The sequence below is a fragment of the Loxodonta africana genome, chromosome 13 (assembly GCF_030014295.1).
Source record: "Loxodonta africana isolate mLoxAfr1 chromosome 13, mLoxAfr1.hap2, whole genome shotgun sequence".
NCBI classification, from domain to species: Eukaryota; Metazoa; Chordata; class Mammalia; order Proboscidea; family Elephantidae; genus Loxodonta; species Loxodonta africana.
In genome coordinates this window covers 13,846,158-13,990,336 of record NC_087354.1, presented here as the reverse complement: position 1 = coordinate 13,990,336, position 144,179 = coordinate 13,846,158, and the positions used below count along the sequence as shown (strand labels likewise).

General features: G+C 39.7%; 1 protein-coding gene and 1 pseudogene across 1 annotated transcript; one reads left to right on the top strand and one right to left on the bottom strand.

Moving 5' to 3' along the window:
- Nucleotides 1-29,835: 29,835 nt before the first annotated feature.
- Nucleotides 29,836-33,467, top strand: LOC100671010 (sorting nexin-11-like; annotated as a pseudogene).
- Nucleotides 33,468-38,656: 5,189 nt separating this feature from the next.
- Nucleotides 38,657-139,727, bottom strand: CERS3 (ceramide synthase 3). The gene is made up of 10 exons (XM_003413797.3): nt 139,345-139,727; nt 118,536-118,653; nt 108,692-108,810; nt 102,295-102,352; nt 101,593-101,643; nt 97,051-97,143; nt 92,452-92,580; nt 88,907-89,013; nt 78,822-78,975; nt 38,657-39,132 (listed from the first exon to the last, which is right to left on the bottom strand). The coding sequence occupies exons 1-10, from the start codon at nt 139,590-139,592 to the stop codon at nt 38,977-38,979; spliced, it is 1,233 nt and encodes a 410-aa protein (XP_003413845.2). The 5' UTR covers nt 139,593-139,727; the 3' UTR covers nt 38,657-38,976.
- Nucleotides 139,728-144,179: the final 4,452 nt, after the last annotated feature.

Sequence of the window (144,179 nt, the reverse complement as noted above, 5' to 3'; positions counted from 1 at the left end):
AGATTGTCATGTGAAAATTGATGTTATGCAAAATTGAGATGACCACATCAGCTCACAAAATGGAGGATGACTACATCATTACATAACTGCAAAATTACATCATTACATAATTGCCAAATTGCATCGTTACATAACTGCCAAACCACTGAGAATCATGGCCCAGTCAAGTTGACACACATAACCTTAAGCATCACAGCCAACGCTACTCTCACGTCATACCTCAGCATTCATTACTGCCAGTTGTATGTCATTAATACACAAAATAGCCAGATCCAGGTACACTGGTGAATTCTAATGTTTAAAGAAGAATTAACAGCAACACCCCATAAATTCTTGCAAAAAACAGGGGAGGAAGGAACACTTGTCAAAGCATTATCTGCAACCAATATTATCCTGACATCAAAAGCAGACAAAGACATCACATGAAAAGCAATTTATAGACCTATAATTTTTTTGTGTGTATATACACACAAAAATCCTAACAAAATCCTAGCAAATCAAATCTAGCAAAATGTAAAAAGGAATATAAATCACGACCAAGTGGGATTTATCCCAGTAACATATGAAAATCAATCAATGTAATTAAACAGTTGGTTCAACTTATGAAACTTAATCAATGTTAAAAAAAAATGTTTACCAGAATAGGAAAACACTATTATTAGCAAGGTCAAAATGCACATGATCATCTCAATAGATGCAGATAAAGCATCTGAGAAAATTCAACACGCTTTCACGATAAAAAGAAAAAAAACACTCAACAGAAAGGGGACAATGAATAGAACTTCCTCAACCTGCTGAAGGACGTCTACAAAAAGCCCAAAGCTAACATCATACCTGATAGTGAAAGACTGAAAGCTTTCCCTCTAAGATAAAAAACAAGACAAGGATGTCTGCTCTTCCCACCTCTAGTCAACACTGTACTGGCAGTTCTAGCCAGGGCAACTAATCATAAAGAAATGAAGAGCATCCAAAATTGGAAAGACAGAAGCAAAGCTATCTATTTGCAGATGACAAGACCTGGTGTATAGAAAATAGAAAAAAAATCCACACCAAAAACAAACAATAAAACCTTATTCAAGTTAATAAATTAGTTCAGCAACACTGCAGGATACAAAATCAATATTAAAACGTCTGTTTGTATTTCCACGTACAAGCAATGAAGAATCTGAAAAAGAAATTAAGAAAATTTCATTTATAATAGTATAAAAACTAATAAAATACTTAGGAATAAATCTAACAAAAGCAGAGTGCAAAACTTGTACACTGAAAACTACCAAACCCCGTTGAAGAAATTAAAGACCTAAATAAACCAAACCCATTGCACTCAAGTCAATTCCTACTCACGGCAACGCTATAAGTCAGAGTAGAGCTGCCCCACAGGGTTTCCAACGAGTGGCTGGTGGATTCGAACTGCCGACCTTTGGGTTAGCAGCCAAGTTCAAATAAATAGAACAGGACTTGGATTTCTGGATTGGATGACTTAATATTGTTAACATGTCAATATCCTCCAAATTAATCTAGATTCTGTGCCATCTTTATCAAAATCCTAGCAGAAATCTATAAGCTGATCCTAAAATTTGTATGCAAATGCAAAGAATTCAAAATAGCCAAAACGAAGTGGAAAAAGAATAACGAAGTCGGAGGAGTCACACTTTTTGATTTCAAAACTTACTACAAACCTACAGTAAGCAAAATTGGGTGGTACTGACATAGGATAGACATACAAATAAACGGAATACAATTGAGAGTCCACAGATAAACCCATAAATTTATGGACAATTGATTTTCTACACGAAGGTGCTAAGACAACTAACGGGGTAATGAATAGTCTTTACCACTGAATAACCACATGCAAAACAATGAAGTTGGACCTTTGCGCATACCATGTCCAAAAATTAACTCAAAGTGGATCAAAGATCTAAGTGCAAGAACTAAAACTATTAGAAGAAAACACATGTAAACCTTCATGAATGTGGATTGGGCAAGAGTTTCTTAGAAATGACACCAGGACAAGCAACTAAAGGGGGGGAAAAAAACCCCACAGGTAAATTGGATTTCATAAAAGTTAAAAACATTTGTGCTTCGAAGGACACAATCAAGAAAAGAGAACCCCTGAAATAATCTTTAAACCTTTAATCAAAAATATGCCATGAAGTCTTCTTAAAACAAAACAACAGTTTAGCTGAACTTTTAAAGAATGTCTGCCTTGAGCATTGTGCTTTTAAGATCTAACTGTTGTTAGGTGCTCGAGTCAGTTCCAACTCATAGTGACCCAATGTACAAGAGAAGGAAACACCGCCTGGTCCTGCACCATCCTCATAATCGTTGTTATGCTTCAGCCCATTGTTGCAACCCCTGTGTCAATCCATCTCCTTGAGGGTCTTCCTCTCTTTTACTGACCCTTTACTTTACCAAGCATGATGTCCTTCTCCAGGGACAGGTCCCTCCTGGTAACATGTCCAAAGTACGTGAGGCAAAATCTCATCATCCTTGCCTTTAAGGAACATTCTGGTTGTACTTCTTCCAAGACAGGTTTGTTCGTTCCTGTGGTTTTTTTTTTTTTTTAGTGGGAGTCCATGGTATGTTCAATATTCTTCGCCAACACCAGATTTCAAAGGCATCAATTCTTCTTTGGTCTTCCTTATTAATTGTCCAGCTTTCACGTGCATATAAGGTGATTGCAAATAGCATGGCTTGGGTAGCACCTTAGTCCTCCGAGTGACACCTTTGTTTTTTTACACTTTAAAGAGGTCTTTTGCAGTAAATATTCCCTGATGATGGTCTAGTGTCCAGAATACATTAAGAAGTTTTACCACTCAACAATAAAAGCACAAATAACCCAATTAGAAATGGGCCAAAGATTTGAATAGACATGTCTTCAAAAAGATATATGAACGGTCAACGAGCATATGAAAAGATGCTCAATATCATTACTCATCAGAGAAATGCAAACTGAAACTAGAATGAGATATCACTTCACACTCGCCAAAATGACTATAATAAAAAGACAGACAATAACAAGTGTTGACAAGGATGTGGAGAAGTTGGAGCCCTCATATATTGCTGATGAGAATGTCAAATGGGGCAGCCACTTTGGAAAGCAGTTTGGCAGCTCCTCAGAAAGTTAAACATAAAGTTACCATATGACCTAGAAATTCTACTTCTATGGATATACCCAAGAGAAATGAAAACATATGCAAAATATGTACACAAACATTCCTACCCGCATTATTGATAATCTTCCCAAACTGGAAACCACCCAAATATCCAGCAGCTGATGAATGCATGAACAACCTAAGGTATATTTATATTTGGGCATGAAAAGGAATGACATATTAATTCGTGCTACAACATGGATGAACCTTTAAAACATTATGCTAAGTGAAAAAAGTCAGACACAAAATGCCACATATGATTTCATCTATACAAAATGTCCAGAATATGCAAATCTACAGAGACAGAAAGTAGGTTAGTGGTTCCTTAGGGTAGGTGAGGGAGCAGTTGAGGAGAATGGGGAATGACTGCTAATAGGAACAGGGTTTCTAATGTTCTAAGACGGACTGTAGTGACGGTTTCATGACTCTTCTAATATAATAAAAACCATTGAAATGTATACTTGATTTTTTTATTGAACTTTAGATGAAGGTTTACAGAACAAACTAGCTTCTCATCTAACAATTAGTACACACACTGTTGTATGACATTGGTTAACAACCCCATGACATATCAACACTCTCCCTTCTCAACCCTGGGTTTCCTATTACCAACTGTCCTGTTCCCTCCTACCTTCCAGTCCCTGCCCCAGGGTTGGTGTGCCTCTTTAGTCTGGTTTTGTTCCATGTGCCTGTTCATCCTTTGGCTGAAGGATGAACCTCAGGAGTGGCCTCATTATTTAGCTGAAAGGGTGTCCCAGGGCCCTACTCTCAGGGTTTATCCAGTCTCTGTCAGGCCAGCAAGTCTGGTCCTTTTTTTGAGTTAGAACTTTGTTCTATATTTTTCTTCAGCTCTGTCCAGGACCCTCTGCTGTGATCCCTGTCGGCAGCCAGTGGTGGTAGCTGGGAACCATCTCGTTGTACTGGACTCAGTCTGGTAGAGGCCATGGTAGATGTGGTCCGTTAGTCCTTTGGACTAATCTTTCCCTTTATGTTTAGTTTTCTTCATTCTTCCTTGCTCCCGAAGTGGTGAGACCAGTGGAATATCCTAGATGGCTGCTCACAGGCTTTTAAGACCCCAGACACTACTCACCAAAGTAAGAATATACAACATTTTCTTTATTAACTATGTTATGCCAACTGAGCTAGATAGTCCCTGAGACCATGGTCCCCACAGCCCTCAGCCCAGCAATTCGGTTCCTCAGGGAGTTTGCATATGTCTGTGGAGCTACCATGGCCTTGACTCGTACAGGTTGTGCTCACTTCCCCAGTACTCTGTACTGTCTTACCCTTCACCAAAGTTACCGCTTATCTCTTTTCTATTGTTTTTCCATCTCCACCCCTCCCCTCCCTCGTAGTCATCAAATACTGTTTCTTTTTGAATGTAAACCTTTTCATGAGTTTTTACAGTAGTGGCCTCATACAATATTTGTCCTTTTGTGATTGACTTGTTTCACTCAACATAATGTCCTATGCTGAGTTCCCTTTGTTTGTGGATTTCTTTTTCATTTCTTTTGTTTTTGTAGGTTTTGTTTTTATTGAGACTTTATGTTTTTCTTTATTTTGATGAGTAGGTTTGTTAACTTTCTATGTGGTTACCTTGAAATTTACCCTTATCTTCCTAGGTTTGAACCAGTCTATTATTGGTATCACCTTGCCTTCCTCTCCATTAGAAAGTTCTATACCTATACCATTTATTCCCTCTTTTATCATTCTACGTTGTTGTCATTTACAGATTAACCTCTCTGGTTCCCAGTTGCAACTGTTTTGGTTTTGGATAGTCCCTGAGAGTTTATTTCCTATGTTGGTATCTGACTGGTACAATCTTGCATCCTAAATTCAGGCTGTGGTTTGGTGTTGTTTGTTCTCAGACCAAAGGACTCCTTTCCAATTCTTGTAAATTTGGTTTGGTTTTTACATATTCCCTTAATTTATCTGGAAATGTCTTAATTTCACCATCATATTTGAATGAAAGTTTTACAGGATATATCATTCTTGGTTGGCAATTTTTTTCTTTCAAGGTTTTACATATGTCAACCCATTGCCTTCTTGCTTGCATGTTTTCTGGTGAATAATCAGAGCTTAGTCTTATTGTTTCTCCTCTGTATGTGACTCTTTGCTTTTCTCGAGCTGCTTGCAGGATTTTTTCTTTGTCTTTGGTTTTAGTGAGTATGATTATGATATACCTTGGTGTTTTTCTTTCAGGGTCTATCCTATATAGGGTTCATTGAGCTTCTTGGATGGCCAGCTTTTCATCATTTGTGATATTAGGGAAGTTTTCTGTCAGCAATTCTTTGATGATCCTCTCTGTGTTTTCTATTTTCTCTCCCTGTTCTGGAACTCTGATCACTCGCAAATTTTCACTTTTGATCTTATTCCACATAATTCTCAGGGTTTCTTCATTTTTTCTTTTTTTCCAGATTTTTCCTCAAAGTTGTATCCAAGTGTTTGTCTTCAATTTCACTGATTCTGTCTTCCGTTGTTTCAAACCTGCTCCTCAGCCCTTCTATGACACTGTCCATTTCTGAGATCTGGTTGTTTATCTTTTGGGTTTCTAATTGTTGTTTCGTATGATTTCTAGTTGTGTATTTATTTTGGCATTTTGTTCCTGTATTACTTTCTTGAATTGTTCCATTTTTTAAATCTGTATTTTCCATGAATTTGTCTGCCTTTTCCAAAAATTTGTCTATTTTTCTTCTCATTTGTCTCCTTCTTGCTTCAACTTTTGGATTGCTCTGAATATTAGAGATTTGACTTGCCTGTCAGGTAGTCCAAGTGTCTTTTCTTCTACTGGAAAGTCACCTCGTGTTTTATTTTGGGCACCTACTGGACCCATCCTGTCCTGTTTTTTTTAATATGTTTTGATATTGTCTGCTGTCTTTGGGACATTCAGTAGTTATTTTGTTTCTTGATTGTAGATTTGTTTGTTTCGTCCTGCTTTTTTGTTTTATTTGGTTATGTCTGAGCAGGTGGGGAGTGCGTTCTCTGTTGTTTGCTCATCTGTCTTCACAGTACTTTCTACCTCCTTGTCCAATGGGCAGGGCCAATCAGCTATGGTGCAGCAGGGCAGGTCCAGCTGAAGGGGAGGGGCTGGATGGGTTGTTTGTGGCACATACTAGGGCTGACAGGGTGGACCAGGAGTTAGTGCTGGGCAGGTTCCAGTAGGTTGTGCCCGTGTTGCTCAGGAGTGTGATGTTCAGTACTCGGTGCAGGTAGGCAGGACAGAGGGGGGAGGTTGTTAAGTGTGGAGCTAATAGGTGTGTGGGAAAGAGGAGAGAGAGGAGAGAAAAACAGGAGCCAAAAAGAAAGAAAGAAAGAAAGAGTGCTAAGGGAGCTTGCCATTGGAGTGGAGAGATGAGAAACCAAAGAAATGGAGAAAAGCAAAAAGAAAAAAATAACTAGATCATAATTTGGAAACGAAAAGAAAAGCCCCCAGTTGTCCCAGAGTCCCGCTGGTGGGGCTGCAAATTCCAGGGAAGTGGCTCCCATGCTGTGCAGTATAGCCTGGCTACAGACGATATAGATGTCATACAGCACCAGGTATTCAGGAGACAGGAAAAAAATATCAGCGTAGAGAGAAGAGAACTGAGAAATGAAGAACGGAAAGGGGGAAAAAAAACCAAAAAAAGTAAGAAGAAAAAAAATTGCCCCCAGGGATCCCACCTAGGAGGCTGTGCAGATTGGGGTAGTGACTCCTAAGCCTCCAGCTTGAAGGGGCTCCCAAGCTGTGAAAAGGAAAAGGAAACAAAACAGAACAAAGCGAAACAAGGGGAAAAAAAGCCCCAGGGATCCTAACAGCGCGGTGTTGCAGGCCGGGGGGTGGTTCTTCAAGAAGCAAAGATGGCAGAGCCAGGTGTTCCAGAGAAAGGAGGGGGAGGTGGTAGGAGGCACAGAAGAAACCAAAAGAGATGGAAGGAACCAACACCAGCTCATGGGCCCAGCCAATGTGGGAAGGGCGAATCCAAGCAGCCTGAGGCCAAAGCAGTTGCCTCCCAGCCAGAAGACTGCTGCTGGCAGGAAGCAGAGGAGGCCGAAGGTGGGAGGAAGAAGAGTGGGGGTAAGGAAAGCCTATATTGCTCTTCACCGTGTGCTCTGTCTCCTGCTGGGGACTTCGTGAAGCTGCTTTCCCGTACTCCCTGTCTGCCGATCGCCGACGTGGGTGGGGTGAATCCAAGCTGCATGGACGCTGCACTTCCCGGCTGGTGGAGCCCCCGTATCAGCCAGGAAGCTTGGGGGTAGAGCAGCGGGGAGAGAATGGCGGGTGGGAAAGCGTGTACCACTGGTCACCGGGTGCTGTGTCTCCTGTTGGGAGTTCGTGAAGCTGCTTTCCTGTCCTCCCTGTCTGCTGACCCCGCGTGGAGTCCACGATGGCAGATCCATGCTGCGTTAACTGATGGGGCCCTCCGCACGTATCTCTCCTCGCTGTCTGCCCTCTGTCAGTTTCTTCTTCCACTAGGGGCTTGGCTGAGTTCTGTATCTCTTCATTTGGTACTTCAGGTTCACAGGAATGATGTTCATCTCTGTTTTACTTAGTTTTTCGGGTCTTTGCTGTGGCAGGACGGTGTGGTGCTTCTGTCCATCGCGCCACATTGGCCGGAAGTGAAATGTATAAATGGATGAATTGTATTATATATAAATTACATTTCAATAAAACTGTCACACACACAAAAAGAACACGCTTTTGTGTACATGTTCTAGAAGCGGATTGTTTTGCCTTTCACAAAGCAATCCAGTCATCTCTAGGTACATCTCTAAGACACTTGGAATAATCTTTTGTGTATGGTTGTCAAGAACTATGAAGAGTCTGATATTTTTACTTGCAAGCTGACAAGTTAGCCTGCTACAGTTTTATGGATGATAACAGAAGACATGAAACTCCTGGGTCAGAGACAAAGATACAACATGCAATTGGAGATTCATATTCCCTTGTCCTAACGTCCTGGGGTGGGGGTGGGGGGCGGGACACAGAAATGGGTCCAGGGAAGTGTTGCACATGCAGTAGGTTTGCAACATGGCTGAGGATTCCTGCATTTAATAGCCCCAATCTTTTAAAGGGGCCACAATCCCACTTGTCCAAATTTTGTCCCAGAGGGTTGCATTATTTTTATTATCCTGGACAGCTAACAAATCTGCTTTCTGCCCTAGTGGGAGACACTATCTCTGTCTTCCAAGGCTGTTTGCTATACAAACGTCCTTGAAAAGGCAGCCTAGAATAATACATTTGATAACTATAGAATCTATAGATATATCTTAGAACAAAATCCATCAGTGTCCCTGTTCATAAGACATGCAGAATGCTTCATGGAGAATTGTCTCCCAACAGTGGCGTGAGGTTGGAGTCAATTTTTATTTTTCCCATGTAGATTTCCAATCAACCCAGCACCATTTATTGAAAGACTGTTCTGCTTTGCCAGCCTCCTCTGCTTATATATGAGGCTCTGTTCCTTGCTTTCCTTTTCTCTTTCACTGGTATATTGGTCTATCCTTGCTCCTATGTCACACTGTCTTAATTACTGTAGATTTATGGTTAGCCATGCTATCTGGTAGGGCAAGTCCTTACTCATTGCTTTTCTTCTTCAATATTGTCTTGGCATTTCCAAACAAATTTTGAAATCAGGTTCTCAGTTTACACAAACAGACACCCAGGGATTTTGACTAGGACTAATGAAATCTACATATAAATTTCAGGAAAATTGGATTCTATAAAATATTAGATACTCCATTAATGTAATCTCCTCCTTCAATTATTTAGGTCTCGTGTAATACATTTTAATAACATTTTATAATGTTTGATGTAGAGACCTTTCATACTTCTCTTTTAAAATTTTTTAATGTTTCATTTCCTAATTACTTGTTTCTGATACACAGAAATGAAAAATTGATTTTTGATTATCAATCTTGATTTCAGAAATCATGCTGAGCTCACTTATTAATTCTAATTACTTGTCTGGGAATCTTTTTTTGAATTTTCTTTGGGCTTAATTTTATCCTCTGCAAATCATGACTATCTTTTTTCTTTGTTTCCTATTCTTGTATGATTTATTTATTTTTCTTGTCTCTTTGCTCTGGCTAGGACCTCCATGCTGAGTATAAATTTTGATAGTAGACATCATTCTCTTCATCTCAATGTCAGAGGGAAAACCTTTAACATTTCATCATTAAGTACAATGTTTGCTATATTTTTATGGATAACTTGTATCATATTAAGAATGTTTCCTTTTATCTCCAGTTTGCTAAATTGTTATCATGAATGAATACTGAATATAATCAAATGCCTTTTCGTCATCTGTTGAGATGATTATATGATTGTTTCCTTCATTCTGCTACTGTAGTGAACTACGCTGATATTTCAAAACTTTCTCTTGAAGTGTAACACAGATACACAAATCAGTACAAAAAAGTACACAAATTATAAGCTTGATAAATTTTCACAAACTCAACACACCATTGTAATCAGCACTTGAATTGAGAAATAGAAAATTACCAGCATCCTTGTGTCACATTCTAGTCACCATTGGGTGGGAACAATTCCTCAATTTCCCTGTATTGTCCGTGGTTTTTTGCATCCTACTTAAATCTTTGCCTAGTCCAATATAATAAAGACACTCATCTATGTTTACTTATCATTTTATCTTTAACATTTAGATCCATTATCTATGAAGTTAATGTTTATATGGTATAACCCACCACCCACTGCCGTAGATATGGTATTAAAAAAAGGAGTGGGGAAAAGATATGTCTTCTGCAATAATGGGTGGAACAGAAGCATTTCTCCATCACGGTGAGCGTGATGCTCATCTTTCTCAGTAGGAGGTGGTAGGGGGAAAGTGTAGGAGAAACAGGGCTCTCCAGCTCAGCGAGCAGTGGTGGCACATACAGTGGTATGAGTGTGACGACATTCGGAGGTGACTGCCCCAGCCACATGCCCAATATGGATAGTCCCTCAGTAAGTAGACAGCTGGTCTGGCGTGGTAATCACCCTCCCATGGCTTTCTTGGACATGGATGCCATGCACTTCAGGTCTCCCATGCCAGTGCCCACTCCCTCTGCATAGTAAACATGGCCAGCCACGAGCTGAGACCTTCCTGCTTTCCCGGGGGGTTACTACCTGCCTGCTGAACAACTGTCGTCTAGCTCTGGCCTGGGCAAACCAATGAACTTCTCTGCCATCCATCCAGTGGGCTAGAACTCCACTTCTTTCACAAGGTCTGACCCCTTGGGAAGGTAGTTCCCATTCCAAGTTTTTCCTTATTTGGGTACTCTCCCTCAGACCTGCCCATATATCTTACACTTACTCTTTTATAGGTGCTTAATAATTTTTTTTTTAATAATTAATTTTGCTTGGATCCACAATCAACGCCCATGGAAACAGCAGTCAAGAAATCAAAAGACACACTGCATTGGACAAATCAGCTGCAAAAGACCTCTTTAAAGTGTTGAAAAGCAAAGATGTCACCTTGAGAACTAAGGTGTGCCTGACCCAAGTCATGACGTTTTCAATCACCTCGTATACATGCGAAAGCTGGACAATGAATAAGGAAGACTGAAGAAGAATTGATGCCTTTGAATTGTGGCGTTGGCAAAGAATACTGAATATGCCATGGACTGCCAAAAGAATGAAAAAATCTGTCTTGGAAGAAGTACACCAGAATGCTTCTTAGAAGCAAAGATGGCGAGATTGTGCCCCACATACTTTGGACATACTATCAGGAGGGATCAGTCCCTGGAGAAGGATATCATGCTTGGTAAAGTAGAGGGTCAGCAAAAAAGAAGACCCTCAAAGAGATGGATTGACACAGTTGCTGCAACAATGGGCTCAAGCACAGGAACAATTGTGAGAATGGAGCAGGACTGGGCAGTGTTTCATTCCGTTGTGCATAGGGTCGCTATGAGTCGGAACCTACTTCACAGCACCTAACAGCAACAACAACAACACTAATTCTTTATATTAAACTGGTTTGGGTTACCTGTTTAAATCACTGTGTGGTTTTCGTCTCCTGATTGGACGCAAACTGATGCAATAACCATCCTTTCCCCATCGCAGTTTGCGTGAATCAGGTTCCTAGATACGTATCGAGATGGGGCTGGCCTCTATTCTGTTTCATTCATCTTTGTCTGTCCTTGAGCTAGTACTACAATGGTGTTAACGTAGTTTCAGTCCTGAGGTCTTGGAAATTTTTTGTTAGATGTATTCCCAAGTATTTGATTTGTGCTTGTGTGTTTGCGTGCACTACAGCAAATGGTTTTAAATTTTAGAAAATTTCATTTTCTATTGTTTTGTTGCTGATGTATAGAAATACAATAATTTTTGTATATTGACTTTATGTCCAGAAACCTTAGTAAATTCACTTTTTAATTCTAATAGTTTGTAAAGAGACTCTTGAATCCCCTATATATATAATCATGTTATTTGTGAATAATTATTATTTTATTTCTTACTTTCCATTTCTTCTGCCTTTTAATTCTTTATCTTGCCTTATCCACTGGCTAGGAACCTCCTGTACAATGTTGAATAAATGTGGTGATAGAGGGGATTATTGTCTCATTCTGGATCTCAGAAAGAACATTTTCAGTATTTCACCAGGGCGTATGCTGTTTGCTCTAATTTCTTCGTAGATGAACTTTATCAGGTTAAGAAAACCCATTGTAATTTTCAGTTTTCTAAGGGTTTTTTTTTTTTTTTTACGTCATAAATGGGTCATAAATCTTGTCAAATGCTTTTTCTAACATCTAACAAGGTAATAATTCTCAACCGTTTTTTCATTATTGCTCCACCCCTGCACCCCTCTACCCCCGTCCCGGAGCCTTTCAGGCCTTTCTTCCTAAGTGCTGCTCCTCCGTGAAATGTTAATACCACAGCTGTGCTGTATAACCGTGAACGGAATATGCTTGCACTTTATACATAAAAATAGGAAGGTATTTTTTCATTTCCCAAGAACCAATTTTTGTCCCCTTGGGAGTAATATCCCTGTTGAGAATTCCAGTAATAACACGAGCATTTCATTTTTTTTTTTTTTCTCATTTTCTGCTAATGTAGTAAATTGCATGAATTCATTTCTTTTTTTATGGTTAAACTGCTCTGAAACCATAACCCATGTTGGGGCATTAACAGCGGCTCCTCACTAGCCCCTGCTTCTGCATTTGCAGAACCGCCAGTAACATCATCCCTGTAGGCCTTGTGTGTGGATGACAGTCTGCATGTGTGAAGCACAGAGCAAGCAGGGTGCCAGTCACACACTCGGCTGCCAGACCCCCTGGATCTGGTGCTCATGTGCCACCTTGCCCCGCTCAGCCTTTCTGGCCCTAGCACAGAGACTGAACATGGTGAGCCTAAACTCTCTTCCAGGTCTAACCTCCGATTCTCCTTTCCTCTGCCTCTGCCAAAGCCCCGGTCTTCAGCAGCTCTGGGCAACCAGGACTGTTGCGGCCTAAGAGGCAAACATGGCCTTTTCTGCCACCAAATCTTAGGAGAAGTAAATGCAAACTCCAGTCTGGCCTTGCTGGAGTAAATGGAAATGACTGAACTAATGTTGGAGTGGCTAACATCCACCCAGAAGCGGGCAGGTGCTTGGCGTTGAGGGGGCTGGTGCCCCAGGGGTGACGGAGCTGGCACAAGCTTGGCACTTTTAGAAGAACTGTGGGACAGGAAATAGAAGAATCCGCCTGCCTCAAAGCCTCTTCCAGACTCTGTTGTTGTTAGCTGCCTTTTAGTTGGGTCCAACTAATGGTGACCCCATCACAATGGAAAGGAACACTGCCCAGTTTTGCTCCATCCCTATGATTGGTTGGGGATTGAACCCTCGTGATCCATAGGGCTTTCAGCACTGACTTTTGGAAGTAGGTTTCCCAGCCTTTCTTCCTAGTCCATCTTAGTCTGAAAGCTCCACTAGAGCCTGTTACGCACAACAGCAGCACACAAGCCTCCACTGGACAGACGGGTGGTGGCTGTGTGTGACGTGCCTGCGTGGAAGGTGAGAATTCTACCCCTGAGCCACCAATACCCACGGGCTCTTGTTAAAGCCTCAATTCTCTGAAAAGGTGAGGCTGGAAGTCTCCAAATAGGCAGGAAGGAGAAAGGTGGGGCAGCAAGAGGGGAGAGAAGTGTTTCCGCCAGCTGGGGAAGGATGGAGGTCAGCGGGTCCCAGGAGAAGAGGTGCTGGCCACTCAGCTCTTGGGCGGAGGCCTAGGGAGGGCTAAGGCCTTAGAGGGGGTGGGCCTGGCCACAGGGATTCTCAGTGGTCTCACACTCCCAGGGGTAGCAGTCTGTGGACTTTTAGGGACCAGGAGGGCTGAGCAATGTGCATCTCAGCAATATGCAGGGAACACAGCAAATGGAGGTGCTCCCAAAGCTTTGGGGGCAGCACAAATGCTCAAAACCCTCAGAGTTATCTGGACAGAGGGCTGGGGAGAGACCCCTAGTAATGACCAACAGTCATCAGCTCGGTGTAAGAGGCCCTCAGAACAGAGCCTGGAGGAGCCAGGTAGGATGCTGATGCTGGCATGTGGATATGAATCCCACTCTGTCCCTTGCCAGCCATGTGCCCTTTGGCAAGTTAACGTCACCTCTAGAACTTCCTTTCTCATCTGTAAAATGGGCATAATAATATCCACTCACAGTGTGGCCATGTGGTAGGAGTGGGTGAGGCAGTGGTGGAGAGGAAGGAAAGGGAGGGCAGGAGGTAAGCCTGTGCTGGAGGGGAGGACCCCAGGTGCTGGGGAGACTGATTTTGCTACCCCCAAGATCTGCCTGGCTGGGGACCTGCAATGCCCAGCCCACTCACAGAGGCATGCACTTTTTTTTTTTTAATTACTTACCTGTCTGTCGCTTTAGTACTTTTAACCTTAGTAATAAATCCTTTGCAACACGCCCACTGGTGAGCCTGGCCTTTTCACACCTTTCCTTTTCCACAGCCCTGTACATCCTTGAGTTTCTCTGGCTGCCTTGTCACCTGACCTGTTCTCTGATCCCCAACTCAGGCGTTGCTGCTTCTGGATACCCAAAGAGACAGGTTCTTCTGTCCCAAGTTCAGGTTCATGTTCAGGTTCAGGCTCAGGTTCCTAGGATAAGGAAGCCCATTTGGCGTCTGGGCCCTTAGGTGGTATCGGCAGCTCAGCAGAGAAGCACCAACTGTCTTCGAAGAGAAAGTTCATATTCTAGGACCCCCCCCTCCCCCCCCCCCCCCCCCGCCAAAGCAAAATTACACAGTTCCTTCTTCTCTCTCCCGGAACTGCAGCATCTGAAGCGACAGCGTCCAAACTCAGAGCTTCCGCTCACCCCTGCCGGCACACACCTCTGCTCCACCCGATTGTGCTGACCCAGAAGCGGTGCAGAGGGGCTGCCCAGGAAATCCTGTATCCCTGGGCTGGAAGTCTTTTTTTAAAGAGAAAGAGTGCCCATGAAAACCCGACCATGCGCACCGGTTTACCCCAGTTACCCCAGGTGAGTAAGCCAGACCTGTTAGCAGTGAGTTCGAGGGGACAGGACACGCGAGATGGTGGCCAGCGCCCGGCACATGGACTGGCCAAGTGTGCCTGCCCTTTCATCCCAATCCCGGATGAATTGGGACTACTTGCTGCCAAGGGACCAAGGTCTTCTGAGAGCAGCCAGGGCCAGACTCCCATTCATATTCTTCGTCCCTTGTCGCCTACCCTCCCTCTTCTAAAAGGCAACAGCTTTATTTTTCTTCTTCGCCTTCTCCTCCTCCTCCTTAACAGGAACTTGAGGGCCACCTGGTGGAAGGTTTTATTAACAAACAGGACCAGGAAGAGTTTGGCAACTCAGCACCGCAGCTGTTTAAAGCCACAGGTTGTGTGGATGCAGCTGAGACCAGAGCGCACGAGGGAGGCCGATCCTCTCCTCCCTGGGAAAAAGGACAGATTTACACCTCGTCTGCTGACCTTCTCGGGACCAGAGGCCTCTGTCGCCTGCCGTGAGACAGGCTGAGTTGGTTATTTGCTCGCGAATCCTGGGACTGAGCTGTGGCTGCTCACAGGGCGCTGGGAAGCCAGAGGGCGAGGCTCCGTGGGGGCAGAGAGCCAAGAAAACAGCCAAAGTCAGCGGCCCAGGGGGCAGTGTGGGGGCTCGGCCAAGCCTTGAGGGCCTGGCCAGCGTCCCCTTCACTTCGCAAGTGAGAGATCGTCTGCCACTTTCCACAGGCTCCACCTGTCCTGGGTCCTGGCCAGGCCCCGCTGGTGCAGCAATGGGAAGTCCTCTACCACAAGAGCAAAGGAAGAACCCCAGAGGTGTTTTACTAAATTCAGCCTTCCAATCCATCACACAGTAGTACTTCTCTCCATCTTCTAGGGCTTTGATTTTTCCCTCCCTGTTTTGTAGATTTCAGCATACAGATACCAAAAACCAAAAACGAAATGAACTGTCTAGTCCATTCCGGCACTTGGTGACCTCCTGCGTTACAGTGTAGAACTGTCCTCTGCCAGAGGATTTTCTTGGCTGCAATCTTTACAGGAAGGAGATCATCAGGCCTTTCTTCCATGGTGCTATTGGGTTCAAACCACCAGCCTTTCCGTTTTTCCTTTTCTGTGGTGAGATTATCAACGGCATTGTGTTTTAATCTCTGGCTCCACAAGGTGCATTTTTAGCAAATGGAAATGCAGCAGATTTTTCGTGTGTTTATCTTGCATTCTTCAACCAGCTGAAATTCACTGTTTTAAGAATTAAACTTTAATTAGTTTAATTCTTTAAGAATTAAACCAAGTATTCGTTTTAAGATTTTTTTTCTTTTTTTTTAGTTTCTTTGAGATTTTCTACATAAACAATTATGTCATCTGAAAATACGGACAGTTTTATTTCTTTCTTTCTCATCTGTGTGCCTTTCATTTCTTTTTCTAGCAGCCGGAACTTCCAGTACGATGTTTTTTTGGATAGAATAGGAGTAGGCAAAGCAGACATCTTGCCTTGCTCATAGTCTTAGGGGGAAAGTATCGCATCTTTCACTGGTAAGTATGATGTTAGCTATAGGGTTTTTAATAGGTGGTCTTTGTTTAGTTAGCTCCCTAGCTGGTGCAGTTTGCATTTGACTACTAACCTAAAGGTCGGAGGTTCAAACCCACCCAGCATGACTGTGAAAGAAAAGCCTGACGATCTGCTTCCGTGAAGACTACAGCCACGAAAACCCCGAGGAGGAGCAGTTCTACTCTGTAACACACGGGTTCCACAGGTCAGAACCGACTTAATGCCAGTGGGATTGGTATTGGTCTTGCTCAGTTGAGGAAATGTCCTTCGATTCCTAGGTGACAGAGGGTTTTATTTTGAGTGGGGGTTGGATTTTGCCAAGTGCATTTTCTGTGTCAATTGATACGGTGGAATACATTGATTAGTTCTCTAATTTTGATCAGCCTCACATACTTGGAATAATCCTCACTTGGCCATGGTGTATAGTTCTTTTCATACCTTGCTGGATTTGATCTGCTAATGTTTTGTTGAGGATATTTGCGTCTAAGTTCACAAGAGATGCTGGTGCAGAGCCGTCTTGTACTGTCTGTGAGGTAATATCGGCCTCATGTAATGAGTTCAGAAATGTTGTCACCTTTCTATTTTTCTGGCAGAGATTATGTAAAGTTGTTGTTGTTAGGTGCCCTCAAGTCGGTTCCGACTCATAGCGACCCTATGCACAACAGAATGAAACACTGCCCAGTCCTGAGCCGTCCTTACAATCGTTGTTATGCTTGAGCTCATTGTTGGAGCCACTGTGTCAATCCGCCTCGTTGAAGGTCTTCCTCTTTTCCACCGACCCTGTACTCTGCCAAGCATGATGTTAGTCTTCAGGTTTTTAAATGTTTGGTAAAACTCCTCCGTAAAACCACCTGGGCAAGCATATTTGTTTTTATTTGTTTATTTATTTTTTTCGGGGGGGGGAGAGCTTTTTCATTACAAATTAAAATTCTTTAATAGACACAGTGATATTCAGGTTACCTAGTTCATCTTGGCTAAGTGTCGGTGGGTTGTGGGTCCATTTTTTCTGAGTTACCGAACTTATGAGTTAAAGCTGTTCATAATATTCACTTATTATCCTTGTAATGACTTCAAGATCTATGGTGATAGCCCCTATTTCATGCCGGATGTTGGTTATCTGTTCCTTCTCTCTTTTCTGTTTGTCAGGCTTGCTAGAGGTTTATCGTTTTTATTGATTCTTTCAAAGAGCTAGCTTTTTACTTCATTGATTTTTCTATTGTTTTTCTGTTTTCATTTTTATTGATTTATATTCTCATTTTTATTATTTCCTTCTTGATAAGCATTCTAAAGAAGCTGTCAACAAAAATGCTTCAAGGAATGATCATGAACATGCTTGAAACAAATTGAAAAACAAGAAGGTTTTAGTAAAGAAATAGAACATCTCAGCAAAGTAATAGAAGATGTAAAGAAAAACCAAATGGAAATCTTAGAACTGAAAAATACATTAGCCAAAATGAGAAAGCTCTCATTAGGAGAGGATAAAGGAAAAGACTGATACATTTTCCCCACACAAAAAATTAAAAATTCATGTATGTCCCCCTCTGAAATACTACATATGAAGTCAACTGGGGGCAAAAATTTGTATCACATCTGATAGAAAAGAAGTCAATCTCTTCGATTTATCATGAGCTACACCTAAGGAAAAGCGCCGTAACCTAACAGAAAAATGAAAGAAACAGAAATGTTCCATCTTGCTCACATTAAAGAGATGGGAGTCAAAACAACAGTGAGATATTCACCTGGCCAAAAGGTCCAAGGTTCATGACTTCCACTTCAGAGAAATGGCTATTCTCAAACACTGTCAGTAGAGCTTAAATTTGTTCAACTTTTCATGAAGGCAATTTGTGTCTATTAAAATGAAAAAAAGAATAACATTTAGCTTTATAAAGAAGTTATTTTTAGTAGAATTAGTTTCATTGGTGAAATAAAATAAAATGAAAAAATGCATGTGCGCTTTGACCCAGAAATCCTACTGGTAGGTATTTGCCCAATGACTATACTTGTAAAAGTTTCCCAAGATAGAGGAACAATAAGAAGGTACATTTCTTGAATGTTTAATATATGATGTTGTTGTTGTTAGGTGCTGTCGAGTCAGTTCCAACTTGTAGGGACCCTATGTGCAATAGAATGAAACACTGCCTGGGCCTGCACCATCCTCACAATCTTGCTATGTTTGAGGACATGGTTGCAGCTACCGTGTCAATCCATCTAATTGAGGGCCTTCCTCTTTTTTGCTGACCCTCTACTCTACCAAGCATGATGTCCTTCTCCAGGGACTGGTCCCTCCTGATAACATGCCCAAATTACGTGAGATGAAGCCTCACCATCCTAGCTTCTAAGGAGCATTCTGGCTGTCCTTCTTCCGGGACGGATTTGTTTGTTCTTCTGGCAGTCCATGGTATATTCAATACTCTTCACCAAGAGCATAATTCAAAGTCATCAATTCTTCTTCAGTCTTCCTTATTCATTGTCCAGCTTTTACATGCATATGAGGTGATTGAAAATATCATGACTTGGGTCAGGCACACCTTAGTCCTCCAAGTGACATCTTTGCCTTTTAACACTTTAAAGAAGTCTTTTGCAGCAGATTCGCCCTATGCGATACATCCTTTGATTTCTTGACTGCTGCTTCCATGGTGTTGATTGTTGATCCAAGTGAAAAGGAATCCTTGTCAACTTCAATCTTTTCTCTGTTTATCATCATGTTGCTTATTGGCCCAGTTGTGAGGATTTTTGTTTCCTTTATGTTGAGGCATAATCCATACTGAAGGGTGTGCTCTTTGATCTTCATCAGTAAGTGCTTCAAGTCCTCTTCACTTTCAGCAAGCAAGGTTGTGTCATCTGCATAACGCAGGTTGTTAACGAGTCTTCCTCCAATCCTGATGCTGCGTTCTTCTTCATATAGTCCAGCTTCTCGGATTATTTGCTCAGCACACAGACTAAGAATGGTGAAAGGATACAACTCTGACGCACACCTTTCCTGATTATAAACCACGCGTTACCCCCTCATTCTTTTCGAACAATTGCCTCTTAGTATATGTACAGGTTCCCCATGAGTACAATGAAGTGTTCTGGAATTCCCATTCTTCTCAATGTTATCAATAATAGTATATGATAATCAGGGTTTTTTTTTTAAAAAAACTTTACGTGAATCATTTAATTCTCAGAATGACCCAGTGAAGAAGGTTCTATGCTATTTTACAGATGGATAAATTGAGGATTAAAAGATTAAGTACTTGGTCAAGATTACATAGTAATAATGGGGTAGGAATTTTAACCCAGGCAATCTGGGTGAAATGCTTCCTTTCAAAAGCATTTATTGCAACACTGTAGGAGCTAAAAATTAAAAACAACTCAAGAGTCCAACAATACAAGACAGGTAAAAGAAATTATGATGCATTTCTAGGAAGTACATGTGTATGTGTTGATTAAGGAAATGTACCTACAATGCATCAATAAGAGAAAAAAGCAAGGTACAGGACAATATGAAGACTCAGAGTACAGAGCTTTTTGTCTTTAAAAAGTATTTTGAATAGGGCTGTCCTACCAGCCATCTGTCAGCTTGCCACACTGTGGTGGCTTGTGTGTCCCTGTGACGCTGGAAGCTATGCCGCTGGTATTTCCAATACCAGCACAGTCACCCATGGTAGACAGGTTTCAGCAGAGCTTCCAGACTAAGACAGAATAGAAAGAATGCCTGGCGATTTACTTTGGAAAATTAGCCCATGAAAACCCTATGCATCACAGAAAATACTGTCCAATAGTGCTGGAGGATGAGCTCCCTAGGTTGGAAGGCACTCAAAATACACAGTGGCCGCAACAATGGACTCAAGCACGCCAGTGATCATGAAGATGGCACAGGACCAGGCACCAGTTTGTTCTGTTGTACATGGGGTCCCATGAATTGGAGCCTACTTGATGGCAACTGGCAACAACAACATAGGGCTGCCAATGGCCTATATGGAGCCTTAGTGCAAATTAGATACAGGCGTACCCTCTGGGTGTTCGTAGTCCCTGAAGCATACACAGAAGGTACCTCCGACTTTTACTCCCTGGACACATTAGAAGCAGCGTTTATATGGGTAAAGAAAATGTAAGTATATGCTGAGAACCCAGACCGCCTACTGGCCACACAGCTCACTGTCTCAATTAACATGACTATCCCACTGTCTTCACTGGCAAGCTATACTATTCCAGGAGACTTTTGCCAGGCAAATCACTGCATTGGTCATTACTGGGCCTTCTTTCAAGATCCATTAACTTTTCAATAGAAAGCATCAACAGTTTGCCTCCTGAGACTCTTTGAACTCTTCCAAAATTCTTGCCTTACTGTTTTCACCAATCCTAAACCATTAAATCATGAGCCCAACCCAATCGTAATCACGCATCTACATTGAAAGACCAACCTTAAACCAAACTTCAGGTTCTCTCTTCAGATTCAGATTCTCAGTAGATCTTGCCCTTCCCCCATGGAGACACTGTCTCTGCTTTGTCAAAATGATGTCCATTCTTAATGCCTGGAGCAGTCAGCCCAGCTGTGTTAATAACAGCTTGTGATATGTGGGAAGCTAGCATTCAGCAATCAATACCTGCTAAAATAGGCATGAGAATGTTTCCGGATAGAATCACTGAGAACATTAAGAGACCTTCTCTTGAAGAGAAAGGCTGGAGTGGTGCAGAGAGGTTTCACTTTCCATTGAATACATTTTTATATTATTTGAATGTCCTAACCATACACGGTGGTCCCTAGGTGGTGCACGTGGTTTGCACTCCACTACTAACCTAAAGGTTGGTGGTTTGAACCCACGCAAGGGTGCCATGGAAGAAAGGCCTGGCGACATAATTCTGTAAAGATTACAGCCAAGAAAACCCTATGGAGCAGTTCTACCCTGTAACACATGGGGTCACCATGAGTTGGACTTGATTCAATGGCAAAAAATTCTTAACCATGCACCTGCTTTACTTTCATTATTATTTTAAATGCCATTAGAGATTATCCGATGGTTTTATGTATTTTTAAAAAATATTTTTGTATTAAAAATTTTTTTTTATAAAAAAGAACACAGTCAATAATGTCAGTGGCCTCAGAAAGGTAAAGAATTAAAGTGGCTAGCTTTTTCTTTCTTTTTTTCTTTTAACAACTTAAAAAAAAATTATAATATACAAACAGGAGAGTATACAAATAACAAATGTACAGTTCAAGTTCAATGAATTATCACACATTAAACACATCCATGTAACCACCACCCAGGTCAAGAAGAACATCATCTGCATACCCCCTGAGCTCCGCTCCTGCCCCCATCCCCTCTCCAGAAATGTAACCACTACCTGACTTTTAATATCACAGGTTGGTTTTGAACTTCATAAAATATGGAAGCATAAAGTGTGCATGACTCTTTTGAAAATATTGATTGTGAGATAAAGGATATTGTTTCCAGTATCAGTTTTCTCATTTTTCTTCCTGTATAGTATCCCAAGGTATAGAGATAAGTTTACTCATCTTTACTCATTTTACTGTTGATGGATATTCAGGAAGGGTCTTCTATGAACAATGCTCACTGGAGCATTTGTGTATATTCTTGATATAGATATAGAACCAGGAGTGAAATTACTGGGCCATAATATGGATTTTTTTTAATATGTCATCGATCCCATTTTAGGAAATGATAAACTATTTTTCAAAGTGGCTGTACCAATTTACACTTCTCCAGTAGTGTGTGCATTCCAGTTGCTCCATCTGACTGTTCCTTTGGTACTACGGGTCTTTCTAATTATTGCTGTTCTGGCAGGTGTAGCTTAAGATGGTTGTGCTTTGCATTTCCCTCATGATTAATGAGATCGAACACCTTTTCATGTTATTGGACCTTTGAATACGGTCTTATGAGAAATGGCTGGTTAAGTGCCTTGTTCACTTTCTATTAGGTTGTCAGTGTCTTTTTTGGTCGGAGGTCTTTACATCGGCAGGGTATGAACCTTTTGTCAGTTACAAGCGTTCCAAGTATTTCGTCTCATTCTGTGGCTTCCTTCTCATTCTCTCAATGGTATCTTTTAATAAAAACAACCAGCTGCTGTCAAGTAGGGTTCTACTCATGGAGACCCCGTGTGTGTCAGAGTAGAACTGTGCTCCATAGGGTTTTCAATGGCTGATTTTTCAGGGGTAGCTTGCCAGACCTTTTCTGCTGAGGTGCTTCTGGGTGGTCTTGAATCCCCAGCCTTTAGGTTAGCAGCCAAGCATGGTAACCGTTTGCACCACCCAAAGATTCCTTTACTAAGCAGAAGTCCTTCATTTTAATTTAATCTGATTAATTAACATTTTTCTGTATGGATGGCACTGGTTTTTTTTGGTTGTTTATGAAACCTTTGCTTATCCTAAGGTCATAGAGATATCCTCTGGAAGCTTTATTATTTTACCTTTCACATTTTGATCTACAGAACTCCAGGAATTGATTTTGTGTATGGTGTTAAGTAGGGGTCAGATTTAATTTTTATCCATAACGATACCCAATTAACTTAGTATATTTATCAAAAAGGCTACGTTTGTCATATATCAACTGTCCATATATGCATAGGTTTGTCCCTGAACTCTGTACAGTTTTATTTTTCTATTTGTCTATCCTGAACCAATTTCACACTGTCTTAATTACTGTATTTTTATAATAACCTTGAAACTTGGTAGAATAAGTTCTCCCACTTTGTTCTTCTTTGGATTGTCTTGGCCAGTCTCACTCCTTGGAATTTATAAATTTACACACAGTTTTTCTCTCTGAGATTTTAAATGAGATTGCAGTATATGAATCAACATGGAGAGAATCAATATCCTCACAATATTCATTATTTCCATCCACAATAATGATACATCTTTAAATTTATTTAGATCTCCTTTAATGTATTTGTTTTAGAGTTTCTTTATGAAGAGGTTTTTCATTAAATTTATTCCTGTGTATTTAATTTTTTATGCTGTTTTATTTACTAATTTTTTTAAATTTTATTGTGCTTTAGGTGAAAGTTTACAGCTCAAGTCAGTTTCTCATTCAAAAATTTGTACACATACTGTTTTGTGACCTTGGTTGCAATCCCCACAATGTGACTGCCTCTTTCCACACCAGGTTCCCTGTGTCCATTTGTCTAGTTCTTGTCCCTTCCTGCCTTCTCATCATCTTACTTTTGGACAGGAGTTGTTCATTTCATCTCGTATATTTGATTGAACTAGGAAGCCTGTTCCTCATGTGTGTTATTGTTTGTTTTATAGGCCTGTCTAATCTTTGAATAGTGAGCCTTCAGAATGGTTTCAGCTCTGAGTTAGCAGAGCGTCACGGGCCATAGTCTTGGGGGCTTCTCCAGTGTCTGTCAGACTAGTAAGTCTGGTCTTTTTTTTTGTGAATTTGAATTTTATTCTACCTTTTTCTCTCGCTCTGTCGGGGACTGTCTGTTGTGATCCCTGTGAAAGTAGTCAGTGGTGGTAGCTGGGCACCATCTAATTCTTCTGGTCTCAGGTTGATGGAGGCTCTCGTTCACATGGTCCTAAGAATTTTCCTTGTGTTTTTGGTTGAAAACAGTTGGTGTAGTTCTGAATGAGTTTACCACTGCACATTTGATCATCATCAAGTATGCAATACCGGGTACCCAACCTTGACATCAGAGAAAGGATTCAAGGTGCTGAAGGAGATTTCACAACTCTTATTCCCGAGACACTGTCAAAGGCATGAAGATATAACACATTAGACAGACTGACTCTTTATCTTTGTGTTTCTAAAATTTTTCCTAGTCCATTTATTGATCTAATGGTTGTCCTTAATTGGTTGTTGTTCTTGGGTGCCATTGAGTTGATTCCAACTCATAGTGACCATGGTGTTTTCTAGGCTATAATCTTTCTGGGAGCAGATCACCAGGTCTTTTCCCCTGTGGACTTGCTGGTGGATTTAAACCACTGACCTTTTGGTTAACAGCTGAGTGCTTAACTATTGAGCCACCAGGGCATATAATAGCCATCTTAGTGGATACAAAGGGATATCTCATTGCAGTTTTGATTTGCATTTCCCTCATGAGTATTGACATTGAGCATTTTTTCATGTCTTTGTTGTCCATTTGTATTTTCTCTTTGGTGAAATGTCTGTTCAGGTCCTTTGTCCATTTTTTGATTGGGTTTTTTGTCTTTTTGTTGTTCAATTGTAGTATTTCTTTATATATTTTGGATATTAAACACTTACCAGATATGTAGCTCCTCTGAATTTTCTCCTAATCTGTAGATTGTCTCATTCACTTAGTTGACAAAGTCCTTTGATGAACAAAAGCTTTAAATTTTGATAAAGTCCCATTTGTCTTTTTGTCTTTTGTTGCTTGTGCTTTCAGTGTCATATCTAAGAATCCGTTGTTAAAACCTAGGTCCTGAAGCATTAGCCTTATGTTTTCTTCTAAGAGTTTTATAGTTTTAAATTCTTACATTTAAGTCTTTGAACTATTTTGAGTTAGTTTTTTTTATACATGCTGTTGGATATGGGTCCATGTTCATTGTTTTGTTTGTGGAAATCCAGGTGTTCCAGCACCATTTATTAAAGAGACTGATCTTTCCCAATTAGACAGACTTAGCACTGTTTTAAAAAATCAATTGACTAAGATGTACGGGTTCATTTCTTGACTCTGAATTCTATTCCATTGGTCTACACATCTATTCTTATAGCAGTACTGGACTGTTTTGATTACTGTAGTTTTGTAATTTTTTTATTGTGTTTTAGGTGAAAGCTTATAGCACAAGTTAGTTTCCCACACAAAAATTTATACACCACATTTTATTTATCATATTGTTTTGTGACATTAGTTGTGGTCCCTGCAATGTGTCAGCGCTCTCCCCCTTTCCCTTTTTGCCTTGGGTTCTCCGTGTCCATTTGTCCAATTTCCTGTCCTTTCCTGCCTTCTTTTCTTTGCTTATGGGCAGGTGTTGCACATTTGGTCTCATATGCTTGACTGAACTAAGAAACACGTTCTTCTTGGTATTGTTTATTTTATAGGCCTGTCTAAACTTTGGCTGAAAGGTGGACTTCAGGAGCGACTTTAGTTCTGAGTTAGAAGGGTGTGCAGAAGCCATAGTCTCCTGGGTACCTCCAGTCTCTGTCAGACCAGTAAGTCTGGTCATTTTTTGTGAATTTGAATTTTTTCTACATTTTTCTCCTCCTCTGTCTGGGACTCTTTATTATGATCCCTGTCAGAGTGGTTGGTGATTGCAGCCAGGCATCATCTAGTTCTTTTGGGCTCAGGCTGGTGGAGTCTGTGATTCATGTGGTCCATTAGTCCTTTGGACTAACACTTTCCTTGTGTCTTTGGTTTTCTTCATTATCCTTTCCTCTGAATGGTATGGTATGGGACCAATAGATGTATTTTAGATGGCCACTCGCAAGCTTTTAAGACCCAGATGCTACTCACCAAAGTAAGATGTAGTACATTTTCTTTATCACCTATGTCATGCCAATTGATCTAGATGTCCCCCAAGACCATAGTCCCCAGCCTCCAGCCCTCAGCCCAAGTAACTTGATCCCTCAAGGCTTTTGGATTTGTCTAGGAAGCTTCAATGGCTTTGCCTTGGTCAAGTTGTGCTGACTTCCCCTATATTGTGTGCTGTCTTTCCCTTCATCAACATTAACACTTGCTTGCTATCAAGTTAGTGATTTCCTCAGCCCACCCTTTCCCTCCCTCATGAACATCAAAGTTTTTTTTTTCTGCGTGTAATCTTTTTCTTGGGTTTTTATGATAATGGCCTCATACGATATTTGTCCTTTTGTGATTGACTTATTTCACTCAGCATAAATGCCCTCCAGATTCATCCATGTTGTGAGATGTTTCACGGAATCATCATCATTCTTTGTCATTGTGTAGTATTTCATTGTGTGGATATAGTATAATTTATCTTTCATCTGTTGATGGGCACTGAGGTTCCCATCTTTTTGCTATTGTGACTAATGCTGCAGTGAACATGGGTGTGCATATGTCTATTTGTGTGACAGCTCTTATTTCTCTAGGATATATTCCTAGGAATGGGATTGCTGGATTGTATGCTATTTCTTCTATTTCTAGTTTTTTAAGGAGGAGCCATATTGTTTTCAAAATGGTTGTACGGGTTTACATTCCCACCAGCAATGCGTAAGAGTTCCAATCTCCCCATGACTTTTCTGTGATGGTTAAGGTTGTGTGTCAACTTGGCTGGGCTGTGATTCTCAGTGGTTTGGCAATTATGATGTAGTCTGGCAGGTATGTAATGATGTAATCACCTCCATAATGAGATTTGATGTAATCACTTCCATGATAAGATCTGCTAAGAGCAGCCAATCAGTTCAAAGAGTATTTCCTTGGGGGTGTGGTCTGCATCCAGTATATGTAGACTTTCTTGCAAAGCTCGTTGGCTTTTGCTTGCTCTGGATCCTGCAACTGGCTCTTGTTCATCTGACCTTCAATTCTTGGGACATGAGCTAGCAGCTTACATGCTGATCTTGGGATTGATCAACCCCTGCAGCTACATGAGTCAGGAGAAGCCTCCAGCCTGACTCATGGACTTGGGACTTCCTAGCCTCTACAACCACGTGAGCGATTTCCTTGATAAAAATTTCTCTGTGTTTTGATTTTTGCCTGTTCTTTTTTTGATGTGTGTTTATTGCTATCCATTGACCTCTGAGCACTGCCTTTGCTGTGTTCTAAAGGTTGTGCTATGATGTGTTTTCATTCTCATTTGATTCTAGGAATTTTTTTTATTTCTCTTTGATTTCTTCTATTACCCAGTTGTTTTTAAGTAAGGCGTTATTCGGTTTCCATGTATTTGATCCTTTTTCCTTGCTCTTCCTGTTACTGGTTTCTACTTTTATGGCATTGTGATCAAAGAGAATGTTTTGTACTATTTTGATGTTTGGGATTTTATTGAGGGTTGCTTTGTGGCCTAAAATGTGGTCTATTCTGGAGAAGGTTCCATGTACATTGGAAAAAAATGTATACTTTGCTGCTGTTGTCTATGAAGTCAGGTTGGTTATTTTGGTCTTTAGATCTTCCATATTTTTGTTGAGTTTCTTTCTACATGTGCTGTCCTTTACTGAGAGTGGTGCTTTGAAGAATCCTACTATTATCGTGGAACAATTTCTCTTTTCAATGCTTTTAGGGTTTGTTTTATGTATTTTGGGGCCCTGTCATTGGCTGGACAGATTTTTTTTTTTAAATGTTATGCCTTCTTGATGGATTGTCCATTTAATCATTCTATAATGTACTTCCTTGTCTTTTATGGTTTGTTTTGCTTTAAAGTCTATTGATCTGAGATAATTATTGTCACTCCTGCCATTTTTTGGTTACTGTTTGCTTGATATATTTTTTTCCACCCTTTGAGTTTTAATATATTTATGTCTTTATGTCTGAGATGTGTCTCTTGTAGACAGCATATTGAAGGGCCTTTTTTTTTTTTTTTTTAATCTATTCTGCCGTTCTCTGTCTCTTTACAGGTACATTTGAATGATTTCATTCAGTGTGACTGTCAATAGATATGAGTTTATTGCAGTCATATTGTTGTGCTTTTTTTGTTTTTAATGGTGCTGACATTTTCTTTGTTCCTTTTACTTTACTGTACCGAATTCTTCTGTTTGTGGATTTTTTTCTTCTCTTTCATTTTTATAGATTTTGTGTTTACTGAGGCTCTATGTTTTCCTTCTTTTTTATTCTGATGAGTAGGTTTTTTAACTTTCTTTGTGGTTATCTTGAAATTTACCCTTTTCTTCCTAAGGTTGAACCTGTCTTTTGTTACTTAGTATCCCCTTGACTTCCTCTCCATTTGAAAGTTCTATACCTACACCATTTATTCCTCTTTTATTGTTTTGTTTTTGTTGTCATTTATAGGTTGACATCTCTATTTGCCTGCTTTAAGTCTTTTAGCTTTGTTTTATTATCGAAAGTTCTTTACCTAGGTTGGTGTCTTGTTGATATTGTCCTGAGTCCTAGACTCTCGTTGTTGTCTGATGTTATTGGTTCTCTAACTGAAAGACTCCCTTTAGTATTTCTTTTAAGTTTTGTTTGGTTTTTATGAATTTCCTTAATTTCTGTTTATGTGGAATGTCCTAATTTCACCATTGTATTTGACAGAGTTTTGCAGGATATATTATTCTTGGTTGACAGTTTTTTTCTTTCAAAGTTTTATATGTGTCATCCCATTGCTTTCTTTCCTGCATAGTTTCTGCCAAGTACTCAGACCTTAGTCCTGTTGTTTTCCCTTTTTAAATGACTTTTAGTTTTCTCGAACTGCTCCCAGGATTCTTTCTGTCTTTGGTTTTGATGAGTATGCTTATGATTTGTCTTGGTCACATTCTTTTGGGTCTATCCTGTATGAGGTTCATTAAGCTTTTTGGATGGTCAGCGTTTTGTCTTTCATGCTATTTGGGAAGTTTTCTATCAGCAAATCTTCAACAATCTTCTCTGTATTTTCCATTTTCTCCCCCTGTTCTGGAACTCTGATCACACACAAAGTTTTGCCCTTGATTGTGTCCCATATAATTCTTAGGTTTTCTTCATTTTTCTTAATTTTTTTCTCTGATTTTTTTCCTCAGAGTGGCATCTGTGAATTTATCTTTAATCTTGCTGATTCTGTTTTCCATCGTTTCAAGTTTTCTCCTAAATCCTTCTGCTGAGTTGTCAATTTCTGATATTTTGTAGTTTATCTTTTGGATTTCCAGTTGCTGTTTTTGTATGATTTCTAATTGTTTAATTATTTTGATGTTTTGTTCTTGTATTAGTTTCCTGAATTCTTCTATTGCTTTGTCTGTATTTTCCTTGATTTTGGCTATTTTTGTTGATTTTGTCTGTGTTTTCCTTGATCTCTTTCCTAATTTCTGGAGAGCCCTAAATATTAGTCTTTTGAATTTCATATCAGATAGTTTCACTGCCTTCTATGTGAAGATTTTCTGATTCTTTATTTTCATCACATGGCGCAGCCATCCTGTCCTGCTTTTTTAAAAAATATATTTTGATATTATCTGCTGTCTCTGAGGCATTAAGGTATTGTTTTCTTTATTTACTGATTGTATGTTCATTTGTTTCATTCTGGTTTTTTGTTCTGTTTTGATATGTCAGGGTGGGTGGGCCAAGCATGCTTTGCTACTTGTTCGTCTGTAAGCACGATAGCTTTCACCATCTTGCCCAAATGGGCAGGGCAGTGGCAGGCAGGGCAAGCCTGGCTGCTGTACACTGGCTGGGTGAGGTGCCTGAGGGCAGACTGAACAAGTGGTGCTGTCTCCCTGGTGACGTTGGTCCAGTGGTTTGAGATCTTTCACCATCCATCTCTAGATAGGCAAGGTTGTTAGGCAGGGCATGGTACATGCTTGTTTCCCACCACTCAGCAGCTGGTTGAGTGGTAGAAGAGAAGAGGCGGTTCAGGCCTGGTGCAGTAGCGGGCCTGAATGTTGGGGACACTGTAGCCATGGCAGCACAATGAGGGGAGGTGGGAAAGGGGTGTGTTATACAGGGCTGGTGGGGGGAGTGATAAAGAAAAGAAAATAGAAAGAAAAAGAAGGGGTAGCCAGAGAGTGGTGGGGGAGACCTGGCAGCTGGCAGAAAGGGTGGGGATGCGATATACAGGGCTAGGTGGGACGTAGAAAGAAAAGAAAGAATGAAAAAAGAATAAAATAAATGGCTGCATGGTGGGGGCCAGTGGGTGTGGGCATGGTGGACCCTGGGCAGTAGCAGGCCAGTGCACTGATGACCCACTATTCTCTGTGGCACAGTGGGGGCCACAGGGAAGTTGGGGAGGTGGCCTACAGGGATAGGTGGAAGGGAGAAAGAAAAGTAAGAAAGGGAAAAGGAGAAAGAAAAAATATAGCAGCACAGTGGGGTCTGGCGAGTGGGGATGGGGCAGACCCAGAGTCTGGCGGGAAGGGAGGGGATGTGGCTTATGGGACTAGGTGGGATGGGGAAAAAAGAAAGAAAATAAAGGGAAAAAAAATGACAGCACAGTGGGAGTCAGCAGGTGGGGGCAGGGCGGACTTGGCGTGGCGGCAAGCTAGTGGCTCTCTAGCTGCAGCCGCATGGTGCGGTCTAGCAACGGGGTAGAGGTGGTGTATGGAGCTAGGTGGGAGGGAGAAAGAAAAAGAAGAAAACCTATAGATTGAATCTATAGATTGCTTTAGGTAGTATTGACATATGGGCAGTATTAAATCTTCCAATCCATGAGCATGGAATGTCCTTCCATTTATATCTTTAAGTAATGTTTTATAGTTTTCTAAATGTTTGAGATGGTCTGTCCACTGTTGAAAGTGGTGTATTGAAGTCCCCATCTATTATTATAAAACTGTCTATTTTTCATTTCAATTCTGTCAGTGTTTGTTTTATATATTTCGGGGCTCTGTTGTTAATTAGGCACATATGTGTTTATAAATGATATGCTTTCTTGATGAATTGATACTTTAATCATTACATAATGTTTTTCTTTGTCTCTTAGAGCAGATTTTAACTTAAAGCCTATGTTGTTAATACTAAAATTGCCATGTGAGCTCTCTTTTGGTTCCTATTTGCATGGAATATATATATATATATATATATATATATGTATATATATATATATATTTTCCATTCTTTCACTTTCAACCTATTTGGGTCCTTGTGTCTATAATATGTTTCTTATAGGCAGCATATAGTTGGTGTTATGGATTGAATTCTGTCCCCCAAAAACATACGTCAACTTGGCGAGGCCATGATTCCCGGTATTGTGTGATTGTCTATCATTTTGTTATCTGATGTGATTTTCTTATGTGTTGTAAATCCTGCCTCATTAACACGTTGTTGTTGTTTTTGGTCCCATTGAGTTGGTTATGACTCATAACGACCCTATAGGACAGAGTAGAACTGCCCCATAGGGTTTCCAAGGAGCAGCTGGTGGATTTGAACTGCTGACCTTTTTGTTAGCAGCCAAGCTCTTAACCACTACACTACCAGGGCTCCCCTCATTAACATAACTACCCTTAATTCTGCTTCTTTAGTGGGTACTGTTCTCAGATGTTTTCTTCCAATGGGGTTTTGGTGTAGGATATTGGAGAATCAAGAGCAGGAGGCCTGTACCTGGACTCCTGGGGAAGATAACCTTCCTTGGCAGCTCAGATAAGTTCATTGAGAAGCGACAACAAGGTCCGCAGCACTTCCTAGAAAAGGTCCTGCAGAGTGTGGTCCTCTTGTCAGACAACCAGTTGCACCTCTTCCTGCAAAGCCAGATCTTGGTACCTGTGTGCAGGTCCAAAGCCCCATGACCATTTCTGATGCCATTCTTTACTATGCTATATTAAACTGTGGCTGGGTCCAGGAAGAAAGGCAGGGCTCTTCTTACCTGGCTGAAGGAGACCAGCCTCAGAGTTGCTGCTTTCTTCCAAGATCTGGTAGGAGGAGCTCTCCTTCATCACCTCCCAGTGAAGACAAGGAAAATTTAGAAGTGTGGGCTACTGTTGTTGACTCTGAGGCCCCTTCCTTGGAGCTCACTTTCCCAGCCCTCTCCTTACCATCACACAGTGATTTTGTAAGACTTGATCAGGGAACCTCTGCTATTCAGCCTGCAAGGAGGGTTGTGGGAGAGGACCAGTCACACCCCTTGTCTCATGCTATACCTTTGGACCCTAGTCAGTTAGAAGTAGTCTTGGAATATTGAGCTCTGGTCTGAGCTCTGAGCTCTGCTTCGAGGAGGAAGGAGAAGATTCAGGCAAGGAGACATGCACAGGTGGCACTGGGCACAGCCTTGTCTGGGGACGGTTAGGCTGCTTAGTCCCTTATAGTTGCCTCTGCTCTGGTTGGCTGCAGAGAAGTTGTACTGACAACTCCTTGTGATTCTTCCATAGGAATAAACACTTTGCAGATGTTTGTAGGTTAAGCATAAGTACCAGGGGCTGTTCATTTTAAACAGAACCCCATATTTACTCTCCTGGGAACTGAGTTTCTTCAGGTGTGTGTTAGTTCTTCAGGAGCACTGCCTCAGGTGACTGGTTCTGGAGACCTGTAAGTGGCAGATACTAAGGTGCCACATTAAGTACTGTTCCAATAAGAATGTGTATGTAGTTGTATTCCCATCTTAGCTGGGTTCTGTTCTTGCTGCAGCCCCTAGAGCACTTCGTTCCTGGGAGGATGACTTCTTGCCTACCTTTTTGCACAGACAAGATGGTGAATAGTTACTCTTCCCACCTCCTTGCTTTCCTCCACCAATACTGCTGAATGGAACTTGTGCTGTGATTCTTGTAGCAGGTGTTTCCAGCCTGTACCAAGACCTCAGCCTGCCCTGGGCCTAGGACCTCATTATGACCAAACAAAAAGAACCAGAAGCACGTGAATCCCTTGGACCCAGGGTCCCCACACTGAGAAGCTCCTTTACCAGGGGAAGATTGATGACAAGGACTTTCCCCCAGAGCTGACAGAAACAGAAAGCCTTCCCCTGTAGCTAGCACCCTGAATTTGAACTTTAGCCTACTAGACTGTGAGAGAATAAACTTCTCTTTGTTAAAGCCATCCACTTGTGGTATTTCTGTTACAGCAGCACTAGATAACTAAGACTTTTTTTTTTTAAACCATTCTGCCACTGTCTGCCTTTTGACTGGAGCATTTAGTTCCTTTACATTCATGGTAATTAATGATAAGGAAGGACTCACTTCTGCCATTTTGTTACTTTTCTTTTTTTGGTGAATCTTATGCCTTCTTTGCCTCTCATTTCCCCTGATACTTTCAGCTTTTAAGTTTTGTTGATCTTTTTTAATGAACTATTTCGACTCCGTTCTCCTTTCCTTTTGAGTGTATTTTTTTTTAAGGTATTTTCTTTGTGGTTACTATGATGATTAAGTTTAACCTCTTGCATTTATAACTACCTGTTTTAAATTGAAAACAAGTTAACTTCAGCAATATACAAAAGCTCTATATCTACACTGTTCCTCCACTCCTCCCTGTTTATTTTGTTGTCACCTTTATATATCATGTGCCCTTTAACATAAATTTATACTTATTTTTTATGCCTTTGTCATTATAAAGTATGAAGGACATAACAATTTGAATTATCAAGTGAAGATATCTTTAAAATTGCCCTAATACATGTGCATGCTATTACCTTTAACAGAAATATTTCTTTCTATGTATGGCTTCAAGTTACTTTCTAGTGTCCTTTCTTTCTCATCCTAATTACTACCTTTAGCATTTCTTGTTGGGCTGGTTTAATAGATATAAACTCTTTTAGCTTTTATCTGGGAATGTCTTGATTTTGCCCTCATTCTTAAAGGATAGTTTTTTCAGACACACTATTCTTGGTTGACAGTTCTTTTCTTTCAGCACTTTAAACATGTCATTCCATTGCTTCTGGCCTCCAAGCTTTCTGAGGAGAAATCAGCAGTTAATCTTATTGGGGATGACTATTTGCTTCTTTCTTGTTTTCAGGATTCTCTCATCTTATAGTTTTTGAGAACCTGATTATAAGGGGTCTCAGTATAGATGTCTTTTTGGTTTATTCTACTTGTAGTTCATTGAACTTTTTGAATTTGTAGATTCATGTCCTTCATTAGATTTGGAAAGTTTTCTGTCGTTATTTCTTCAAATATTTTTTCTGTCCCTTTCTTTCACTGGTCTCTTTCTGGGATTCCTATGATGTGTATGTTAGTTCTCTTTGTATTATCCCACAATTCCATTAGGCTGTGTTCAGAAGGCTTGCGACTTCTCTCTTGCTGCTTCTCAGCCTCCATAATTTTCTTTACCTTATCCTCTAGATCAATGATTCATTCTTCTGCCAGTTCAAATGTGTTTTTTAATCCTTCTGTTTTTTTTTACTTCAGTTGTTGTGTCTTTCAGTTCCAGTATTTCTGTTAGGTTTCTTTTTATAATGTCTCTCTTTTTTTTTTTTATTCTAATTTTGCTCATGCATTGTTTTCCTAATTTCCTTTAGTTCTTTGTCTGTGTTTTATTTTAGTTCTTTGAGCTTGTTTAATATTGTTATATACTTCTATTATATTCATTATTTGGGTTTCCATAAATACGATTTCTCCTGCTTTGTCTTAGTCACTTGATTGGGTCCTCATTTTGGTTCTCTGTATACTTTGTGATTTTTATTTAAGCTGGGACATTAGAATTTTACAAGGAGTTGGCTTTCTCGATTCCCTCAATTATATGGCACTTTCAAAAGTGCACATTTCTGTGGGAGGAAAAAAAACTCTTAGAAGGTCACTGTCTTCAGGCTTTGATTGTTTCTCCCTTTCTTTCCCTATCGTATCTACAGCTCAAGCCAAGGTTTCAGTTTTTCAGAGGCTCCCAGGCAGATCTGAAAAAACACACTATTCATCCCACCCTTGGAGTGGGGCTGCCTTTAGTCTTTGGGTTACTACTTCCTCCTCTACCCAGTGAGAGTACCAGGCCAGGAGGGTTAAGGGGCAGGGATATCTCAAACAGTTCACCTGGAAGATCTGTGCTATTAGAATTGGAACCAGAGATCAGGAGACCTTCCAAGTGTGCAGGTGATCTGTGCATTGGCTGGTGGTGCTGAGCACCTGTCAGGCCACTGCAGCCATCCTTCTGCCATGGTAGGGACACCCTGAACAGATCACCTGGGAGATCTGTGCTTTAGTTTTGAAGACAGGGATCAGGGGCCCTTCCTGTTGCTCAGGAGATTTGTGCACCAGATGGCAGTGCCAGGTGGCTGCTGGGCCACTGGGACTATTCTTCTGCCACACTGGGAGGTGAGGGGTCAGAACACTGGAAGAAGTGATTTCCTACCATATGATTCATCCTTCTCTTTATTTCGTTTTTAGTTCCTTGCTGGTGTTCTTAGTCTATCATTTCAGATTTCTTAAAGGGCTGAATATGGGATTCTAGTTGCTTTTATTGGTGTTTTTTGGGGAGAAGGTTGAGATCTTAGATCTATTCATGCTGTCATCTTCTCAGACTCCCCCAACAGTGCATCTTTTGTAAGCAGCATATTTAAAAATCCAAACTGGTATTCTTTTTAACATGTAGTGTATGTTATAGATTGAATTGTGTCCCCCCCCCCAAAAAAAATATGTGTTGTGAATCCTAAACCCCTATACCTGTGGATGTAATTCCACTTGGAAATAGAACTTTCTTTGCTGTGTTAATGAGACCGTGCCAGTGTAGGGTGGGCCTCATACCAATCACCTTTGTGATATAAAAAGAGCAGATTGGGTACAGGAAGGAAGCACAAATGGAGGGGAAGATACACACCACACGAAGATCACCAAGGAACTGAAGAACAGAAGCTGAAAAGAGACAAGCACCATCCCCCAGAGCCAACAGAGACAGAAAGTCTTCCTCTAGCGCCAGTGCCCTGAATTTGGACTTCTAGCCTCCTAAGCTTTCAGAAAATAAATTTCTCTTTGTTAAACCCATTCATTTGTGGTATTTCTCTTATAGCAGCACTAGATGACTAAGACAGTACAATTACTGATAAAATTGGGTTTAAATCTACTATCATATTAATCATCTTAACATGTGGTTTCTATTTGTCTCATTTTATTTTAGATTAAATATTCTTTATCACTACATTTTCCTGTCTATTTGTATTTAGCAAACCCTGGTGGCATAGTGGTTAAGTGCTATGGCTGCTAACCAAGAGATTGGCAGTTCAAATCCACCAGGTGCTCCTTGGAAACTCTAAGGGGCAGTTCTACTCTGTCCTATAGGGTCGCTATGAGTCGGAATTGACTCAATGGCAGTGGATTTGGTTTTTTTGTTTTGTTTTGTCTTATTAGTATTTAAGGCTGCTAACAAAACAAAACAAAACATTGCCGTTGAGTTAACTCATAGCAACCCTATAAGATGGAGTAGAACTGCTCCATTGGGTTTCCAAGGAGCAACTGGTGGAGATGAACTGCCGACCTTTTGGTTAGCAGCTGAACTCTTAACCACTGTACACCAGGGCTCCCTTGAGACTGCTGGTAGGACTAAAACAAGGTGGGATCAAGTATGGTCCTGACTGCTCTTCAGAAGCATCTGGAACTCTGTGAATATGTGGATTTTGGGTTCTCACTCCAGAAGTAGTGAATCAAAATGTAGGGCAGGAAACAGGCAAGCTGTATTTTTTTTAAGCTCTGTAGGTAAGTCTGATGGATAGCCAGTTAGACCACCAACCTAGACCATATTTCCTTTTCTACTTTGAAGGGTAGGTACAAAAAAATGGCAAAAAAAAAATAAATAAATACCTTTAGAGCAAGTCCCTTTTCTTAGCAGTTCTACAGCCCCTCCACAGGGCTCCAGATGCTGTGGTCCAGGTAGACTCCAGTCTACAAGTTAGCGCTGTCTGTCTACATTGTTTATAGCCAAGAGGCTCACCAATCAGGTATGGGGTTGTCAGCCAGGCCCAACCTATCCCCTACTTGCCTAGTAGCCTGTTCTCCTCATTGTCCCCCTCTAATTCCTGGAAAGGGCATTTCTGAAGGATGGCAAGTCTTTGTTTCCACTATACGGTGAGATAAGCAATTATCTCTATGAAGCCAAGAAATGTGTTGCTTAATCTACTTAATCACCATGCACTCAGGACTCTTATTTTTGTTTTATTATAAGTTATTCTTTAACATTACAATGGCACTGTGGATTGCATTTTTATAAAGTTATTCTGGCATAGTCCTGAGCTCTTGTTTCCTGTAGAACGAGAGTTAACTTTGAAAATTAACCACAAAAACCCTAAAGAATGTTACAAAAATGCAAATTGAAACTGCAATTTTACCTTCAACATTCAAATGAGAAGGGGAAAAAAAAAAGTAAACCATTTTTTACCTAGAGCAAGATATTTAGTACAGAGACAAGACCAAAAAACTCAAGGAGGGAAAAAAAAAAAGTCTCTTAACTGGAAACAAAAATAATATCTTGTGACTTTCTTCCACCAAAAATAATAATAATAATATAATACTAATAATATATCAACAGTATGCCCTAACGTGAAGGGAGGGGATTTCAATTTACAATATCACATTATACATATAATGTATATGTTATTGTACTCATAAAAGAAGATGTCATATAGAAAAATGTTGACACTTATTTTTCTGTTGTTCTAATGTTTCCTCAAAAAGAGATTTTCTTGGGGAAAAGAATTCTGAAGGTTTTAAAAATATCTTTTTATTAAAAAACAAAAAACTCAGAAATCCTTACTGTGTACTGTGCCCTTCTCCACTTGTTGGGGCTGTGTGTATGGTTTCCCAGTTCCAACAATACTACCTCCTATTTGGGTTTATAATGAGGGCCCTTGAACAAAACTCAGGTGGAGATATAAAATCTGACCAAAATATATTAGACTAGGGTAGAGGGGTGAAGCAAGGCAGGTGGAAGCCTCTTTTGCTCAGGCTTTTCCTTTGACAGGCTCTGTCTCTCCTCAGGCAGCAGAAACCTAAGTGGTCTCCAAAGCCTGCCCTGCCCACTGTGCTCAGATATGTCCACTGAGGGGAACGAGGCTGTAGAGGGCACTGGAGGATGCATTCAAGTCTCTCCCACTCACCTCTTTTCCTGGAGAGCAAGGAGATCTGGCTACTGACCTGCCAGCTCCTATCCAGATCTTCCAGAAAGGTAGGCAGCTCAAGGAGCTATCATGGAATCTAGCATCTTTGATATTTTTCAGGGGTATCATCCAGGCCTTTTTTGTTTTGCTTTACTGGTATGGATTCTGATTTGGCTGGGTAACATAGATGAAATAATGTAGCATCCACTTTCTGTTTTCAAGATTTTCCTTTGGCCAGGCATCGCACATGCATGTCATCTACCCTTCAGAGGCTCAAGCTGCTGAGGTGGCTCTCTGAGCTACATGGCCTGGGTCAGACTGCCCAAGAAAGGCCCCCAGGTGGGCCCTAGAGACAGCTGTGCAGTTCTGCTGACCTGAGGAAGGGGGGCTCATTGCAGCAGCAGGAAGCTTCCCTCTTAGAGAGGAAAAAAGTGAGAGACCAGCAAAGAAAGGATTGGGGCCTACAATTTTCTTCCCTTGGCTGTGGTGCTTGGGGGAGGAGAATTCCATGGAAATTCGAGAATTACCCTTGGGACACTCACAAATAAAATGGAAAGAGTCTTCTGGGCATCTGCATTTCCAAGGTATCTGCAGGCATATTTAAAAAGGAAAAGAGAAGTCTTTGCTTCAGGCCCAATTAGGGCCAAGTTTGGCCAGGTCTCCCTCTACAAACACCTGGAATCATGGTGGAATAATAATACCTTACAGTTGGCAGTATTCAATGTGCACTTTCACTTCTATTATCTCATTTGAGCCTTACTACAACCCTGTGAGGTAGGCAGGACAGGTATTATTATTCTCATTGTACTGATGAGGCATGGAGGCTTGGGAAGTTAAAAAAAATACTGCCCATGGTAGGATGTGGCCCATGAACCCTGAAGTCTGGTCTCATGGTTTGGTCCTTCTGTTACTACTCCATCACCACATCTAACTCATTTTTGGGAAATGAGCTATCCTGAGTATTCTCCATGGCCAAACACACCTGGAAAAAGTAGGTTAACTTAGCACTTCTCAAACCATGCCCAAGGATAGGCAAGGTGGGAAGGTAAAAGGGCCTATGACAAAATGAGCTCCTAAAAGTCGAATGTCTCAAATGTATGAATGAATGCAATTAGAACTGAAAAAATTCTCTGGAGAAGTCTTTGACCAGTCTGAGTCCTAACTGCAGTAAAATACATGGGAATGCTTATATTTAACATTTTAACACAAGTCAACAACATTTTGTTAAACACACCTTAGGTGAGAGGGAAGGTGGTGGCTAGAAAGAGGGAAGGGCAGAATCTGGGTTCTCTGTGGGTCCTGTGGGCCACAGTGATGGACAGGGAAGCATTCAGGCTTCCGATAGTCCTGGCAGCCCACTGTGCTGCAGGAGCTGTGGGGCTTTCGAGCTAACGGCCATGTTGACCATTGGGAATGAGGTTACTGTCAGCCCCGAGGCCATTCTTCAAACAGTCTATGTCTTTTTCTTTGGGAGCCTCCTCTTCTTCCTCCTCCTCCTCTTCTTCATCTTCATTCTCATCATCACTCCTCACATCCTGGATACTCTAGATAAAGAAAAGAATGGGCTGTGAGTGAGAACCTTCTAGGAAGAGTCTTGAATGAAAAAGCAAACTAATGGGCCCAGTTTAAAGGCATGGTTCCCCTTACAGAAAACCCAACAACCAAACAATCATTCATCAGGATTAACCATATGATGGGACATAACACAAACCTTAACAAACTTAAAATAACTGAAATTATATAAAGTATATTTAACATGGAATTATGCTGAAAATCAACATAAAAAAAGTAAAATGAAAATCTCAAAACACTTGGAAATTAAATGACGCACTTCTAAAAAAATCAATGAGTTCAAAAAGAAAGTCTTAACGGGTATTAAAACTATTTTTAACTAAATGAAAATACAACATACCAAGGCTTGAGGGGTGCAGCTACAGTAGTGCTTAGAAGGAAATTTATACCATTAAATGATTATTTAGAAAAGAAGAAATGTCTCAAATAATTTGAGCTTCCACCTTAAGAAACTAAAAAATAAAAAGAGAATAAAACAAGTCCAAAGCAAGCAAAAGGAAGAAAATAATAAAGAGCAGAAATCAATGAAATTACATACAGAAAACAATAGAGAATAGCAAAAATCTCAAAAGCAGATTCTGTGAAAAGATACATAAAACTGGTAAGTCTCTAGCAAGGTTGACAAAGAAAAATAAAGAGGAAAGACACAAATTATCAGGAATAAAAGAGAGTCTATAACTACAAGTGTCTGTCAGTTTGTCGTACTGTGGGGTTTGCATGTTGCTGTGATGCTGGAAGCTATGCCACCAGTATTCAGATACCAGCAGGGTCACCCATGAAGGACAGGTTTCAGCTGAGCTTCCAGACTAACACAGACTAGGAAGAAGGACCCGGCAGTCTACTTCTGAAAAGCATTAGCCAGTGAAAACCTTAAGAATAGCAGCGGAACATTGTCTGATATAGTGCTGGAAGATGAGCCCCCCAGGTTGGAAGGCACTCAAAGGATGACTGGGGAAAAGCTGCCTCCTCAAAGTAGAGTCGACCTTAATGACATGGATGGAGTAAAGCTTTCGGGACCTTCATTTGCTGATGTGGTGCGACTCAAAATGAGCAGAAACAGCTGCAAACATCCATTAATAATCGGAACCTGGAATGTACAAAGTATGAATCTAGGAAAATTGGAAATCGTCAAAAATGAAATGGAAAACATAAACATCAATATCCTAGGCATTAGTGAGCTGAAATGGACTGGTATTGACCATTTTGAATCAGACAATCATATAGTCTACGATCCTGGGAATGCCAACTCGAAGAGGAATGGCATTGCATTCATCGTCAAAAAGAACGTTTCAAGATCTATCCTGAAGTACAACGCTGTCAGTGATAGGATGATATCCCTACGCCTACAAGGAAGACCAGTTAATACGACTATTATTCAAATTTATGCACCAACCACTAGGGCCAAAGGTGAAGAAATAGATTTTTATCAGCTGCTGCAGTCTGAAATTGATCAAACATGCAATGAAGATGCATTGATAATTACTCGCCATTGGAATGCAAAATTTGGAAACAAAGAAGAAGGATCAGTAGTTGGAAAGTGTGGCCTTGGTGATAGAAACAATGCTGGAGATCGAATGATAGAATTTTGCAAAACCAACGACTTCTTCATTGCAAATACCTTCTTTTGCCAACATAAACAGAGACTATACACATGGACCTCACCAGGTAGAACACACAGAAATCAAACTGACTACATCTGGGGAAAGAGACAATGGAAAAGCTCAATATCATCAGTCAGAACAAGGCCAGGGGCTGACTGTGGAACAGACCATCAATTGCTCATATGGAAGTTCAAGCTGAAACTGAAGACAATCAGAGGAAGTCCACAAGAGCCAAAATATGACCTTGAGTATACCCCACCTGAATTGAGACCATCTGAAGAACATATTTGACACACTGAACACTAGCGATCGAAGACCAGACGAGCTGTGGAATGACATCAAGGACATCATCCATGAAGAAAGCAAGAGGTCACTGAAAAGACAGGAAAGAAAGAAAAGACCAAGATGGATGTCAGAGGAGACTATGAAACTTGCTCTTGAGCGTCAAGTAGCTAAAGCAAAAGGAACAATTGATGAAGTAAAAGAACTGAACAGATTTCAAAGGGCATCTTGAGAAGACAAAGTAAAGTATTATAATGACATGTGCAAAGAGCTGGAGATGGAAAACCAAAAGGGAAGAACATGCTTGGCGTTTCTCAAACTGAAAGAACTGGAGACAAAATTCAAGCCTTGAGTTGCAATAGTGAAGGATTCCATGGCGAAAATATTAAACGACGCAGGAAGCATCAAAAGAAGATGGAAGGAATACACAGAGTCATTATACCAAAAAGAATTAGTCTATGTTCAACCATTTCAAGAGGTGGCATATGATCAGGAACCGATGGTACTGAAGGAAGAAGTCCAAGCTGCTCTGAAGGCATTGGCAAAAAGCAAGGCTTCAGGAATTGATGGAATATCAATTGAGATGTTTCAACAAACATGCATCGCTGGAGGTGCTCACTTGTCTATGCCAAGAAATATGGAAGACAGCTTCCTGGCCAACTGACTGGAAGAGATCCATATTTATGCCTATTCCCAAGAAAGGTGATCCAACCAAATGTAGAAATTATAGAATATCATTAATATCACATGCAAGCAAAATTTTGCTGAAGATCATTCAAAAACGGCTGCAGCAGTGTATCGACAGGGAACTGCCAGAAATTCAGACCAGTTTCAGAAGAAGATGTGGAACCAGGGATATCATTGCTGATATCAGGTGGATCCTGGCTGAAAGCAGAGAATACCAGAAAGATGTTTACGTGTTTTTTTGACTATGCAAAGGCATTCGACTGTGTGGATCATAACAAACTATGGATAACACTTGGAAGAATGGGAATTCCAGAACACATAATTGTGCTCATGAGGAACCTTTACATAGATCAAGAGATGGTTCTTTGGACAGAACAAGGGGATACTGATTGGTTTACAGTCAGGAAAGGTGTGTGTCAGGGTTGTATTCTTTCACCATACCTATTTAATCTGTATGCTGAGCAAATAATCCAATAAGCTGGACTATATGAAGAAGAACAGCGCATGAGGATTGGAGGAAGACTCGTTAACAATCTGTGTTATGCAGATGACACAACCTTGCTTGCTGAAAGTGAAGAGGACTTGAAGCACTTTCTAACAAAGATTAAAGACCATAGCCTTCGGTATGGATTGTAACTCAACATAAAGAAAACAAAAATACTCACAACTGGACCAATGAGCAACATCATGATAAATGGAGAAAAGATTGAAGTTGTCGAGGATTTCATTTTACTTAGATCCACAATCAACAGCCATGGAAGCAAGCAGTCAAGAAATCAAAACACACATTGCATTGGGTAAATCTGCTGCAAAGGACCTCTTTAAAGTGTCGAAGAGCAAAGATGTCACCTTGAAGACCAAGGTGCACCTGACCCAAGCCATGGTATTTTCAATCACATCAGATGCATGTGAAAGCTGGACAATGAATAAGGAAGACCGAAGAAGAATTGACGCCTTTGAATTGTGGTGTTGGTGAAGAATATTGAATATACCATGGACTGCCAAAAGAACAAACAAATTTGTCTTAGAAGAAGTACAACCAGAATGCTCCTTAGAGGCAAGGATGGCGAGACTGCGTCTTACATACTTTGGACATGTTGTCAGGAGGGATCAGTCCCTGGAGAAGGACATCATGCTTGGCAGAGTACAGGGTCAGCAGAAAAGAGGAAGACCCTTAATGAGGTGGATTGACACAGTGGCTGCAACAATGAACTCAAGCATAGCAACAATTGTAAGGATGGCTCAGGACCGGGCAGTGTTTTGTTCTGTTGTGCATAGGGTCACTATGAGTCGGAACTAACTCGATGGCACCTGACAACAACAACATAACTATAGATACAAAAGACCTCATAAAAACAGAATACTATGAACAACTCTATGCACATAAATTAGATGAAATGGACCCAACCCTCAAAGACTACAAACTATCAAAACTTGCCCAAGATGAAATAGATGACCTGAATAGTCACATAACTATATAAGAAAAGGAATTTGTAGTTAAACATCTTTTAAAAAAGAACACCAGACCCAGATGGTTTCACTGGCATTTTCTAACAAACACTTAAAGAAGAAATAAGACCAAAGCTCTATAATTTCTTCCAGAAAGTAGAAGAAGAGAGAGAACGCCTCTATTTATTTTATGAGTCCAATGTTACCCTGGTTCCAAAACCAGATAAATACAGTACACGAAAAGAGAACTACGGACCAATATCTCTCATGAACATAGACACAAAAATTCTTAAAAAAAAAATATATATATATATATATATATATAAATTAAATCCAGCAATGTATAAAAATAAGAATATGCCACAACCAAGTAGAATTTGTTCCAGTAATGCAAGGGTGGCACAATATTTAGAAATCAATCAATGTAATTCATCATATTAATAATCTAAAGAAGAAAAAATAGATTATTATATCAACTGATGCAGAAAAATCATGTGACAAAATTCAAAAGTTTCTCAGGAAAAGAGGAACAGAAAAGAATTTCTTCAACCTTTTACACAATAACTCCAGAAATCCTACAGCTAAATCATACTTAATCCTTTTGTGACCCAACTTTATTTTTTCCTTTTTTTTTTTTTTGTTGATACTATATGTTTTCAGTAATGGAAGGGATGCTGAATCATTGTGTGTGCCTGAATTTTTGATAGGTAATATAGTTTTTGTTTTATGCCTCAGTCCACAAATTTTCCCTCTGTGTCCAGAGGTACATATGTATACTCCTTGTGAACACAAATTATACCCTACAGAGTGCAGAGGTATATCTGCGTACCAAATTAAAAAAAAAAAAATTTTTAATTCATGTTTTTCCTACCAAAAATTCAACAATTAGCGTCACCTTAAATAATACCCTGTAAAAACAGTAATTTTTGGCACATGCCTGTTTTTTCCATTTCAAACTGTTGTATAGGACCCTGCCTACCGGCAGTACATTGTATCAGTGGGAAAGTAGCTTTCCAATGAACCCCAGAGATTAAAAAAAAGTAAGTGGTAGGTATAGATACTGCTCGTCCAGAAAGGGTTAAAGGTGAATACTGAATGCTTTCCCCCTAAGATCAGGAATAAGACAAGCATGTCCACTTATATCACTCCTATTTAATATCATACTGGAGGTTTCAGCCAATGTAGTAAGGAAAGAAAAAGAAGTAAAAGGCATACAGATTGGAAAGGTAGAAATAAAACTCTTCCTATTTTTAGACAACATGATTATTTATGCAGAAAATCCCAAAGAATCTACCGAAAAACTCCTAGAATTAGTGAGTTTAGCAAGGCTATAGGATACAAGGTCAACACACAAAAATCACCAACTAATAAGCAACACTTGATACCTAAACACTAGTAGTGTTGTTGTTAGGTGCTGACAAGTTGGTTCCGACTCACAGAGAACCTGTGTACAAAAGAACAAAACACTGCCCAGTCCTGTGCCATTCTCACAATCTTTGCCATATTTGAGGCCATTGTTATATCCACTGCGTCAATACATCTCCTTGAGGGTCTTCCTCTTTTTTGCATACCCTTTTTTTTTTACCAAGCACAATGGGATTGGTCCCTCCTGATAACATGTTCAAAGTATGCGAGACGAAGTCTTGCCATCCTCAGTTCTAAGGAACATTCTGGCTGTACTTCCTCGAAGATAGATTTGTTTGTTCTTCCGGCAATCCATGGTGTATTCGACATTCTTTGCCAACACCATAACTCGAATGCGTCAATTCTTCTTTGGTCTTTCTTATTCATTGTCCAGCTTTTGTATGCATATGAGGTGACTGAAAATACCATTGCTTGGGTCCGGGGTACCTTGGTCCTCAACACCAGTATAGTAGGCTGAAAAATGTTCCCCCAGAATATCAGGCCCTAATTCCTGGCACCTGAGAATGCTACTTTATATGGTAAAGTTTTTGAAGATGTTATTAAGGATCTTGAGATGAAAAGATTATCCTGGGTTATCTGGGTGGACCCAAAATTCCATTACAAGTGTTCTTATAAGACAGCGACAGAGGTTTGTCACATAGAGGAGAGCTGATATGAAGAGAGAGGAGAAACTGGAGTATGCAGATATAAGCCAACGAATGCCATCAGCCACTAGAAACTGGAAAAGACAAGGAACAGATTCTCTCCTAGACCCTCCAGAGGTACTGTGACCCTGTCAATACCTTGATTTCATCCCAGTGAAACTGATAGCAAGCCGTGGCATCCAGAACTGTGAAAGAATAAATTTCTGTTGTTTTAAGTCACCAGGTTTGTAGTGCCTTATTACAGTGACTACAGGAACCTAGTACAGCTGGCAATGTCCAATTAAAACTGAAATAAAAAAATGAGAAATATTTACAATATTTCCAAAAAATGATATACTTACATATAAATCTAACAAAGTATATACAGGGTCTGTATGCTAACAACTACAAAATTCTTATGAAAAAAATTAAAGAAGACCTAAATAATTGGAGAGACATACTATGTTTATGGATTGGAAGATTCAAAAGAGTAAAAATGTTTATTCTCACCAAACTGATCTATAAAAAATTTCACAAAATACCAACCAAATTCCCGGCAGAACTTTTTGTAGATGTAGACAAGCTGATTCTAAAAGTATTACAGAGGGGCAAAGGAATTAGAATAGGTAAGTCAATTTTAAAAAAGTAGAATAAAGTTGGAGGAGTCACATCATTCAATTTTAAGACTTACTATAAAGTTACAGTAATCAGCATGATTAATATCAGCAAAGGAATGAACACACAGCTCAGTGGAACAAAATAGAGAATACAGAAAAATACCCACACAAATATGGCCGATTGAGTTTTGACAAAAGTACAAATGCAATGCAATGGAAAAAGGATAGTCTTTTCAAAAAATGGTGTTGGAACAATTGGACCCAAAAAAAAAAAAAAAAAAAAAAACCTCACCTAAACTTCATACCATGTACGACTAAAAATGGATCATAAATCTAAATGTAAAATCTAAAACCATAAATCTTTTAGAAAAACAAAAATGGTAGAATGCCTATGACTCTGGGTTGGGCAATGAGTTCTTAGACATGGCATTAAAAAGCTTGATCCATGAAAGAAAAAAAAAATAAACTGGACTTCTTCAAAATTAAAAACTTTTTCTCTATGAAATGCATTAATCAGAGAATGTAAATAGGCTACAGCAGACTGGGAAAAAATATTTGCAAACCACATATCCCACTTGGGTGCAGAACAAAGAACACTTAAAACTCAACAATAAGGGGAAAAAGAAAACTCAATTTAAAAACTGGCAAAAGACATAGACACTTCACCAAAGAAGATACAGGATATCAAATAAGCTTATGAAAAGATGTTCAACATCATTAGCCGTTAGGAAAATGCAAATTAAAACCATGATGAGATATAACTACAAACCTATTAAAATCTGTTGCCTTTGAGTTATCCTCCTCATACAGCAGCCCTATAGGACAGAGCAGAACTGCCCCACAGCATTTCTGAGGCTGTAATCTTTATGGGAACAGACTGCCACTGTCTGCTACATCTTTCTCCCATGGAGTGGCTGGTGGGTTCAGACCACCCACCTTTTGGTCATCAGCTGAGTATTTAATCACTACACAACCAGGTCTCCTTACAAAGCTATTAAGATGGCTAAAATTAAAACATACTGACAATGCCAAGTGTTGAGAAGCATACATAGTAACTGGGACTCTAGTGCATTGTTGATAGTGATGCAGTATAGCATAGACACTCTGGGAAATGTTACTTATGAAGTTAAATATACATTACTGTATGTCCCAGCAATCCTACCCCTGAATACCTATTCTAGAGAAACGAACACTGATGTACACACAAAACCAAATGTTTATAGCATTCTATTCATAACTGCCAAACACTGGAAGTAACCCAAATGTTCTTCAACATTGTATGGATAGATTTGTGGTAAATTCTACTTAACAATAAAGAGGAACAAATAATTGATACTTGCAACAACTTGGATGAACGTCAAAAGCATTATGATGAGTGAAAAAAAATCAGTTTCAAAAGGTTACATACTATATGAAGAAGTATTTCTTTTTAGAAAGCAATTGGTATGGTTTTCCCAATAACACTTGCAAGTGAAGTATTACTGATGTGGACATTTTGGTTATTAGGATATTTTTATTGTTGGTAGCTAAGATGTTTTCTATTTTCTTTATGCAGGGACTCCTTCAAGGACAGCTTTTAATTAAAAGTTATGTATTTTTTCTTCTTCTCTCATGGTATTCTCAAAGTAATTTTTATGAGGAAAAATCCCAGAAGAATAACATTGCCCCTGAGAAAGACAGATGGAATTGCTAGAGATCAGACTTCATTGCAAAAGATAAATGATAGTATGAATTATTCAAATAACATAGAAAACTGCAGGTCTGTGAAAGTCCAGTGTTGGACATGACCTCTCACCCTCTAAGACAGTTCACAAACATCTCTATTAAACTCAGTTTAAAAAGAAAAAAACAAACCAAACCTGTTGCCATCAAGCCAATCCTGACTCATAGCGACCCTACAGGACAGGGTAGAACTGCCCCATAGACTTCCCAAGGAACGCCTGGTGGATTCAAACTGCTGACCCTTTGGTTAGCAGCTGTGGCACTTAACTACTCCGCCACCAGGGTTTCCAAACCCAGCTTAGAAAAAAAAAAAAAAAAAGGAAGGTGGAGGCTGTTTTCTTGCACATCCATTTTCAAGATGACATCCCTGACCATATGAGCTACTTCTTCCTTCTGTGACCTGAAGATTAAAACTGACCACCTCCGCCGGAGTATGTGTAACCAAATACCTCCTCTGTGAACAATCTTCACGCAAACATGGCTTTTGAAAAAACCAACACACTCATTCTGCTGGCTTAATCACAGAAATGTAAGTTCATGGGGGCTCGACTCTAAATTTTGCTCTTTTCTACAACAACACAGAAAGGGTTTCAAAATAAACAAGCCTCACTGTAAACACTGACGAATATACTTGGCATCTCATCAGTTAAGATGCAACAGAGAAAGGCAACCTTCCTATGATATGCTGGGAGCTGGATCAAAAGTGCTCCCTCCTACAGATGATGAAGTCTTTCAGGAAAGGGCCATGCTTGGCTGAGGTTTGCTTTCACGTCCTGTGCCTCTCGGGTCTCCTTTTCCTTCCTCAAAAGATTTTCGTAAGGAACCAAGGGAAACTCAACACAGAACGAAGAAACAAATTTTTCTTCAGAAAGGCAGACTAACATCTATGCACCCATTTCTCCAGGATCTGAAGAGCTGCTTTTGCTGGGCAACAAACTGGTCCTCAGTGATGCCTTCCCATGTGAGGTCAATTCTTGTTGCCTCCTCCTCGCCTCCTACTGAGCTGAGGACCAGTGGGCTCAGTACCAGGGCTTTGAACAGGTTCAAACTGGCACTGTCACGATCAATGAAGTGAAATTGGAATGACTTGATAATTCAAGTGGAATGATAAGCGTGTAACAGGAAAAATTACGGATCGAAGCCCTGGAATGGGAGAATCGGAAGAGGCATAGTGAGCTCTTTTAGGAGCCTGATGCGGGCGACTGGATTATTACCAGGACTGTGGAGAGTGACACAAATTCGAAGTGGCATGATTGGCCGCCATCTTTGAGCAGGCCACTGCTGTTTCTGACTGCTGATCAAGAGGTTTGGCTGCTATGCAACGCGCACTCTCTGCTTGATTTCAAAAAGGGAGATTAAGTTTCTAGCAGGGCTTCAGTCCATAATTTTCCTCTTCTGCTTATCGTTCCACTTCACCCACATTTTAAAAAATTCAGGTCCATTCAGGTTTTGCTTCATCAGCCATGACTGAACCAGGCAGAACCGGTTCAAAGCCCTGCTCAGTACACTTTCTTGCTCCTGCTCTTACCTTGCCTACTGGTGCCATCATGACTGGCCCATATGCATAAGATCTGAAATAGTGAAAATCATCCCTAACTATCTTTAACATGTGAGATAAACGCTGACATGTTCTGTTCTATTGCATTTGAAAAACGATGGTTGAGATCCACAAAAGTGATTTTGTGACCTGCTAAGGATTTGCAACTAACAGTTCCAAAAATACTGGCTAAGGTATGCTAGAGAAATGAGGCTTCTCTAATCATCCGGAAATCAGAAAAGGCCAAGGGAAAATATATACCTCATCCACATTCCATTTTCTGCAAAGAACCATTTCACAACTGCAAGTCTTTCCCAGTAATTAAAAGCCTTAATAGAAAATAAAAAACAAAACTAAGTTTGCTTTGGGTGACCCAGGAATCTCCATACTGGCTAAAGGTCAACCCCCCCAAGTTTTCTGGAACTCCACCTGTCTGCTTTGACTGAATGCCGAGACTTTGCTCGCACAACCAGCACGAGTCCCTTTCTGGGAATCAACTCGCTTCTTCTTTACTATCCTTCTCTTCTGTCATTCTTCACACGCCAACGCCCCTCCCTCCTCCCCCCTTCTTAGGTTTTGTAACTGGGGTTTTAGAACTTGTCTCGTGCAAATCCTTGGCCCTGAACCCTCCCACAAATCATTAAAGGCCCAAGAAAATACTTGCATAAAGACAGATCCAAAGCCATCTTTGAAGAGTGGAGGGTGGGTCTGGGCTTCCCCAGCCAGAGAGCTGTAGCCGCTTTGCTCGCGATCCGGCTGGCACCAACGTACGGTGCGCACTGGTTCTCGCTAGCACTTGCCGGACAGAGCTTCACCAGGCGAAGGTTGTAGCAGCCGCCATTAGAGACAGCATATCTCTATTCAAAAATTAACTGTGCGGCACACGACAACAACAAACTCTGATAGCTCTGGATAACTTTCTTTCTGGGAAGAGCAACTGTATCTAATATTCAACTGAACTTTCTCCAAAAATGACCTGGATCCTCTAGAAAAGGGAATTAACATTATTCATTCCACAAACTGGAAGAGGATGAATATAATTTTTGCAAAATCTTTTAAAACTTTTCTCCCCAACAACTCCCTTTGGTTACATAACAGGACAGTGAAAAGAAGGAGGAGCAAGTTGCTACTTAGTAGAGACCTTGCTGGTATCTTAATAGGGACTTTGCAGCCCTCACATCACTAAACAGTACCAAACCAAAAAAACCAAAACCAAACCCAGTGCCGTCGAGTCGATTCCGACTCATAGCGACCCTATAGTACCAGTACTGGCAAACGTCCTCAGGTTGGTATTCCGAGAGAAGGCCTGCTTTGTCGCTGTCAAGGGGGACCCCCAAACAATCTGAGAACACCTAATACACTTGCAGAAATAAAAAATACCCTAAAATTGGGACCAAAATGACCTTCACTTGATTAAGACATGTTAAAGTCAAAATTTCTCTTTGAAGGGCATGTTCTAGGACAGAGGAAGAGAGATGAACTATCTCAGATTCAAAAACTCACTCATTTTGAGAACAGAAGTATCCCTAAGGCAATGAGCACTCTTTCAACCTGTCCTATTTCTTCTTTTCTTTGGGGGCTCGTGAAAAATTACTGAGCCTGTGATATCACCTGATAATTAGCTTAAGCTCGTGTGGAATTTCTTAGACACAGAACATCAGGACCAAAACAACAGCCCTGGCTTTTTACAGCCCTAAGTACAATTCAAAGCATTGCCTAAAGTCTCTTAAGTTTTACGGAGTTTGGAACAAAGTTGCTTAAAACATGATTTTAAGATTAGCTTATTCATAGTTTCCTTATTTGCAGAAAGAAAACAGAGCCAATTTTTGTGACTGCTCCACGTATATAGAACTCTTTCTTTTGATTTCAGAGCCAGATACAGAAGTTGCTTCTAAACTGTCCCAACTCACCAGTGTAAAACAAAATGTACTCTATTTTACACGGATGGCTTTTATTTTCAGTATACTTGCTGCTATCAATGGATCTAATTTCCCGAAGAAATGATTTCATTTTGCTAAGGCTTGTTGTTGTGTGTTGTTGAGTTGATTCCGACTCATACTGATGCTAAGGCTTTGTTGTTGTTGTTAGGTGCCGTCGAGTCGCTTCCGACTCATAGCGACAGAGTAGAACTGCCCCACAGGGTTTCCATGGAGTGGCTGATGGATTTGAACTGCTGACCTTTTAGGCAGCAGCCCAGTTCTTTACCACTATGCCACCAGGAGCTTTTAAACTGAGCTTCTAATACAAAAAGTATGTTATAGGTCTACATTGGATTCTGGAGAGTATCTGCTCGGGATGTTCACTTTCTAGATGAGATAGAAGCTACAGGACTGGATCCCACACAGTTCAGTGACATAGCTTAGTGACAGTGGCGCCCAGGTTACAATGTATGGCTCTTGACAAAATACATGGGTTTTTCATACTGTCCTTATTAACTAACTAAATACAAAATGTACTAGACACTGTAGTGATTGTACCTTGGCGATCAACAAATTATTACGGATAAAGAAAATGATTTGATTTGTTGTTGTTGTTAGGTGCCATCGAGTCGGTTCTGGCTCACAGCGACCCTATGCACAACAGAACAAAACACTGCCCAGTCGTGCACCGTCCTTACCATCGTTGTTATGCTTGAGCTCATTGTTGCAGTCACTGTGGCAATCCACCTCATTAAGGGTCTTCCTCTTTTCTGCTGACCCTGTACTCTGCCAAGCATGATGTCCTTCTCCAGGGACTCATCCCTCCTGACAACATGTCCAAAGTATGTAAGACACAGTCTTGCCATCCTTGCTCCTAAAGAACATTCTGGCTGTACTTCTAAGACAGATTTGTTTGTTCTTTTGGCAGTCCATGGTATATTCAACATTCTTCACCAACACCACAATTCAAAGGCGTCAACTCTTCTTCGGTCTTCCTTATTCATTGTCCAGCTTTCACATCCATACGATGTGATTGAAAGTACCATGGCTTGGGTCAGGTGCACCTTAGTCTTCAGGGTGACATCTTTGCTTTTCAATGCTTTAAAGAGGTCCTTTGCAGCAGATTCACCCAATGCAATGAGTTGTTTGATTTCTTGACTGCTGCTTCCATGGCTGTTAATTGTGGATCCAAGTAAAATGAAATCCTTGACAACTTCAACCTTTTCTCCGTTTATCACGATGTCGCTTATTGGTCCAGTTGTGAGGATTTTGGTTTTCTTTATGTTGAGGTGCAATCCATACTGAAGGCTGTGGTCTTTGATCTTCATCAGTAAGTGCTTTAAGTCCCCTTCACTTTCAGCAAGCAAAGTTGTGTCATCTGTGTAACGCAGGTTGTTAATGAGTCTTCCTCCAATCCTGATGCCCCGTTCTTCTTCATATAGTCCAGCTTCTTGTATTATTTGCTCAGCATACAGATTGAATACGTATGGTGAAAGGATACAACCCTGATGCACACCTTTCCTGATTTTAAACCAATCAGTATCCCCTTGTTCTGTCCGAACAACTGCCTCTTCATCTATATACAGGTTCCTCATGAGCACAATTAAGTGTTCTGGAATTCAATGATTTGATTACATAAATGTAATTTGCTTTGGAGATTATTGTTGTTGGTTGCCATTGAACTGCCCCATGGGGTTTTGAAGGCTGTGACCTTTCAGAAGCAGATCATGAGGCTTTACTTTTGAGGTGCCTCTGGGTGAAGCTTTGGGGATTAAAATCCTAGAACCAGTCAGAGTATTCTCTAAATTGCCACATTTCACATCCTTTAGAGACAGCTTTAGCCTTTACAGCCTAAAAATTCTACAACTCTAACTGGGCAAAGATACGGAAAACCATTTTGAAAAACCAATGTTTCTCGAGTCATATAGCTGAGGTTCAACAACATCATCTATAACATGAATTTTTAAAATCCTCTTTTATCTTCTTCTTTTCTCCTCTAGGTTAATTTTATTTACAATTCACATAAAATCTCAGCAACTCTCCAACTTCTGCATCTGAAAAGATCACTCCCTAATTCCTTCAAACCTTTCTCCAGTACTCACCTCTTCAAAAAAGCATTTTTAATGACGTAGAAGAATGGAATATACCCTGCTACAAAACTCCACTTCCCCTTTTCCACTTTTTCTTGAATCAGAGATTCCCAACAGTGTGACCCAGCAAACAGGTCAGAAGCACACAGATTTACTGATTCCTTCAGGCCTCCTGGCAGCCAGGCTGGCACTGGGTGGCCAGTGTGCGCTACAAATGTAACACTTTTCACATGTGTCATGCTGAGAAAAAGTTGGGAAGCAGAGTTAGGTGAATGAAATCAAATACAAATTTCCTTTGTGTTTTCTCATTTAAAATAGTTTCCAGGGCAACAAACTATACTTTTTCCAAAAAAAAAAAAAGCAACAGATTCATTTGCATTCCTACTAGAAACAAGGAAGTCTGCTAGATTCTGAGTCTTACGTTAAGAAGTATGCGACACGGCTCCTTATCTCAAGGAACTTACAAACAGATGGGGGAGAGAAGACATTACATCTGGGATGTGGATAATATTTACTATCTCACGAGGCTGACACATGGGTTGAAAAATTATGAAAGGCAATCAGTGAAGATAGCTAGAGCTTCAAACTGGAGCAACTTCATGGAAATGATGAGATTGGAGCTGTTCTTTGATACTTGGGGCGGGGGGACTCAGTAAGTTCTAGGCACAGTAGAGGTGGTTTCATCTTACACATGGATAACCAACCTGATACAGGGGCTCCTGGCTTCCCCACCTGTGCCCTTCCAATGACTTTCTCCTCCATTCTGCCTCAGCCACACGCAGTCATACTCTCAACTTGTAGTCATCATCTGTTCCTTCTGAAACCTTGAGTTCAAATATTTTACTTTTTTGGTGGCAGGAAAGATGATACACAATATGGGGGAAGTCAGCAAAACATTACCAAAGCAGGGGTGGACACTGAGAGGAATGTAAGAACAAAGGGCAACAACAGTAATTACTGTAGCATAGACAATCCTGCAACACTAGTATTAACAAATACTAATTTACAAATGAATACATAGCTAGATAGATATGACAAGAAGTGTGGGAGACTTAAGGGAACACATCCATCTGCAGATATAGGTCTGGTGGTGGATATTTTTACATACATAACTGTAAAACCCATTGCCGATCAGTTGATCCTGACTCATAGCAACCTTGTAGGTGATACTTATATATCAATATAGACAATACAGCACACAAGGGCCACGGTCAGGGCAACCTCTTAGACATAACCAAATACCTCATGCAACGAAGTTCCTAGGCTTGAAGGTGAAGGACCATACCCTCGGGGGACATCTACGTCAATTGGCATAACATAATTCATAAAGACAAAGTTCTGCATCCTACTTTGGTGAGTAGTGTCAGGCATCTTAAAAGCTTGCAAGTGGCCATCTAAGATACAACTATCCTTCTCTTGCCATCTGGAGCAAAAGAAAATTAAGAAAACCAAAGACCCAAAGGAGCAACTAGTCCAAAGGACTAGCGGACTACATGAATCACAACCTACAGGACCCCATTACCAGAGACTACCCACCAGCCAAACCGTAGGCCCATAAAATAAACAACACCACCCAAGAACAATCTGTTATATGAGATCAAAAGGGCAACATCTGTCCAAAAGCAAAGATAAGAAGGCAGGAAGGGGTAGCAATTCAGGCAAAAAGAAACAGAGAACCTAGGACAGAAATGCAGGGAGGGCAGGCCCATTGCAGGGAATGGAATCAGTGTCTTGGAACACTTTATGTAAGAACTATCAAACTAATCTGCTACGTAAGCTTTCACCTGATACACAATTAAAAAAAAAAAAGAACTCTACTTTTTGGTCACCACCATCTCTCACCCCAGCTTGCTTATTTTAATATACTCCCCCAGCAGTTGTTTTTACTTTAGTGAAACTTCCAGTTTCTACAGACCTTATGAGTTTTTCACTATCCAGCTTATACCCCCTCCCCCAATCTCATTTGCCTCTTTAGTTTAGTCCCTTATCCATCATTATAACCTCTCCCCTACAAATACCCTAACCACATTGCCACCACTCACTCTCCCTCACTTGGAAAAAGCTCAGCCCAACCACCTATTGTTTGCCTCACCCAAGCAGCTGAGAGTTGATGGAGAATAGCAGACAACCACACTGGTCTCACATTAACATCATGACCACAAATCTCAAATGGACACTCAGCATTGCCACACGTGCTGCCATACTTCTCCAACGGGTACATGTTCCCACTCTCCAAAACAAATATTTCACACTTTCTCCTCTTTCCTCAAAACTTCAAACATCCCTCTCTTACCTCCCTCATTCTCATTTCATGAACTTGTGCCATACTTAGTTGTTGTTAGGAGCTATTGAATCCATTCCAGCTTATAGTGACCCTATGTACGACAGAACAAAACTCTGTTGGGTCTTGCATCATCCACACAATGATTGCTATGTTTGAGCCCACTGTTGCAGCTACTGTGTCAGCCCATCTCGTTGAGGGTCTTACTCTTTTTCCATGATAGTCTACTTTACCAAGCATGATATCCTTCTCCAGGAGACCGGTCCCTCCTGATAACATGTCCAAAGTACGTGAGACAAAGTCTCGCCATTCTTGATTCTAGGGAGCATTCTGGGTGTACTTCTTCCAAGACAGAGTTGTTTGTTCTTCTGGCAGTCCATGGTATATTCAATATTCTTTGCCAACACCATAATTCAAAGGCACCAATGCTTCTTCGGTCTTCCTTATTCATTGTCCAGCTTTCACATGCATATGATGTGATTGAAAATACCATGGCTTGGGTCAGAAGCGCCTTAGTCCTCAAGGTGACACCTTTGCTTTTTAACACTTTAAAGAGGTCTTTTGCAGCAGATTCGTGCAATGTGATATGCCATTTGATTTCTTGACTGCTGCTTACATGGGTGTTGATTATGGATACAAGTAAAATTAAATCCCTGACAATTTGAATATTTTCTCCATTTAATTGAGGGGGGTAAAAGGCAATTTGATGTGAATTCCATCATTTTTCCATTAATCGACCCATAGACCTATTTGCATCTGTCTACACACTTTAAGCTCCTATCAAAAGAAGCCAGTTCTCTCACTGTTTCCTCTCACCTGCTCTAGGACTCAGCTGCAATTATTTCTCTCATTTTCTCCAGAAACAATAATTTCTCCTTTTCTGCGGATCAATCCCACCAACACAGAAACATGCTCTAGTAGTTCCATCTTAAAAGCAAAACACAAAAAAAGATACTGTATTCGATCCTAACATCCACTTTCAGCTCTCCATTTAACGTTCTCCTACTCTCCAAATGAAGGACACCTGCTTAAGAACTACCTAATTCTCTAACTCCACTTTTTTCAGCCTTCCCATCAGCTCTGATAGGGCTTTTGTGGCCGCTGCATTTATAAAAGTCACTTAAAGTCCCTTGTGTTGCCAAATACAAGTTACTTTTTAGTCCTCATCTTGGCCTCTTAATAGTATTTGACAATAGTATCTGATCATCCTTTCCTTCTTGAAATACTTTCTTCTTCAGTCCTCCAGGACACTAAACATCCTGGTTTAGGCCTCTGGGATATTGTGCTCTCCTGGCTTTCATTCTATCTCTTTATGGCTCACTTTCCATCTCTTTTGCTTGCTCCCTTTCCTTATCTGTCTGATTTCTAAATATTGGGTTGCCCATCACTTAGAAATATTGGGTCCCTCTGTCTTCTCTACATTCTGTTACGTGATTTCACATAGTATATTAGTAGGTATTTTATTTATTTTATATTTTAAGGCAAGAGAAAGAAATAAAGGGCATCTAAATTGGAAAAGAAGAAGTAAAACTATACCTGTTTGCACTTAAGAACTTCAGAAAGGTAGTGAGGCAAACAATACTTTTTATAGTAGCCCCTAAAGAGATAAAATACTTATGAATAAATCTAACTAGGGATGTGTCATGGATTGAATTGTGCTCCCCCAAAATAAATGTCAATTTGGCTAGGTCATGATTCCCAACATTGTATGATAGTCTACTATTTTGTCATCTGATGTGATTTCCCTATGTGTTGTAAATCCTATCACTATGATGTAATAAGATGGATTAGTGGCAGTTATATTGATGAGGTCTACAAAATTAGATAGTGCCTTAAGCCAATCTCTTTTGAGATCTAAAGGACAGAACAAAGCAGAGGGACATGGGGATCTCATACCACCAAGGAAGCAGTGCCAGGAGCAGACTGCGTCCTTTGGACGTGAGGTTCTTGTGTTGAGATGCTCCCAGATCAAGGGAAGACTGATGCATTACAAGTGCCTTCCTCCAGAGCCAACAGAGAAAGACTTCCCCTGGAGATGGTGCCCTGAATTCAGACTTCTAGCCTACTGGATTGTGAGAGAATAAACTTCTCTTTGTTAAAACCATCCACTTGTGGTATTTCTGTTATAGCAGCACTAGGTGACTAAGAAAGGACGTAAAAGACCTATACAAAGAAAACTACAAAACACTACTGTGAGAAACCAAAAGAGACCTACCTAAATGGAAAAACATACCATGCTCATGGATAGGAAGGGTCAACATTGTGAAAATGTAAATACTACCCAAAGTGATCTACAGGTATAATGTAATCCAGATCCAAATACCAACAGCATTCATTAACGAGATGGAAAAACTAATCACCAACTGTATACGGAATGGGAAGGGCCCCAGATATGCAAAGCATTACTGAAGAAAAAGAACAAAGTAGGAAGTCTCACACTACCTGATTTCAGAACCTACGATACAGCCACGGAGGTCAAAACGGCATGGCACTGGTACAATGACAGACATATTAACCAATGGAACAGAATCGAGAACCCAGATGTAAATCCATCCAGCTATGGTTAGCTGATCTTTGACAAAGGACCAAAGTCCATTAAATGGGAAAAAGACAGTCTTTTTAACAAATGGTGCTGGCAAAACTGGACACCCATACGTAAAAAAAATGAATCAGGACCCATACCTCACTCCATACACAAAACTAACTCAACATGGGTCAAAGGCCTAAATATAAAACCTAAAATGATAAAGGTCATGGAAGAAAAAATAGGGACAATGCTAGGGACCCTAATATATGGCATAAATACAGTACAAGCCATAACTAATAACACAAAAACACCAGAAGAAAGACTAGATAACTGAGAGCTCCTAAAAATTAAACACTTAGGTTCATCAAAAGACTTCACCAAAAGAGTAAAAAGAGAACTTACAGACTGAGAAAAAAAAAAAAAAAAAACTTGGCTACAACATATCCCACAAGGGTCTAATCTCTAAAATCTACAGAATACTTCAAGACCTGAACAACAATAAGACAAGTAATCCAATTAAAAAAATGGGCAAAGGATATGAACAGACACTTCACCAAAGAAGACACTCAGGCAGTTAACATAAAAAAAAAAAAAAAATTTTTTTCTTTCTTTTTTTTTTTTTGAGAAAATGCTCTTGATCATTAGCCATTAGAGAAATGTAAATCAAAACTACGATGAGATACCATCTCACCCTGACATTACTGGCACTATCAATAAAATAGAAAATAACAAATGTTGAAGGGGGTGCAGGGAGACTGAAACTCTTATGCACTGCTGGCGGGATGTAAAATGGCACAACCACTACAGAAAACAATATGGCATCTCCTTACACCCCGCCCCCCCGCCCCAAAAAACCAAACTCTTTGCTGTCGAGTTGACTCCAACTCATAGCAACCCTATAGGACAGAGTAGACCTGCCCCATAGGGTTTCCAAGGAGCGGCTGGTGGATTCAAACTGCCAACCTTTTGGTTAGCAGCCATATCTCTTAACCACTGTGCCACCAGGGCTCCAATATTGTATAACACCACTATTATAAAAATCCAAGAAAAGGTTTACACATACAGAAAACAATTTTTGATGGCTATGAGGGAGGGGAGTGGTGGCAAGAGGGAATCACTGACTAGATAACAGACAAGTGTTAACTTTGGTGAAGGGAAAGACAACACACAATATAGAGGAAGTCAGCACAACCTGACGGAGACAAAGTTATAGATGCTTCCTAGACACATCTAAACACCTTGAGGGATTGAGTCACTGGGCTAAGGGCTAGGGACCATGGTCTCAGGGGACAACTAGGTCAATTGGCATAACATAGTCTATAAAGAAAATGTTCTACATCCTACTTTGGTGAGTAGTATCTGAGGTCTTAAAAGCTTGTGAGAGGCCTCTGTTGGTCCCATCACATTCAGAGCAAAGGAGAAAGAAGAAAACCAAAGACACAAGGAAAATATTAGTCCAAAGGACTTAAAGGACCCCATGAACCACAGCCTACACCAGGCTGAGCCCAGAAGAACTAGATAGTGCCTGACTACCACCACTGACCACTCTGACAGGGATTACAATAGAGGGTCATGGACAGAGTGGGAAGAAAATGTAGAACAAAATTCAAATTTACAAAAAAAGACCTGACTTACTGGTCTGACAGAGACTGGAGGAACCCCTGAGACTATGGCCCCAGACACCCTGGTAAGTCAGAACTGAAGCCACTCTCAAAGTCCACATTTCAGCCAAAGGTTAGACAGGCCTATAATACAAACAATAACACACATGAGGAATGTGTTTCTTAGTTCAATCAAGTATATGAGACCAAACGGGCAACACTTGCTCAAAAGCAAAGAAAGAAGGCAGGAAGTGACAGGAAAACTAGACGAGTGGACATGGGGAACCTGGGGTGGAAAAGGAAAGGGGGAGGGTATTGACACAATGCAAGGATGGCTACCGATGTCAGAAAACTATTTGTGTATAAATTTCTGAATGAAAAACTAATTTGTGCCGTGAACTTTCGCCTAAAACACAATAAAATTAAATAAACACATAACCGACTTTCATTTGTTGAGTGAGTAAATGAATGAATGACTCTAATACCACAGTACTAAATACCATCTAAACGCAGATGACTCTCACTTATATCTCCAGAGCAGACCTCTCTCGCAGACTTCAAACTTGAATAATCAATAACAAGACATCTCCCCTCAGCTGTCTAATGGTCTTAACAAACTCTCATTTCCTCTCTTTACACCACCTCTTTCTCTGGCCTTCCATATTTCAGCAAATGGTACACCTAAGTTGCTCAAAGCAAAAATATAAAAGTCATCCTCAGCTCCTGGCTTCTATGGGTGGCTTAGTTTTCCAGCCTATTGCACTAAGCTTAGTTCTTTGATACAAACCTTGTACTCTCAGCTCTCCAAAAGTTGTCTTCAGAGATTTCCAAGCTATATCACGTTTCCCGTGGCCACGATCCAGGTTCTGAGCTGGCACTTGTCTGTCAACAAGCCCATGCCTCATGACCAGAGTAAGCCAGTATACTGGGCCTTATGAGACGCAGCTGCATATGTTTTGGTTCCAAAAAACCCCTATTGACTTGCAGTTCTCCGCAGCAGGACTTTGGATGGCCACTTAGGTTGTTCCTGCTGGACAGTGCCTCTTCCCTGTCCCAGGGGAGCAACGTTAGTGTTGTTGGCAAGATTTCTGAATAAGGAAAATTCAAAGAGTATCTCACTTGCTCTTCTCTAAGGATAGACAAAATACAACCATTTCTTAGACAATTCCAATTCACCAGCCCACTGACTTCTCCACTTCAAAAGGGAACACATAGCATTATCACCTACTGGCCCATAGCTAGTGGCCATTACATGAGGCTATTCTACACCAGAGCCTCCCAACTGATGTGTCATGAAAGAGTTAAAAGATAAGCTGAGATATCCATCCCCTCAGCCCTTGGGGTAGCAAGGCAGAGCCTGAGGCTACTAAAGCCTGTGACTGGAGTCATTGTGCCAGCTGCCTCCTGGTTTGGGGATCCACCTCAACTTACCCTAGTGGGCTGTACAAGTATTACCAGTTTTTCGGATGCCATGGTGATAAAAAGTTGGAAAGCACTATTGTAGTCTCTGACTACTAAGCTGAACAGAATTTTTCAATAAATAGTAACCTTGGCTCATTTTCTTCTAAGAAGACTTTCTCATAAATGTGATGGCTGGAACTAGAGATGAGAAGCTGTGTAGCTCAACCCTGGACTCTGATTTCTGGGGAGCAAAAAGTGTGTGCAAAGGGCAGGTGGTAACTGTTAGCTATTTCTAGCATATGACAGTTCTGTGGACTCAGACACAACATTCAATGAGGTTAAGCAGTGAAAAAGTGATGAGAGAGGGCTGGTCACTAGTGAATTGGAATGAACAAAGTCGAGCTGTTGGGCATGGTCAACACAACGTCACCTACTGTGCCCATCCCAACACCGTCTAGACATAAGGACAAAGGAATTGAAGGCTATGGTCACAGAGTGCTATAACATTAATCTTTTTTCTCAGTTTCTACTGAATAATTAACTACAAGCTCATTCTGTAAATCCATCAGAACTTTCCAAATAAGGTTACCTCCTTTGAAAATAAAATAAAACAACCATTGGTGGTTACCACTTGAGTAATTTTAAACTGCCGATATTTACATCTGAAGAAATGCTAACCAGCTAATTATGGAAAGCTTGGCCTCTAAAGAAACAGTGTGTTTGTTCCTGCATAAACCTAACTTCTCTCTGTATGGGATGACACTGGCAGGTGGGAAAGCAATTTATAATTTGGGAGCAACACCAACCACTAAGGGGGACTAACCAAAAGAAAAGAATTTATTCATTCGTTCCAGAATTCTCAACCTCATCACTATGGATATTTTAGGCCAGATAATTTTTTGTTGTGGGGGCTGTCCTGCCCGTGGTAGGATGCTTGGCAGTATCCCTGTTTTCTACCCACTAGATACCAGTAGCATCCCCCAGTTGTAACAAGGAAAAATTGTCTCCAGAGATTATCAAATGTCCCACGGGGGACAAAATCATCCCCAGTTGAGAACCACTGATTCAAAAAATACTTCATGAGCCCCTGTGCACTTTGCAAGTCACTGTCCTCAACTAACTGTCTATTGAAACAGCCATGCCCTGGGGAATGAAGCACACAATAATAAATATACAGTTACACATTTTGATAAGGATTATGAAGCAAAAGTAGACAATTCTATATGATATGTAAATTGCAGATCTCACTCAGATGGGGTTGATGCCAGGAAGGCCTTGTTAAGGAAATGGAGTTCAAGTTGTAACCTGAAGGGTAAGTAGGAGTAGTCAGGGGAAGGGTCAGGTAAAGAACATTTCAAGAAGAAACAGCATGTGCAAAGGCCCTGAGATAGGAAAGATCTTGACATGCTCAGCGATCAGAAAGGCCAGTATAACTAAAACATGATAAGAAAGATGAAGCACGACCTAAGGCGAAGTCAGGGAGGTAAGCATGGACTAGATTATCAATCTCATAGGCTCTGGTCAGAAGTTCAAGCTAAATTCTAAGGCCAACCGGAAGCTACTACGCAGTACTGTCGGAGGTGTTGTGGACATAGCAGAGATCAAAACAGACAAGGTATCTGTCCTCAGTTAACTCCTCTATTGGCAGAGCTGGTTTACACACAACACTATTCTCTGTTGTTGCATGGAAGTAGTTGGAGGGGTCCACACTGGTGGAGAACTCAGGCACCTGTGGTTGTCGTTCAGGAGAGAAATGCTAGCAGCTTGGGTCGGGGTGGTAGCATCTGAGATGTAGAAGAGGTATTACATAAGAAGGAACTGTGCCCAAAGGCCTCCACATTTGGAAGACACCTTCAAGGTTGTATAATCCAGTTTCCATTTGATGCTGGTATTCCTTTTATAAAATCCTGACCAAAAGATGTGCACACTCTTACCTGTACATGCCCAATCATTCATTACCTGCTTCTTTCTCACGTGTTGAAATCTGCCTTCTTGTAGTGTCCATCCATCATACCGAGTTCTACCCCTCTGGACTAGCCAAAAAATCTCTGTGTACTGCCTCCAAACATCAATTAAATTTTCAAACTTTTCTTCAAACTAAACATTCCGATTTCCTTGAGTTGACCCTCCTATGACACAGCACCAAAGCCCCTCAGCATCCTGCAGTTCTTATTTGAACATATATTCCTGTTCATAACCATCCTCCTGCATTGTACAATATGCGGAACCCAACCAGCATCACTCAGCTGATACACAACATTCATCTCCAACAACAACAAAAAAGTGAATAAAATAAATTTAAAGTCGAATTCTGATGTCTACATTTTGGATTTATTTTTGGCCTAATTTATTACATATATTTTAGATTCCATAATATGTAGCTTTAATACTTATATGAGATTTGCCTGTTAGTCAAGGTTAAGTATCTGCCCCTGATGTGTAATCCTCAAAAAAGATTGTAAGAATAACATACAAAATAAACTTTGACAATAAGAAAAAATATATACTAATGCTACAGTGTTAGGAAGTTCCCTGGGTGATACAAACAGATTGCACTAGGCTACTAAGTGAGAGGTTGGTGGTTCAAACCCACCCAGCAGCACCTACAGAAGGAAGGCCTGGTGACCTGCTTCTGCAAAGATCCCAGCCAAGAAAACCCTATGGAGCCCAGTTCTACTCTACAACACATAGGGTTGCCATGAGTCAAAACTTACTCAACAGCAATGGCTAAAATGTTTGGATGAAATCCTCATTTCAAGCCAAGCAATACTCTGCCCACAACACCCCCACACACCTCCAGGAATGACATCTGCAATTACGGCTTCAATAAGAGTTGTGTTCTTGAAATGCCTTAACTAAACCCTGTGCCTGAGTCTCCGGAGCTTTACAGTAATGTCAAACCCAGGAGGTTGTGAATGACTCATAATGTCCCACTGCTCTCTGAATGACTCCACTTCTAAATCCACAGTTGGCAATGAAACAAAGAACAATATAATAAGCATTTTTATGCTGTTCTGAAAGCAAACTTTTAGCTTTAACTGTTTAAAAAAAAGAAGTGCATTCGGCCAAAGAGTTCAATTTTCTGAACTACTATCAAAATACATTTCTTTTTGTTATATTAGCTTTTGTTATCCAAGTTGACAAGGTTACAGCAAATAGAGTTTTCTTTTTTTTTCCCCTCCTCAAAGGGGTTGCATTAAATTTAAATAGGATTCTATGAAACAGCTACACAAGAACATTTTCCTTTTAGTAATCTGGAATTTGAATTTCCTATACCAGTGCCTCTCAAACTTTTATGTACATATAAATCACTTAGGGTTCTTGATAAAATACAGAAGGTCTCTGGTGGGGCCTGAGAGCTTTTGCATTTTTAGCAAGCTCTGCAACAATGCCTAAGCTGATCCATAGATCACCCTCTGATTAGCCAGGCTCTTTGTCAGGCCATGTGATCTCTCTAGATTGCTGCTCTCTGCAAAAAGCTGAAGCAGAGGGTTGTCTAAGGGTCTTTCATGTTTTAAAATTCCATGATTTCAAATAATTTTGATGTCCTTAGTCTCTATATTTCATGAATATCTTTTTTTTTCAGTTCAGAAAGGCAATGCAAAATTACATGTATGTCTTATTTCATATAATAAATGGCTCTTTTAACATAATTAGTAAATAATCTTGGGAAAAAAAAAAAACAAACCATGCTCTTAATTCTCCAGGGAAATGTACTATTTATAGTCATTAGTCTCTCTACAAAGGAAAAAATCCTGAAGTACTTGTTTCAACAGTTTGAATTTTCATTTATAAGGTTTTCTTAGCACAGAACACCTACCTAACATGAAAACCTGCAACTCTTGCTAAAATTTGGAAGATTGGGGTATTTGTTGAAGCCACTTCAGTAAACTCTACAATTGTGAGAAAGAGCACTGCTATCTCTGCTTTTAGAAACATAGACCCAGTAAGAGTAGGGCCATACTGTGAGGGGAGAGCACACACATACAGAGCTTGTTTTCACCACTTAACCTAGTGAATCAACCTGGAATACAAATTAGGATCACTTAGGTACAGGGAAGAAGAAGACTTAAAATTTCCAATGTCCAGGTCCTATCCACATAGATTTTGATTTAATTGTTCTGGGTTGGGGCCTGGCCACAGGTATTAGTTTTTTAAAAAAGAAAAGCTCCTTAAGTCATGCTGTTGTTGTTGTTATTGAGTTGGCGCCAACTCATGGAAATCCCACGCACAATGGAATGAAACACTGCCTGGCCCTGCACCATTCCCATGATTGGTTATGGATTGTATTGTTGTGACCCAGAGTTTTTTCATGGGCTGATTTTCGGAAGTAGATCACCAGGCCTTTCATTCTAGTCTGCCTTTGTCTAGAAGCTCCGCTAAAACCTGCTCAGCATCAGAGCAACACACAAGCCTCCACCGACAGATGGGTGGTAGCTTCGCAGGAGGGAATCAAACTTGGGTCTCCCACATGCAAGGTGACAGTTCTACCACTAATCCACCTGTCATGGATTGAACTGTGTCCCCCTAAAATATGTGTCAACTTGGTGAGGCCATGATTCCCAGCACTGTGTGGTTGTCCTCCATTTTGTGACTAATTTTATGTTAAAGAGGATTAGGGTGAAATTGTAATATCCTTATCATTGTGACACCCCTGATCCAGTGTAAAGGGAGTTTCCCTGGGGTGTGGCCTGCACCATCTTTTATCTCTCAAGAGATCAAAGGAAAGGGAAGTAAGCGGAGAAGAAGGACTTCATACCACCAAGAAAGCAGTGCTGGGAGCAGAGCATGACCTTTGGACCTGGGGTCCCTGCGTGGAGGAGCTCCTACTCTGGGGGAAGATTGAGGAGAAGGCTGACAGAGAAAGGAAGCCTTCCCCTGGAGCTGACGCCCTGAATTTGGACTTTTAGCCTATTTTACTATGAAGAAATAAATTTCTCTTTGTTAAAGCCGTCCACTTGTATTTCTGTTACAGCAGCACTAGATGACTAAGACACCACCAATGTCCCATTTTAGTCAGTTGCAATTAACACAGACGGTATGTAACAAGTTGATCTGAAATAAAAATCTGCAATCCTGACAAATCTCCTTCAGGCGTGTGAGCAGTATAGCTTACTTTGTATTTGCCTTAAATATGATGATAGTCCTCCCCTGATTAAAATATATATCAGGCAAAATAATGGATTTTTTATAAGCTGGCTTGTAAAGAGCGATCCTGAATTCCTTTAGTAGGGCCTTTTAAGCAAAAGGTCCTTAGAAGCATTTAAGCATCTATCACCAAATGTATGCTTTCCCATTCTCCAAATGCTTGAATGATAAGTTGATCAAGTAAAATGAAATTTAGCAAGATGAAATGTAACTTATGACAACAAAAAAAAGAAAGAAAAATTGTCACCACCACCAGACAATTCCCCAAAGCAAGAAATACAGCTTGACACTGGCATATGGGAAAAAGACTTAGACATTTTAATCAGTCTCAACCTGTGTGTGAATAATAACATAATGTCAGTAGTAGCAATCTACTACAAAATTCAGCTGCAGTGATGGAAGTAGAATTTTCAGAACAAGGAGATGCCAGACGCTGTATTTTATATTAGTCTGACCATATCTAGAAAACCATGCTCAGTTCTAGGCTCAGCATTTGAAGAAGAAGCCAGATAAGATGAAACAGAAGAGTGATCAAGTAGGTGAAAAGATTCAACAGTATACCTCAGGAGGCATGGTTTGAAGAACTGGGAATAGTCTGCAGAAACAGAGCAGGGAAGAGTGGGGGAGAGGCAAGATGATTGCTATCTGAGAGGCTACCATGCAGTTATGTGTTGCCCTGGGAAGTGATCTAGAACTGAGATACCATCAAGATCACCCTTGAGGTATGTGGTAAGAAATCTGTTATTAAAAATAATTTAAGCACCTAACTTTGCAAATGATTTACTTAAAGACTTCCTAGTTTAGAGAGCAATGGTAATAGCCTGATTCCAAATTTCCTCCTCACTCTCCTAAAACAACTATAAAATCAACAAGGACACTTGCCTTCAGTTTTCCCGGGAAACAGAGAACATTGCAATGTTCAAATTATCTATAAGAAGATGAAAAAACATACGAATTTCAACAGAGGTTCTGCAGCCCTCAAGATTGTGGATGGGAAACTATCGAAGGGGAGGCTGAAAAGCCTCCATGAAAACAAGCAAGGTGGGAGCACAGGACTTAGAGGAAGCACAAACCAAATCACTCCCAGAAAGAGAGTGGTAAACCATAAATGCCAGAGGTTGGGACTTGTAGCTCATAGCCCTTGCTACAAAGAAAAAAGGGAAACGAAAAAGAAAATCATGAACATAATGAGAGAAATAGAAGATATAAAGGAGACCAAAATGAAACCTATCAAGATGAAAAATACAATAGCTGAAATAAAATATACACTAAAAAAAAAAAAAGATGGGATTAACTGCAGACTAGACACGACAAAAGAAAAGATAAAAACTTTGAAGCCATAGTAATAGAAACTATTAAAAATGAAGCACAGAGGGGGAAAAAAAAGACTGAAAAATGAACATCATCGACTTGTGGGTCAACATAAGTAGTAATTGAAGTCCCAGAAGAAGACAGAGAAGAAACGACACAAGACATTTCGAAAAATTTGTGGAAGTCCACATTTGATGAAAACTATAAACCCATAGATTCAAGAAGCTCAGTAAACACAAAGCAGACTAAATATAAAGTAAAACACACCCAGGAACATCATAATCAAATTGCTGAAAACCAATGTTAAAGAGAAAATATCAAAAGCAGCTTAAAGAAAAGGATACATTAGAGTAACAAAGATAAGAAAGACAGCAGGCATCTCATCAGAAAGTATGCTAGCCAGAAGAAAATGGAGCAACATTTTTAAAGTACAGAAAGAAAAAAGGAAACAATAACAACAACAACAAAAAACCCCAAAAAACAAAAAACCCTGGTGTTCTAAACCCATCAAAAAATACCATTTTAAAATGAAGTATAAAGATTTTTTCCAGACAGATAAAACCAAACTTGCACCAGCAGACCTGTACTACAAGAAATGAGTATCTTTATAGGGAAAAGAGAAAAGAAAAAGAAAAAAAGAGGTACCAGACAGAAATCTGTATTTACGCAAAGGAATGAAGAGAGCCAGAAATGTTAAATATGTAGGTAAATATAACAGACGTTTCAAACATTTGAAAATTTTCATCACTTTAGAAGATAACTGACTGCTTAAAGTGAAAATAATAACCATATAATTTTTTTTCTGTTATAATACAGTGTTTATATAGGATTAAAATGTATGACAATAATAGCACAAAGGAAAAAAGTAAATAAATAATGCAATAAAAGGAGGCTTTTGAAACATCTAGTAACAGTGCCATTTCTCTGCTCAGGAAAGAAAACATGATTTATCTCCACAGAGAGGGAAATGGACATATGTAAAGATAGGCAGTGATTCTCTATTGGGGTAATTTTGCCCTCAATGGGACGTTTGGCAATGTCTAGAGACATTTTTGGTTATTACAACTGTGTGATGGGGCACTACTGTCATCTAGTGGGTAGAGGCCAGGGATGCTGCTAAACATCCTACAATTCACAGGACAGCACCCCTCAACATTTTGAGCCAGTCCCAAAATGTCAATCCTGCTGAGGTTGAGAAACCCTGAGATAGAGACAGACCTGCTGATTTAAAGGACGTATCTTGAACACATATCACTCATGGACAAGGAAGGGCGAGCCTGACAGCTCGAGTTTCCTGAGGAGACTGGAAGCCAGGAGGGCCACATTTTCACTGGTGAGAAATTGACAGCAAGCGATTAAGGCTCTTGAATGTTCCAGATCTGCCATCTCCAGCTCTCAGCTCCCTAAGACCTTTCTCAAACCTGTTGGAAAAGCCAGGCCTGAGTCCAAACCCCTTCATAGGGCAGAGTTCAGGGTTTCAGGCTACTGCAGCCTACCTGCACGTGACAGGTTTTCTCACCAGACCCCTGAGCAAATTGTTGCAGTCCTTCTGGGTAATCTAGGGCTGCTGTTGTTAGTTCTGACTCATACTAGCCCCGTGTACAACAGAATGAAACACAGCCCAGTCCTGTGCCATCCTCACAAATATTGCTATATTTAAGCCCATTATTGTAGCCATTGTGTCAATCCATCTCATTAAGGGTCTTCCTCTGTTTCGCTGACCTTCTACTTTACCAAGCATCATGTTCTTCAGGGACTGGTCCCTCCTGATAACATGTCCAAAGTAAGTAAGATGAAGTCTCATAATCCTTGTTTCTAAGGAGCATTCTGGCTGTACTTCTTCCATACCTCAGAAAAGGGCATACAGCCTTAGAGAAATGAGTGTCTTGGGGGTTATGGGATGAGAAGAGAAAAGACTAACTGGAATTGGAACTGACTTGGAAATTATGAAATGTATGGGTATATGGTTACTTTAACACCACAGATTTCTACACATATCACAGTTTTCAGAGAGATTTCATTTATATTACAGCATTGTATCCTTACCACAGCCCTGTAAGGAGAGTAGAGCAGTTTTAACTCCAATTCACAAGTGAAAAAATAGAGGATAAAAAAAAAAGGTTTCTCCAAGACCACTCATGTAAGTGGAAACCCAAGCCTTCTGATCCTTAGTCTTCCTCCCTACACAGGGTAAAGGTAATTTCCTTCTTGGGAACTGGCATTAGGTTTGGAGAAGGGGAAGAGGCTACAGTGGATGCTGTGGTGCACAGCCCAGAACCCCCCTTAGGACCAAGGCTCTAACTCCGCCAGCTGAGGGAATGCTGGCTGTGGAAGGCTCACAGTGGAAGCTGCCTTGCCCAGAGGGCCTCTCCCCAGAGGGCCGCCTACATGTCATGACAAATTAATGTGGGGAATCAGAGGCCCAGCTCCTTGCCTCAACTGGAACATCTCTGAAGGGCCAACCAGCTATAGAGTTCTCTTTAGGGTTGGCAGGGGCCTTTGCTGCAACTGCATCACAGTTCAACTCCTCCTTCCGCCCAGTCCAGCTCCCTCACTCCCTCACAGGTGTGGAACCCCTGAGTACCCCTCGGAAAATCCTCCTGCACACACACTCATGCGCTCTCACACACGAGTACTCACAACAGATATGAGGAAGAAAAACAATGGCTACAAAGTGGTAAAGCAGGGAAGAGTTTGCTTCAGTTCTCCTCTATAGCCCCGCTGCGCTTCACTCCTCCCCTCTTACTCTCTTCCTCTGCACAGCCAGGATCCTGAGGCCCTCCCGGAGTCTGGACTTTTCTTATGTTCTTCATACCATTTTGCACCCAGGTAAGTTGGTAGAGATTTTTTGGAGTGCAGGCGGGCTTAGAGATTCATATTGCATGCAGGTGGACTATGCAGATTCATATTGCATAGGTAGTCATCTGCTGTAGTTATTAAGTAGGAGCAGTTCTGACCTTAGCCATCGTCTCCATAGTAGCTGGGCCTCAGTGGAGTGCTCTGGAGACTGGGTTAGGACTTCTGACCCACCCAAATGACTGAGAAGAGCCCATTCCATTCCCTTGAATGACATGACCAGTGCTACTGTTTCCGGCTTCTCGCTGAAAATATTACAGAAGCAGAAATAGAGGCCGAGTTGCTTACAGCAATGTGCAGGCAGAGACTGAACTGATGTGACAAGGCTTCGGTCAAGTCTCCAGAGCATGGCCACAGGGCCATAGGCAGAGCGTGTGAGCCTAGTACTAGTCTCCTTAGGCTCTCCTCAGTCAATGACATGTGACAAGGAGGTGCCATTTGGAGAAAAGAGACCCTTTGGAGTCTACAGTTTGACAGATGGCAAATTTGCTATTTTCAAAACAGAACACAGATATAGCCATCTGCATCATAAATCATTCAGGTGCTAAAGCTCACATGATAAGTGAAAATGAAAATGTTTTAAAAACTACCTTACAACATATCTACAAACTGAATGTATTTGCAGTAATAAGGTTCCTTTCGTATTATATAAAGCTCTTCTGAGAATTATGTATTGGTGGTAGGGAGGTTCACAGGGAAGGGTGCAGTCACGGAAAATGGTGGGAGAGTCACAGGGATGATGCTGATCAGCACTGAGTCTCCCTCCACACCTGGTTCTACCAATATCTCTGGCCCAAGACCCCACGGATGCAACTTTCACATCCTGGTGGGAATGTGTACATTAATTCACAAGCCATGGATAATGCTTGTCCCCCTTGTCTGGGCTGACACAGAAATAGAAACTTGAATTCCACATAAGATGTCTGTGTGTGTATATGTGCATATGTATGTGTGTGTATGTTCCACTACCAATACAAGGGAGACTATCCACTCCTTTCAGGAATATATAAAATTTAATTCTATTAAGTTAAATGAAATTCTATTACATTTATTCTAATAAAAGATGTTTCAATAAATGGATGCAGCACTGGAAGTGCTCACGTGTCTACGCCAAGAAATTCAGAAGACAGCTACCCAGCCAACCGAATGGAAGAGATCCATATTTATGCCTATTCCCAAGAAAGGTGATCCAATTGAATGTGGAAATTATCAAACAATACCACTAATATAACATGCAAGCAAAATTTTGCTGAGGATCATTCAAAAACAGCTGTAGCAGTATATTGACAGGGAACTGCCAAAAACTCAGGCTGGATTTAGAAGAGGACATGGAATCAGGGATATCATTGCTGATGTCAGATGGATCCTGGCTGAAAGCAGAGAATACCAGAAGGATGTTTACCTGTGTTTTATTGACTATGTTAAGGCATTTGACTGTGTGGATCATAACAAATTATAGACAACATTGTGGAGAATGGGAATTCCAGAACATTTAATGGTGCTCATGAGGAATCAGTACCTAGATCAAGAGGCAGTCATTTGAACAGAACAAGGGGATATTGAGTGGTTTAAAATCAGGAAAGCTGTGCGTCAAGGTTGTATTCTTCCACGATATGTATTCAATCTGTATGCTCAGCAGATAATTCAAGAAGCAGGACTATATGAAGAAGAATGGGGCATCAAGACTGGAGGAGCTCGTTAACAATCTGCGTTATGTAGATGACACAACCTTGCTTGCTGAAAGTGAAGAGGACTTGAAACACTTACCGATAAAGATCAAAGACCACAGCCTTCAGTATGGATTACACGTCAGCATAAAGAAAACAAAAATTCTCACAACTGGACCAATAAGCAACGTCATGATAAATGGAGAAAATATTGAGGCTGCCAAGGATTTCATTTTATGTGGATCCACAATCAACACCCATGGAAGCAGCAGCCAAGAAATCAAAAGACACATTGCATTTGGGCCAATCAGCTGCAAGAGATCTCTTTTAAAGTCTTAAAAAGCAAAGATGTCACCTTGAAGACTAAGGTGCGCCTGACTCAAGCCATGGTGTTTTCAATCACCTCATATGCATGTGAAAGTTGGACAATGAATAAGGAAGACAGAAGAAGAATTGACACCTCTGAATTGTGGTGTTGGTGAAGAACGAACAAATCTGTCTTGGAAGAAGTACAACCAGAATGCTCCTTAGAAGCAAGGATGGTGAGACTACGTCTCACATACTTTGGACTTGTTATCAGGAGGGGCCAGTCCCTGGAGAAAGATAAGTAGAGGGTCATCGAAAAAGGAGAAGACTTTCAATGAGATGGATTGACAACAGTGGCTGCAACAATGGGCTCTAGTATGGCAGCAATTGTGAAGATGGCACAGGACGGGGCAGGATTTCGATCTGTCGTGCATGGGGTTGCTATGAGTCAGAAGCGACTCAAGAACACCTAACAACAACAACAACAAATGATTAAAAAAAATCAGGAGATGTCTGATCCTTTTTTATGTCTTTTTAATTCAATCTTCCCCCATCCCTCACCCTCCTTCCCAACTTCAGCAAGATCTGATCAGTGGCACAGGGGGACATCCTCATACCACATTCAGGGCAGAGGAAAGAAAGGCAGGACGTGAGTATCCATGCTGTCCCCCAAAATGCTTTCATTTGGCACTGCTCATCTTGAACAAGTCCCTTCCTTTCACAACTGTGTCAGTTGACTACCTGCCAGTCAAATGACTTATGTAGTCCAGTACCCCCAAAGAACAAGCACTTTGAAAGCACTCTCAGAAAAAGACAAGAAATTTAAGCACGTACACAAAAGGATAAAGGAAGTAGGGAAGATCATTTGTCAAAATTCAGTAAATGCATGGACAGTCTCAGGGAAGTGAGGTTTGCCATTTTTGAGCAGACACCTAGCAGCTGAAACCTCCTGGAGATAACAGTCCTTGCTCAGCTGCTGGCATCCAGCTGCTTTGCCATGCCTAGCTCTAGAAGAATAGAGGGTGGGTCAGAGAAATCTAAAATAAAATATTGTTTTACTTATTTTAAAACCCTAACATAACCCTTCTCCATCGGGGTCAGTTTGCACGGAATTGATTGCTGAGAAGATATAGCATCCCAGTCAGTAGCTGAAAGAGGGACTGGCATCTGGATTTTTATAATCACAGTGACTGTCCTCACAGGAAGACGTTATTTTAGGAAAAAAAAAAGTAAAGAATTTCCAAATTGCTTGGAAAAAGATATTAAATATCCCATTACAAGAAAAGGCCTGGATAAAAGATACCTGGGCTAAAACTAGGCACTACGTGGGTTCCAGTCCCGACTGTCCCTCAACCTTAGGAAGTCCCTTTTTCCCTTGGAGCCTCCATTTTTCCATTTGGCAAATAATCGCTCCTTCCAGTTCTGAAATGGTCTGATGTGTGTGGCTTCCATCTCAGATCATGAACAGATGGTTGGGACTGCTCCCGAGCACTCATCTGGGCTCCCTTGTGGTGCCCAAGGGTCTAATTCAGCAGGCTTCCCCATCAAGGGCAAAGCAGCACTATTTCTACGGGGAAAAGAGAGCTGGAAAGAGCCACTCCACACTGGTTTGCTTGGGGGCCTGCTTCTCACTCATCACACACTGTCATGCTTTTATTATTGCAGGGCCACGTGGACGGTTGCCTTATTCTACTATGACATCTTTAAACAACTCTACCCTTTTAGGTTTATAACGACTCAGGTTTATGATTGCTTTAAGCCAGAAAATCCCCTTCAATGCGATTTTCTAAAGAGCGCCCTTTATGAAGAGCTAGAATTCATTGATTACCAGTAAGATAATGGTAACAAAAATAATTAAACAAAATCAAATATAAGATCACAAAATTTGTGAGAACTAATTGTAAGCCACACTACACACAGAGAGAGGCACATAAAGTAGACACACACACGCACAAACACACATACAACATATGTAGTATATTTCACCAGTGTTTTGAGGATATATATGCACAAATACAACACTAATGGGGAGGGAGAAAAGCGAAGCATCAGGAGCTCGGGCTCTGGAGGTTCAGGCTTCGTGGTTGTGACCTTGGGCAAGTCATGTAACTTCTTCACTCACCCTCACTCTCTTCCTCTGTAAAACAGGGGAAGTAATAGCCGCTTCACAGAGTAACCGTGAGACTCAAAATCAGCCTGAATCATGTACGGGAAATTCAGTGGTAAACTGCAATGCGATAGCGAGGCCCTCGGCAGCCTTCCTGAGAGGGGTCCTGGTGTCACTGTGGGCGCTTCATGGTTCCTCCCAGTTCCAAAATTCTGTGTCACTTTTGCACTGAATGCGTAGTGTGGAAGAATATTAAAATCTGCAATTCTTTAAACCAAGCAACTTTGCACAGTTGTTTTTGTCATTAAAAGTTTATAAATGCCACTGTTGTTTCCTGAATAAATTGTCAACCTGGCTAACCTATATAAATACTCAGAAATACAGACATGTGAATCGATAGCATTTTTAAAATACTCTATTTCAATCTTCAGCCTTCCTGTTTTTATGAAGGCCTGTTCAGCAAAGTGCAGTTTTTATTATTATCTATGAACACAAGGGACCTGGAGGCTTCTTGGATGCTAGAGATTTGGTATTTTTTCACTAACAGGCTGACATCTGAGAGTATGAATCAAAAAAGATCAGCCGCAATGTGAGTCACAAAAGTCAACTGGGAGAAGACAGCTTAGTAAACTGTCATTGGAGCGCTTGGCTGCAAGTCACGGACTCTGACACCTGACACCAGCTGCAGCATGATCCTCCCAGGCGAAAGGAAGAGAAGGCCTGGCTGAAAACCAATCACAGGCTCTCTGTAGTTTAGTAGAAAGAACCTGCTTCAGTAGCAATAATGATAATGATAGAGTAGCTAATATTTATCGTGTGCTCACAATGTGCCAAGTACTGTTCTAAGGGACTTATTCCATAACCTGTTGCCGTCCACTTGATTCCGACGCCTAGCGACCCTATAGGTCAGAGTAGAACTGCCCCATGGAGTTTCCAAGAAACGCCTGGTGGATTCGAACTGCTGACTTTTTGGTTAGCAGACGAGCTCTTAACTACTACACCACCAGGGTTTATCCCACAGGGTAGGTACTAATATCATCATCCCCATTTTACAGGTGAGGAAACGGAGACAATGAATACAAGTAATACACCCAAGATCACACAGCCAGTTAATGAGAGAGTTGGAGTCGAATCTATACAGAGCCCATACTCTTAGCTATTACCTAATTGCCTCCACTCTGGTGCCTAAAGGAGTGACTTGGGGTTAAAATAATTACAAAAGATTTTTCTTATGATTTTTAAGACGTTCAAAAGTAAGTTAATTGAAGTATTTCTGTTGATTTTAATCTATTATCTTGATAAATAAATTTATGTACTCATTTTTTTATTCTATAAAGTATTTGAAATTCATTTTCTGGCTCTTAATTTTCTGCTTTGAATTTGAGTAAGAATAACAGAAAAGACAAGTCTTACCAGTTAAGAGGCTCAAGTTCTAGTTTTGGCTTTGCCATGAAATCACTGTCGGGAATGTGGTCTAGGACTCACTTTCCTCATCTTTATTAGAAGAATGTATCGTATCATCTTGAAGGCTCCTTCCTTTAACTAAAATAGTCCAGACTATATAAAGTGTCATTTTCTGAACTGAACAGGGTATAGCAAGCTTTACCAGCTATACCCTACAGCTCTTCCTCCATGACTTCACCAGTCTAAAATGTCACTGCGACATGGCAGGAGTTGGTTAGGATCCAGTACGATACTTAGAAAGAAGAAAATAAAAGCTTAAGGATGATCAAGTTCTCTCAAGTAATATTAAACAAAAGCATACTATGTGCCTTCTAATTCCCTCTAAAAGCACTTCTCACATTTGCAAAGAGAATGGGGCTATGACTCTGTCAGCCTGTGATGTTTCCTGATGTGATCTATGGGCTGGCAGTTAATCACAAAATCACTCATGTTCTAGGAACCAGTTACGTTTCTGTGCCAAGTCTTGTTCTCGAGCAGCAAGATGCCTGCTGACTATGGCTGACTATGTATGTAAGCATCCTGAAGTTCTAGTGGTGTTCTTCTCATTTTATGGAATTTGAGAACGAAAGCAAATGGTGGAAGATCCTCATTCATCATATGTATACAATGGCCGTAAGATGTGAATATTTTTTTCAGTGCAATTTTTAAGAAGTATAATCCCTTTGTTCTTTTCAGTCTATCATGCAAATTCATGGAGACCACAGAAAGATTAATAAATTAGTTTGCAACTTTCCAACCTGGCTTGGTTTCCCTAAATTATTTATTTATTTGCATAGTCAAAATTATTTATTGAGAGTCTAATATATGTAAGGAACATGAAGGCATAAATTCTCAGCCTCTGTTAGAGCAAAGTTTTGGAAGTCTGTGAATTTCTGTGGTTTTATTTTTAAAATATTCAAAAATGAGTCACCTTAGTAATGATGACTGAGATTTGAAACCTCAGTTTCAAATGAATAGTCAGAAAATTAATTAAAAATGCTTTATGGAATAAAAAAATAGTGAGTATATAAACAAATTAATTCCTCAAGATAGTATATTAAAATGCAACAGAAATCTTTTAATTAACTTACTTTGGAACTTTTTAAAAAGCATAAGAAAAATGTTTTGTAATTAGAGTTGAAAACTGACTTCTTAGTTGTTTCTCTAAGAACGTCAGCTCCCACCTCTACCCTTCCCCTCCCTCTGTGCTGCAAGTATGCCTTCGAATAGCATTCTTTAAAAGGAGGCTTTATGGCTTTGGAGAACTAAGCTGATTTCACGGCCAGTTTTGCCACTGCTATGGAAAACAGACTGCACACGCGAGCCAGCTGAAGTCATGTGAACTAAAAGAATTAGCGCTGCTGAGGCCTCCATGCTGCTGTCAAACGGCAATTGGAAACAGCTTTTCCAAAGTATAGCATGAGAAATCAGGAATTTCTGTCCGCAGCTCCCCGGCCCTGCTAGGTTTTTCATCAGGCTTGGCACGACCCATTAGGAATCAGGAGTATGAAAATCGTGATGAAACAAGACAATCTTCTAGTTTCCCAAGCTTTACTCCCCCTGGATCCCTTCCAGGCCTGTAATTATTGTCACTCACCAGTTAATAAGAGGACAGTTTCTGCCTGGTGACAGGCGCTCCAGGAAGACTTGGCCCAACGGGAGCACAAGTTGAGTTCAGTGTCCTTCCCCACTCCAACCACTGGATGTGCAAATGGCCCAGCTACTAAAATCCTTAAACTTATCTCAGTTACTTCAACTTTGTCTCTTAGAGGTAAAATAAAATTTCAGAGATCACAGAAAAAGTATTTAGAATTTTAATGGACTTGAAACCATTCAATGGAAGTTTTTTTTCTTGGCACTCCAACTTTAAGGAAAAGACTCAGATCACAAGAAAACAAGCTCATGTCAGTAATTAAGTTAAAAACAAACAGCTTTGAGGGTTTGCTTGCAATTACTCCAGATGTAACCCAATTTCCTCTCTCTGTCTAGATGTAGAAGCTCAGAGACAGAGGAAACTCCACAGGTCAATTACTAAAGTCTCCATTTCATTTGTTTACTCTTCAGTGATTTTTGAAACACATTTACTAATGTAGGAAAATGGACTAATCAGAGAGTTGATAAAAAATGAGCTTATCAGATTAATTACTAGCATACTTGTATACAAGCCAGTTGTTCTGATGATGATAAAATACTGTGTTATACATGGATGGTAATACCTGGAAGTGTGCCAAATTTCAACTTGGAGGGTCCTTAATTAAAACTCACTTTAAAGGCTCAACACAGACTCCATCTACTCTATAAAATTTTCCCTGGTTCCCTTGAGTCAGAATTTCCCTTTTCTTTTCTTTCATAGCAAGTTTCTGGGATCTCTGTTTAGGATAGGGCATTCTGTACAATAGAGTTCATTGCTAGCACGTAAATATTGCCCTGCTAGATGGGAGGTTGTTTCCCTAAGGCCAGTGATGGTGTCTTATTCAACTCTGTAATGCTCCTCTCACCCTGTTCTAGAGCTAAAGCCCAGAACTGAACTCAAAACAAAATAAAACAAATGGAAGACTTTCTATTCTCTAAAATGGATCACCAATTTGTTATTATTTAGGAAAGAAAATGTTTTCAGTTGACAAAATACAGCCAAATGATGGACGGTATTTTAGAGAATAGGAGAAAGCTCAGGGTTCACGTTATGTGCAAACTGGATGCTCAAAAAGGTAAACATAAGTCCTTGAAACATTACTCAACCATCAGCATAAAACTTGACCCAAACTCGAGCAAATATTGACTCATTAGGAAACTCTTCAGAAAATCGGCAATCCGTTTATGGATAAATAATTTTCAAAATAACTGGTCCTCTAAGTTAAACAATTTCTTAACAGCACTTTAGAGACCTACTTTCTGAAAAATCTAGTGATACTTTAGAGAAATTTTTATCAATCATCATCATATCAAGAAAAGAAATTCTAGTTAAGCACGAATTAATTAGAATGTTCCCCCATCTGGCATCACCTTCAATCTGGCCACGAAGTCTACTTGTTATGGGCGGTACGACTTCGGCAGCCCTTACCTTTGTGAATATACATCTTTTGAGCATCTTCAGGATAAAAAAGCACCAGTAGAGGTGAAGGCCTTGCAGGACCATGAGCTGTAGGTTGAGGAAGACGTATGAAAAGAAAGGCTCAAGGTAGTGCAGAGGCAGGATCAGTGTGCAATATAAAATCCTGGAAAGCCAAACAGATGAGAGAAAGTACTTGTGAATTTTCAGTGAGAAACATATACCTTTTCCTCCAAGGCACACAACATCTATTTCATTTCTGAGGATGTTCAGAAATTCTCAAAGAAAACAAAATTATCTTGTATATGATTGTTAACAAGCGACAAGAAAAAGTACAGTCTGCCTCCTGAGAGAAAAGTTAAAGTGAAAAGTAATTTTACTGCTCCTGCCTACGCTACAATGTTTCTGTGCCTCAGTTTCCTCCTTCCGACTCATAGCAACTTTATAGGACAGAGCAGAACTGCCCCAAAGGGTTTCTAAGGAGCGCCTGCTGGATTTGAACTGCTGACCTTTTAGTTAGTAGCCATAGCTCTTAACCACTACAAGTCGGAACCGACTCGAAGGCAATGGGTTTTTTCTTTTCAGCTTCCTCTTTGCAAACAGAAGAGCATACACTAACCCTACTCACCCTCCCAGGAGGGGGTGCTATGAAGAACAAATGAGATAACGCATGTGAACAAATCAGTTCACATGGAGTTATTATTGCCTTATGACACAATCTCATTTATTTGGCACCAAAGTTGAGTGGAGAACTCCACAAAAGTAAATTATCCAATTAAAAGAAACTTTTAAAGAAGCAAAAATTTCATTATTACTTCCAATTCCTAAAGAGAATCGCACACTTTCCTAATTTTATAAGCAGACTCCTGGACAGTTTACATTGTACCAATGACCCAATACACACCGGGACTCCAGGCACTACTGCGGTATGAAGGGCTGGCTGTTCCTTTCCCAAACTTCATGCACTGCTATGATTTTAGAGTTTTTGTATAGATTTGTTCATAAGTATATTAGTTATAAAAATTATTTACTTATGTAAAATTGGAAAAATAAAGAAAATTGCCATAATCCTATCACTTTAAACAATTAATATTGTAATTTTGGGGTCTTACCTTCCAGTTTTTTCCTATACAGATTTAAATTTTTTTAATTTTTTAAAATTCACATACAGTAAAATTGTTTTTTGGAGTGCAGTTGGATGACACCAGTGTCTCGGTTAACGAGAGGAGCTCTGGTGGCACAGTAGTTGAGTCCTTGGCATCCAACTGAAAGGTGGGGGGTTCGAACCTACCAGCCGCTCTGAGGGAGAAAAGACCTGGCGACCTGCTCCTGTGGAGATTACAGCCTAGGAAACCCCATGGGGCAGTTCTATTCTGTCATACAGGGTCACTACAGGTCGGAATCGACTCGATGGCAACAGGTTTGGTTTGGGTTTTTTCTTTCGTACATCATAATGCCTTTAAAATCCATCCAAGTTGCTGCGAATATCAGTAGCATGTTACTTTTTATTGCCGAGTAGTATTTTATTGTATGGATGTACCACAGTTTATCTATTCATCTGCTGAAGAGCACTGGGGTTGTTTCCAGTTCGGGGCAATTACGAACAGAACTGCTAGAAGGACTTAGGTACAGATTTTTGTATGAACATAGGTTTTTATTTCTCAAGGGTACATATGGAGGAGTGTGGGTCATATGGTAAATGTATCTTTAACTTTACAAGAAACTGAAAAATTGTTTTCCCGTGTGGCTGTTTTGCATTTCCACCAACAATGTATGAGAATGCCGGTTGTTCCAGGTCCTTGTCAGCACTTGGCATTATCCTATACAGATTTTTGCCACTGTGATGAACATAGCACTTGTATTATTTTATGTTCTTTTCCATTTAGCTTTAAATCAAAAATGTTTTATACTGTTAGAACAACTTGGTGCATATAGCTTTTCACAAATTGGAGATTCTTTCTTTAGAAGTGTATATTCCTAAATGTGAGATTACTGTTTCAAGGTGTATAAACATATGAAAAGCTATGAAAACATTACCAAATTACTGTCCAAAATTATAACAATTTATAAGGACACCAGCAAGTTATAAAAGAAGAGTTTCATTCAAAACCAAGCCGTACTGAGTGAGTTTAAAATATTCTGATTTAAAAGAAAACAACTTCAATTTGCATTATTTTCAATGCCTTGACAGCCCCCTTATGTCAGCTTGTTATTAGGTGCGGTCACGTTGTTTTCACTCATAGTGATCCCATGCAGGATGGTCCCATAAGGCTTTCTTGGCTGTAATCTTCACAGAAGCAGATCACCAGGTCTTTCTCCTGGTCGCAGGGGCTTCTCAGGGCTGGGATCCTGGGTCCAAAGGGCACACTCCACGCCTGGCTCTTCTTTCTTGGTGGTGGTGAGATCCTCCATTCCTGCCTCTGGGATGGCTCATTTTAAGCCTAGCATGATGGCTAAACTAACCAATCTCCTCATTAGGATTCCATACACTTTATTTGCATGGTCCCACCCCCACAAGGGTACCATGCACCTTATCCAGCAAGCAACTCATTTGCATAGCCGCACCCAACCCCCAAAACCGATAAATGACTGCTGTGGACTTGGATTGCAAAAATAGGCCTTTTCTCTATTTTCACTTTTGTTTACCACCTTAACTCTTTCAGTCACTAGAGCTTAGATGGTTTGAACAAATTACATTGTTAGTATAAATAGTAGCTGGTTTTGCTGGGTTAGATAAGACAGCCACCGAAAAGTTGTATTTTTCTGATGAAAATTCAAAGTTTCTTGCTAATTGTAGGTGTTAGCATTGAACCTTTCCAGGATAACAAATACTGGTTCTACACCTGAGAGACTGTTTACCTGAGAGATGTCTTATATTTCAAAGTGACAGTGTAGATGAAGAAAATTTAAAACTTAGTGAAGGCAAATGATACCTGCTCTTAATCACCCAATTTAGTAATTGAATTTGAAACATATCTGTGTTTCAAGCGCCCTGTTTCTCATCTTGAATATTCTATAACTAGAAGACCTGTTCTACTGTAAGCCTAGAAATAGCTTTTCATCTGAAAAATAAATGTGGGGTCTGAACACTTCACAACTGTTAATGACGTGAAAGACAAAGAAGGGCTGAGGAACTGTTCCAGACGGATGAGGACTACATGAAATATGTGACCCTGGACTGGGCCCAGTACCAGGGGCAAAAGCAATAAAGGGCAATGCTGGATCAAGTGACACAACTGGAATATAGATGGTGGATTGGTAGATTTTCTGAAATTGATCATTATATTGTGACTATGTAAGAGAATGTCCTTGTTCTTAGGAAATACACACTGAAGTATTTAGGGCTAAGAGGACATAATGTTTGCAACTTTCCAATGGTTCAGAAAGAAATGTATATACATATGCACGTGTGTAGGGAGAGAGAGAGTGAGGAAGGGAGAAAGAGAGAGACAGAGACACAGAGAGAGACAAGGACTGAATGACAGTAAATGGAAAAAAAAGCTAACTGGTAAATCTGGATAAAGGGTATTCATAGGGCTTCTCTGTAATATACTTGAAAATTTCCTGTAAGCTTGAAATTATTTAAATAAATAAATAGATGGATAGATAGGTAGATAAACCAAAAAACCAAACCTCTTGCCGTCGAGTTGGTTCTGACTTATAGCAACCCTATAGGACAGAGTAGAACTGCCCCATAGGATTGGCTAGAGGATTCAAACTGTCAACCTTTTGGTTAGCAGCTGAGTTCTTAACCACTGGACCACCAGGGCTCCAGATAGGTAGATAGATAAGACAAAATTACGAACAAGGTCCCTTATTCTACAATTCTGTAGTTTGGAGAAGGGCAAGCGTAGCTGTCCTTCATTAATTCATCAACAGTATAAAGAAGATGCCAAGCATGTGGGGCCTGAGGGAGGGAGTATCTCTGAGGGCACACTCCTGAATAAGACGGGAAGTACTCAGTCAGATTCATTTCCTACTGCATAAGGTGTGTAACTGGGAAGTCTAGTTCTAGGATACACATCCGAATGACAACTCAAGGGAGTGGCCCCAACTTCAACAGAGCCATTCCTGCACTGCATGGGCCTCTCCTTTCCTTTGCTGGCTACACAGAGGCTGCTGTGCCATCCCAGGAGGGCTGTGAGTGCTCTAGGACCCTGAAGCCAACTCTGGCACCGTTAAACCCATGTTCTGTCCTCTACTCTTCATTCACAATCAAGACTACAGACCTTCTGGGGAAAGCAACCGCCATCAAGTCCTCCTTCTTATCTTCTGCCTGTAAACATCAGTTAAGCGCACTGTTAGCTATTTTCAGCTTTTCCTTGTTTTTAACTGTCCACTCTCTGTTACCCAACCCAGTGCCGTCGAGTCGATTCCAACTCATAGTGACCCTATAGGTCCGAGTAGAACTGCCCCATAGAGTTTTCAAGGAGCGCCTGGTGGATTCAAACTGCCAACCCTTTGATTAGCAGTCCTAGCACTTAACCACTACGCCACCAGGGTTTCCCACTCTCTGTTAGCCATTCCAAATATGGCCCATACAACTCCCTTTCACATGTGGACGTCCCAGGGTATCTTCTTTCTACACTGGATCATCAAAAGCTGACACGTGAGGTCCAATAAACCAGTGCTAGGAACAAAAATTTCCTCAGAGGTATGTTATTTATTTGAATATTATTCACAGTCAGAAATGTTTTATTTTTTCCTTTTAGGAACATCTGAAAAAACACAGTCCAGTATTAAGAGTCTTCAGATGCATGAATAAGGTGGTGGATACAAACATACTGCCACATGAGCTCCTTGCAGATAGGTACTCTGTCTTACTCATCCTTGCATTCCCCACAACATCTCCCTGTGGCAAGTTCAGGAAATGACGCAATGGGCCAGCCTTACCACCTGTAAGCATCAGCTGAAATAGACAGTCCAGGCTCGGGCTGCAAAATCAGCAAAACAGAGTGCTTCTTCCCTTCAGATCTACCAGCCTGGACTAAATAAGTAGCTGTTCTTATTATTTACGGAGGAAGACTGTCAACAGTCAGGGCAATGATTTACCTGACCCAAGGAAGGTCTTTCTAGCCTAGTGATGCTCTGGTGGTATTTGTATAATACTCAAGTAGACAGATACACTGCACATATGAAAAGCATTATCTTAAAACAACGGTTGGGAATACAATGTGGAAAACACAAGCCAGTGATTTAAATGCTTTTGAATAAAAATGCAAACAAATGAAGTTACCAGTCAATTAAATTAATGCAATTTGACCAATGCCAATTTTAATTTCTGCTAATTTGACAAGAGTAGCAATGCATGGAAAACTAATGTAATTAATTGACACTGAAAATCAGCTAAATAAGACACCCCAGAAATAGGCAGGAGGAAGGGAGAAGAGGGGATACAGTTGCACAAATATGAAAGGGTTGGCTATTGGCCTCTATGAACAACTGCTTCCTTTGCCACAACCAGAAGAACTAAGTGGTACCTGGCTACCATTACTGAACACTTTGATCGAAGATTTTATAGAAGAATCCTGATCAAAAGTGGTAAAATACAGAACAGAATTTTAAGTTCTCATGGACTCTAGACTTTCTGGAGCCATGGAGGCTAGATGAACCCCTGAAAGTTTTGTCCCGAGATAACCTTTAGACCTTAAACCAAAAATACCCCCTGAAATCTTCTTAAAACTAAACAATAGTTTAGCATAACTAGTAAAGAAGGTCTGCCTTGAACACTGCGCTCTTTTAAGATCTATCTATATGGGATCAAACTGACAACAGCAACTCAAAAGATTAGATGAGAACCTTAGGAGGCAGTGAGTTTATGCTAATAGGGAAGGGTAAACTTGGAAAAGGAGGGTGAGAACGATCACACAGCTTGAAGAATGTGATCAGTGCCACTGAATTGTACATGTAGAAACTGCTGAATTGGCGTATGTTCCGCTGGGTATATTCTCAACAACAACAAAAATAAAATAAGTTATATAAAAAAGAAGCAATGGAACTGGGGATACAGGTCATAAAGGGGCTTACAGACAGTTTTGGTCAGAGTGAGATAGGGAGAAAAAAAAATATGAAAGGGAGACTCAGCAGGGAAAGCAGAAATGGTTGTGGCTGGGGGAAATGAAGAGCAATTAAGGAAAGGGAAAGACAAGTGTAATGTGCAAGCCCTCACTCTTATTCTCAGGGCTTCCAGACAAATCTCAGATTTGTCGGGTTTCTCCCCACCCCACCCGACCCTATAGCTTACCACAAAATGTGGAACAAGAGCAGTTGAAAAGGACAGAGGAACTAGATCACAAACTGCCTCCCACAGCATCTCTGAAATGTTTGAATTTTGAAACAGATTACCCGTGTCACCTTCCAATTTCATCTATTATCTCCACATTGGCTGGTTCATAGTAAACTCCCAGCAAATTTGGACTGAATAAAATACCCTTGAAAAATTAATCTACAGAGTTACAGTTTTAGACAGATGGCTGAGCCAGGCTAAAATGAGGAACTAATTTTTCTTCTTTGGCACTATCACGACGATTGTGTAACAACTTCGAGTTGATGGAAAGACTACGTAAGCCAGAGCCCCATAGTGCAACCGAAACGCGCTCCCTTTCTGAGTGAGTTGGTTTAGCATTATAATCTAGTGATTCCTTCAAAGACCACTGAAACCAACTTCACAGGAGGTTGATCGCACCACACACCTAATAGCTTGGTGAGGTTTTTCTCAACCTTCTATACAACGAGGCTCAGTCAACATCTGTACAAAAAAAAAACTGATCAGCAAAAAACATTTTATGGTCAAGTCAGCTAATACTGGCTTATTAGCAATCCAGCTCCCTGAAGATAGCAAATAGTGGTATTGGCTGCCCTCTGCAGTGGCTGGTGGATTTAGTGAAGTAGTGAGATCGAGAAAATGCCAAATGTATGTAACTAATTCTCTGTGAAATCCGGAAATGTTGGCAAGAGGATGAGTTCTTAAATCTAGGATTTTACAAGTAGAGAGTGTATGGCAAAGTAACACACTATCTTCACAATCAGTGGGCCCCACCATGATGTTCCGTTGTATGCCAGGAGAGAGGAGGCTTGCGTGTTTATTTTGAGACATCGTGGGAAAATCTGAGGTGAATGTTATTCATTACTAATTTAAAAGTCAACCACAGCCGTAATACTATAGAAGAGCTTCTCAGAGAATTCCCTGGACTGAGAGCTACAATGATGTGTGCTTTTAAAATATGTCCACAAATTCTTTGAAACTACTCCCATGAAGAACTGAGTCTGACCACTGCCAACCACTCTAACCAAGATACGATGGAGAGTCCCAGACAGAGCAGGAGAAAAATGTAGAACAAAATTCAAGTTCACAAAAAAGACCAGACTTACTGGTCTGATAGTGACTGTAGGAAGCAGCAAGACTATGACACCCAGACACACTTCTAACTCAGAGCTGAAGCCACTCCTGAAGTCCACCTTTCAGCCAAATATCAGGCAGGGCTATAAAACAAATGGAGCCCTGTGTGGCATAGTGGTTAAGAACTCAGGTGCTACCCAAAAGGTCGGCAGTTCAAATCCATCACCTGCTCCTTGAAAACCCTATGGGGCAGTTCTACTCTGTCCTAGAGAGGCGCTAGGAGTCGGAACCGACTCTATGGCACCTAACAACAACAACAACATAAAACAAACAATAACATCCGTGAGGAATATCTCCTTAGATCAACCAAGTATTCAAGACCAAATGGGCAACACCTGCCCAAAAGCAAACACAAGAAGGTAGGAAGGGACCAGAAGACTAGACGAAAGGAAACCGGGAATCCAGGGTGGAAAGGGGGAGAGTGGTGACACATCGTGGGGATTGCGACCAATGTCACGAAAAAACTTGTGTATAAATTTTTGAATGAGAAACTAATTTGCTCTGTAAACTTTCACCTAAAGCACAATAAAATGTTAAAACAAAACAAAACAGTAGACAAATGGAGTCTAATTTTCCTTCCCTTGAATATGAGTTGGCCTTAATGACCTGGCTCCAATGAGGACAATGAGGTGGAAGTGACATCATGTGACTTCCAAAGCTAGTTTATAAAAGGAGAGAAGGCATCTGCCAGCTCTCACCTGTGAAGCCCTGTTGCTGTGCTACGAGGAGTCCCAGGCCAAGTGGAGGAGCCATGTGAAGGTGTTTCCACTAACAGGCCCAGCTGAGATTTCATCCAACAATCAGCATCAACCAGCTGATTTTATATGTACTATCTCAACTGCGTGAGGGAGCAAGCCTTCGAGAGCTGAGGCCAGTCAGCTCTCAAAACCATGAGACGTAATGGCAATAAATTCATGATGTTATTTTAAAAGAGAGGTCTGCAAACTCTGGCCCTCAGGTAAAATCTGGCCTGTGGCCTGTTTTTGTACAGCCTGTGAGCTAAGTATGGTTTTTATCTTTTTAAACAGTTGTAACAAAACAAAAGAAAGATAGCAACAGAGATTATATATGTCCCTCGAAACCTAAAATATTTATTCTATTTATGGAAAAAGTTTGCTCACCCCTGCTTTAAGCCACTAAGTTTTCATATGGTTTGGTATGCAGCAACAGATCACTGGGATAGATGGTACCTTTGGAACATAGTAAGAGGTCATTGGTGGGGAAATGCTGGATTCAGGGAGCCATGGAAGTCACACTGAAAAGCCTCTACCCAACTGTCATCTGCAAGTCAATACTTCTCCTATCAATAATTGCTATCGTACAATATTATAATTTTACAAACACCTTGCTCTGTCAAAGAAAAACGGATGTTAATGGGATTCAGTGACCAAGGAGAGTATCTGAAACATGTAACTTCAATTCAATTCTAGATTAAACTCCAAATTCTAAAATATTCATTAATAACTTCAATAATAATAGCTGATATTACTGAGTCTTTACTATATACCAGATACTGTTCTAAGCTATTTTATATATATTACCTCAGTTAAACTTCATGTCAACCTTTATTTCCATTTTACAGATGAAAAAACTGAGGCACGGAGAGATAACCTAGCCTGTCCAAGATCACACAGGTAGTAAGTATGGAGTCAGGACTGGGCAATCTGACTCTTGCATCCATCAACTCAACCACTGCTTCCCTCCAGAAAATGCCTGTCATAATCACGACACCATGTCATGGTTTAAAGAACGCTGCTGGCTTCCCTAGGGAGGGCAGCACCCACTGATCTCACTGGCCAGGCTTCCCTGGGTACCTGGGAATAGTCAAGAGGGCTGTCCATCCTAGGAATCAGGTGTGGAACCTGGGCCTCTATTCCTTTTCCTGGACAACAGCATTAATTTTTCTGTTGAGAGGATCTGAAGCTCCCAAAGTGGCCCCAAACTATGGTTGGTTATAAGCTGTTCTTTCCAAACCATCTAAGGCTTCCCCACATGTTTACTCTGGTTTCTGTCAATCAACACACAGAAAATGTACACTTGTCAAATGAATGGTTGTCATGGGAGACACAATAAAGGTTCTTCACGGTAAGCCCTGGCTAAACAAAATCAACAGACTGATCAAGAACCAATCAACATCCAAATGATATTCAAGTCACTGTTAGGACCAGTGATCATTGAGAATGTGTTGGGTGTCACGTTCTTCATTTATAAAGTGGGAATAATATACCTATCTTGAGATTTCTTGTGCAGGCTACAGCCACAATATGCAAAGGGTCTAATCCATTGTCTGGCATCCAATCAATGGTGGCTATAATTGTTGTATTTTAACAAAGAATATACCTCTCTTTTAGGGAGTTGAAGATTGGCCAATGACAGTTCGCTGAGTAACTAGGAAAACGGTTAATCGAAAGCGAGATCCACAACCATGCAACAGGACGTAGAGTCGGAGTTGCTGCTCATCCATTATCTCGGTTATACGTTTTCCATCTTCCTTTGTAATAAGTCTTTTCCACATCATTTTAATTACTTTTAAAATGGTTCCTTCACGTTATTTTCTTCAACTGAACTTGGCACAGATAACTAGCCATCAAAGTAAGGAAGGAAAAGGCAATGCTCTGATTTCAATAATAATCGAAGGCCACCTCAGCACATTTGTGAAAGGCCTGGCCAGACAGCAGCAATCACCTTGTCTACTCACCAGAAGGGAAAAATAATAAGGCGGCTGACGAAAAATACGGCAGAGAAGATGAAAAACAGGGCGTTACAGGTTTGTTTCCATCCGGCATAAGCAAACATTTTTGCAGACTAAAACAAAGAAAGAAACATCATTCAGATAATTAAAGCGATATTTGTATAAAATTTAAAAATAAATATTTATAAATGAAATTATATGATGTCTTGGATTTGCTTCAAAACAATCTGGGTAGGGGCTGGGGTGTGGATGAGAAATGGATGAAACAAGATTGGCCATACCGGTAACTGCTGAAGCTCAATGGTGGCCCCACTGGCTCTGTTATACTATTTTCTTGATCTCTTTATATGTTTGAATTTTTCCATAACATAATGTTCAAAAGATATGTTCAAATGATTGTAGTGTTACTCCTGTCTTTCACAAGTGCTATAATTAACAGAGTTAATTTTAGCATGCATTTTATTTGGGGATTTATTTAATACTTCCATTTAACTGGGAGGAGAGCTGGACTGAAAAGAGGTCAGGATATGAGTGAAGTCCTGGGCTGGGCTGGGAATGTTCCCAACGAGGTGACTAATTTAAGGCACATGAGAGAGGAGGTAGAGTCAGGAGGCAACTGCCAGAGCCCCGCCCTGGTGAAATGAAGTTTCAAACACTATATTTTTCTGACTTATTTCATGCTAATCTATACTGCCCATAGTATCTGTGTAGAATAAAAAGGATTGAAGAAAAGGTTGTTTAACGTGGCATTAGTTGATGAGGCTTCTCTATTACATTATCCAGTGAGGGCCCAAGGCTGAATGTGAAAGTTTCCACTGGGGTGGGGGAAGCAGGTGAGGGATGGGTAGGAGTTGCTGGAGGGCAGATGGTCCCTCTAGATAACATGGCCTAGACCTGGGCAGTTTCAGAACTAAAATCAGCCTCAGAAGCGCAGGGCCCCTCAGGAATGAGAGGGCAATATATTTACACTTCAGGAAGGGTTCACATTCCATTCCTCATACTTCTCAGTACTTACCAAGGGAACGGCTTCCATTGCTGAGAGAAGGTTAGTATGCTGGGTAGGTGAGAAATGGGTGTGGGGGGAAGGGCCAGAAGTTTAGAGTGACTGGAATGGAATGGGTAGCTGTTTGAAAGGTCAGAGGCCAGGTTAGGGTGGTAAGCTAGAAGCTGCATAGGCATGAGAAGACAATTTCCTTAAGTCCACTTGTGAGGGCAAAAAATATACACAGTATTTTCTGGACTGTGTAATGATCAAATACCTGACAGTAACCCTTTTTCTTTGCTAAGTGTTAGTCAAGATGCTCCTAAAGTGTTAGGTCCTGGATCCAAAGTTGAGTATGCAGAAAAATTAGAGAAGATCAGGAAGATGTTTGAAGAAGGTAAAAGGTTGCCTATAAGGAAGAATGGTAGATGTTAAGGCTGTTTTCCTTTGTGAAGAAAAAGCTAAGAAATGACCCACCAACTGTCTTGGAAATATGAAAGATTAATAGGCTCCACCTTTAGCAAGGTCTAAACAGGGGCAAAAATTGACCATGTCTGGGTTCAATTAGAACTTGACTAAGAAGACACACACTAAAACAAACTACCCAAGAAAGCTGTGGAATACACACCCCTGGAGAATGTAAAAAATGGGCCCCATGCCACTATTTAATGTTGTCTCTACCACCAGCTGATGGAAGGTGCTAGTCCTGCCTATTGAACCTTGAATTAGATCATGACTTGTGAATCAAGAATGATTCATGACCACTAACAACATAAAGTTGTTCTCATAGTTTACCCATGAAGGAACTCTGAGTTTGACATTCATTTTTCTTCTGTTTTTTACCTAAGGACCTTGGAACATTTTCAAACAGTAATGAGCAAAACTTCACATATACCCAAAGGGATAGATACGACTTCTCATGTTATGGTTGGGGAACGAAAACAAAGCATTCAGTGATTTGCCCAAGCCACACAGGGAGTTCTGTCGTGTGGAGGACAGGCTGGGAAGGATGGGCAGATGTGAGTGGGCGGGGCTACCGTACAGATCGCCAGTCCCCAGTCTGAAGATCTTGCTCTCCTTTAAGAACATAATGAAGCTGTTTTCACAGCGGACACACACCAAAGGCAATTGAATTAGAGGGTTTAGAAGCAACAGAGTAGCATAAAATTCTTAAGTCACAGCCAATGTGGTGTTAATTTTCAGGTAGGGGTACTGAGATACGATCAGAGAAGGAGGTAATTATAACAGATATGGCTGCATTCAGAGAGCAACAGGTTGGGAAGCTGGCACAACCCTTCGTTTGCTAAACCATGTGCTGCCCTGAAGCACATATACTAACCTTGACCTTTAGAAAGGGATTTGCTTGTTGCATTAGGAATTATATACAAAGGAGAAACAAAATTCTGTACACAGCTAAAATTTTAAGAGTAGCCAGTTGCTTTAAAAGGGATTAAAAAAGCTTATACCTAGAGCAGGAGTCGCCAAATTACAGTCCAGCCCACAGGCTAAAGCTGTTTGGCCCTGGAGTTAAGAATGATTTTCACATTTTTAAAAGTATGTAAAAAAAAAAAAACCAAAGAAAGAGGAATAACTGACAGAGATCATACGTGGCCCACAGCGCTATTCTCACCATCTGGCCCTTTACCAAAAAGTTTGCTGACTCCCCCGATCTAGAAGGACAGTACTCTACGAAACTGAATTTTTCTTTCAGGTCAACCTGTATTCCATCATTAGCCTTCATGGGGCAATTCTGAACATGAAATGGGTTAGCATCATTTTCCCTGGATTCTTTATGAAGAAGCATAATTAAATAAGCAACTAAGAAAAAAAAAATTTTTTTTTTTTTTTGAGGCTAGGGGAAATGCTGCTGTCAGTCCAGCAAGAGCCCGACAGGGAAGAGGACCATTCTGTCTCTGCATCAGGACAAACAGGAACAAGCACAAAACAGGAAAATGTAGAGGGAACAATCCTAACTTTGCTTGGTTCCTACTATTTTGTGTGATATGGCCTTAGGAAAACTCTTTGTTTTAGTGTCCCTTGTTCTACAAAACACTCTAATTCTTTTTCTCCTTAGAATGCAAATGCCATTAAAAAAACAAACAAAAAAATAGTTGTCCTTCCTTAAAGCAATGGTTTGGGCTGGAGGAGGCTCAGCGGGGAGATATGCAAGTATTCAGTGGGCATTCAAGCACTGGCTACTATGAATATAAGGTGCCTGGCGACTTTGGGAGTCAGTAACGCCATGTATTCAAGTTTTCCTTTTAAAAGACTAAAGTTCATTCCTTCTTCAAATATTTAATCTTCTTTCCTGAATATTTGCATTCAACCTTCCGAAGTGGAACCTCCCAAATTAACCTCTTTTTTTATACCATGGAGGAAGTTTGAAAATAAAACCTAAGAATTTCCTTTCTTTAACCTTGAAGGATAACGGGGACCCAGGGATATTCTCCAGCTTTGGGTGTTTCCAGGACAGAGCGCTGCTAAATCGCTCACAGACAGTTCCTTGTGTGAGGAGTTAACAGAAACCCGAGACGTGGGTATTGTTACTTTTTTAATGGCAAATGTTTACCTCCAGCCAAATGTCAGCCACATCATGCACAATCATCACAAGGGTCCCACTGCGAATATAATTAGAGCACCAAGAGAAGCTCATCAAGCTAATAGCAGCCAGGTGATGGATGACGTTTGCCAGATAATCCTATATAATGAGGGGAAAATGGATACCATTAAGCAAATACAGTTATTTCACAATCACTGAGAGAGCTAATATTAATTTAAAAAAAATCAATAACTTACATCTGCATCATGTTTTAAAACTGACAAAATACCTTAATTTTTAAAACAATCCTTGTGAAGGGGATAGAACAAGCATTGCCTTCATTAATGAAGTCATTTAACTTTGGGGCAGCGTGGGAATAGTTATCATATAACTCTATATCTGGTGTTTTTTCCACCACCACACACTGGATATACAGATAGACATACACACACAGACATATAACATATACATACACACACAAGCATACTTCTGTGTACGTTTACATTTATTGTTTATTATCTGCCTAATTCCAAAAAGAAAAAATAAAATTATGCAACTGTTAAGGTAAGAATTACTGCCTATGAAGTAACAGATGCAAGTGGAATAACTATACAGTATTCCACTACATAGGAGCCCTGGTGGTGCGGTGGTTAAGAGTTTGGCTGCTAACCAAAAGGTTGGCAGTTTGAGTCCACCAGGTGCTCCTTGGAAAGCCTACGGGGCAGTTCTACTCTATCCTATAGGGTCATTATGAGTCGGAATCAACTCGACAGCAATGGGTTTGGTTATTCTTTTTTTTTTTTTAGTCTCCCCTTATCTGTGGGGGATATGTTCCAAGACCCCAGTGAATTCCTGAAACTGTGGATAGTACTAAACCCCTTACATGCTATGTTTTTTTTTTTTAATACATACATATGATAAAGTTTCATTGATAAATTAGGCACAGTAAGAGATTAACAACAATAACTAATCATGAAATAGAAGCACTTTATGGCTCCTCTTTGGCATACCTGAATTGCCACTCTTTGAATTGCTGCTCTGAAGCTTTGGGGCCATTATTACGTAAAATAAGGGTTACCTGAACACAAGCACTGTGGACTGTGGTTGACCACAGAAAGTGAAAGCATGAATAAGGCAGGACTACCGTATTAGTCAATCTAGGCTAAGAAAAGCTACTGCAATTGAGAATAAAAACTTAAAAGGTTTTCTCCAAGGAAGACATACAAATGGCCAATAAGTACATGAAAAGATACTCAAAATCATTAGTCACCAAGAAAATGTAAATGAAAACCACGATGAGAAACCGTTTCACACCTACTATGACGGCTATAATTAAAAAGATGAACAATAACAAGTGCTGGTAAGGATATGGAGAAATTGGTGCCCTTATACATTGCTGGTAAGAATGTAAAATGGGGTGGCTACTTTGTAAAACAGTCTGGCAGTTCCTCAGAAGATTGAATATAGAGTTACCACATGGCTCAGCAATTTCAATACTCTGTATACATCTAAAAGCAATGAAAACATAAAAAACCCAGTGGCGTGGAGTCAATTCTGACTCACAGCGACCCTATAGGACAGAGTAGAACTGCCCCATAGAGTTTCCAAGGAGCGCCTGGCGGATGAAAACATGTGTCCACATAAAAGCCTATGCATGAATGTTGATAGCTGCATTTTCAAAATAGCCAAAAAGGAGAAAAAGCCCAAATGTCCATGAAGTGATAAATGAATAAATAAAGTGTGTCATATCCATACAAGGGAATATTATTCAGCCATAAAAAGAAATGAAGTATTGATACAGGCTACAATATGGACGAACCTTGAAAAGATCATGCTAAAACAACAAAACAAACAAAAAGACTAAGCATATAAAACCACATATCATATAATTCCATTTATATTAACTTATCCAGAATAAGCAAATCCACGGAGACAGAAAGTAAATTACTGATTGTCTGGTTGTTGTTAGGGCAGAGGAGGTTGGCGGAAGTGGGAAGTGACTGCTAATGAGTATGGGGTTTCTTTATGGGGTGACGAAAAGATTTTAAATCGATCGTGGTGATGGTTGCACAACTTTGTGAATATACTGAATACTACTGAACTGTGTATTTGAAGTGGGTGAATTGTATGGTATATGAATTACATCTCAACAAAGCTGTTAAAAATAAATGTAAATGAGTTTTCTGGCAACCAAACTAAAAAAATAAGCATGATATTAATAATAATATCTTAATTTATTGAGTACTTACTATATACCAAAAAATGCTTTATATGGATTAACTTAGTCCTCACAAAAACCAGAGGAGATAAAAACTCTATTTTATAAATGAAGAAACCAAGTTTAGTGAGTTTAATAAACTTGCTCAAGGTGTTAGTGAAGAGTGAAGACAGGAATTCAAGCCCAGGCAATCTGGCTCCCAGCCCTGTGTTTTAACCACCTCCGATAATTTTATGTCTCTGAAGATGTGTATTTACAAAACAGATAATATATATTTATATTTTGAAAAAAGTGCTTGATGTACCTGTAAGTAATAAAAGCGAAATCGACCACTGCAAAAACAAAGGCAGGAGAGATACAGGATCAAACTTTGAGTTTATCTATGAAGACCACCTAAAAAAATGATTATTTTCAAATCTATCCCTTGAGAGAAAGACTCAATTAATTTTTTATGTATTCTCAGCCTAAACTAAAGTTAGTAAGAGTTTATCTGTAACTAAAAAAAAAAAAAAAAAAATGAGTTACATAGACAAGAAGATCAGATTTCATGCTTAGAGTCTACAAGCTGACATCATTTAGTCAAGCCAACTTGGTTTTACCTCCTTGATATTGAATTAAACTTAGTTTTACCATATGTATTTTACTACAAACAGATATTTTACATGGGGGGTAGCACATGAATTATCTTCCGAGACTGTATCATTTAATCTATATTGCTAATGTATATGATGACATCTTGTGACTGCATTCTGAGTCTACCATGGTTTGATGAATTAAGGAAAAATATTTTCAAAGTCTTTGAATACATGAAAAATACTTATATAAAGTGGATTGTAATCAACTAAAAGATGTTGTTGTAAACTAAAACCACCAGCACTTTTTCTTTGCGATCAAGGACATTAAGTTCCCAAACCAAAAGAAAGAGAAAACATAATGGAGATTTCTATTCTTACTAAGCAGCACGAAGCTTCAAAGTTAGTTTCTAAAAACACTGTAGTTACCAAATTTTTATTTAAAAAAATTTTTTTGATGGCATGTGTCTTTGGTATTGGAATGCATGCTTATTAATTGAGTATGTTTACATTTTTGGTTGGTAATACTAATTTTGAGAAATATGATCTGGGAATATAATGCACCGATAAGGCTAGTGGCACTTTGGTGCCGATGATCTGTGGTGTGACAACATACCAATAAGAACTAAATAGAGAATTTACTTCAGGCACCTTCCCACTAGGTTACATGGGGAACCTCTGGTTTTCTAAATATGGTACGGAAAAACCAAAACAAACCCATCAGGGCTCCCTATCACACAGGAAAGCCATAATTACATTTGCAAGCCTTATCTTACAGAAATAAAGGGAAAAAAGGCAAAAGTTTATAAAACTAACACATCTAGGAAGCATCACCTAATAGAATGCGCACCCTACACAACAATGAGGCTCCAACTCTGGTCTGCTGAGCTTCATGCATGTCAAAAAGACCTACCTTGACACTAAGTGTATTAGAACTGGAATGACATACCAACTACGAGGTCCAGAGGCACAAAAAGTGGCTGGTAATACCAATGGTAACGATAGGAATAATGTTTTACTCTAAATATTTACCAAGGCACCAAAGTATGAGTATAAGTTGCACTATCAGAAGCGAGGATAGTGAGACTTTGTCTCGCATGTTATCAGGAGGGACCAGTCCCTGGAGAAGACATCATGTTTGGTAAAGCAGAGGGTCAGCGAAAAAAAGGAAGGTCCTCAATGAGATGGACTGACACGGTGGCTGCAACAATGGGTTCAAACATAGTAATGATTGTGAGGATGGCGAAAAACCGGGCAGTGTTTCATTCTGTTGTACATAGGGTTGCTATGACTCGGAAATGACTCAGCAGCGCCTAACAACAACAACGTACTATAAAAGAGGAGTCCTAGTAGCACAACGGTTAAGTGATCGGTTGCTAACAAAATGTTGCAGTTCGAACCCACCATCTACTTCATGGGAGAAAAGATGAACAAGTGTTGGTAAGGGTATGGCGATCTGCTCTCATAAAGATTAAAACCACCAAACCAAACCCGTTGCCATCGATTCGATTCCAACTCATAGCGACCCTGTAAAAACAGAGTAAAACTGCCCCCATAGAGTTTCCAAGGAGCACCTGGTGGATTCAAACCGCTGACCTTTTGGTTAGCAGCCTTAGCACTAAACCAACAGGGCAGTTCTACTCTGTCATATAGGGTCACTGTGAGTCAGAACTGACTCGACAACACACAACAACACGTGCTATAAAAAGCAAAAAAAAAAAAAAAGCTATGAATGAAACTAAACACATATAAAAGCATAATTTAAAGATTAGAATTTTGGACAGGGAATGAAAGTTTTTGAAGAAGCTAAAAAAGTAGCTTTGTAAATAAGACACTTACCTTCCTCTTGATATCAGAGCCAAGGCTAAATATCAAAGACCAGTAAAAACTCATCTCTAAAATGTAGTACCAGTATTGGGATGGCAGCAAGGGCTGAGGAAAATAAAATCACACATTACTTTAAATGCCACCAGGTAAACAACTTATTTTAATGCATTAAAATTTATTATTTATACCTATTTATATTTCACATAATCCCATAAAATAATGATGATTTATAATCCAACTTCCAAAAGGGACAAAATATTTTAAGCCATTTTATTTCTGATGGGACAAGTATTTCAAAATCAAGTTAAATATTTTATTTAGATGTTAATAAAACTACCACAGGTATAACTGCCTTATGTTAGTTTATTAAGAGTTAAATTAGAAATATAATTTTAAAACCTTTACATGAGAGCAATGGCGAGTCTGTTGTGCTGGTCCCACAATTTTTCTTATTTAATGTTTCTTGAATACTACACAAACTCTGATGTGCCAACCTCTTTTCTGGGGAGAGACTGGCAATCAGAACTGGTCTGTTCTCAAACGGGGCAGTAGTAAAGTATGTACAAATAATTCAGGACTCCACAAATCACTTGTGAAAAAATGAAATTTCTACAGCTAAAATTTTCTTTAATAAATTTATAGTTGGGGGTAAGAGTGTTCATTTTTGCTAAGTTGAGACATTATATTAGTTGGCAGGATAGATTGTTACATTAATGGCCCCCAATGAATCTCACCTTCTGATATCAGTGCCCTTATGTAGTCTCCTCCTACACTGACCCTGGGCTTTGATCAAAGGGACATAAACAAATGTGATTCAAGCAGGACCTACATACATACCATGTGAGAAACCTGAGCTATCCTGCTGGAGAGGCAGTAAAGAAGAGGATCAAGGTATCAACTGCCAAACACGTGAATAAAGGCATCTGGGGCATGAGCCATCCCCTAACCAATATAAACTGACTACAAATGCATGAATGAACTCAGCTAATAACACCACACAGCAGAAAAATTGTTCAGCTGAGCCTATCCCCAATTGCCAACTGATATCACGAGCAAATAAATGGCTTTTGCTTTAAGGCACTAAGTTTTGGGGATGGTTTGTTATGCGTCAATAGATAACTAATATACCTAAGAAGGTAAGAGTAAGTTGGAGATGGAAGATGACAGCATTGAGGTTTAGTCTATATAATACCTAGGTTCTCTTTATGGCCTAATTTTTTTTTTTTTGATTCTTTAATCCTGAGGCTAACACATTTAAAGAACTAATATTTCTAGTCAACTCATTATCCTTGATAAAGCCACAAAAGAATGAGACAGATTTTCTGCGTTCTTCTGTGACAAACAAGCCTGTATGAGATTAACCCTCTTGGTAAGAATAAAAAAATATGGACAAGATTGTTTTTTAAAAATCTGCTTGAAGACATCAGAGATCAATCAAGGCATCCAGAACCTGTGGAGGCAAGACCCACAAAAGAGAAAAATGCATTAAAGAGAATGATTTATTTCAAGTTAACACTTTATTTGAGAGGTACTATGAACTCTAAGCAGGATAAATTCAAAGAAAACCATACTTAAACATGTCATAAATTCTGCATTGGCCAATTTATAAACAACATGGAGCCCAGAGGCTAAGAAACAGAAGTTAAGCAGAACTTTTGGCAGTCTCATAGTGCTACGAAGCATAGCGAGCTACAAGGTTCAGGATCAGCCGAGGAAAAGGAACCTTGATAAGCACTCTAATATTTTATTCGAAACCACCAAATGAGAGCAGTCTAGGAACATGGGTAAGTTGGAACTAGCTCTACCCTCACAAACACTGATAACCACACTGGAGCAGTTCAATCATAAGTTGGATTAAGGTGATTTTCCCTACGCTAACTGCCTAATAGAGGTGAAAGTAAATCCTCTTGGGAGGAAGATAACAGTATCTTCAGCATCTACAATTTTTTACACACAATGTCTGTGATTCAAAAGTTATCAAACACGAGGAGGCAGGAACAAGAAAGAAAACAGGCTCACAGGTGATTAAGCTACTGGATTTATCAGATGTTGACTTTAAAATAACTTCAAAAAATAGATTAAAACATAGAAATTTCTGGTAGAGAACTGGAATCCATAAAAAAGAATTAAAATTTGAGAACTGAAAAATACAATAACCAAAATTAAGAACTAAAAAGATGTGTTTAATAACACATAGGTACAGTTTAAAAAGCACTGGTAAACTGGAAGACATGTCAATACAAAATATCCAGAGCTGTGAAGTGTCCGGAGATTTTACCCTACTTGCAAGCTAGTAAGCTGGCCTGCCACAGTTTCATGCATGCTGGTAGAAGACACGATAGTCCTGGGTCAGAAATACAGGATTGTTTACTACACACAGTAACAGCGGTAGCTGCAATATCAGTATTTAGGCCAGTTCTCCAATCCCCAGTTCCCACAGGATGAAGCAAAGAGGTCAGATGACACCTGCACATGCTTTACAAGAGGGGAACCCTGAGCTACCGAACCTGAATCTCTTATAACGGGCAACAACGTGTCTGCCCTTTGCTCCAGAAGAAGACATTATCTCTATCTTCCCAGGCTGTCCGCTATACAAACATCCTTAAAAAGATAGTACAGAACAAAAGGTAGTCAGTGCCTCACTTCATAAGACATGCATAAATGCAAGAGACTCGTGGATAATGGTGTCCCAACAGACTGAAGCACAGAGTGGCAAGCAGATGGAAAGTATTGAAAAGTACATGGGATACATATGGGATCTAGTATAAAAGTCTAGCACGCTAGCATAGTTATAACTGGAATCCCAGAAGGAGAGAAGACAGAGAGTGGGACAGAAGCAATGGCTGAGAATTTTCACAGATTCAAGAAGTACTATCAACTGTAGGCAGATAAACCTGACAAAACCCACACCTATGCAAATCATAATAAAACTGCTGAAAGACAAAGAGAAAATATTAAAGTCAGACAGAGGGAAAAAAAAAAAGGATACTACAGTCACAAGGAACACCAAGAGCACCTGGTGGATTCAAACTGCCAACCTTTTGGTTAGCAGCTGGGGTTCTTAACCACTACACCACTAGGGTTTCCACTATATTCACAAAGAAGCAGAAATAAGACTGACAGCTGAATTCTTAAAGGAACTGATGGAGGCACTTTAAAGTGCTAAAAGAAAATAAGTGCTGACCTAGAAATTTGCACCCAATATAAATACCCTTAAAAAAAAATGAAGGCACATGATGACATTTTCAAACAAAAATTGGCAGAACTGCCATTTAAAAAATATTAAAGGAATTTCTTCAGGCAGAAGGATAAAAACTCTTTGCCTCTGACTCATAGCAACCCCCCAGGACACAGTAGAGCTTCCTCATGGGGTTTCCAAGGAGTGGCTGGTAGACCTGAACTGCCAACCTTTTGATTATCAGCCTGAGCTTTTAACCACTGTACCACCAGGGTTTCCAGAAGGATAAAAATCCTTCTGAAATGTAGGAAGAGATGCAGGAAGGAGGAAACAGCATGGAAAGGGTAACTTGACTGATTTACAAAACAATAATAGTAATGGCCTACAGGGTTGTAAGTATTTGAAGGAGGAAGTAGGATGAGGGTGTACTGGAATATTTTAAATATCTTTCAGTGTCTAGAAAGAGGTAAGAATACTAATTTGTTTTAGACTCTAATATAGTAATCTCTAGGATAAGTGCTAAAAGAATAAAAAATGCGTGACTGACGAACAAATATAAGAAACATAATAATATAAAAAAAAAACTTGACTGTCCAATAAAAAGACACAAAGAGAGCTGGAAAAAAAAAAAAAAAAGGAAATGCAACAGGTGGTATAAGCAGAAAATAAATAATAAAACTGTGAATTTAAACCCAAATGTGTAACTACATTCACCACAAACAAACTAAGGGAGTGAGGCAAGTAATGGGTCCACAAAAATGGGTCCACAAAAATGGGTCCACAAAAATGGGTCCACAAAAATGGGTAAGCTCTGGTTAAGGAGCCGGGTGGTGCGAGTGGGTTGTCATCGGCTGCTGACCTAATGGCTGGCGCTTCGAACCCTCCTGGTGGCACCGCAGAACAAAGGCCTGCCAGACTGCTTCCATAAAGATCACAGCCAAGAAAAGCCTACGGGGCACAGTTCTACTCTGTACCACATAGGGTTGCCATGAGAGGAGGTCAGCTAGATGGCAGGAAACAACAAGCTCAGGTGGGAAAAGAGCAACAAGCTCAGGCGGGAAAAGAGCAAAAGGATTGCACAGAAGTGGACGAAGAGTAGAAAAGAGACTAGGATCTAATTCAGGGGACAATTTGAGGGGCCTGGGTGCTGAAACCCTGGTGGGACAGTGGTTAAGCACCCAGCTGCTAACTGAAAGGTTGCTGGTTCGAACCCACCAGTCGTTCCACAGGAGTCTGCTCCCGTAAAGACTGCAGCCTCGGAAACCCTATGGGGCAGTTCTACCCTGCCCTACAGGGTCACTATGAGTTGGAATCAACTCAAGGCAACAGTTTCTGTTTGTGTGCTGAAGGGAGGGATTGTATCATAGGGGACTTACCTGTTTGGGATAGCCATTCCAGACCTCCCACAGGTCATATACCCAAGGTTTCTGAAAATACAAAGAGAAGAAGTAAGTTTGTCAGAGTCAAAGGCTGATTTCAGCACATAACATAAAGTCCTCCTGATGTCATTTATAGGGGGCAAAGACGCACAGTAATATGCACTTCTGTGATAAGCCTACTGCTACAGTTACAGTTCCATATATTTATTCCTCTGAAGGTATTTCTATGTATTCCTCTACAACATCCATGTGACACTTACTACTTCTAAGGAATCTGAAATCACCAAACAGTGCTCTCTCAAGAAGGAAATGGTTTCAAACAAGTGAATCTACTAACAAAATTATTTTTGAGCCAATTAGATTAATGCTTTGTAGCAATAAAAATATTATTAAAACCTTGAGGGAAATCTCTAAAAGCTGGTTATCTTATCGAAAATGTTATATCCTAAAGCAATTCCCAGGTAACAGGTGGTATAAATAGAAAATAAATAGTAAGATGGTAGGTTTAAACTCAAATACAGAATTCCATTCATTATAAACAAACTAAAGGAATAAGACAAGTGACAGGCAACAGAGAAGCTCCGGTTACGGAGCCTAGGTGGCGCTTGTTGAAACTATTAATATTCCAAAGCAATTCACAGGCAAGATTTTAAAAATTAAAGACAAATTCCAATCAAAGATATCAAAAAGAAAACTTACATCATAAAGAAATGCAACTCCAGCCGCAGTCAGCATTAAGTAAAATGCAAATCGCCAGCTGCCAAAAGAAAGAAAAGTCTTTATTCCTTGTAAAGGTAATTGACATCTGAGGAGAAAAATCTTTGGCATGGCAGAGTTTGGGCAAAACACACATTCTGGAGTCAAAGTAATTTAAGCTCATACTCTGGCTTTCCCATTTACTAGATGTCTGTAACCTTGGGTAAAGGTCCCTGGGTGGCATAAACAGTTTGTGCTCCGATGCTAATTGAAAGGTTGGCATTTCGAACCCATCCAGTGTCACCTTGAAAGAAAGGTCTGGTGACCTGCATCTGTAAGATTACAGCCAAAGAAACCCTAAAGAGCTTAGTTCTATCCGGTAACACACAGGGTGGCCACGAGCCACAATCAACTCCACGGCAATGAGTTTTAATCTTGAGTAAGTCACTTACTTCCTCATCTGTAAAGCAAGGGAGGGTGGAGGGAAACTTACCTCAAAATATAAAAAGGATTAAAGATAATTTGTGAAAACACTGATCATATTTTCCCTAGTATGAAGTGAGCAATAACAAATGGGAAGTTATTATTATTATTATTAAAATGCCTCGTCTAGTTCCTGACACATAATAAATGATGGTTGATATTATCATCACCACAGGAAAGAATCTAATTATAGTCTAATCACTTATTTTACCCCATTTAATTCCCAGTAAAAAGGTTTAATGTGGTCAGACTTTATCCTTGCCTCCTAAAGCATATTTTGAAAAAAGAGTATTTTTCTCAAGTATGGAAAAGAACGCATAGATAAAGAGACTTAAAAGACATACCTACTGTTTTCACTATCAAGTGCTGCCACTACAGAAATACCACAAGTTGGTGGCTTTAACAAGCAAAAATTTGTTCTCTCATAGTTTAGGAGACTACATGTCCACGTTCAGGGCTCTAGGTCCAGGGAAAGGCTTTCTCTCCCTGATGGCTTTGGGGGAAGGCCTTAATCCTCCCTTGGGTCTAGGAGGTTCTCAGCCCAGAGACACAGGGTCCAAAGAATGCGCACTACTCCTGGTTCGTCTTTCTTGGTGGTAGGAGGTTCCTCTCTCTCTGCTCACTTCTCTCTCCTTTTATCGTAGGCTACACCCCCAGGGAGACTCCCCTCACATCAGATCAGGGCTGTGACCTGAGTAAGGGTATTGTATCCCACCCTAATCCCTTACAACTGATTGGCTGCTCACATCGGATCACACCATTACATCCTTACATAACTGCCAAACCACTGAGAATCATGGCTCAGCCAAGTTGACACATATTTGGAGCGGATACAATTCAATCCATGACACCAACCAATTGCAATATATAGACCTTATTTAGATCATGATTCAAATAAACAAACTATAAAGAAAAGTATAAGACAATCAAGGAAAATTGAACACCGATTAGATTTGTTGTTAAGTAACTTTTTTCTTCAGTATAGTACTGGTATTACAATTACGTTTAAAATAAAGAGTTATCTTTTAGAGATACATACTAAAATGCTTACAAATGAAATGATACTATGTCTGATATTTGCTTCAAAAGTAACCTGGGGTGGGAGAAAGCAGTAGGTGCAGGTACAGATGACACAGGATTGACCTTGGATTGACAACTGTTAAAGCCAGTGATGAGTACACAGTTCATTATACTAGTCTTTTATATATGCTTACAACTTCCCAGAGTAAAAAATTTTGAATTCCTGATGTTTTACCTAATGATTGCCGAAGCAAAAATAATATTAAAAGCAATATTTGTTCCTTATATTTGTATAATGCTTTATAGTGCTTTCCTCAACACACTTGAAAGATAAGCAGGAAAGAGGAATATAGGCATATACCCATTTTGTAGATGAAAAGTCAGGCTCAAACAAATGAGGCCAGTTGATGTAGCTAAGAAATGGAAAAGCCGAGACTGAAGTGCAGGTCTTCGGACTCTGAATCCAGGAGTGTTCCCTGACTATTATTATTGGCTCTAAGCTAGATGACAGTTCATTACTCACAAAACTGAGCCATGAAAATACCCAAAGGGCATTTTACAAAATGAAAAGGGAGACCTGTCTGCACCTGTTTTATTTATCCTTGGTCTGGGTATGGCACCTGCTTAGATGCAGAAAGCAGTTCCACGTTTCCCTGGATGATCCTGACCAAATAAGAATCCCAAAATAGGATCTAAGACTAGCCAGCCCACAAAGGTGGCCGTGAGTCTGGGTGGTACATTCCATTTCATTTGTTTTTCTAACATATATTAACTTTTTGACTCTGCGAAGCACACGTGTTATCTCGTTTTATCTTTGTAACAACCTCGGAAGTAGGGACTATAATTACCCTATTTTTACAGATTGGTGCTTAATTCTCACAATAATCCTGAAAAGCAGATAAGATGGATACAAACAAGGAAACCAAGGTTCAGAGAGATCACTAACTCACCCAAGGTTGTCCAATAAGAGTTGGCAAAAAACTAAGCTGCACGTTTTCAGGACTAGTTGTACTCAGGTGTCATTATACTATACCCATGATTCTCAAAGTGTGAGCCAGGAACCCCTGATGGTTCCCAAGATCTTTTCAGGAGGTCCATGAGGTCAAAAAGGTTTTCGTAATTACACTGTTATTTGTCTTTTTTCACTGTCATGCCCTCACAAGCGTATAGTGGCATTTTCCAGAGGTTATTTGACAAGTGATAGCTAAGGAATATGTGTTTATGTATTCTTATGTTTTGCGTTTTTTGTTTTGTTTTGTTTTTTTATGTTTTGTAGGTATCTCAGTTTTAATTTACAATACAGTAAATATCAATATGTATTACACACATAGACAAAAGCTTTTTGTGACCTTCAAAAGTTTTTAAGAGAACTTTTGGTCCTGAGACGAAAAGGTTTGAGAACTGCTGTACTTCACTGACACTAAGATGAACTATGGTTCACTTGTTAATGCCATTTTACCTGCTTCAAGTAAACCTAAGGTAGTAAATCTTCCTTTTTTACCAAAACAGGCTGAGAAAAACATAATTGTGAAAAAATAATTTTTCAGGAAAGAGAGACAGTGACTAATTAGGCTAAGATGGTAACAGTGGAAGACAGACTGCAGGGTGAAATCTGGGGAGGAACTGGACAGCGTGAACTTGGGCCAGCGGTAAAAGAAGGTGATGACCAGATGTGGTATCATCTTGGGAGAGAAGGGAGAAAGCAGGCAGTGGACCTGCCCCAGGTCAGGCTAGGCCAGGTGGCAGTCCACCAGACAGGAGAGCCGCTCCCACAACACTAAGACAGCACGGCTGCCTATAGACATCAGGCACTTGGACACTACAGTGTAATTTTATAATAAATGTCTTAGTCATAGGTATAAGCGCTAATTTTACAAAGAAAATTGGTCAGCTAATACGAAATTTGATTTAAAGGAAAAAAAAAACACTAAAGATTGAAATCCCGAATGCTGTTAACAGGGCTTCCAAAAAAAAAAAAAAAAACAAACCTAATGCCGTCAAGTCGATTCTGACTCATAGCGACCCTATAGGACCGAGCAGAACTGCCCCATAGAGTTTCCAAGGATCGCCTGGAGGATTTAAACTGCCGACCCTTTGGTTAGCAGCCATAGCACTTAACCACTACGCCACCAGGGTTTCCTTACAGGGCTTAGGGCGTCATAATTAAAGAAAATAACCAAAGATTATAACCAAAGAAACAATACACTGAGTTTAGGGTGTTCAGAGGCTGACTCATCCTGACACTACGGAGGAACTTCTCCCTGTTAGACAGTAATTTGTGAGGGCTCTGCATCAGGAAAGAAAGTTCCTGAGATTTCCAAAATGCCTAGGGGTGTGTATCTTGTGCTATGATTTCTGTAGCAAATTCCATAACTGATGGAGAAAAAGTATAGTCTTGTACAATTAAACAGCTTGACATTTTGCTTTAGTCTGTTCATTTATTCCATAACTTTTAAGTTATCTGACTTACAGAAAATTTGCAAATTGCTAATGAATAAGGTAAATCTTAAATTTTATTTAAATGTTTTGAGTGTATTGCTCCCTGAATATACTATACAATTTCTTGCTTTGGGCCTTTGCCTTACTTGAAACATGCTGCCCCCAAACGCTGCTTCCTTTTCTTATGGAAGCAACCCATTCTTCAAGATCCAGCTTGTGTTTCATCTCCTCTAAAAAGCTCTTCTCTGACTTCTCCAGCCTTGTTGACATATCTCATCTGAATCCACAGTACGTTTAAACTCAGCCACGTATCTGCTGGCATACAGTCTCATCTGCCATCGGGTGGAATAACGATAGACGTTATGGTTTCATATGTGATGGCCTGGTCTCTCTAATCAGCTCTGTAAGGCTAGTGATCATGCCTTATACTTTTACTTCCCTCTTAAATCTGGAGGTCTATACAGCCTAGGGTAGTGCTAGGTACTGAGAAGATACTCAATATGCCCCTCTGCCTGCCTGCACTGACTGACTGTAAGGGTAACTCAACACCCCCTCCTCTCGCCTCAACTCGGCGGCAGGCTTTCAGTGGACTCGTTGACACAGGCGGGTTCCCATATGTATGTTTGGGCCCTGTTGATCCAAATGGTCATCTGGCATAGGAGATGTTCTGCTTGCTACGAGGTAAGGGCACAGAAAGAGCATCAGAATAAGAGTGAGAAGACTTGAGTGCAACAGTCCCTCAAACAGCTAGGCGACCTGAAGTTCTTTAACCGAGATAGGTGTGTGGTTTCTCATTTCTTAAATGGGGCTAACCTATCTTCCCCGGCTGCCTCATACTGTTGGTGGGAGAATCAAACAAACGTTATCCATAAATGGTCAGGCATGATGACGTATAAGAGATTATCAGAGAATCTCACTGGAATATGATTCACTCAGAGTTAGAGAATTAGTCCCTTCCCGGTGAATTTATTTAAGATAAGAGCCATCTGCTCATGAGAATGAATGATAGCAGGAAAAAAAGAGAGATGTAATGTATAAGTTGGAGCCCTGGTGGCGCGAGAGTTGAGAGCTCAGGCTGCTAACCAAAAGGTCGCAGTTTGAATCCACCAGCTGCTCCTTGGAAACCCTGAGGGGCAGTTCTACTATGTTGTATAGGGTTGCTATGAGTCAGAATTGTCTCGATGGCAACAGGTTTGGGTTTGTTTTGTGAGATCAGCTCCACTTTGTGCTGTTTTGTGGTGACGGTTTACAGAGATATACTGTGCCAACGTGACATCAGTGGCAACACAATATTAACCAGTCATTCAAGTCAGAAAAGTCAGATGGAAGCTAGTTAGAGAACAAACCAGATTGGGTAGTATCTTGAGCCACTGTGGAAAAGGCAATGGAAGCCTGTAATGAGAAATGAGTGCTGGTTCCGAGACACCCTGACATCACTCGGTGTCTCAGTTGGATTCCAAGCATACAGAAACTTATAAGTAAATTAAAGGAAGTCCTTAAAGTTTAGTCTTCCCATAGGCTCTCTGTTTGTTTATTTGAGCGTCTTGCATCAGCTCCCTATTCATTTCACCCTCAAAACAAAAATATCTGGTGAAGGTTACTAGACAATGTGAGGACCTTAAGAAATGGGCAGAAAGAAGAAATGGTGCTGGTGTATAGAATGCAGCAACCAGCACAACCCAACTAACACACATTTGTCAGATTTAAAGAAGGGGAAACAAAATAAGAACAATCACCTAGTTCACTTTTTTTTCACAGGTGTCAGTTCTGCCACCAAGGACATGACCTAAAGTACTACAACATTCTACAAGGAAAAAAAGCAAAACTCAGATGACACAAAAAACAAATCCAACGCATCTTATACTGCCCTCAGAATGTATTTAAAGAAAACAGCTCTGTGGTAACAGTCCTATTTGATGCCCCAACCCAACCCGACCCTCTTGCTAAACCAACTGGGAAACCGAGAGGAGCTGGCTGTCCAGTTCACAGGGGGGAGTTGGGATAACGATCCAACACACATCCTCTCCAACATTCTTGCTCTTATGATTATAGCATGATTGGGAACAGGTGATAAACTCTTATGACATGAGGCCAATCTCTACCCTAAAAAAGATAAACAGTTGAGACATTTTCATGATTTTTCTAGACTTCAGGATAAGTACATAATACCTCCTGTTCATTTTAGGGAGTTCATAGCTTGCAAAGCACTTTCCATGTATTTTCTCATTCTACAAGAACACTAAGGGGTAGGTAAAGCAGGCAATATTATCCCCATTTTATAGAGAAGGAAATGGAAGACCAGAGAGTAAATGAGTGACCAGCCTAAAGCATGCTTTTGGTAAGTGACAGAGCTGGGTTTGAACCCTTCTTCTGTTCCAACTCCAGTATTCTTTCTGAGATGACCATTCTACTCCCTGTAAAATCACAGCATTTCAAGGGCTTTGACTGTCCTTCTTACCAAGCTTCCCGGAACTTCTTCATCCTGCAAGGCCTCTCTTGATTCCGCCGACTCCTAAACCATCTTTCGACCTGGCGCTCTGTCAAGTTACACTTCTTTGCCAGGCCATAAATATCAGTCTGAAAAGGGATGAAATGAATGAATGACAGACAGCAGAGTCAGGCTGGCAGGCAGTCAAGAGACTGTGCGGTCAGGTCCTGAGAACTTGTGTACTGGAGATGAGAAGGATTCTGCCATGAGATCTAGAGTCAATGAATTAACCTCTTTTGCTTATGGAATCACAAAATTCAAAAAAGGCAAGTTAGTATCCCAACACTCTGAATTACTAAGAAAGATCAGTTCTCTATAGCTTGGTATCCACTATCCACTCACATGTTCGAGCCGTACAGGTGAGTTCACAAATTGCTAATTTTTTTAGTGCCCTTAGGTGTCTGGTAGAGTGGTATAGTTTAAGATGCTGATCAAATCCAATCTCTTCATTTTTCTTATGAGGAAGCTGAAACCCCAAAAGTTTTAGTGATTTGTCCAAGATCTAAAATTAATATCAAAATGAGGACAAGAACTTAGACTAGTGTGAGCTTTCAATTATATCACACGCTGTCTCTAGTACCTCCAGAAGATAATGCAGGAAAGACTTAAACAGGTGTTAGCCACACACTTCCACATTTCATCAGATATAGAGCCTATTTCAAACTAACCCAAAATAATTCCAATCACAAAAAATCATGACGGCAACACCAAAAAAATTATGATTGCTTCTCTTCTGGAAAGCAGAAGTTGTAGGCTATGATTTAAAATTAGAAACAATAATGAGGATAGGTTAGCTCAACGGTCACAAACACTAGGGCCAAACAAGAAACATAAATGACTAAGTGTACCAGGTCTTTTTCATAACAGGATTTTAAGTTGTATTCTTTCAACACAGGCATGTTTTGCGTGTTAAATCTATGGCAATGTTCATCACTTCCACAAAGAAATATATTCTCCAATTGTTTTTGAAATACCAACCTTCTTAATATTTCATTTTCCAACAGGACAAGATATATTTCTTAATATATCATGAAAAACTAAAATTGTATAACAATGATCTTCAGCTTCAGAGTTCAGGAAATCAGTGGGAGCTATATGAGTATAGTGAAAGGAAAAGCATATGCCCTTTCCAAAAGGGACAGCAGGGACCAGGCTCTAGCTGATGGCTGCCAGAGGGAAAATGCAGTCCCAGAATTTTGATGTGAAATGGCTAGTTTTTTAAAATGTTGAAAATTTAAGTAATTGTTGGCCAACATTGTGAGAACCAAAGCCTGCATGTTGGCCAGATCACTGGACATCTAACCATCTGTGACCAGCAGTACAGTTTCTGCTGTGTTACCATGTATAGTTCATGCAATTGTTCGGGTACACATGGCAATAGTAGGCGAACTTCAAAGAGAAGCATAAGACTGGCAAAGGAGTAATTGCACCTTCTACATATTTACCATCTAAACCACTAGGCCATAACTGAATCTGAAGTGAGGGGAAGCAAAGCAAAACAAAAACAGGATGTAGCCCATACTATACTGTTTCCCGGTAAATCGCCCTCTATAATACCTGTTCTTTCACAAGCCAAGCGTTCACCTCATTTTTGAAGCAACTGAGTTGGTGACTATTCATTGGTGCCTATTTCTTGCAGGAAGGTGCTCTGGTTAAGTGCTCAACTGCTAATTGAAAGGTTGGTAGTTCAAACCTGCCAGCCGCTCCATGAGAGAAAGATGTGGCAGTCTGCTTCTGTAAAGATTACAGCCTTGGAAACCCTATGGGGCAGTTCTACTCTGTCCCATAAGGCTGCTACGAGTTGGAATCCACTCGACGGCACCTAACAACAACTTCTTGCAGGCACTGGGCTTAAATGCTGGAGATCTAAATGAACAAGACTGATGTGGGCCTCATCTTCACAGGTGATATAGGTTGAATTAAGTTAAATGTGTGTCAGCTTGGCTAGGCCATGATTCCCAGTATTATGTGATTGTCTACCATTTTGTCATCTGATGTGATTTTCCTGTGTTGTAAATCTTACCTCTATGATGTTAATGAGGCAGAATTAAAGGCAGTTATGTCAATGAGGCAGGACTCAATGTACAAGATTAGGTTGTATCTTGAGTCAATCTCTTTTGAGATCTAAAAGAGAGAAGTGAGTGGAGAAGGGGGGAGCTCATACCACCGAGAAAGCTGTGCCTGGAACAGAGTGTCCTTTAGACCCAGGGTTCATGTGCCGAGAAGTTCCTATACTGGGGAAGACTGATGACAGGGACCTTTCTCCAGAGCCGACAGAGAAAGGCTTCCCCTGGAGCTGACACCCTGAATTTGGACTTCCAGCCTACTAGACTGTGAAAGAATAAATTTCCATTTGTTAAAGCCATCTACTTGTGGTATTTCTGTTATAACAGCACTAGATGACAAGACAACAGGGTAAAGTCTGTCTAGTGAGGAAGTCAGAAAATAAGACAATTAATTATAATAAAATATCATGAGGGTTAAGATGGAAAAGTACAGGGTACCACGGGACCTAACTTTATGTTGTCAGTTCCTGGATGTCACAGTCCCTGGAAGGAGAGGATGAAGAAGGGAGGTCCTGGCAGAGAGACCAGCATGAAAGGTGGCCTGGAGACGAGAGCATGAGTGAGCAGGGAATACCTGAAGAACAGATAGAAGCCTTATATGACAGAAATATACAAAGATCAGCAGCCGAAAGATGTGGTTAGGCCACTTCAGGGAGGGTCCTGTCTGCAATGTGTCTTGTGGATTAGAGGTGTTTGCGTTTGTAAAGTCGCCCTCTTGCAGTGGTGTAAGAATGAACAAGTGGGAGTGAAACTGGAGGTAGACACCCTATTCACTTTTCTTTTTTGTGCTTAGGTCCCTGTGCTTAATAGTGAAGGCCTTGCACTCTAGGCTGAACAGGTTTGGCGGTCTGGACACCCTAACCTAAGCAGCGCCATTCTCACACTCCCCTGAAGGAAGGAGAGAACATGGTAGGCATCAAGGCAAAAAAAAAAAAAAAAAATACGGTAGAAAGGGCAGGAAAATGGAAACAGAAGATCCAGTTCTGCTACTTCCTAGCTGTGCAGCCTTAGCGTTGTACTTAAATTCTGACCCAGGGAATAATGATATTAACAATGATGATGTTTGTTACCTACCTCACGAGATTAAGGATACAGGGGTCTCCTGGATGTGAAAGTGCTACATAAACTACCAAGTCTTACGCACTGCTGCATATTTTTATGGCCAAACACAGAAAAGAAATAACGGACTAAAAGACACTTAAGGAAAAAAAATATTCCTTTACTTCTTAAGCATGTACACACATGAACAGATCCCCCAAATAGAGGATATAATTCTAGGAATTCTCCTCCAATAAAGATGGACGTTGCTTGGTCCACAACATGACATATTCTGAAATGCCACAGCACTGTGTTCTGTAAGCTCTTAGACTGCAAGAGCTCTGGGTCTAGCTTGCCTATTTCAAATGTTTTATTCACACACATTCATTCAAAAATATTGCCTCAATTGCAATACTGAAAGATTCTACAGGGAAAATATTAAACGACGCAGGAAGCATCAAAAGAAGATAGACCTGAGATCAGAAGAACTAGATGGTGTCTGGCCACAACTGATGACTGCCCTGACAGGGAGCACAACAGAGAACCCCTGAGGGAGCAGGAGAACAGTGGGATGCAGACCCCAAATTCTCATAAAAAGGCCAGACTTAATGGTCTAAGACTAGAAGAATTCTGGCGGTCATGCTTCCCAAACCTTCTGCTGGCCCAGGACAGGAACCATTCCTGAAGACAATTCATCAGACGTGGACTGGACTGGACTGGACATTGGGTTGGAGAGGGATGCTGGTGAGGAGTGAGCTACTTGCATCGGGTAGACACTTGAGACTATCTTGGCATCTCCTGTCTGGAGGGGAGATGGGAGGGTAGATGGGGTTAGAAACCGGCAAAACAGTCACGAAAGGAAAGGCTCAAAGGAGGGAGCGGGCTGACTCATTAGGGGCAGAGTAAGTGGGAGTATGTAGTAAGGTATATATAAGTTTATATGTGAGAGACTGACTTGATTTGTAAACTTTCACTTAAAGCACAACAAAAATTATTAAAAAAAAAAAAAAAAGAAGATGGAAAGAATATGCCCACTCACTATACCAAAAAGAACTGGTCGACGTTCCACCATTTGAGGAGGTGGCACATGATCAGGGAAGAAGTCCAAGCTGCACTGAAGGCATTGGCCAAAAACAAGGCTCCAGGAATTGACAGAATACCAACTGAAATGTTTCAACAAATGGATGCAGCACTGGAAGTGCTCACTTGTCTATGCCAAGAAATTTGGAAGATAGCTACCTGGAAGAGATCCATATTTATGTCTGTTACCAAGTAAGGTGATCCAACCAAATGTGGAAGTTATTGAACAATATCGTTAATATCAAACACATGTAAAATTTTTCTGAAGGTCATTCAAAAGCGGTCATAGCAGTGTATCGACAGGTAACTGCCAGAAATTCAAGCTGGATTCAGAAGAGGGCATGAAACCTGGGATATCATTGCTGATGTCAGATGGATTCTGGCTGAAAGCAGAGAATACCAGAAAGATGTTTACCCATGTTTTATTGACTATGGTAAGGCATTCGACTGCGTGGATCACAACAAGTTATGGATAACATTGAGAAGAATGGGAATTCCAGAACACTCACTTGTGCACATGAGAAACCTGTACATGGATCAAGAGGCAGTCATTCGAACAGAATAAGGGGATACTGCATGATTTAAAGTCAGAAAAGGTGTGAGTCAGGGTTGTATCCTTTCAACATACTTACTCAATCTGTATGCTGAGCAAATAACCTGAGAAGCTGGACTATATGAAGAGGAACAGAGCATCAGGATTGGAGGAAGACTCATTAACAACCTGTGTTATGCAGATGACACAACCTTGCTTGCTGAAAGTGAAGAGGGCTTGAAGTACTTACTGATGAAGATTAAAGACCACAGCCTTCAGCATGGATTACACCTCAACATAAAGAAAATAAAAATCCTCACAACTGCACCAATAAGTAACATCATGATAAATGGAGAAAAGATTGAAGTTGTCAAGGATTTCATTTCACTTGGATCCACAATCAACAGCCATGGAAGCAGCAGTCAAGAAATCAAAAGACGTATTGCATTGGGCAAATCTGCTATAAAAGACCTCTTTCAAGTGCTAAAAATCAAGACTAAGGTGTGCCTGACCCAAGCCATGGTGTTTTCAATCACCTCATATGCATGGGAAACCTGGGCAATGAATAAGGAAGACAGAAGAATTGATACCTTTAAATTGTGGTGCTGGTGAAGCATATTGAATACACCATGGACTGCCAAGAGAATGAACAAATCTGTCTTTGAAGAAGCACAACCAGAATGCTCCTTAGAAGCAAGGATGGCGAGATTAGGTCTCACATATTTGGACATGTTATCAGGAGGGAACAGTCCCTGCAGAAGGACATCATGCTTGGTAAGATAGAGGGTCAGCAAAGAGGAAGACACTTAAGGAGATGGATTGACACAGTGGGTGCACCAATGGGCTCAGGCATAACAACTATTGTGAGGATGGTGCAGGAGCAGGCAGTGTTTCGTTCTGTTGTACATACGGTCACTATGAGTTGGAACCGACTGGACGGCACCTAACAACAACTTGTGCCAGGCACTCTTCCAGGTGTTGGAGATTCAGCAGTGAAAAAAACATGCTAAAGTTCTTACTTTCATTCTACAATTTTTCCCGAACTGAAAATGATCCAACTTTGGTTATTAAACCAGATATAAATATCTGTTTAATAAATGCATCCTGAAGATAATTACAGTATATGGTTTGAACTACTTTTTTTTTTTTTTAATTTTGTTTTGGAGCACAGGTCCATCTAAATGAAAGTCAGTCTTGGCAATACTGGCTTTGTAGACGTTATTGGGATAGGAATTCCTTGCAAGCAAAAGTCTCTAGAAGTACTTTTTTTAGTTCATACATGAAGCAAGCATTTATTAAACACTTACAATGCACAAAAAATTATGTAAGGTATTATGGGCAGGGAAACAAACATGATTAAGAAATAAATGATGTTCCCTTGGGATAATCATTGAGTTGGGAAAACATGTATAAAAATCGCTCCTGTATAAGTCGATCTATGACTTTTTTTTTTATGGTAAGTACAAAATTAATGGTATAGATTACAAATAGCATGTATTGAGTGTCTACTTTGTGCTAGGCCCTATTGCAAGTGCTTTATGTACCGTCCTAAGCCCTAAGAGGTAAGCACTGCAGTTAAGCTCAATTCACACAGGAGGATACTGGGGCACAGAGGTGTTAATCTGCCACCTGCACATGCAGCGTCTACAGCGGAGCCAGAGTTTGGACCCACCTAGTCTGTCCCCAAATTCTATATTCCTAGCTACTGCACTATACACTGTGCTACGTGTTCAGAAGTGGGTTGGAGAGTGAAGGGAAAGCCTCCAGGCAGAGCCCAAAGAGAAGGTTTTTCTTTTTTTGGTGCCATCGAGTTGATTTTAACTCAGCGACCCTAGAGGAAAGAGTAGAAGCGCCCCATAGGGTTTCTAAGAAGTGGCTGGTAGATTTGAACTGCCAACCTTTTGGTTAGCAGCCAAGCTCTTTATTTAACCTCTTTGCCACCAGGGCTCCAAAGATCAATAGTAAAGCCTAAAGGAAGAGCACTGAATCAGGGCCAAGAGGTCTGGCTTCTTGACTGAAAGACAAACTCTCTGTGACTGTGGAGCAATCTCCCACCCCGTTTGGCCCTCACGTCTCACCTGTGAAATAAACTAGACTAGATGAAGTCTACACTCTAAAACTGTTTGAATCTATGAATGAGACAAGCTAGCAAACTGCAATGCCCTAATTGACCACAACAGCTGGCTCCGTCTGTCTTAAACGGCCACATCTTATTTAGACCTCTTCCAGAACTACACGCTTATTTGTTCGGCACCATTTCTCACAGTGTTTTCACTGAAGAACAGGGCAAGATAATAAGTTCCACTGATAGTACATTTTATCATGTAGCAGAATGATTGATCTGTTGGCCAAGGCTGTTGGTCTGTGTCATGGTTCCCTTCCAATCCTACATCCTGAAGTTGTTACAGGTGTATACACACTAGTATATATGACAGACACATAGCAGCACATATACAGTCACCCACAAACTGTGCAAAACCACAGATCAACACATGTGAGGTTAATGCGTCTGGTACGTTAGCTCTCATAATATCACATTCTATCCTTTGGTAATAACTAGCCCAGAAACAGTATTGTAAACACTGAAATATTTTTGTTCTATCAGTGCAATCTATAGTAGCTGAAGAAGCCCATTCTCAGATTCATATACTCAATTGTCTTTAGTGACAGGTGTTATCTACATACATTACCAATGCAATATTCTGCCATTATACACGTGGAATGCCTTTTTAGTGGTAAAACCCATGTCCTGAATCAACATAAAAGCTTTTTTAGTACACCCAGCAACCTGTCTTACCTCAGCTATAAATTAAGTAAAATGCTATCTGTATTATATTGGCCAAGTTAATACATTTGTGGGATTATTTTGATTCCACATCTGAACTCAGGGAGAAAGTCTTGTACTCTGTCCTTCCCTCTTATTTTCTCAAGTTCTAGCACTTTCAAGCTATAGGCATTTTACTCACCAACTTTTTGTTGGGTTGATCTGCTATACAAATACTACCTCAGTTTTATAACCTAGGGGCAATATATATTAGTAATCTTAATTATTTCTTTCATTTTCTTGGTTTGGTAGATAAAGCTATCTAATACTTTGGGGGTGATATATGATATTTTTTTCTCTGATTTAAATGTCTAAATTATGTCCAGTTTAAGCCATACTGTCTTGTCAAATGAGTTAGAGCAATGACTACAAAAAAAGATTCAGCCTTTGAAATACACTTTTTAACATTCTATTCACAGATATAAAAAGCCACTGAAGTATTGTAGAAAGAGAACTGGACAGGAAGCCATGGACTTCCAGCTTTTTTGACCTTGGACAGCTAACTTCCCCTTGCTGGGCCTTAGCTTTCTCAGCTCAGTCATGAAGAGGAAAGGTTACCTAATCCCTAAATCTCATTTAGCTTTCAGATTCTATAATTTTCTTTATAAAATACTTTTTTTCTTAGTTTTTTTTTTTTTTTTAACTGTCACATGGTCATTTTCTCTCTGTAGCAGGAAAACTTAATAAAGACCAAATTTTCTAGATTTTAAAAACAACAAAAAAAAGCTGGCTATGGCAAATAACAGATAGTATAGTATTATGAAAATGAGTTTCTCTCATACAGAATCAGACAAGAATAATAAGGACTCCCTGAAGTAGTCTAAATTTTCATAAACACAGCTAAATAATTTCCCCTTTGAAAATTGTAAAATGATGCTCAGACATTATTACCACCAGCGGTAACAAGTGTTTAGGTGAAGGAATGTAGTTGTTTAGAACACATGGGAATGGAGAACATGTGAAGATGGCTTGTCAATCTGTCCCTGCTTTAGGAAAAAGAGGTCAGACACAGAGGCTACATTATATGCCTGAGGACAGAACAAGTCAGAGACAGGGCTGGCTGGCCGTGAACCATCCTGGACACTATGCCTCATGCTATACAGTCAAATGTCAACATCCCTTCTTTGTGCAGGGAACCCACCAGACCAAGGACAGACATAGTCACAGTGGAGCTACTGAAACCAGCAAATAAATTTTAGAACCCTTAAAAATCTATCTAAAACTGAATGGATTGGACTGGACAATGGGTTGGAGAGGGATGCTGGTGAGGAGTGAGCTTCTTGGATCAGGTGCACGCTTGAGACTATGTTGGCATCTCCTGCCTGGAGGGGAGATGAGAGGGTGGAGGGGGTTAGAAGCTGGCAAAATGGACATGAAAAGAGAGAGTGGAAGGAGAGAGCTGGCTGTCTCATTAGGGGGAGAGTAATTGGGAGTGTGTAGGAAGGTGTATATGGGTTTTTGTGTGAGAGACTGACTTGATTTGTAAACTTTCACTTAAAGCACAATAAAAACTATTAAAAAATCTATCTAAAACTGTTTTAGTACATACTCTTGACTTTTAAAATTATTAGTGATGGCTGTCTGCATTCATCACAGGAAGAAGGCTGCTTTTAGAGAAGTTTGTTTTGTTTCATTTGTCATTTTCAACTATGGAAGTATAAAGAAACTGGAGTGGACATTAGACCTACCTGGACACTGTTTTTAAACATGTACATGTATAAACATGCACTGCACTACTTTTTATGAAGGACAGTATCTATTCTGAAGAGCTAAACTCTTAGAGATTCAATCTCTAGAGTGAGCAAGGACACAGAATATTTCTGAGGGTGGTGAGGCTTTGGGTAAAATAAAAGATTCCTCATCATGAGAGTTACCCCAGTGGACACTTTTGTAATGTATGTTGACGCTTCCACAATCATCAAAAGTGTCAGATACAGGCTACTCTGCCCTGAGGATCATCTTTTTTGATTAGTACATTTTGTACATATTCTACTATTACAAGTTAAAATTTGATCTTTACACCCAATTCTTGGCATTGATTGTTAGTTAAATTATTAACATTTATTTGTTATTTTATACTATAACATTTATTTGCTGTTTTTACATTATGCTTGGGATACTGTATGACCTGTCAACAGAGCAAAGAAATGAATCAACTCATTTCCCAGTCAGCTGGAACAGAGCTCTTGCGCAGATGAGTTAAACCATAGATCGCTGATTGAAACGTTAAGACAGGAGATTTTTTAACTCCAATAGCAAAGAATTTGTACTCACCTGTGATGGATTCCTTGTGGAATACTTGAAAAAATTCTCTAAAACAGTATTTGGTGTAGGATTCTTTCGAACTATTTCTTTAATGCCAAGTGTTTTTGCCAGAGGTATGGCAACAAATCTACAAAAATATGAAAGGAAAGTAGGTTCAAAATCTGAGAACGCACCCACAAAGACACCAGAAAACTGGAGCTGTAACTTTAGATTCCAAATGAAAGATCAACTGTTTGTTCCTCTTGTCATTGGGGCTGCTTGCAGCCAACATCTGCCTCACAGAAGTCCAAAGAGAGCACATTTTCAGACCTTATATACAAGGAATAGATTAAAAAAAAGACTTGCACAATTCTAAAAATTACTTCATGTAAATCCAAATATATTTACACACAAGATCCAGAAATTAGGATAAGTCATTTCACTTATTAGTTTCATTTTTAGGACTCCCAGGAGTTAAATAATAGTTTTTTTAAGAAAAAGTTTTATTTGGTCATATTATCACAAATTAGTATGTTCCTTAATTCAAGGACTAGCATATTAAAAAAGGTCATGCTTCTTGGGTAAATACATAAGAATGGGACTGATGGGTTGTATGGCAAGAATAAGAGCCCTGGTGACATGATTAAGTGCTCAGCTGCTAACCAAAAGGCTGGCAGTTCAAGCCCACCAGCTACTCCACAAGAGACAGATGTGGCAATCTGTTTTCATAAAGAAACCCTATAGGGCAGTTCTACTCTGTCCTATAGGGTCGCTATTCAGTTGGAATAAACTAGACAGCAAGAGGTTTGGTTTTTTATTTTTCTTATGGCCAGTGTATGTTTAATTTTATAAGAAACTGCCAAATTGTTTTCCAAAGTGGCTATACCATTTTGCATTCCCACCGACAATCTGTGAGAGTTCCAGTTGCTCCAGGTCCTTGGCAACACTTGGTGTTGTCAGTCTCTTTAATTTCAGCAATTGTACTGGGTGTGTAGTGGTTGGTCATTTTTTATTTTTCGGCTCTCATTGTTATTATGCCCTAACTTCTGCTTACTTTGAATTTAGTTTTTTCTCTTTTACTAGTTTCTTAAAGTAGAAGGTTATTTTATTGATTTGAGATATTTTTTTCTTTTTTAAATGTAGGTATTTGCAATTATAAATTTCCCTCTAGGAACTGCTTTTGCTGCATCACATCCATTTTGGTGTGTAGTATTTTCATTTTCATTCATCTCAAAGTATTTTTTAATTTAACTTGTGATTTCTTCTTTGACCAGTTGGTTACTTAGAAGTGTGTTGATTAATTTGCATATGTTTCTTAAATTTTCTTCTGATATTTATTTCTAATTTCTTTCCATTGTGGTCAGAAGAAGACATACTTTGTATGACTTCCATCATTTACACTTACTGCATTTGTTTTATGGCCTAACATATATGGTAAACCCTGGAGATCACCAAAAGAATGTGTATTCTGTTGTTGTTGGGTAGAGTGTTGTATAGATATTTGTTAAGTGTAGTTGTTTTAAGGGTTGTTCAAGTCTCTTATTTCCTTTTTGATCTTCTGTCTAGTTGTTTCCCATTATTGAAAAGTGGGGAGGGTACCGAAGTCTCCAAATATTATTGTCAAGTTGTCTATTTCTTCCTTTAATTCCCTTAGTTTTTGCTTCAAATATCTTGGGACTCTGTTATTACATGCATATATGCTTATTACTTCCACCACGCATCTGTCAGTTTGTCTACTGTGATGGCTTGCATGTTGCTATAATGCTGGAAGCTGTGTCACTAGAATTTCAAACACCAGCAGGGTCACCCGTGGTAGACAGGTTACAGTGGAGCTTCCAAATTAAGACAGGCTAGGAAGAAAGGGCTTGCAACCTACTTCCAAAAATTAGCCAATGAAAACTCCATGGATCAAAAGAGAATATTGTCTGGTAGAGGGCTGAAAGATGAGCCCCTACGTTGGAAGATACTCAAAATATAGTGGCTGCAACGATGGACCCGAGCATACCAATGATAGTGAGAATGGCTCAAGACCAGTCAACATTTTGTTCTGTAGCACGTGGGGTCACCATGAGTGAGAGCTGACTTGATGGCAACTAACAACAACAACATGTTTATAATTGTTACATCTTCTTTATGGATTGGCCCTTTTATCATTTAAAATGTTCTTTAATTTGTGTCTTAAGTTTTGTCTAATATTAGTATAGCCACTCAGGTTCTCTTTTGGTTACTGTTTGCATGGTATGTCTTTGTTCATTCTTTTTTACTTTCAACTTATTTGTGTCTTTGAATCTACAGTGTGTCACTTGAGGACAGCATGTACTTGGACCATATTCTTCTATCCATTTCTACTATCTGTCTTTGAATCGGTATATTTAATCCATTTATATTTAGTGTAACTGCTGATAACACTTATGTCTGCTATTTGTTTTCTATATGTCTTGCATCCTTTTTGTTCCTCTTGTCCTCATTACTGACTTCTTTTGTGTTAAACAGATCATTTCAAATATACCCATTTAATTCCCTTGTTCTTTTAATGTTGTTATGTGCTGTTGAGTCAGTTATGTACAATGGTCGTTTGCCATCCTCACAATCATTGTTATGTTTAAGCCCATTGTTGCAGCCACTGTGTCAATCCATCTTGTAGAGGGGTCTTCCTCTTTTTCGCTGACCCTCTACTTTATCAAGTGTGATGTCCTTCTGCAGGGACTGATCCCTCCTAATAACGTGTCTAAAATATGTGAGATGCAATCTCACTATCCTTGCTTCTAAGGAACACTCTGGCTGTACTTCTTCCAAGACAGATTTGTTCATTATTTGGGCAGTCCATGGTATATTCAATATTCTTCATCAACACCACAATTCAAAGTCATCAATTCTTCTTTGGTCTTCCTTATTCGTTGTCTAGCTTTCACATGCAAATAAAGTGATTGAAAACACCATGGCTTGGGTTAGGCGCACTTGGTCTTCAAGGTGACATCTTTGTTTTTTAACACTTGAAATAGGTCTCTTGCAGCAGATTTGCCCAATGCAATGCATCTTTTAATTTCTTGACTGCTGTTTCCATGGGTGTTGATTGAGGATCCAAGTAAAATGAAATCCCTGACAACTTCAATCTTTACTCTGTTTATCATGATGTTGCTTATTGGTGTGCTTGTGAGGGCTTTTGTTTTCTTTATGTTGTTCTTTTAATATATATATGTGTGTGTGTGTGCGCGCGCGTGCACGCATGGTTTTAGTTACTTTCTTAGTGGTTAACTTGGGGATTTCAATCAACATCTTAATTTATAACAACCTAGTTCTTTTTTTTTAGTTCAGTTTATACCAACTTAATTGTATACAAAAATTACTTTCCCTCCCCCCTCCTTTGTCCTATTATTGTCACACAAATTACATTTTTATGAAGTGTTTGCCCATCAACACATATCTCTAAGTACTGTTTTATGCAGTCATCTTTTAAATCAGACAGGAGAAAAAAGTGTTACAAACAAAAAATACATTTATATTTTTTATATTTACGTGTGGAAACCCTGGTGGCATAGTAGTTAGCAGCTATGGCTGCTAACCAGAAAGTCGGCAGTTCAAATCCACCAGTTGCACTTTGGAATCCCTATGGGGCAGTTCTAGTCTGTCCTGTTGGGTTGCTATGAGTCGGAATTGACTTGACGGCAATGGTTTTTTTTTTTGGTGTTTTTATATTACCTAAGTAATTACCTTTACTAACCCAACCCAGTGAGTTACTACCTAAGTAATTACCTTTACTAGTACTCTTTGTTTCTTCACATGAATTTGAGTTACTTACTTGTGTCTTATTTCAGTCTGAAGGATTCCCTTTTGTATTACTTGTAGGGCTGATCTTCTAGTGACAAATTCTCTCTTTTTGTTTACCTGGGGATGTTTTGATTTACCTTTCATTTCAAAGGATAGTTTTGCTTTATTGACAGTATTTTTCTTTAAATATTTTTTATATGTCATCCCCACCGCCTTCTGGCCTCCAAGGTTTCTGACGAGAAATCTGCTCTTAATCATGATAAAGATCACTTGTACATGCTTCTCTCCTTCTGCTTTCAAGATTTTGTTTTTGTCTTTTGACAGTTTGATTATGCTGTGTCTACGTGTAGATCTCTTTAAGTTTATCCTACTTGGAGTTCATTTAGTTTCTTGAATGTGTAGATTAATGTTTTTCATTAAATTCTGGAAAGATTTTGGCCATTATTTCTTAAAATATTCTTTCTGCTTTGTTCCTTCTCTTCTCTCCTTCTGAGACACCCATTATATATATGTTGGTAGGCTTGATGGTGTCCCATCTGATGCTCTGTTCATTTTTCTTCATTCTTTTTTCTTTTTGTTTCTCAGACTGGATCATCTCCATTGACCTATTTTCCCATTTGCTAATTCTTTCTTCTGCCTGCTCAGATATGTGGTTGATCCCTTCTAGTGAATTTTTCTTTCACTTACTGTACTTATCAGAATTTCTATTTGGTTCCTTTTTAATCTCTTTATTAATATTCTTGATTTTGGTGAAACATTGTTCTCATACTTTAGCTTTTTAATTCTTTGAATGCATTTGAAATAACTGATTTAAAGTTTTTATCTAGTAAGTCCATCATCTGAGCTTTCTTAGGGATACTTGCTATTGATTGCTGTATTTCCTGTGTATGGGTTATACTCTCTTGTTTCTTTGCATGTTTCATAACTTTTTGTTGAATACTGCACATTTCAAATAATATAACATGGCAACTCTGGAAATCAGATTTCCCTCCACCACAGATTGCTGTTGTTTGTTTGGTTACTTTTCTTAACTATTTCTGTGAAATCTGTATTCTCTGTCATGTGTGGCTACGGAAGTCTTCGCTTGGTTTAGCTTAGTGGTCAACTAATGGTTAGATAGAAAGTTCTTTTAATTCCTGAAAGCAATAAGTCTCTCAGTCTTTGCTAAAGGGCTCTGTGTGCATACTGAGGCACACCTTAAAACTCGGCCAGGCAGTTGACAACTCTGCCTTAGCCTCCTCTTGCAGCCTGTGCAGAGCCTAAAGATCAGCCAGAGGTAAAAGTATTGGGCCTTTTCAGGTCTTTCAGGATCATGCTTATAGCTCTGCACATTCACCTCGCCTTCTGGATTTAAAGGAATATGCTAGAGCTTCTCAAAAAACCCCTATGGACACCTCATTTCCACACTTTTCATTTGAAGTTTTTTGGTTAGCCTATTGTTCGCCCCAATTGTTATCCACTGCCTCAGGCAGTTCTGAAGTTAGCCAATTGCCTCTAATTGTTTTAGATAAATGCTCCCAGGAAAAAAGGGTTTTCTCACTGGGCAAGTTCCAAGTCAGGTCACATAAAGATAGCCTTGTGAGTACGGTCTTCTAGAAACCAACAGACAAGTCAAATAATAATGATCTGGCAATCAGGGTTTGAAGTTGCTCCAACTCTCTTCTGCCCCTTTCAGTGGCTGCCAGGCTGCTGGTTTTCACTGTAATTACAGGGTGTTGGTTCTCAAGGCTACCATGAGGCTGGAGAAGGTAGGATGAGAATAGGCAAAGTTAAAATGCCATAAAGTTTACTGTTTTTTCCAAGATTTAACCATTTTTCATTAACAGCACTCCCCAGATTGTTGCAAGCCTATGATTAATTCCTAGAGTTTTGAAAAAGTTGATGCTGACTATTTTTGCCAGTTTTCTCATTGTTTTTTCATGGAGAAGAGACTTTTGGTGGTCCTTTCTCTGACATCTTTCCTGACATCTCACGTACAGTGGTTTTAATTTGCATTTTCCTAGTGACTAATGATGTTGAACATCTTTTCATGTGCTTATTTAATATTTATATATCTTCCTTGGTGGAGTGTCTGCTCAAATGTTTTGCCCATTTTTTACTGAGTTACATATCTATTCATTACTGAGTTGTATGAGCTGTTTATATTTCTGAATTGAAGTTCTTCATCAGATATATGTTTTGCAACTATATCATTGTCTTTTCATTTTAACAATGTTTTTTAATAAAAAATAACTTTATTAAGGCATTTTTGCATATTATATGATTCACTCATTTCAAGTGTACAGCTCAGTGATTTTTTTAGTAAATTTACCAAGTTGTACAACCATAACCATGACTCAGTTTTAGAACATTTTCATCATGGAAATATGGTCCCTTATGAATACTTTCTTAATCTCCATTCCCTCCTGCCCCTGCCCCAGGCAACCAGTAATCTACTTTCTGTCTTTATAGCTTAGCCTTTTCTGAATATTTCATATAAATGGAATCACACAGTATGTTTTCTTTTGTGTCTGGCTTCTCTTACTGACCATACTGTTTCTGAGGTTCATCCGTGTCACAGCATGTATCCTTAGTTCATTTCTTTTTATTGATGAATACTATTCCATTGTATGGATATACATTAACAGTGTCTTCTGAAGAACAAAAAATCTAGGTATACCAAGAGACATGAAAGTATATGCCTGCACAAATTCTTGCACTCAGATGTTCATAGTGGTTTTATTCATAATAACCAAAAACTCTATACAACTCAAATGTCTATCAACTGTTAAAGGATAAACAAATTGTAGTATATCCATACACTGGAAGACTACTCAGCAATAACAAGGAACAAACCACCAATACCCATAACAATATGAATAAAATCCCAAAAGCATTATGCTAAGTGAAAGAATTTAGACACAAAAGACTAGCAATTATATGATTCCATAGATAAGAAATTCTAGAAAAGCAAAATTATAATGTCATAAAACATACCACTGATTGCCAGGAGCTAGGGGGTAGAGAAGGGATTAATTACAAAGGGATATGAAGGAACTTTTCAGCTGATGGAAAGCTTTTATATCATAATTGTGGTGATGGTTACATGACTGTAAACATTTGTCACAACTCATCAAATTTTGGGCAAGCTTTACTATATGTAAATCATAACTAAACAAAGTTTTTTTTAAAGAATGACATGTCCCTATTCCTCCTTCAGTTCTGACAAGAGCTTTATCTATTACCAAGTCAGCCAATTCTAATACTCACTACGAAGAGTTTCTGTGTTTAATTAAATGCTGGAAACTATAGTTATGAACAATCATTTAGTCCTTCAATTAAATTTTCTATATCCATGGGAGTTAAGTAATTTTTTTCATAAAATAATATAGTAAAATGTAGAAGTCAATCCAACTTCCACATGGACAAAGTTCCTCTGGAAATGGCCCATACATTTCAGAGACATATAAAAACAAATTATGCACCAGATGTACAGAGAATAATATGGATAGATTATAAAGTCCTGAATTATTAAAAAAAAAATTGAATGAGGTCTTAGCACCATACCACTTATGTCAACCAACAATACACGCACATAAAGTACATGTTTTACTGGATCATACAAATAAAAGGCCATCAAATACAAACGCATAGAGACAAAAGTTTACAGTGGTTACCAGGGGCTAGGGGGAGGGAGTAATGGGGATTACCCCTTATGAGGTACTGAGTCTCTGTTTGGCGTGATTAAAAATTTTGGAAGTGGATAGTGGCGATGGTTGCATGACATGATGAATGTAATTAATGTCACTGAATTATACTTAAAAAATAGTTAAAATGGCAATTCCTTTGTTATATATATCTTACCATAAAATTAAAAAGCTAAAAAATTTTTATTTTAAAAAGGCCATCCAATATATTAAAGCACAGCATGGAGGGGAGTGGAAGTAGGGAATGGTGGCAAAAATCAATAAAAAATTAATTCAGATAAGTCAATCAAAAGAGGTCTTAGACCAAAGACAGTGTGCTGTGATTTGAAGATTATGATTAATTCTCCCTTTCCATAAGAGTTCCAAACAAGCAAAAACTAAGATATCTTTAAAATGAAACCAAGTCTTAAAAATATGTATTTGACAGGGTTTTCAATAAATGATTAGTTTCATTTATCCAACATACTAGTTGAAAAATTTTACTGGAGAAAACATCCATTGTTTTTACTAGTACAATTGCACGAATACAAAATAGTTTAATATGGTAGTGTTCTCAGTAATAATTCACTCAATGCTATCTCCTCAAATGTTAGAAATAAAGAAGTGAGGAAAAATAAGAAAGCAAAGCAGAATGAGTCAAAGAAGATTTATGCAGTAAGGGAATACAACTAATTTCAAAGCCAGCTGAAGTACGGCCTTCCTCTCTAGAGATTCACGTGAGAGGTAAGAATCTGAATAAATGAACATATATGGATCAGCACATACATACCCGTCACATACTTGCTGATATGAGGAACAAATCTATATTAAAATCATTAATTTAAACAGAAAAAAAAGTATGGTTCTCTTTGTGAGCATGCGCAGGGTTCAAGGACAGAAATAGCATTCACATATATATGTATATTCTACTCTCCACAGCAGTGGGTTTGGTAGTGTGTATATATATATACACACTATGTATATATATATATACACTTGTGCACATCAGTGTACAAGTGTGTATATATATATATATATACACATACATAATTTATTTTGTTGTTGTTGTTAAGAATATACACAGCAAAACATACACCAATTCAAGTTTCTACCTGTACCATTTAGTGACATTGATTAGATTCTTCAAGTTGTTTAACCATTCTTACCTTCTTTTTTGAGTTGTTCTTCCCCATTAACATAAATTCACTGCCCCCTAAGGTTCCTATCTAATTTTTTGAGTTGCTGTTGTCAATTTGATCCCATATAGATAGTTCTTAAAAGAACATAAAGTGCCAGGCAGGCATTTTTTACTAGTTAAGCTAAACTATTGTTTGGTTTTAAGACTTCAAGGAATATTTTTGGTTTAAGGTTTAAAGATTATTTCAGGGCAATAATTCCAGGGGTTCATCCAACCTTCATTATCCAAGAAGTCTAGAGTCAACAAGAATTTGCAATTCTGTTCTATATTTCCCCCCTTTTGATCAGGATTCTTTTATGAAATCTTTCATCAAAGTGATCAGTAATGGTAGCCAGGCACCATCCAGTTCTGCTCTCATGACAAAGAGGCAGTTGTTCATGGAGGCAGTTAGCCACACAATGTGCATCCTCCTCCTATTCCCGACTCTCCGTCTATTGTTCCAGGAAAATAGGAACAAATTGCTGTACCTTGGATGGCCACTTGCAAGTTTTTAAGACCCCAGGCACTACACATCGAACTAGAAGGTAGATCAAAAGCACATGTTACTAGACCAATTAACTGTGATGTCCCATGAAACCATGACCTTAAATTTCTAAATCAAGAAACCAAAACCCAGCAGGTTTTTGGTTGTACATAATAAGCCTCAGCAGCTACTCTTTCTTTCTTTCTTTCCCTTTTTTATGTCATTGTTGTAAATATGTCTACCACACAACTTTTGCCAGTTCTACTTTTGGTGTACAACTTACTGAAAGCAATTATAATAATTGGCTGTGCAACCCTACCCTTAATTAGCAAGATATTTCCATCTCCGTTAATCCCCCTTTTCCCCTCCCTCGTGCCCCTGGTAACCACTAAGAAACTTTGTTCTCTATATATTTGTCTTTTCTTGACTTTTTATATAAGTGAGGTCATACAGTATTTGTCCTTTCGTGATTGGCTTATTTCATTCAGCATAATGTCTTCCAGTTCCCTCTATCTTGTAGCATTATCAAGACTTCATTTCTCCTACTGGCTGAGTAGCATTCCATTGTATGCACGTACCACATCTTGTTTATCCATTAATATGTTGATGGCCATTTAGGTTGTTTCCACCTTTTGGCTATTGAGAATGGTGCTGCAATGCACATCAGTGTACAAGTGTTTGTTTGAGTCTCTGCTTTCAAGTCTTTTGGGTATATACTTAAAAAGTGGAATTTCTGGGTAACATGGTAGTTCTATTTTTAGTTTTTGAAGAACTGCCATACTGTTTCCCGCAATGGCTATACCATTTTGCATTCCCACCAGCAATGGGCAAAAGCTTTTTTCCCCACATTCTCACCAACATTTGTTGTTTTCAGTTTTTGTGGTTTGTTTGTTTATCTTAGCCATCCTAAACCAAAACCAAACCCAATTCTGTCAATTCTGACTCATAGCAACCCTATAGAACAAAGTAGAACTGTTCCACAGGGTTTCCAAGGAGCAGGTGGTGGATTTGAACTGCTGACCTTTTGGTTAGCAGCCAGGCTCTTAACTACAATGCCACCAGGGCTCCAAGCCATCCTAGTGGGAGTGAAATGGTATCTCATTTTGGTTTTGATTTATATCTCTCTGCTGGCTAATAATGTTGAGCATCTTTTCATGTGTTTGATAGTCATCTGAATGTCCTCTTTGGTGAAATGTCTATTCAACTCCTTTACCCATTACCCATTTTATGATTCGGTTATATTTGCCTTTTTATTGTTAAGTTGTCGAAGATTCATATATATTTTGGTTATTTTTGTTCTTGTCAGATACATGGTTTCCAAAGATATTCTCCTATTCAGTAACTTAGCTTTACATTTTTTGATAGTCTTTTGATGAACAAAAGTTTTTAATTTTTATGAAGCCCATTTAATTTTGTCTTTTACTGTTTGTGCTTTTGTTATTATATTAGATAATTCATTGTTAAAAGCTAGGCCTGACAGCTTTGCCCCTGCTTGTTCTTCAAAGAATTTTATGGTTTTAGCTTGCACATTTAGGTCCTTAAGCCATTTTGACCTTGTTTTTGTGTATAGTGTGAAGCCTGAATCCTGTTTTGTTTTTCTGCATGTGGAAATCCAATTTTCCCAGCACCTTTTACTGAAGAGACCCTTCTTTCCCCTATTGAATGGACTAAGCACCCTTGTCAAAAATCAGTTGACCACAGATATCTGGATTTATTTCTGGTAATCAGGTACCATCTAGTTATTCTGGGCTCAGTCTGGTGGGGGTTGTGGTAGTTGTAGTCCCTTAGTCCTTTGGATTAATCTTTCTCTCATGTCTTTGGTTTTCTTCATTCTCCTTTGCTCCAGCCAGGATGGGACCAGGAGGTGTACCTTAGAGGGCTGCTCACAGGATTTTAAGACCCCAGATGTTACTTTCCACAGTCAGATGTAGAACATTTTCTTTACACACTATGTTATGCCAGTTGAGTTAGATGTCCCCCAAGACCATGATCTCCAGCCCTCAGCCCAGTAGTTCAGTCTCTCAGGGAGTTTGGACGTGTCTCTGAAGCTTCTATTACTTTGCCCTGGTCAAGGTGTGCTGACTTCCCCAGTACTGTGTACTGTCTTATCCTTCACCAAAGTTACCACTTATCTGCTATCTAGTTAGTGGTTTTCCCTCCCCACCCTTCCCCTCCCTTGTAACCATCAAAGATTGTTTCTTTCTCTGTGGAAACATTTTCATGTGTTTTTATAATAGTGGTCTCATACAGTATTTGTCCTTTTGTGATTGACTTATTTCACTCAGCATAATGCCCTCCAGATTCATCCATGTTGTGAGATGCTTTGCGGATTCATCACTGTTCTTTATCCTTGGGTAGTATTCCATTGTGTATATGCACCATAGTTTGTTTACCCATTCATCTGTTGATGACACACAGGTTGTTTCCATCTTTTTGCTATTGTGAATAATGCTGCAACAAACATATGTGTGCATATGTCTATTTGTGTGATGGCTCTTATTTCTCCAGGATAGATTCCTAGGAGTGGGATTGCTGGATCGTATGGTATTTCTATTTCTAGCTTTTTAAGGAAGCGCCACATCGATCTCCAAAATGGTTGTACCATTTTGTATCCCCACCAGCAGGGCATAACAGTTCCAATCTGTCATTGATTTCTTGACTGCTGATTCCATGGTGTGGATAGTGGATCCAAGTAATACGAAATCCTTGACAACTTCAGTATTTTCTCAGTTTATCATAATGCTGCTTATTGATTGGTCCAGTTGTGAGGATTTTTGTTTCCTTTATCTGAAAGTGTAATCCATACTGGAGTCTTTGATCTTCATCAGTGTCATGGATTGAATTGTGTCCCCAAAAAATATCTGTCAACTTGGCTAGGTCATGATTCCCTTATATGATTATCTACCATTTTATCTTCTGATGTGATTTCCCTAACACACACAAAAAAATATGTGTTGTAAATCCTATCACTCTGATGTAATATGATGGATTAAGGGCACTTATAGTCATAAGGTCTACAAGATTAGGTAGTGTCTTAAGCCAATCTCTTTTGAGATATAAAAGAGAGAAAAGAGCAGAGGGATAGAGAGACTTTATACCACTAAGAAGGCAGTGCCTGGAGCAGAGCACATCTTTGGACTTGCGGTCCCCGTGCAGAGAAACTCCCAGTCTGGAGGAAAACTGGTGAGAAGGCCGACGGAGAGTGAAAGCCTTCCCCTGGAGCTGACATCCTGAATTTGGACTTTCAGCATACTTTACTGTGAAGAAATAAACTTCTCTTTGTTAAAGCCATCCACTTGTGGTATTTCTGTTACAGCAGCACTAGATAACTAAGACAGAATTTGGTACCAAGAGTGGAGTGCTGCTCTAACAGTGGAAGCAGTTTTGAAACTGTGAATGGATAGAGAAGCAGCAGCAGCAGAACCAGGAGACCAGCACGACATGGCGCTGGAGCCAACCCATGGAGCACTAGATGACTAAGACAACCAGTAAGTGCTTCAAGTCTTCTGTCTTAGTTATCTACTGCTGCTATAAGCAGTACTGTTGGCCTTCTCAGCAATCTTTCCCCACATTAGGAGCTTCTCTGTGCAGGGACCCTGGGTCCAAAGGACGCGCTCTGCTCCTGGCAATGCTTTCTTGGTGGTATGAGGTCCCCCTGCTCTCTGCTTCCTTCTCTCTTTTATATCTCAAGAGATTGCCTCGTGATACAATCCAATCTCGTAGGTTGAGTCCTACTTCACTAACACAACTGCTGTCCATCTTCCCTCACTAACGTCATAGAGGCAGGACTTACAACACACAGGAAAATCACAAAAAGACCAGGAATCATGGCCCAGCCCAACTAATACACACATTTTTGGACGGACATAATTCAATCCATGACATCCTCCTTGCTTTCAGCAAGCAAGACTGTGTCACCTGCAAGTTGCCGGTTGTTAATGAGTCTTCCTCCAATCTTGATGCCCTGTTCTTCACATAGTCCAGCTTCTCGGATTATTTACCCTGTTTGAACTACTACCTCTTGGTCTATGTACAGGTTTTGCAAGAGCACAATTAAGTGTTCTGGAATTCCCATCATTCACAATGTTATCCATAATTTGCTATGATCCACACAGCCGAATGCCTTGGCATAGTCAATAAAACACAGGTAAACATCTTTCTGGTATTCTTTGCTTTTAGCCAAGATCCATCTGACATCAGCAATGATATCCCTGGTTTCACGCCCTCTTCTGAATGCTTTTTTTTTTTTTTTTCTGAATGCAGCTCGAATTTCTGGCAGTGCCCTGTTGATGTACTGCTGCAACCATTTTTAAGATGTCTTCAGCAAAATTTCACTTGGATGTGATATTAGTGATATTGTTCAATAATTTCTGCATTCTGTTGGCTCACCTTTCTTTGGAATGGGCACAAATATGGTTCTCTTTCAGTCGGCTGGCCAGGTAAGCGTCTTCCAAATTTCTTGGATCAGATGAGTAAGCACCTGTAGGACTGCATCCGTTTGCTGAACATCTCAATTGGTATTCCACCAATTCCTGGAGGCTTGTTTTTCGCCAATGCCTTCAGTGCAGCTTGAACTCTTTCCTTCAATACCATTAGTTCTTGATCTTATGCTGCCTCCTGAAATGGTTGAACATTGGCTAATACTTTTTGGCACAGTGGCTCTGTGTATTCCCTCCCTCTTCTTTTGATGCTTCCTGCATCATCCAATATTTTGCCCATAGAATCCTTCAAAATTGCAACTCAAGGCTTTAATTTTTTTTTCAGTTCTTTCAGCTTGTGAAATGCCAAGCATATTCTTCCCTTTTGGTTGTCTAACTCCAGGTCTTTGTACATTTCTTTGTAATACTTTACTTGTCTTCTCGAGCCACCCTTTGAAACCTTCTGTTCAGCTCTTTCACTTCATCATTTCTTCTGCTCACTTTGGCTACTCTATGTTCAACAGCAAGTTTTTGGAGTCTCTTCTGACATTCATGTTGGTTTTTTGTTTCTTTCTTGTCTTTTTAATGACCTTTTGCTTTCTTCATGTATGATATCCTTGATGTCATCCCACAACTTGTCTGGTCATTAGTGTTAAATGCATCAAATCTATTCTTGAGATGGTTTCTAAATTCAGGTCTAATATACTCAAGGTTGTACTTTAGCTCTGGTGGGATTGTTCTAATTTTCTTCAGCTTCAACTTGCATATGAGCAATTGATGGTCTGCTCCGCAGTTGGCTGTTGGCCTTGTTCTGACTGATGATACTGAGCTTCTCTGTCATCTCTTTCCACAGATGCAGTTGATTTGATTTCTGTGTATTCCATCTGGCAAGATCCACTTGTACAGTCACAGTTATGTTGTTGAAAAAAGGTATTTGCAGTTACTAAGTCGTTGGTCTTGCAAAATTCTATCATGTGATCTTCAGCATCATTTCTATCACCAAGGCCAAATTTTCCAACTACCGATCCTTCTTCTTTGTTAGATTTATTTCTAGGTATTTTTTCTCTAAGGATCCCTGGTGGCACTGTGGTTAAGCACTCGGCTGCTAACTAAAAGGTCAGTGGTTCGAACCCACCAGCTGCTTTGTGGGAGAAAGATGTGGCAGCCTACTTACAGCCTTGGAATCCCTATGGGGCAGTTCTACTCTGTTCTATAGGGTCACTATGAGTTGGAATAAACTTGACGGCAACAGGTTTTTGTTTTTTTGTGTGTGTGTTTTATTCTCTTAGATGCTATTGTAAATGGGATTGCTTCTCTTTCAGGTTTCTCATTGCTGGTGTATAGATATCCAGTTGATTTGTGTTTATTGACCTTGTACCCTGTAACTTTAATAAATCCCTCTATTAGATCTAGAAGTTTTCTTGTGGACTCTTTGGGATTTTCTCTATATAGGATTATATCATTGCCAATGAAGATAATTTAATTTATTCTTTTCCAATCTGGATACCTTTTATTGCTTTTTCTTGTCTAATTGCTCTGGCTACAACTTCTTATACAATACTGAATAGAAGTGGTAAGAGTGGGCACTCTTGTTCCTGATTTCAAGGGAAAACTTCTCAGTCTTTCTCCATTAAGTATAATGTTCATTGTTGGCTTTTCACATATGCCCTGAATTATATTGAGGCATTTCCCTTCTATTCCAATCTTCTTTAGAGTTTTCATCAAGAAACAGTGTTGGATTTTACCAATTGCTGCATCCACAGAGATGATCATGTGGTTCTTTCCTTTGTTCTATTGATGCAGTATATTATGTTGATTGATTTTCTAATGTTGAACCTTACTTGCACTCCTGGAATAAATCTCACTTAGTCCTGTTGTATAGCTCTTAATATGCTGTTGGATTCTGTTTGCTAGTATTTTGTAGAGGACTTTTGCACATATATTCATAAGAGATTTTTGCCTATAATTTTCTTTTCTTTTGGTGTCTTTGTCTGGTTTGGGTATCAGGGTTATGTTTGTTTCATGGAATGAATTAGGGAGTATTCCTTTCTTCTTTATCTTTTGGAAGAATTTAAACAGTATCAGTGTCAGTTCTTCTCTAAATATTTGGTAGAAATCCTCGGTGAAGGATCTAGTCCAGGAATTTTTTGTTATTGTTGTTGTTGGGAGGTTTTTGATTTGAGACTTTCTATTTCCTCTTGAGTCAGCTTAGGTAGCTTGTGTGCTTCTAATAATTTGTCCATTTCATCTAAGTTATCCAGTTTGTTGCCGTACAGTTGTTCATAACATTCTGTCATAATTCTCTTTATTTCTATCAAATCAATTGTAATGTCCCTTCTTTTATTTTTTATTTTGATTATTTGTATGTTTTCTCTTATTTTATTTGTCAGTCTAGCTAAAGGTTTGTCAATCTTATTGATCTTTTCAAATAACCAACTTCTGGTTTTATTGATTCTATTGTTCTTCTGTTTTGATTTTATTTACTTCTGCTCTGATCTTTGTTATTTCCTTTCTCCTGGTATGGTTAAGCTTAGTTAGAGCTTCTCTTTCTAGTTCCTGGAATTGTCAAGTTAGGCTGTTAATTTGACCTATTTTGTCTTTCTTTGTGTAGGCATTTATTTCCAAAAGTTTCCCTCCGAGTACTGCCCTTGCTGCATTCCACAAGTTTTGCAAAACTGTACTTTGATTTTTATTTGGCTCTAGGAAATTCATGATTTCTCTTTTGATTTTTTCTTAAGCCATTAGTAGTTTAGTAGTGTGTTGTTTAATTTTCACATGTTTGTGTATTTTCCAGGTTTTTTTTCCTGTTATTGATTCCTAGCTTCACTCTTGTGTGTCAGAGAAAATACTTTGCATGACTTCAATATTTTTAAATTTACCAAGACTTGCTTTGTAACCTAACATGTGGTCTATCCTGGAGAATTATCCCTGTGCACTGAAGTAGAATATATAGTGTGTTTTTTTTTGGGGGGGGGGGGGCAGTGGGCTGAAATGTCCTAAATATGTCTGTTAAGTCTACTTGGTTTATAGCATCATTCCAGTCCTCTGTTTCCTTGTTGATCTTCTTTCTACATGTTCTGTAGAAATAGCATTCTTAATAGAACAGAGGACATGTATAAATAGTTTTTATTTCAGCTCTATCCTTCTTTTTCAGATATATTTAGAAAATCAATCACCTTATCTATTAAAAGTATAAATAAATATTAGCAGGTATCTAATTAAAAATCTATTTTGAAAAAGGAGGGAATGAAGAGGCATAATAAATATTTGATAAAGAGCTAAAAAAGAAAAATCATAAGTCTTAGTTTTAGAAGGGACCTTAGAGATAAACTTGCCTAAACTTTCATTTTATTGATATGGAATAGAAAAAAAAAAAAGTCTGACAGGAAGAAAAAAGAATGAGTCAATTTCTGCTCCCACATAAATGATTCAAAGTTAGGTTAATTACCAGGAGAATGAGCCTCTTGAGGCACGCTTCTACCGCAGAACTGTGCCTTCAGAAGGCCCCATCCAGACAGCCCCCTTCCATCCAGCACTGCATCAGTTACCTGATAGCCAAAGCCTAGCAATCCCATGTCCCCCTTTCTTCCCCCAGTATTCTTTTATAGAATGAAAGGAAAGCAGCCTGAGGCAGATGCCAAGCATGCAAAGCTTAAGTTACAGTATTAAAATAGAAACAACAGTTTAGTGACATAAGAGTGATTCCCAGTTCTGAAAGGTTCAGAGGCTCTGTGAGCAGAGTTTAATCAGAGGGTTTTATGTGTAAGAACAAAATATCTGGAGCAACTCAGGTCTCATGTAACCCTTACATCTAATGTGTCCATTTTGAGATTATTTTGGTTTAGGGCAGCAGCAATCCTTTTCCAGCTCCTCTAAATCGCTTGTTGTTGTTAGTTGCCATCAAGTCTATTCAGGCTCATGGCGACCCCACATGTGCAGAGTAGAACTGCTCCATAGAGTTTTCAAGGCTGTAATCTTTTGGAAGCACATCACCAGGCCTGTCTTCTGAGGTCCCTCTAGGTGGTTTTGAACTGCCAACCTTTCAGCCAGTAGTCAAGCACTTAACCATTTGCACCATCTAGCCACTTCTCTAAATTTCTACGGATTAGTAAGTCCACCAACTCTACTTTAAAGAATGATGGAAATATTATCTCACCAAGACCTTCTGTTGGTGGGTGGAAGAGGTAGAGTGGGAAATCTATTCCTAGTACGATTAAGCAAAAGTAAGAAGGTCATCTTCTGATTTTACCACCTCTACCCTGCATTGAGCTCTTCTAGGACCATAATTCACTGTAAGATAATGTGTTTATTCCATAAGTGTTTAAATTTGAGTAGTTTAGACTCCCTTTAAGTCACGCTTCAGACATACAAAAGAATGCATAGAAGAGTCTGGATGAGCTAAGTAGAAACTGCTATTTGGGACCAAGGAGTCCCTGGGTGGTGCAAACAATTAACATGCTCGGCTGCTAACCCAAAGTTTAGAGGTTCAAGGTCACCCAAAGGCACCCGGGAAGAAAGACTTGTGATCTACTTCTGAAAAAAGCAGCCACTGAAAACCGTACGGAACACAGTTCTACTCTGACACACATGGGGAGGCCAGGAGTTGGAATTGACTCAATACCAACTGGTCACAAAAACATGTCACAAACTAAAACTTATAAAGGTAATCTGAAATACAAAGCCAGCTGTCAGTCACTTTCAAATCTTCTTCTTCATTCCTTATCAGTTTTGTCTCTGTACTTTCGGTTCTCTGGCCTTAAATATCTCCTGCCTAAATACTAAATGACAAAAATGGGCCAGCCAAGTTGCAACTCCTAGTCGCTCGGTATAGTGAAAAACTGTTCCTAACAACAGTCTAGGACAAAAGAACGAAGCTCTCTCATGATAAATATATCTTAGGCTGTGCTGAAACACAGTGTAGGGGCTTTACTTCCCAAACAGGGTGCTCCAGCACAGGGGCACGGACCATGTACAAAGGGACATGGAACCACAAGCTGAGCCTGGCATAGGGCTTTAGAGTATCAATTTTACTTGACGATTTTAAGGAAAACACTAATGATTTTTTAAGAAACATAAGTATCAGTAAAGTATCAAATTTAAATGAATTTTTAAGATAATTCAGAAAATTTCACAGCTGTGATCATCCCTTTAAACTATGTCCTCAAGAGATATTCATTCACTCTCTTCTGACATCAGGACTTCACTATGAAAGTCCAAGATGTACTGGTATGCTGGGGAAAAACTTGACAACCAACACGGGTTCCAGCCCAGATCTACCCCTTACAAACAAACTGTGTGACCTTGGCTAGGTCGCTCACCTCTCCTTTTCTCACCTGCAGACACAGTAGCACCGCACTTGTGGTTTTATATACCTCCTAAACGAGACATTTCTATTCAGATGCAAGGCATGGCTAACATTTTATTTAGGACACCAGTGGTTTAATCTAGTACAAATGATAGAGAAACCTTGGAAAAACACACACTTCATACTTCAAAAATTATGATCTTTCTCCCATGTGAAATTTTCCTTTCTTTCATTGCATTAAAAGGAATATTAGATTAGTGAAGCAACACAGCATTTTGTAGCCAAAGAATAGAAAAAGCTGAGGGTGAGTTAATGGGAATTAAGGTTATAAGAAGCTAGGAAAGAAGATACAGATAATACTTAATCTTTTGAGAAGAAGCAAGAATAATCTGAGGAAGTAAAAGAGGATTGGATTCCTTCCTGGCTGTTTTTGGAGAAGCCAAGATCAAGTCATAACAAGTTGGTCCTCCACAGCTGTGCTGCTTGGCAACCAAATGAATGTTCTGGTTCACTGTGCTGACCAAACTGTGAAAAAAGGAGCTGTCCCTCCTGGGCAGCAGGGAAAAGCAGTAAGTCTGCCCTGTGAATAAGTAAGGGGCCTGGGTGCCAAATTTAAAGGTCACCAGACAAATTGTAGGGAAAGTAAACATTTCAGGAAACTGAAGACTAATTTGCTAATTTGAAGGTGTAGTGGTGAAAGTCTATTTACTTCTGCATTCTTCGACAAATCCAAACGTGTGAGCAAAAAACAGAATCAACTGTCCAAAAGGAAGAACGTTTTTAAACGTTCTCAGCCAGAGCTTAGACGTATCCAGAGGCTTTCTCTTCCTCCCAACACCAAGAGCACATCGTTGGCCCAAGTGAAATTGTTATTTGTACAAAAAATCTTTTGCAGAGTCCATGAAACAGAATTGTTGAAACTAACTCTTGAGATAAAGACCCTGAAAATGGTTATAAACATATGATCTGCATTACAGTTAGTCTTGGACAAAATGATCTTTATCATATTTTGTCTTAAGTTTTTCCAGCTCTTGACATTCAAATATTCTTTTTGCTCCAAAAGAATTAATGTGCTAATAATAGTTTTTTAAAAATAGAAACAACTACAGAGATTAGAGATGAACATTTATCTCCCGTTATGATAACATTAGTGCTATTTTAATAAAAGGGCTGGAAATAGTATCTATTTAAATTAAATTAAGGGAAAGCAAAAGATAAGTTTACTTTTCCTGAGAGGGCAAATTGATTTTTTTTTGTTTGATTTCCTTACATTTTGGAATGAAGGCTTCTATAAAATCCTTAAATAAACTTTTAAAATAAACCATACTGATAAAAGCAATATTCAGTCTGTCTTTAACAAGCCATTTTTGTTATTTTACGGGCATTCTAAAATGAGAATGTATCCCTGAGTCACAGACTCTCCTGATGCCATTTTTCCAGTGATGTATATGCTTTCTCAGACAACATGGTACAGTGGAAACCAAAAAACCCGTTGCCGTAGAGTCGATTCTGACTCTTAGTGACCCTATAGGACAGAGAGTAGAACTGCCTCATATGGTTTCCAAGGAATGCCTGGTGGATTCCAACGGCTGATCTTTTGGTTAGCAGCTGTAGCTCTGAACCACTACACCACCAGGGTTTCCGCGGCATAGTGGAAAGTGAGCCCAACCGGTTTCCAAATCTCTGTGTCCTGTACTGTCTTTGACACTAATGAGCTCTGGATACTTCAGCTCTCTTGATCTCAACTTTCTTGTCTATAAAGCTAAAGTACTCGTTTCCATGTTTCTAATTTTCACTTGTTCCATCTCTAGATAATATTTCCTGTGAATCTGAACTCATGAGCTTCTTAAATAGCTCTGGGATTTCCCCACCCCCCACCCCCCAACAACCTGTATGTAGTCCATTAGTTGCAACCTCTGGACAGCAGGTTCTTTAAGGGCCTCACCAAGTCTATGATCCTATTGTTCTATAATTGGAGTAAAGAAGAAGAATGGGGAGGAAGGACGTACAAACACTACTTACTTTTCAAAGAAATATCTGATAATCAGCAATCCAAAAGCAAACGGAATTGTCATATATAAATGAGAAGGTTTTACAAAAACGAGTCCATCGTGATCTTCAAGATCTGACCACTTTATTGTTGGAGGCAGCCAGAATCTTTCCCGCCAGAACCATTCTTTAAATGTCTGAAACATTCTAGAGGGATAGGAAAAGAATCTATTAGGCTTGTAAAATAAACAGACACATAAAACTGAGATAACACTGCACATCACTCACTCAGAATACCTAAACCATATAGTTTTGAAAATAAGGGCAGAATGGAATACTATCACATAATGGATTTCACAACTCTTCGTTGTATTAAATTGCAATTACTCTGCCTAGCCTCGGGACAATTTTGGCTGTGGCACAGCAAACTGAAGTTTAACACACCACAGTTCACACTTTTGGCAGAACACATGTGAATATTATGGGTATGCATCTTCCTTTTATATGATTCCATATTATTAAAAATAACTTGACAATAGGCTGTACAATGCAAAAGGTCAACCTCATGAAAGCTCCAAGTAGTATAAATCTTCACTAAGAACTTCATGTATAAATCTTCACTAAGCTATAAGGCAAGCACATATAACTTTGTATTGGAGTTCCAATTACCTTATTTCAACAAATATTTACGAAGATTCTATTATTTGTCAAGCACTGTACTAGGCACTGAGGATACAAAGCTTAACAAGACAGCATTCCAGACTTGAGAATCTTATATTCTTGTGAGCAAGGCAAACCTGAACAGATGACTTTGGCACATTTTTCAGGTACAATAATAAAGGTATATACAAGGTGCTGTGGGAACAGGTAAGCCCTGGTGGCGTAGTGGTTGAGTGCCACGACTGCTAGCCAAAGGGTCAGCAGTTCAAATCTGCCAGGCACTCCTTGGAAACTCTATGGGGCAGTTCTACTCTGTCCTATAGGGTCGCTATGAGTCGAAATTGACTTGACGGCAATGGGTTGGGTTGGGTTGGAACAGGATGCTGGGCCCTGTGCCCAGCCAGTCAGGGAAAGATAATTTGAACAGAATGGTTCCTGAGATGTCTCGAACAATAAGTAAAAATAAGTCAGGGAAAGGCATAAAAATGAGATGAGGAATAGATGTTTAAGGGTAGAAAATACTATGATCAAGTAACAAGAAGCATAGAATAATATAGAGTTAGATGTTTCAATCTCACTGTTTAGGCTGTGGCCATTTGATCTTGACATTTTGACTTTGAGGATGCTCTGATTTCATCTTTTAATGTTTAGTCAGAGAAGAGCGTCAAAATATCCTCAGATTCACAATAATAACAAAGCCAAACCAGTTGTCATTGAGTCAATCCTGACTCATGGCAACCCCATATGTTTCAGAGTAGAACTGGGCTCCATAGGCTCTTCAGTGGCTATAATCTTTTGGAAGCAGATAGCCAGGTCTTTCTTCTGAATCACCTCTGTGTGGAATTGACCAACCAACCTTTTGGTTAGTAGCCAGGTGCTTAAAAATTTGAGGCACCACGGGATGCCCAGATGCACAACAGTGTGATCAAAATAATTCTACTGAAACCTCTTGATTTGGAAATAACATGTATACATGAAAAACTACAAGCAGTTTGGTCCTACTACAGCATAATAAAACCCTTTGATGTTGTATAGTTGTAAAAAGTTGAATTTGCAAAAGAACAAAAACCCATGGGGCAGTCCTATTCTGTCATGTGGGGTCACTATAAGTCAGGATCAACTCAATGGCAAACAACAACAACAACATAATAATACAAGGTATGCAATCATGGGTTATAAGTAAGTTCCAGACAGTCACAGTTTATTGTCCCGGGAAAATCATTAATAGACCACCTTTCTTGTTCAAAAGTGTCTCAGTCTGAACAGTAAGTCATATGATCACTCTAAGCAAAAGGCTGATGAGACAGGTAGGGCTAGGTCAGAGAGGGTTTGTATTCCATGGACTTTCATTTATGGAATACACTGAGGAGTATCACGCAGAGGAATAAAATGGTCAGATGTTTTAGAAGGTCATTTTGGCAGCCAGGTCCTCTGTAACCCCATAGGGTGTCTTTGGGCCAATTAGAAAAAGGTTCACCCTCCGGGCAGATACAGCCCTTCAACCCAGTGTGCATGGCTTTATGAGCAGATACAAGGCTAGATTTCAGTCCCCAGAGTCTCCCTGGCCAGGCACATGCATGGCAGCTCTGCTGGCAGGACATGGAGTACATTTCAGGAGATGGAAACACTGGAGAGCCACTACTGCTGGACAGCATTAGATGAAGTTAGAAATGGGAAGGCTTGCACTAAAGAAGAATCTAAATATGTTGATAAAAGGGTAGTTCATGAGCTTAAGCATGGGATCCAAACAGGGTGGAGAATAAAGTGAGGCCAAGAGAAAAAGTGAGATTGGAAAAAAAAAAAAAAAAACTCAAGGGACTGAAGGTCAATGAACGAGTATGGTGGAAGTGAGCCTAAGGGCCTAAGAAAGCTGAAAGACTAGAACAGAGGTTAGGATCAAAGAGTGGAATACTAAAGTTACAGATTACTGATTTCAGATGAGAAGGAATTCCAGATCGTGGACCTCTACATCCTTCAGAAATACCCACACTAAAATCAATCATTGAACCCTGGTGAGATAATTCTCTAGCTCATCTGGCCTCTTATCTACTGTGGAGAAGTGTTCATCCAAAGTACCACTAGACCAGTCAAACCCACACCTGCAAGGCTGGCACCCTTGGAGCGAGGCTACCTTCTTTTTCACATATTATCATTATACTGTAATGGCTACCCTGAGAGGGAAGGGTAAATCCATTTATACATATAAGATGAAGTAAAAATAATCAACAAAGATTTATTGAATGCTTTCTCTCTGTTATGCTTTAGGACTACAAAAAAGGACAGGAATATTCCTGACTTCTGGGAGCTTACAACTGAGTCAGGACCGATGTGGATCAGGGAGGGTGCTGTGAGAACTGATGAAAACATTGTTAGGAAGGAAGAATTAACAAACTCTGCTGGCCCATTTGGTAAGATAACTGAGAATTCAAGCTTGGTTGCCTGGGCCATCTGATATAACTGACCAAAAGAGGAAATCAAGAGTGGAAATCCTCTTTGAAGGGCATAACCAGATGCGGCTCAGAACAAGAGCAGGAACAAATCATTGAGTCATATTCAGCTAAAATTCAAACTTCCTACAGAACTTAGAAACCGGCTCAGGATTGGAGAGGCTCTCTGTAATGGACAAACCTTGGACCAGGTCTGTGTCTTCAGTGGTGTCAGGACTAGATAGGCCTGCAAGGGCAAAGATATTTTTTCCCCTAGAAATTTGCCTCAGCATGTTCATTACTTTATTGACTCCAAATTTAATAGACTAGGACTCAGAGAACAAATAGTAACAGCAATGAATTAGTTCTTCTGTCAATATTGTTATAATAATTGTTACACAAAATTGTTTGTTCATTCCTGAAATGCAACTCTAGACAGTACAGATTATTTTTTCCAGTATGAAATATAACAATAAAATAGTTCACAATGGTTGTGTAGGAGTTATCACTCTAAATTATCAGTCTAAACAATTTCTTTTGCATTTATATGCAAGCAATGAATCAGAATCTATTGAAAGCTATTTTAACTTTAACACCCAGTAACCAAAAACATTTGAAGGAACATAGAAAGAACTCAGAAGTTGAGAGTGACCCTCCAGAAAATGTTCAAACTGAGAAAAAAAAAAAAACTGCATTATTCATTCTTTATCTTCTGCCACCAAACATCAGTTATTCCTGCTTTAAAAGAGTTAACTTGTCCTCACACCATACACAAAAATTAAATCAAAATGAGTCATAGACTTAAATGTAAAAGCTAAAGCTATAAAACTCTTAGAAGACAATAAAGGAGTAAATCTTCATGACCTTGGTTAAGGCAAAGCCTTTAGATATGACATCAAAAGTACAAGTGACAAAGGAAAAAAATAGACAAACTGGACTTCATAAAAATTAAAACCTTTTGTGCTTCAGTGGGCACAAGAAAGTGAAGACAATCCACACAATGGGAGAAAATATTTGCAAGTCACATATCTAATGAAGTACTTGTACCTAGAACATATAAACAGCTCTCACAACTCAATAATAAAGACAAATCACACCTTTTAAAAGTATCTGAACAGACATTTCACCAAAGAAGATATACTAATGGACAATAAGCACATGAAAAAATGCTCAACATCATTAACCATCAGAAAAACACATATCAAAACCACCAGAAGATACCACTTCACACCCAAGCCAAAAGGACAAACAGTAACAACTGTTGGCAAGGATGTAGAGAAATCAGAACCCTCATACACTGATGGTGGAAATGTAAAATGGTGCAGCCACTATGGGAAACAGTCTCGTAGTTTCTGGGAATGTTAAACATAGAGTTAACCATGTGACCCAGCAATTCTACTCCTATGTTTATACCCAAGAGAACTGAAAATACATGTCCATACCAAAAATTGTTCATGAATATCCATAGCAGCATTGTTCACTATATTCAAAAAGTAGAAACAACCCATATGTCCATCAACTGAAGAATGGATAAAACAAAGTATGGCATATCCATATAATGAAATATTACTTGGCCATAAAAAGAAATCACGTTCTGATATATGCTACAACATGCATGAATCACTTGAAAACAATAGGCTAAGTGAAATAGGCCAAACACAAAAGGCTACATATTGTATGATTCCATTTATATGAAATGCCCACAACAGGTAAATCTATAGAGACAGAAAGTAGGTTAGTAGTTCCCTAGAGTGAGCAAGGGAAGAGTTGGGAGGAAATGGG

Bases quoted from the DNA above. Each gene is read 5' to 3' on its own strand.
- CERS3 (XM_003413797.3), bottom strand. From the start codon at position 139,592: ATGTGCAGTGTTATCTCAGTTTTATGTGTCTGTTTATTTTACAAGCCT. The intron at 92,581-97,050 runs GTAAGTGTCTTA...CTCATTATATAG, and splicing joins GCTCTGATATCAAGAGGAAG to GATTATCTGGCAAACGTCAT. The intron at 78,976-88,906 runs GTGAGTAGACAA...TTGGCTTTCCAG, and splicing joins CTTATTATTTTTCCCTTCTG to GATTTTATATTGCACACTGA.